Source organism: Camelus dromedarius, chromosome 3 (assembly GCF_036321535.1).
Source record: "Camelus dromedarius isolate mCamDro1 chromosome 3, mCamDro1.pat, whole genome shotgun sequence".
NCBI classification, from domain to species: Eukaryota; Metazoa; Chordata; class Mammalia; order Artiodactyla; family Camelidae; genus Camelus; species Camelus dromedarius.
In genome coordinates, this window is record NC_087438.1 from 68306716 (window position 1) to 68450894 (window position 144179).

General features: G+C 35.0%; 1 protein-coding gene and 1 long non-coding RNA gene across 3 annotated transcripts; both read left to right on the forward strand.

Annotated features, from left to right (window-relative positions):
* The first annotated feature begins 32494 nt into the window (after positions 1-32494).
* On the forward strand, positions 32495-54010 carry LOC135320131 (uncharacterized). The gene is made up of 3 exons (XR_010379351.1): positions 32495-32729; positions 41665-41746; positions 53801-54010. It is a non-coding gene; the product is annotated as an uncharacterized LOC135320131 (long non-coding RNA).
* Positions 54011-76961: 22951 nt separating this feature from the next.
* FAM174A (family with sequence similarity 174 member A) lies at positions 76962-100378 on the forward strand. Of its 2 annotated transcripts, XM_031448706.2 has the most exons (3): positions 76962-77417; positions 89436-89570; positions 99807-100378. In XM_031448706.2, the coding sequence occupies exons 1-3, from the start codon at positions 76975-76977 to the stop codon at positions 99808-99810; spliced, it is 582 nt and encodes a 193-aa protein (XP_031304566.1). In that variant the 5' UTR covers positions 76962-76974; the 3' UTR covers positions 99811-100378. The 2 variants fall into 2 exon arrangements, with proteins under 2 accessions (XP_031304566.1, XP_031304567.1); XM_031448707.2 differs by lacking the exon at positions 99807-100378 and having other exon boundaries at positions 89436-89574.
* The last annotated feature ends 43801 nt before the right edge of the window (positions 100379-144179 follow it).

Genomic DNA, 144179 nt, shown 5'->3' on the forward strand with positions numbered 1-144179 from the left:
TTAATTAAGAGAAGACTTAGCAAAAAAAAATATGGACCAATAATTCACTTAAACACCCCATAGTGAGTTAATTAATGGCTAACTAAAATATCTCTTTTTTTGCAGAAATTATGGCACTGGTATTTATTTCTCTTTTTTAGTGCAAATAGAGGGTCTTATACTTATTTCTGTTACATTTTATTTAATCATATTCAGTATATTCCTTCCCTATCTATAGAATTTCTGGATTCTGTATCTAATACTAACAAAACTATCATCTCAAGATATATTCTAACAAAATTTGTTACACAAGTTTTATAAATTCTCATTCAAATTTTTCAGAAAAATAATGAGTAAGAGTCATAATGAATCTGTACACAGTTAAAAATATTTTTCCTCAAGTATAACATCTGTCAAGAAATGATAAATATCATTACCAATAACTGATTGTCATTAATCAATTACTAGTACATCTAGTTGTCCTAACATCTATCACATACCAGGATTATCCACCTAATATATAGGATCTCATGAGATAACTCATGAAATGAATAGAAGAAATAGTCACACAGTGCTATTCATCCTTCAGATAAATATTTCTTTTTAAATATTAAGACTAGTAACCTTATGTAATAAATCAAAGGGGTTTATAAATATATTTGTTATAAATATAGAGATCTTTAGTTTATACAATATATTTGTATACATACAGGTCTGTATTTATAGGAAACATATACAGATTCATTGTTGTAAATAGGTTATCTTCTACCTGCTCATAAAATTTACAAATCCTGATATATAAGTATCAAATTTAGAGCTATAAAATATTCAGTTTTCTCATAATAAGAAGCATTAAATAATTACTGTAGCATAATACAGATTAAGAACATAGAGTTCAGGTCAGGTGCTTAGAATCCTTGTTCTGATAGCCACAATTAGTACTTTAGGATGAGTCACTGATTATCCTTGGCCTCAGTTTATTCACTGACCGAATGAGAAAATATCATTAGATCATTTCTAAATTCTCTTCCTTTCCATATATTCTATGAGAGTTAAACTTGTTTAAACTACTCATATGTTGATTTACATTCTTCTGAAAAAGATTGTTTCAAAAAACATTATTATAGGATCATTGATATTCAATATTTTTACTAAAAATGCTGTCATTTAAAAATGTTAGTTTTCTTTGCTCAAATACATTATCATTTCAGAGTCTTGTAATATTTTATAATTGAATATGGTGAAGTGTTAAGTGGCTTAATTTATTTTCATTCCTTTAAATTTGAATAATTTATCTTTATATCCATCACGGTTTTCCTTTTTGTATTTTTTTTCTACAATGGACTTTCTAATACTCAAACTTTAAATTCCTTTGGCTTCAGAAAATAGTATTTATCAAGTATTGAATTGTGTTATTCCACCAGTATTACCCCAATTGCAGAAGTGTCACACCACATTGGCATCCTAAATGAAATGAGATATATTTGCTTTTGCTGAAATCTCTCTTCAAGTAAATGACCTAGAAAAATGCATGAAAATGTAGAATGGTATATGTAATATAATCATGAATTTCCCTCTTTCTAATCAGTTCTATTGGCTTTGGAGAAATGCAAACTGACACTGGCTGATTCTCACTCACCCTCATGAAGACTTTTTCCTGCCACCACTTTTCAATGTTATTCATCACTGAGATTATTTTGTAGGCAGCCTAGGTATTAAGAAACACCATAATATCCTTTGAAAAGAAATAACAAAGCTTCAGTCTAATCCACTTGCTTACATTCTCCTTGTTGTTCCCCACCTTAAGAGCATAACCTTTAAACTACATCCTTCAATAACGCTGATAAAGTGGACGCTACCACAGCTATTACGTTCTGAGTGACTATCATCTCCAACTAAAATCTTGTATGTTGAATACAGAAAGATGGTAGAACAGAAAGTCCCCCACAGATATCCTTTGTCAGCATCAATAATTTGACAGCGTATCCACAGACAAAAGTGACTTTGTGGGAGCTTTGGGATCCAAGTAGGAGACTGTGAAACCCAGTGGAGCCCAAGACTGAGGAGAGCTTTTTGACATGGCAGACCCATGCCCACCTGACAGGTTTGTCAACTGTGGTCCCAAATACAGACCTGGAAATAGCCCCATCTCCCTATGGATTCGGTTATACCCCTGTTTGACCTTGGTCTTACCACCAGCACCATCTGCCCAGGAACCATCCAAGAGTCACACTTGCCCATGTCACAGCTAACAAGTCCTCCAACTTTGGTCAAAAATAAATGAAATAGAGATTAGAAAGACAATAGAAAAAGTCAATAAAACTGAAAGTTGGGGGGTTTTTTTGGAAAAGATAAACAAAATTGACAAACTTTCAGCTAGACTAAGAAAAAAAAGACAAAGAACTCAGATAAAATTATAAATGAAAGAAGAGACATTGTAACTGTTACAACAAAATTAGAAAGGATCATAAGAGATATAAGAGATTACCATGAACACTTGTACACCAACAAATTGGAAAACTGATAAAAAATGGCTAAATTCCTAGAAACATACAACCTACCAAGACTGAACCATGAAGAGATAGAAAATCTGAGCAGAGTAACTAATGACAAGTAGGGAGATTGAAGCAGAAAACACAAACCTCTAACAAAGAATAGCCCAGAACTATCTGGCTTCACAGGTGAATTCTAGCAAACACTTAAAAATGAATTAATACCAATTCTTCTCAAATTCTTCCAAAAAATTGAAAAGTAGGGAACACTTCCAAACTTATTTTATGAAATCAACATCATCTTGATAACAAAGGAAGTAAAAGACAATATTAGAAAATTACAGGCCAATATTCTCAATAAGATATAAGCAAGCCAAATTCAACAGCATATTAAAAGAATCATACACCATATAAAGTAGGATTTATTCCTGGAATACAAAGATAGTAAGATAGTTCAACATATGCAAATCAATAAACTTGATGCCACATATTAACAATGAAGAATAAAAACCATATGATCATTTCAATTGATAGAAAAAGCATTTGGCAAAATTCAACATCCTTTTCAGACAAAAACTCTCAACAAATTAGGTATAGAAGGATAAATGTAAATATAATAAAGTCCATATATGACAAGTACATCATATGACAGTTAACATCATATTCAATGGTGAAAAGCTGAAAGCTTTTCCCCTACAATCAGGAAGAAAACAAGAGTATCCATTTTCACCATTTCTATCATTTTCAACTTTACTTCTATTCTTTTCAAAATAGTACTGGGATTCCTAGCCCAAGAAGTTAAGAAGAAGAAATAATTGACATCCAAATCAGAAAATAAGAAGTTACATTGTCTCTTTTAGTGGATGCCATGATCTTATATAGAGAAAATCCTAAAGATTTCACCAAAAACTCAGAGAACTGACAAAGAAATTCAGTAAAGTTACAGGATACAAAATTAATTATATAAATATGAGGTGCACTTGTATACACAAGCAACAAACTATGAAATAAAATTAAGAAAACATCCCACTTACAATTGTATGAAAAAGAATGAAATATTTAGAAATAAATTAAACCAAGGAGGTAAAAGACCTCCATACTCAAAACTATCAGACACTGGTGAAATAAATTGAGGAAGACACAAATAAATGGAAAGATATCTTTTGTTCATGGTTTAGTAGAATTAAAATTTTTAAACTTATCATACTATGCAAACTGATCTACAGATTCAATGCAATCCTTATCAAAATTACAATGACATTGTTCATAGATACAATCATAAAACTCATATGAAACCACAAATAGCCAAAAGGACCACACATAGCCAAAGCAATCTTCTGAAAGAAACACAAAGTTGGAGAAAGTTGAAGTTACACTTTCTGATTTCAAACTATATTAGAAAGCCTTTTAATCAAAATGATTAGGTGATTTAATCAAATTATTAACCAACGATTAATCAAAATAGTATGGCACTGGCATAAAAGTAAATAGACAGATCAATGGAACATACAGATCTCAGAAATAAACCTATACATAAATAGTCGACTAATCTTTGACAATGTCACCAAGAAAGATAGAGAAAAGAAAGTCTCTTCAATAAATGGTGTTCATAAACTGGATAACTACATGCAAAAGAATGACGCTGGACTCTTAGTTTACACCATACATAAATTTTAATATGAAATGGATTAAAGATTTAAATGTAATACCCCCAAATTCTAAAACTCCTAGAAAAATAAAGTGGGAGAACAAAATCTACTTTATATTGGTCTTGGAAATGACTTTTGGATATGACACCAAAAGCACAGGTAACAAAAGCAAAAGTAAACAAGTGGGATTAAGTTAAATCAAAAAGCTTCCATACATCAAAAGAAATAATCAACAAAATGAAAGGCAACCTATGGAATGAGAGGAAATATATTGATAAGAGGTTAATACCAAAAATATATAAGGAACTCATATAATTCAAAGGCAAAAAAAGAAATAACCTGATTGAAAATGGGCAACAGACCTACAGACATTTTTCCTAAGAAGACATACAAATGTATAACAGGTATATGAAAAGGTACTTAACATCACTAATCATCTGGGAAATGCAAATAAAACCACAATCAAAAATCACCTCACACCCATTAGGATAGCTAGTATTGAGGAGCAGAAAGAGTAAGTGTTGACAAGAATATGAATATGAAAAATGGAAACCCTTATATTGTTTGTGGGAATGCAAATTGGTATAGACACTAAGAAAAACAGTATGCAAGTTCTTCAAAAAATTAAAACTAGAACTATAACACTATCCAGAAATTCCACTTCTAGAATATCCAGAGGAAATGAAATCAGTATCTTAAAGAAATATCTGTACTCCTACGTTCACTGCAGAATTATTCACTATAAGCAAGATATGGAAACAACCTAAGTGCCCAATGACAGATGAATAAAGAAAATATTTTATATATGTATATATCTATGTATTATATAATTAAATAATATTCAGCCATAAGTAAGAAGGAAGTCCTATCATTTGTGACAACATGGTTGAACCTGGAGTACATAATGCTAAGTGAAATAAGCCAGACACAGAAAGACAAGTATTGTATGATCTCACTTTTTTGCAGAATAAAAAGTTGAACTCTGTAAAGCATTATAGAATTTAAAGAAATTTTCATTCAATAAACAATAAAAAAATAATTTTTGAAAATTAAAAAATTTGAACTCTTACAAACAGAAAGTAAAATGGTGAGTTCCCAGGCCTGGTGGGTAGGGGAAATGGGAAACCGTTAGTTAAAGTGTACAAATTTTCAGTTATAAAATGAATTAAGCTCTGGGCATCTAATGTACAGAATAGTGATTATAGTTAATAATACTGTAAATTTGCAAAGATAATATATCTTGTATTCTTACCACCCACAAAAATGTGATAACTATGTGCAGTGATAGGTGTAGTAATTAACTTAATTGTAGTAATCATTTCACAACATACGTGTATTAAGTCATCACAATGTACACCTTTAAAAGAAAAACACTATGGTGTACAACCTGACAAAATTAATAGCTGTCAAGAAAGAATAAAAATAAAATCTTGCATATTACTCACAATCTCTTTCTCTATTCACTCATTCTTTCTCCTCAGAGTAATTGTGAAAGACAACAGAAATCGTTTTTTCTTTTAAAACAGATACACCTTTGTTAAGCTCTGCTCACCTCTGCCTCTCACTATGTGGCATTATAGGACTTGATTTTGAAACTTCCATTTCAAATAGACATGTTAATTTTGGAAAGAAAGTAAAGAAAATAAAAAAGAAATGAAAACATTTTAAAGGGAAAATAACTGGAAATACTTGCAATATTAATCCCAATAATACAGTTGCCTTTTCTTTCCAAATATTTCCCTTGCAATTCCACTGGGCTTCTAACTCATTATCATCATAGGATTAATTTTAGGGGTACAGAATGCTTTAATGTCAAAATCACATCAAAATGATCTTTTACCATCTGATACTCATTTCACACAACATAAAAATGAGCATAGTGTCCATATTTATAGAAGATGAAAATAAATAAAATATGTTAAGAACAGCTTTTTGTTAAAATAATTTTATAACAGAAAAAGACAAAACTTGTAAATTATAATTGATATATTTTGATGAGCTAAAATGATCAATGATTCTTCTGTAAGGAACCTCAAAATATGAACTCTTAGTACTAATTTTTTCTTTTCCTATGGCCTACAAACAGCACAAACTGGTTCTAGTTCTTTGTTTCACTGATTTCATCCTGGGATAGTTGAATAGAACACATATCCTTGGCCTAAAATATGAAGAACTATGCATATATTTAAAACGATTTCAGGTTAAATACATAATTAACTTGAAGAGATTAGCCATTATAAATTCACAATGCTTTATAAAATAAAAGTGAAAGTGATGATTTCCTATTATTTTAGAAGAAATAAGGTTGTAACCACATATGTCATGTCAGGCCTAAGTGCTGAACACAGGACTGAGGAAGTAATAATTTTCAAATTGTTTCAATTAAGTCTTCTATTCCTGAAGCTAATTAAATAGGACTTCTGCCTTGATCTGAAGTATAATATATGAAAATATGTGGCTGTCTGGAAAATGTGTAATGCAAGAAATGTATACACTTCCATTTACTCACAAAGCATAAAACTATTGCTTTTTTGGATAGGCTTTGTGTAAAAATTAGCCCTTAAAGAACAACAAACAAGGCCAAATTTGAACATTTTTTAATTTGGATGTTAAGTAAAGTGGATATTTACCTGTGTATTAGTTTTCTATTGCTCCATAACAAATTAGAAAAAACTCAAGAGGTTTAAAATAATGCACTTTTATAATCTCATAGTTTTTTTGTCCAGGAAAAGTTTGACTGAATTCTTTGAAAGGGTCTCTCACATGGCTGCATTCAGGGCTGCCCACCTGGGCTCTGTTTTCACCTGGAGACTTGATTGGGGATGAGCTAGCTTCCAAACTACAACTGCTGGCTCTGGATTCTTGCTGATTGTCAGCCAGAGACCACCTTCAGCTCCCAGATAGAGGTCACCCATAGTTTCTTCCCATGTGACCCCTTTCACGGGCAGTTTGCTTACTCAAGGTCACAGTAGAGTGGGAGCAAGACTGCTAGCAAGACAGTCTTCTAAAATGTAATGTGATCATAGGAATGACAACATTTTCTCCATAGTTTACAAGTTAAAAGCAAGTCACAGGTAAGGAGATTACCTAAGGAATGCAGTTAGCAAAATTATATATATTCCTAGATTAAAAACAAATAGATAATATTAGTAATTAGGAAGGAAGAGCTCAAAACATGCCAAATGCTAGCTAAAGAAATCATATGATATAATACTGTTCTGGCCACATCACTTCTTTCAAATCATGCCCTTAGCTTTAGTGAAATGGCCAATCATGGGTCAGAGGTTGTATTGTTAAATGTAGGAGCTGAGTTTAGTCATTTATTCTATTGATTTTATTTATTCTATTGATAGACAGACAGACAGATAGATACAGATAGACAGACAGACACACTCAGGTATGCCCTCAGAGTACTCTGTTGTGGTAAACTGGTGAAATAATGGCCACTAATTTGTTCCTGTCTCCATGACTCTCTGTATCAATTCCCCTTGCAAAGCTCCATCCTACACAGACCTTGTACTTGGCCATGTGACTTGCTCTGACCAATGTGGGATGATAGGAAATGTTTCACAAGCAGAGGCTTGAATAGCAATTAAGCACTGGGGCTTGCTTTCTCTCCATTCTTGAAATTTGTCACCATGATGGAAACAAACCTGGAATAGCCACTGGGTGATGAGAGACCCACTTGCTACTGTTACCCCAGCCAATAATCAGTCAAGCCATAAAAGCAGAGCAGCCCACCTGACCAGCCGGCAGACATAGGAAAAGACCCAAGTTAAACCATCATGAGAACTTTCTTACTGAGTCCAACACAAAGTCATGATGCACAGAATTAGGAGCTAAAAAAGGTGTTTTGAGTCCCTAGATTTTTTGATTGTTGGTTAAGTAGAAAAATATAGCCAATAAATATTACTATTGATTATATCCAATAATTATTGACACATATATATGTATACACACACAAAAGTGTGGGTGTCCACATAAAATCCCAGGTCCATAAATATTACTTGGCACTGAGTATTTTAGAAGGAAGCTAAGTAAAGTGGCTATCCTATAAATACCTCTTATATTACTAAACTAAAATTTCCTTTTTTCATTTTTTAGCAACACAATGGCTAACAGGACTGTATCCAGTAAAGATCATTTCTAAGCAATGAAGTATTTTGAAGTAGACTTTTATAAATTATTTCCTCTTTTTCTCAAGAAGAAATTGCTGTTGCCTGACTGTAGTGAGCAATTCTGTAATCAAACGAGTTCTAACAAGACTTATATTACTTCAGCCATCTTTAGTAACCAGGACATTACAACTGTATTTACAGTGTGTAAGAAAACAAAAACTTAATTAGCTACATTGTGGAAGGTGACACAGATGGAGATATTTAAAAAGATGCATACATCAAATAAAGAAAATTTGCTGTGGTTTTGTTTTTATGAAAAAAAGAGCTAAAATATATCTCTACTGTGACAGAAAGGAATTGCTACTTTAACCTTTTATATTGAAAAGCAGAGAGGTTTATGGATATTCTTGAAGTATGTTCTCAGAATAGTGAGGAGGATTCAGAAAGTTTGCATATTATAAAAATATTATTTTTATATTATAAAATATTGTTCCATATCATTTAACAGATATTAGAATTTAAATAAACCTATACTGATTAAACATAATATATTTTATCTTTTACTGTTACTATTTTTGAAGCATATCACACTGTAATCTTAAGTGCTTCCCTCTGTCTGCTCATCAATAAAATATCCCATGAAAAGTAAAAGATGTAATTAACTATCTAGCTGTTTAAATTGTGAGCATATAAATGTAATAACCAGCTTATAAACACTTAAGGACACTTTTTTGTCCTAATAATTCCTACCATCATATTCATTTAAAGATCAATAAGGCGCTTAAAATATAAAGTGCTTATAATATCCCTTACTTTCCAATAATCACCAAATCCCAAAGATCCTCATTCCACAGTATTCTTTGAATCTATTTTTCCTCTCCAATTCTCTGACGTTAATTTATATAATTTCCACTTTTTGTCTGGATTACTGAATTGGCTTCTTAAACTGTCTCTTTTCCTCCTCTCTTGCTGCTTCCTAATCTTTGGACATCACATTCCAGGAATATAAAACTACTAGTTAGTTGAACACACTATTTCATCTCATAACTTCATGCCTATTTATGTGTTAAAATGTCATTTATTATTATTCATTATATGAATACCTATTCATCCTCAAAAAAATTGGCTTAGATATTTCCTCCAATTATATTAAATGGTCCAAATGATTTAATAAATTCTGCTCTCTTCTGCAGAATATCCTTTATATCCTTTCACATTTCTGTGTTTGCATCTTACACAAATTTTTATTGTGATGGAGGAGACTACTTTATTGATGATAATAGAAATCTTTCCAAAAACCACAGGTAAGCCCAAGCCTCAAGAGATTTTAGGAAATGGACAAAAATACATTAATAAATTTATCTTTTCAGATCTTAAGTTCACACTTCTTGCATTCTGTCAATAAAATCATCTGTTAATAGAATCATAGATTTGGCATTCCCAACCAATTTTCCTCAGCATTTTCTCCATTTACTTTATGCAGACTCGTTTTTCTTCCTCTCCAAACTGTTATTCTAATGTATTCTCCTTTAGAAATCTCCCTATTAAAAGCAAAAACCAAACTCTGAATTTCTCTTTTCATGGCTATTCTTGGACCATGACCAGGAATACTAGACCTCTACTGTTTAACCAAGAAACAGTGTAGTTCTTTACATATATTGATTCACTAAATATGTACAGAGTACCAAAAGTGTGCACTGAGATAAGCCCCTCAACTTTCTGTACCTTAGGAATTTGCCTTTTAATCTCATATGTGAGCAAATATACTTAAAAGATGACATACCTTTTTACTTTGAGATTTATCTTATACAAAGATTTCTCTTATACGAGGAGGGACTTGTGAAGAAGAATTTTAAAATTTTAATACTTTTCCAGGTGATATACGCTGTTAGTTTCCGTTCTGCACTCTTAATTCATTACTACCAGTTCCAATAGCTCCTATCTTCTCTTCATTGCTGATAACTCCATAACACCAAAGATGAGCCAAATGCTTTGGTAGCTTACATTCCTATTTAAAATAAAATTTGTATTTTGATGTACAAATCATATGTAGTATAAGTAAGAAAGGAGAACATAACTATTTTTAGGAGCATAATGTGGATGCTCAAGAAGTAATAATAGTTTTTCTATTACTACTAAATCTTTATCTTAATTTAACTCCATGGAATAATAAGAATTTATAATTTAATTTCTCTCTTAAATATGACTTATCAATCTGAATTTAAGGTAACAGATGTCAGTCAATAGAGAATCACATAATTTTAAAGTTAAAAGAGATCACTAAGTCCAAATCTTTAATTTTACAGATAAGGTACCTTAAGTCTTAAAAGAATAACTTATTTTCCAGTGGCCAAATAGTCCTTTGGAGACCTAGACTGGGATCTTCTGATTTTAGATACAGTTTGCTATTCAAATCCCTATATACAAACATATGTATATTTGCATTTTTTAACATCATATTTATCATATGATATTTCTCAGTTACTTTGAATAGTGTTCTTTATAGAAATAACCTTACTCCCAATGAATTAAACACTAAAACAGCTAATCAGTGTTCAAACCTTGGGAGATTCCTCTCTGTTTCAAAGTGATTTGGATCACTGGTGATATCTCTCTGCTCTACTTTCTGTACGTCAGAGATCTTTCTCCCCTCCATTGTCCTGTTCAGCCTTCAAAGAGCGTCTGCGTACACTCCATGAAGGCTCACAGTGCTTTGGATGGATTTTTCTCTTCTCTTATTCATTCCACAACATGAGGCTTTAGTGATTGATTTGACAACATGTTAAATATATGTGTGATGTGGAGTACAGTTCACATCATTGAATGGCTACAATCTTATTGATATTAAAAATGTAAACTACTGACTGAACTAATTCAGCTACTTCGGTATGTCAGTGTGAGGAAAGCATCCAAAGTCTCCAGCACAATGGATTATCATCTAACAAAATTTTCTAAAGTGAGAGAAAAGTATCTCTTGGTCTACAGAAACAATGGTTTTCCAATGAAAAAATTTTGACTTGACTGTATGAATTAAATGAGTACAAAAATAAACACAGTTCCATTCTCATAGTAGGCAAGAATATCAGATATGCCTTAAAGAAAATTAATGGAACATAATAAATCTCTATTTTCTTTTCCATTCTACTTTTTTTTTTGTAGAAATAAACTTAAGAAAGAAACCATAATGGCTACATGAAAATTTAATCTAATTATACTTAGAGAAAGGTAAAAATGGCTGTAAAACATATACAAAGATGTAAAAAAAATTTTTTAATAGGGCCATAAAACTTTTATAAACAAAACTGAGTTTTAATGAGACTAAATAATTTTATTTAACTATTTCCACTATCAGTCTAAATTATTTTAACAAAAGTTTTTTGCATATGTTTTTCAAAAAGTTATTTTCATTTTTCATTCTTTGCCATTAATTGGCAAACGTAATTTTGAAATATCCAGTATCTTTAAATACCTCAAGTAATATCATAAAACAAAATAAACCCTAACTTAATTTTTAATAGTATATAAGCCAGTCATAAGCAGTTTTAGATTGATAATTGTGTATCTCAATTCCACCCAATTCCACTAGCCATTATTCTTAATTCCTTTGTCCCTTGAACTTAAAAGGGAAAATTCTAATAAAAGTGAAAATTTCATATGTACTTCATATATTATACAATATATATATAAATGGAACAGTGATTTTTGCCATACAAATGGAATTACATATTAAACATTGTAATAAGCACAGGCAACAAAATCAAAGTTTATGATTGACATATACTTTTTTTCAAATTGACTACATTAAAGGTTTCTAGTGTCATGCCTTTGTGAGCAAATCTCCTTACATTTAATAATTTAAGTATTTTGGCAAGTACTTTTTTCTTGCTTATTTGACTTGTCATATATGTCAAAAGATGATTGACTCTCATGTCAGCAATGAATGAATAAAATGCCATTCCCTGAAGTCTGTGGCAAAGACTTCTTACCACACGAATACAGTATCTGACAAAAGCAAACAGACGATGTATCTCATTTATTTATTTATTTATTTATTTATTTATTTATTTATTTATTTATTTACTTAATTACTTACTTACTTATTTATATAGTCTTCATCTATTCACTCAGTCATCATAGTTTTAGTTTGTGGCTTTCAGAGTCACAGAGATACATTAGTTTCACTTCTTGTTTAATTCTCAAATTCTACTCTGTTTAACATTAATGTGAATAAACTGACATTAGAACCTAGTATTAAAATTGATAACCTGTCATAAAACTTGTTTCAGTCATCTTAAAATATTTTCTAGAAAGCACTTGGGGCAATATTTTCAGTAATCTGCTCAGTTTACATTCAGCTACACATTATGCTGAACGAAGGAAATGAAACCCTGGCAACAAATTCTAATGGACTTATTGAACTATATATAATATAAAACAGATAAAACAATAACAAAATACATATATGCATGTATATATATATGTATATATATGCATGTGTGTGTGTTTATGTATATGTATATATGTTTTCAACCTTGAAAACCATCTGTCTTAAATGCTTTTTAATCAAATAAGGAAATAGGGAGCTAGATAGATGAAATAACTTGACCCAAATCACCCAGTTAGTGAATTCTTCTCAAATTGTTGTTTTAAATCAATTCTTTATCGCCAATCTTACATTATTTTTTTTGTGGGGGGAGGTAATTAGGTTTATTTATTTATTTATTTGTTTGTTTATTTTATTTTTTTTAATAGAGGTACTGGGGATTGAACCCAGGACCTCGTGCATGCTAAGCACGTACTCTACTACTGAGCTATACCTTCCTCACCCCTTGAATTCTTTCTGCTAGAAAACTTAGTTGATCCTTAAGCTGAATAATGTTGTAATATGCCTTTATACATAACAAGAAAAAATAATTATTGATATTCTTACTAGTTTCAACTACTATAGAAAACCTTATACAATATTGCATTATTCATTAAACCACATAGTTGTGAATATGACACATGTGAATTTGAAAATAGGTGAAATTAACAACAAAAAGAACCTATTTTTTTCAGTGTATCAGTTATACTTTGCTACATAAGAGCTATCCCAAACACACTAGCTTAAAACAGTAACAGTGCATTATTTTTCACAAATACTTGGTCTAAGCAGGCAATTCCTGTGCTGTTTTCACCTGTGCTCGTTCATGCCACTGCATCTAGCTGAAAAGTTAGCTGGAGCTGGGTTCATCTGCAACATCTAGAATAGCTGGGCCTCTCTCTACGTGTCTTTTATCCTCAAGGAAACTAGATCAGCCTGAGCGTCCTTACATGTGACACCTACATTACAAGAGAGCAGCAATGGCCATTGACTGGCTCAAAAGTCACACAGCATCATTTCTAACACATTCCATTAGTCAAAGCGAGACACAAGGCTGTATTCAAAGGGGTAGAGAAACAGAATCTACCTCTCAGTAGGAAGAGCAGCAATGGCACATTGAACTAGGGCTTTCAAAGCAGGCCGTAATTGCAGTAACAATAATTGCTTTACAGCATGAATGCAAATGTACTGATAAAACTCTGTGTATTTCAAACTGGATTTTTATGAGAAAAAATTTTCAATATATACTATGCAATTTCTCCTCTCTTATATATTTCTCTCAATTGTGAGATGTCTTCAAGTCTTAAACTTAGTCCTTTGTATTCTCTTTTTTTGCTTTTTTGGTAACCACTTCCATAGTTACTTTTCTTAGAAAACTATAATGATAACTTATAAATACACTCTACAATGTAGGTGATTGTCACACATCAAATCCTAAATATCTAAAATTAGATTTACCTTCACAGAATTCATAACCCTCTGTCAGTGCTACCTCTCTTTTTCAGGTTCACTTTTGATTAATATCTCAGAATAGTGGTTTTAAATGTTGTTAACAAATGAGCACTTTTTTCCAAACGAAATCTTGCATAGAATCTCAATGAGTAAAAATATAAACATGGTTGACTAGTTAGTAAAATGCATTAAGATAACATTTACTTACTATCCTCAATGAGAAAATTGAAGGTGTTTAGATTTTAAAAGCTGAAAACAAAGATTATTAAATGATGGTTGCTATTGTACATTAGCCTATCATCTAATGTCTTTCTTTCTGTTTGTTTTGATTGCATAATACAGATAAAATCCTGATTCAAACAGATAAGCAAGTAAAACTGTTAACTTAAAATCTTGATATTCTTTAACCTAAAATAAATACTTACAAAAAGTATGATATAGAAATATGTGCTTCAAAGTTGAATCACTATCAATATTAAAATTGCTGGCATTCCTTATAATAAATATGAAAGATAAATAATACCCCAACATTATAATAATAAGGAAATATCAATAAGACAATTACAATCCTCAGCTGGTTGACTCTATGGATGTGAAATCCACAGATACAGAGGGCCAAGTGTATTCATTGTATTATGCCATTGTTATATAAGGGACTTGAGCATCCTTGGATTTTGGTATCAGGGGCTTCCAGGAAATAATTCCCTGTGGATACAGAGGGACAACTGTATTTCCAGGGCACAGCTTATATTCATTTATTATTGATGATGATTATTCCCTAACATAGATGATTCTGAGTCTTGACTGGAAGTCATTCCACTAATTTGTCTAGAAGCAATAATCTTAATCAGTAGATGAGAAAACAGTTCTTTCTTCTCTGTGTTGTGCTCGGTCAGAGGGCATCATATGACAAATTTCTTTAATTGTATATCTCTTTCAGTTTAAATATGTAGACACACATGGCTCTACATGCACACACAGCAAGTATCCTGTCCTAACCTGAAGTGATGGCAACAGGTTCTTGCCTATTTAGTATAACATTTTTCAGACCTATCACACATAAAAATTGGATAAGTCAAGATATCTCCTGAATCCCTCCAATTAAAAAGAATCAGGAGACCAGAGAGGGAGCTCTCACATCCTGCGTTGACAGCAGAGCCCAAAAGGAAGAAGAAAGACTTCTCATTTCCTGGCAGCATTCAGCAATGAAAAGCCAGGAACTCTTTGTTTACTACAGCCCTCCCAAACTCCTTTTCCTCTCTATAAAAGTGTTCTCCTTTCCTTGCTGTGCAGGAACTTGCACGTGGCTTAACATGGTTGCAGACTTTGAGTTGCAGTTCTCTGCTCATCCTGCATAAACCCATCTTTGCTGGAAAAATGTCTGACAATCTATTCCAAGTCAACATTTTAGTGGCCTCTTAGAGGGACTAGAGAAGACCCAAAAGGCCCCAGGGCTGCAGAGCGAGCCGGTGCAGTTCCCACAGCTGAACCCACTGTTGCTCAGTGCTTTTCTTGCTGACCCTGAAGTCTGAAGGTACACCTGTCTCCTGGTTCCAAGCTCAAGCCTTCTTTATTTTTGCAGCCCTTCAGGCTTTACGTGGGATCTATTTTAAGGTTTCATCTCTCTGGTTAAGGTCTTGCTCTGTATGCAAGTACTCATTTGGCACGCTGGTCTGACTCTGAGATCAGACTCTTTCACCTGAAGGCGGCTGAGAAGCCACCGGCTTATTTCTTCTGGAACAGGAGCCACTGCACTGAAACTGTGCCAGTTCAGCTACGGGCCCATTCCTTTGGAATAGGAGCTGTTCCCCAAAAACTGGCCGGAAAAGGCTTTGGTTTGGCTTCTTTGAGGCCAAGCTGTTTCCTTAGAATTGGCTTATGTTAGCCTACAGTTGCCAGTGTTGAGCTGTTTGAGAGTAAGCTATTTGAGCTGTTTGAAAAATGTTCTTTACTCTACAGAAAAACCTTTAAGAAATGGGATCCCAGTTACCTAAATATTTTGAGGGTACCCCTACTATAGCCTATTTTTATGTTTAAAAACCACTGCCCTTCCTTATGTTCATTTATAACAAAACGGACCAACCTGACCAAGTTTAGGAAATCAACGGCCTTTATGGGGAACTTCTGAAATCCCCAAACTTAATTTCCTTAAACTGAATTGTATTAAGTAGCTCAAAAATTGCAGAACTGACTGATACGCCTATTTTGATTCGTATTTTGTGGCTTGCAAACATTGTCAGGAGTCTAAAATTGCCTCTTTGAAAAATAAGATTTTAAGATCAACTGAGGCAAATAAACTATTTTTTAAAAAGATAAAATGGCTCTAAAAGACTCAAGCTCTTCTTCCTTGACTTCTTTGTCTCAAGCTCTGCCTCTGGTTCGTCCTGCCTCTCTCCCTTGGCTCCTTGTGGTCAGACTCTGCCTTTGGCACTATCTTCTTTCCCTTTTATACCACCTATGCCTCCTCTGAACCCTCAGGTCCCACATACTAACTATCTTGCTGAACTACCCCTTTTCTCTGAAACTCTGCCTAATACCCTTTCCTCTAAACTTGTCAGAACCTGTCCCTTCAACATTAAGCCTTATGAGGATCCAGCAACTAAACTTTTAAGTTCTTAGATGCCCTGGTCTAAAGCTGAATTGTAAGACATAGTCAAAGATTTTCCTAGTATTCAAAGATCATCACAGATTTGCTAAAGAATTTCATATAGTTATTCAGACTTATCAACCTGGTTTCTCTGACTCCTCCTATCAGCTAGTTCATATGCTTGTCATTGAAGGTCAGGCCCAGCATTAGATAGAAACTGCTAATTGGGAAAATCCTGAGGTTTCTAGAATTACAAATGGGAGACCAGCGCACTAATTTATTATATGATCAGGCTCTGGCAATACTAAGTGTCGTCTTTGAGCAATTCCTAGGGCTCTTCCAAAGCCCATTGATTGGAACAGAATTTAGTCTTACACACAAAAATCTGATGAATCTGTTCATGACTACCACAACTGACTTCATATTTTTAAAGAATATTCTGGATTTTCCTCAGATGTTGATTCCACCCAAGTAGTTTTTAACTCTATTAATGGACTGAACCAGGACACTTCCCTTCTAGTAAAGAGGACCAGGATGGAATGGAAAACTATTTACTCCAGATTTAGTTCATCTGACAAACCAGCTCTCTCTCACTCTAGATGAGTCACCTTAAAAAAAAGGACTGCCAAAATTCTTCATCTTCAACTCCAGCAAATGAATGCTCCTAAATGAAACCAAAACCCTCCTAGTTTCTCCTATAATCACAAAAAGCCATGATATTGAAAGAGATTGTTACACATTGAAGCATCTTACGTGCCTTCAGCCTTCTAACCAGCCTTTCCAACGTCCTCCCAATTCTCAAAGATGGGGCTCCTAGGAAGTACAGGAGCTCTTCCCAGTCCTCCCTCTTAATTGGGTTGGAAAAAATTTATCCAGACTGGGGATGAATGTCTTCCAGTCCTAATTGCCAGTGGAGCCACACTCTCAGTGCTCTACCCCACTACCATAAAACAGCTCCTGCCTATGAATAATGAAAGCTCAAATAGTGAGGATCTCTAATGAACCTCAAGAGGTTCTTATCTATGAACCTATCCCCTTTTGTTTAGGCTCTTTAAGAAAAACACACCCTTCTCTCCTTGGTTTCTTTGTCCCTATCCATTTATTAGGCTGAAACTTCCTAGAGAAGTATCATGATGGAATTTTCTCCCAAAAGGGGGAAATAGTTCTAGAATTTGATATTAATCATCAAAGTAATGAAAAGAAATACCACAGAAAGCATCAGTCTTAGGTACGGTGTTAAAACAATTCAGATTCCACTCAGTTTAAGAGGTTAATGAACATAATATTATTAAAAGATTAAATTATAAACACCTGGCACAAAAACACATCATCCCTTTTCAAAAATAAAATGTTCATGTTCCTCTGAGCAAACACCACAAGAGCAGCGGCCGTGGGTCCTGGCCCGCCTTGCCTGTAAACAGCTGCAGGAGAAGCCAGTGCGGGGCCGGGCACTCGGGCTCCCAGTGGGCAGCTGCCCCGCCCTCCATGCAGGCTCCCAACCACAAGCGCAGGAGGCATCTGTCTGGGTGACAGTCATCAGGTGGCAGCCAGCCTATGCATCCTCCTCTTGAGTAACTTTCGTCAGGTGGCTCTGCCCGGGCAGAGGTGACAAGGACTACTCCTGGGTCAGAGATCCTTCCCAGCATAGGTAAGTTTCCCGTTAGACTATCAACGCCCTTCAGTACATGATCTGCTCTCTTCCCAAGTGAGTTAATTTAACACCCATGTATGCTCTTAAGTGACACAGTGAGCAGAGCAAGTAGTAATGAACAGCCCCAGAGAGGCAGCCCCCCAGGCAGGTAGGTGGTGCCCCTGGGGCTTCAAAGCACTCCCTGAAGCAGGCTTCCCAGACGGCCAGGGAGCCCGGGCCCAAGCCGGGGCAGGGTACTGCTTTTTGTATATTTAGTGTGAAAAGAAGAACTTCCCCGCCTCATTAGAAACTAGTAAGGTTCTAAGTCAGAAAGGTGCTAGTTTTGGCACACGTCTGGAGAACTCGGAGTTGAGGCTCCCCTCCTCCGGGCTCTGATCTCATCTCCTGGGCGTCCTCGAGGGGTGCACGGCTGAGGCACTGCGCAGAGCTGCACGGAGCCAGCCTGGATGTGCGGAGGTCTGATTCTGAAGTGACCCACGTGGGCCAGGTCCTGCTACTGACTGTTAGCAGAGGTGGCTGAAAGGAAGCCCTGCTTTTCAAAACAGCCAGAAACCCCTCGTACTCAAAGCTGACTGCTGTCCTTGAAAGGCCCAAGTCACTCAGCTGGATGTGGCTCTCAGGCCTGGGTCTGTACTCTGGGCAGGGACGTGCTCCGCAGCCACAAGGGGCCCTAGGGTAGTGGGGCACGGGCCCCAGGGCGAGCGGTGCTTCCAGGCACCGTGTGGCCTCACCACACACGTGCCCCTCGTTGCAGGGCACCCTTGCAACAGCAGGTGGCACGGTTCTCACTAGTCAGGAAGAGCCTGTGGAGGAGCCTCTTTCAGGAAAACTGCAGACGGACAGGGATATTTTTTCCAACTGACCACTGACTTTGTCACAGAACACTCTCAAGGCTCTTTAATGTGGTGACCTATGTGATGGAACATCTGATTAAAGAGAAACTCAACGTTGAAACAACGTTGGGAATCAATTACAGTTCAATTAAATGACACTTTGACTTTTTAAAAATTTGCTCCATTTCTGAGAATTCTTGAGCTAATTCTGGAAACATTCATGTGTCTCTATGGAATCAGTTATCATTCCCCTTATGAACAAAATCTCCAACTGATAATTGGCAAAATTCATAGCATACCTCCAATCAAGATTCAAATAGATCCCTCCAAACTTCCTCCCAGAATTAATCAATATCCTGTAAGTAAAGAAGCTCATCAAGGCATAAAGCCCATAATAGAAGATTACAAAGCTTAAGGACTCATTATCCCTAGTACTGGCCTCCATAACACTCTCAGTTTACCAGTGAGAAAACCTAAAGGCCAAGGGTTTGTCCAGGACTTCCCAGCAATAAAAAACATTGTTATCACTTGACACCTTGTTGTTTCTAACTTTCATAAGCTAGTAACAGCTATTCCCATCAGCTGCAAATTATTTACCATAATTGACTTCTGCAGTGCATTCTTTAGTATTCCAGTTGATGAAGCTATCCAATACCTTTTTGCCTTCACTTGGAAATAAAAACAATTCACCAGGACAGAAATACCTCAAGGTTTTACTGAGAGTCCTTTTTATTTCTCACAAATCCACAAGGTTTATCTGAATGATATAAAGCTCCCTAGGGGTCATACTTTGTTACAATTTATGTATAATTCGCTTCTTTGCTCTCCATCCCAAGCCTCCTCACAGCAAGTCAGCATCCACGTGCCAAAGCTTTTAGCCTTAAAGGAATAAAAGCTTGCCAAAGAAAATCACAACTTCCCCAAACCCAGGATTTATATTTATGGCATATGGTATCAGAACAGGGCTATATCTAGATCCAGATAGGCTTCATGGTATCCCAAGTTTCCCAAAACCCAAAACTAAAGCATCAATTGCAAAGTTTCTTGAGCTAACTGCTTATGGCCAATATTGGAATTCCAAATATCTGTCTTATGGCCAAACTTCTATACGTTTTACTAAACAATAATACCTTGAACCAGTTTTATGGGAAGAACCAAACAACATAGCTTTCAAGGCCTTAAAGGAAAATTTGATGAATCCACATTCCCTTGGCCATCCCAATGACTAGATTTTCTTTTGACTCTTTGTATTTGAAAATGAAGAGAACGTCCTTAGGGTACTTACCCAAAAACACAGGGACCACCATTGGCCCATTGACTATTAAAGCCAGCAACTGGGTCCTGTGACATTAGGATAACCCCCTTGGCTTAGATCCATTACTACCTCTGCCCTTTTGGATAAGAACACCAAGATCAGGAAGAAGACAATGATGCCCACTCTCGCCACTTTATTCAACATAGTTTGGGAAGACCTAGACACATCAATCAGAGAAGAAAGTAAAAGCAATCCAGATTGGAAGGGAAGAAGTAAAACTATCACTGTTTGCAGATAACATGATGCTATATATAGAAAATCCTAAAGATTCCACCAGAAAACTACTAGAGCTCATCAATGAATTTGGTAGAGTTGCAGGATACAAAATTAATATACAGAAATCGGCTGCATAGAAACAATCTTATTTACCATTACATCAAAAGAATAAAATATCTAGGGATAAACCCACCTAAGGAGGCGAAAGACCTCTGAAAACTATAAGAAATTGAAGATGACATTAACAGATGGGAAGATATACCGAGTTCTTGAATCAGAAGAATCAATATTGTTAAAATGATTGTACGACCCAAGGCAATCTACAGACTCAGTGCAATACCTTTCAGATTACCAAAGGCATTTTCATTGACTAGAACAAAAATTTTCTTAAATTTGTATTTAAAGACAAAAGATCCCAAATATCCAAAACAATCTTGAGAAATAAGAACAGAGCTGGAAAAATCACAATCCCTGACTTCAGGCTATACTACACAACTACAGTAATCAAAACAGGATGGTACTGGCACAGAAACAGACACATAGATCAATGGAACAGGACAGAAAGTTCAGAAGTAAATCCATGCACTTTTATGATCAATTAATCTATGACAAAGGAGTTAAGAATATACAATGAAGAAAATACAGTCTTTTCAATAAGTGGTACTGGAAAATTGGACAGTTATGTGTGAAAGAATGAAATTAGAACATTCCCTAACATGATATGCAAAAATAAACTCAAAATGGATTAAAGACCTAAATGTAAGACCAGATACTAAAACTCCTAGAGGAAAACATAGGCAGAGCACTCTGGCATAAATTGCAGCAATATTTTTTTGGATCCATCTCCTAGTGTAATGGAAATAAAAGCAAAAATAAACAAATGGGACCTAATTAAACTTAAAAGCTTTTGCACAGAAAAAGAAACCATAAACGAAGACAACCTATGGAATGGGAGAAAATATTTGCAAACAATGCAACTGGCAAGGGATTAATTTCCAAAATATACAAACAGTTTATACAGCTCAGTATCAAAAAACAACCCAATCAAAGGGGCAGAAGACCTAAAAAGACATTTCTCCAAAGAAGACATGCAGATATGGCCAACAGGCACATAAAAAGATGTTCAACATTGCTAATTATTAGAGAAATGAAAACCAAAATTACAATAAGGTATCACCTCACACTGGCAAAAATAATTATCATCAAAAAGTCTACAAATAAATGCTAAAGAGGATATGGAGAAAAGGGAACCCTCCTACATTGCTGGTGGGAATATAAACTGGTGTAGCCACTATGGGAAACAGTATGCAGGTTACTTTAAAAACTAAAAATAAAGTTACCCTATTATCAGCAACCCCACTCCTGGGCATATATATGGAAAAGATGAAAACTCTCACTTGAAGAGATATGTCCTCTATTGTTCATAGCAACACTATTTATGATAGCCAAGATATGGAAAAAAATCTAAATGTCATTGATAGATGACCAGATAAAGAAGATATGGTGTATGTATACACACACACACACACACACACACACACACACACAATGGAATACTACTCAACCATAAAAAAGAATTAAGTAATGCCATTTACAGCAATATGGATGGACATGTAGATTATCATACTAAGTGAAGTCAGTCAGACAAAGAGACACAAATATCATATGATATTACTTATGTGTGTAATACAAAAAATGATACCAATAAACTTATTTACATACTGGAAACATACTCATAGACATAGAGAACAAATTATGGTTACCAAAGGGGAGAGGGATAGGGAGGGAGGAATAAATTAGGAGTTTGGGATTAACATATACACACAACTATATACAAAAAAGATAAAGAACAAGGACCTACTGTAGAGCACAGAGAACTATATTCAATATATTTTTAATTAATTAATTAATTACTTTTTTTATTGAAGTACTATATTCAATATCTTTTAATAACCTATAATGGAAAAGAATCTGAAAAAGAATATACATATATATATATATATAACTGAATCACTTTGTTGTACACCTGAAACTAAGAGAACACTGTACATCAACTATACTTCAATATAAATTAAATAAATAAAGAAAAGGATATGTGCACCCCAATATTCATAGCAGCACCTTTTACAATAGCCAAGATATGGAAAAAATCTAAATGTCCATTGACAGAGGACTGGATAAAGAAGTTGTAGTACATATATACAATGGAATACTAATCAGCCATAAAAAAGAATTAAATAATGCCATTTGCAGCAACATGGACAGACTTAGAGATTATCATACTAAGTGAAGTAAGTCAGAAAAACATAAATATCATATGATATCACTTATATGTGGTATCTAAAAAAATGACAAAAATGAACTTATTTACAAAGCAAAAACAGACTCACAGTCATGGAAAACAAACTCATGATTACCAAAGAGGAAAGAGGGTGGAGGGATAAATTAGGAGTTTGTAATTAACAGATACTACTATATATAAAATAGATAAACAACAAGGACCTACTGCACAGCACAAGGCACTATATTCAATATCTTTTAATAACCTATAATGAAAAAGAATCTGTAAAAGCATTACATCTTACAACCTGGAGGTTTTATCCATTGGAGAAGATACCTCCAGAAGAACTCTCCTCAGTCTCACTGGAGAGGCCCCTATCAGGTAAACTCTTGTGTTGCTAACCTCTAAGGAATAGACTCTTATGTTCACAGAAACTTTTAAAGAAAGCACCAAACCCTGACGGGAGCTGAATGTCATCTGGTAACCCAAAGTAAAGATTTCCTGAAACTGAAGCAGACGATATTTGATGGGACAGCTTTCCCAAGATATCCAGACCAGGCCTGTTGGAAGTTTGTCACCAAACCTTTCATGATGACATAATGCTTCAGATGCTCTCCAGTGTCCATGATATTGATAACACATGGAATTTAGATAAAAAGTACCTGGGAGTTCTCCCTCCTGTCCTCCCTGTTACTAGAATATGACCTCAATAGGTTTCCGATCTGTGCACTTTTGCTCCAATGTGAGACACTACACCCAGGAAAGGTCCTTCCCAACACTGAGAGTGAAAAAGCTGCTAAAATTAGAAAAGCAAGATCTTGGTGGAAAAAAGCGGGAGGACAGTGTTAAAAAATTAATAAACAGAAACCCCAATTAAATAGAATCAAGAAACCAGAAGGGAGAGTTCTCACACCTGGCAAAGATAATGGAACCCAACAAAAAGAAGAAAGATTCTTATTTTCTGGCAAGAACTCAGCTATGAACTCTTTGTTTAGTATAGCCCTCCCAACTTCCTTTTCCCATCTATAAAAGAGTTCTTTTCTTGCTGTGTGGGGTTTCGCATGTGGCTTGCTATGATTGAAGACCCTGAATTGCAATTCTCTGATGATCAAACCCATCTTTGCTGAAGAACTACCTGCCAGTCTATTTGTTTTAGTCAACACTTCCCATGGTCAGAGCCAACTCAAATCCATCAATCTGGTTTCAAAATCTGTATCAGTTGGCTCTTTAATAACTCTCTCATCTTACTGTTTCTAATACACTGTACAACCCATCACATAGTACAGGTCAACTTCCTCTCCATCACCTACACTGATCTTTTTCTTACCTAGAATGTTCTCATGTTCCTGTCTCAGCCAAAAATATGTATTTTTGTATGTATATATGTATGTATGTACATATGTGCTGTTTGTCTGTTTGTTTATACTTATTATGTATTTATTTAATGTGAGGTTTGGAAAAGTTGCTTCTTATACTGGAGATTTAAATTTTAAGGTCAATATTGCCCTTTAAGATTGCTTTTAAAACTTGAACTAATTTTTAATAGTTGTTAATAAATTCATGCTAATTCTGTCATTTTCATTGATAGATATTTCTCTTGGTCATGAACTTTATCATCTACTTTTTGCATGTCTATTTTTCACTGTGCACTGGACAGTACTAATATTATTGATTTAATTGATTTTCTTAATAAAGTATTTATTTTGTTCCATCTGACAGTTTATTTACACATATCTTTCAACTTTCTAAGGCTTTGGAAAAAACTTTTGTTAGTTATAATAGAGAGCACCCTTTAGCTGAGGGCTAGAATAGCCCTACTATTTAAGTGTGGTCCCTTTGCTACCTCTCATATTAAATGAAGCCTCTCCACACTGGCTAATAGGAAGCAGACATCTGCTCTGTGCAATCTGCAGCAGTTGTTCAGCTCATGGCTCCCTGGCAGATGTGTATCTTTTGGTATCACTGTGTGTCCTCTTGGAGAGTCAGTTTGCATATGTTCATCTTGGTATTCAGCCAAAGATCCAAGGCAAGTCATATAAAGATTTCTGAACCTCCTTCTTTACGGAGATATCTTTTCTCTGATAACCTGCTCTGAAAATTCCAGCCACCTCAATAGCCTGAAGCTCTGAGCGTTGTATCCTCAGCTTGGTGAGAATACTTGAGGGCTTCCTCTCCCTGAACTGCAGTCAGAAACATGCATTCAAGCAGAAAACCAGAGTGATCATGCAGCTAATCTCATTTGTTTCTGTTCTCTCAGTGATTGCAGTCCTGTGACACTTGTTTAACTCAATGTCTGAAAACAGTTTGTATATTTTGTCCAATTTTGCAGTTATTTATGGTAGCAGAACAGGTCTAGTAGCAGTTACTTCATGATGGCAGAAAGTGGAATCATAAAATTGTACTCCGCTATGTAGTCATTGGTAACACAGTAGGTCAAATGTCTTTGTATGTGATATACATATAACACAGTAGGACAGCGCAGGGGGAGAAATTTTGAAATATGAACTAACAAAATCTTGCCAAAATGATGCAAACTCCTTTTGTAAACATTGAATTAGTATCTCTGGTAAGTGCGTAACAAAATATATAAAAAATAAAGTGACAATTTCACTCTTGGAAAAAAGTAATACGCTCTTACTTATGGCATATTACTTACGGCAATCAGAATAAAACTGTTGTGCATAAATCTGGAAAGCAGAGTCAGGAATATCCTTTAGGGGTCAATCAGGTCAAAACCATTTCATAAAAATACTGACATAATTTGGCTTTTCCATTGAGTTGACATGTACATTGACAGCAAAACTGCTGACACCTTAACATAAATTAAGGTAGCAGCACCAAATTATACCAGCAGTCTAATAGTCATTATATTCTTTATTGTCATGTACTCATAACTTTTAAAAAAAGAAAAACAGTGAACTTCACATAACAGCGTTCTTGATGAAGCAGTAAAATTTTTAATTTAATTAAACCAGACCTTTGCATATTTACTGTTTAATAGTCTATATGACAAAGTGGGAGACGTAGATAAAACACTTCTATATTCTGAAATATGATGGTTGTCTCAAGTAAAAGCACTTGTGCAACTGATTCAAATGCAAGCTCAACTAGCTGCCTGTTTAGTGGAACACCATTTTTACTTGAAAACACAACTGACAGACATACTATAATTATTCAGACATATTTTGACAGACATTTTTGCAGAAATTAATGAAGCAGACCTGTCATTTCAAGGAAAACAACTGACAATATTTGTTGCAATGATAAATCTCAAGCTTTCAAGGAAAAATAGGGATTTTGGAAAATGTAGGTCTGCCACTGTGAACCAGACAGTTTCCCAATAACTAAATAATATTCTGATGAGAACATCAGTGATGTTAACAAATGTGATAATGAATTTGTCAATTTTCAGAAGATGTACATAACTCAGTTAAACATTACTTTCTAAATAGCCCATGCATGATGTTATAAAATTATTCATGGGTAAAGAGTAATTAAGGTGCAAGACAGATCAGTGCATTTCATACCTGTTGTTATGAAATACTTGTTGGGTCAAGATTCTACATTACAATCAACTTTTAGTTAATCATCAATTGACAAGTTTTGGTGTAGTTCCAAAAAGAAAAAGAAAAAAGAAAACCCACAACTATCTTAAAAGAACATTATAACACACTTCACTTTTCTAAGGGCATATCTGTGTAAAGCCAAAATTCCTTCATTATACTTCAATCAAATTTATAAAACAGAACAGTTTGAAAGGAGAAGCAGATATGAGAAGCCAGATATTAAAGGGATTTGCCAAAAATTTTAACAATGACATTTTCTCTTTTTTATTTTGGACAAAGGTTGCTCTTACAGTTATAAATAATTGTTAAGAATCAAAAGGGTCCTATTTCAGAGCAATTATTCTAATTAAATTTTTACTCATTTTTGTATTTTACTCTAATGTTTCTGTCATTGACCACTATGTTCCACCATTCCTGCCCTTGTGCTTTAATAACCACTCTTACACAAACCTTCCAAAACTGAAGCCCCTGACTTACATGATATGACATGTGATATGATATATGTGATATAGGCACTTATACAATAGACCAACAGGTGCTTGGATCTGAGATATTCTCCATGGCAGCAATAGCAGTAAATATAATATATGTGTGTATATATTTTAGTTACTTTATCTCTCATTTTATTTAATCTTCACAATTCCTTGAGGTAGATTTTTGTATTACTTAGAATGCTTTTAGTTCTAAATAAATAAAAACTTGACAAGAATTCATTTAAATTGTAAGAAGTAATTACTGTATATTTAAAAAAAACTAGAGAAACGAGTCCAGCACTGATTCAGCAGCTTAAAGATGTCACCTGGAATATTCTTTTGCTCTTTCATTTGATATTCTCTGTTCTTCCATCCTGTCTGTTAGTTTCTTTCTTCAGACTTATTTCGAACAGTCACAATATGTCTCTTGCATCTCCAAGCATCACATCCTCATATGACAAGCTCCAAAATACAAGTAATTTGGAGGGAAAGGGATTCTCTTAATATGATACTCTTTCCCATCCAGGAGGAAAATCTTTCACTGAACTATCAGCAACTTGGTGGATTTCCCCTTTAATCTCTTTGGACATACTTAATCTATCTCTAAATTAACCAGAAGAAAAGGGGGTTTCTGTAAGCTCGTGACAGTCATCAAAACATGCATTATCCTCTGAGTTGAGCATATATATGGCTACTGGGCTAATTACAGGCTCTTAGGAAACGGGGCAAATGGTTGTTTAAGTTGTATATTTATATTTTGTGTTTTAATGGAATACACAAGGTCTCTGGATTAGAGGACAGATCTTCATTATGCACAGAGCATTTCAGCACTGGTTCCCCAAACTCCAATCTCCACTGGGCAACATGGTGAGAGCTTGATGTTATTCTGCACTTATAGTGGGGTTGCATCACAGAGAAAGAACTAAGAGTTTGGGAGACTTGGAAGTTGTAAAGTTAAAACATCTAGGGCAGTCTACCAAGCCAATAGAAATAAATGCAAAAATTAACAAACGGGACCTAATTAAAGATAAGCTTTTGCTCAGCAGAAGAAACCATAAGTGAAAAAAAAAAAAAAGGCAACCTACGGAATGGAAGAAAATATTTGCAAATGATGCAACTGACAAAGGCTTAATTTCCAGAATATAGAAACATCTCATACAACTTAACAATAACAACAACAACAACCCATTCCAAAAAAGGGCAGAAGACCTAAACAAGCAATTCTCCAATGAAGACATACAATGGCCAATAGGCATAAGAAAAAATGCTCCGTATCATTAATTATCAGAGAAATACACATCAAAACTACAATGAGATATCACCTCACACCAGTCAGAATGACCTCTATTCAAAAATCCACAAATGATAAGTGCTAGAGGTGATGTGGAGAAAAGAGAACCCTCCTACTCTGCTGGTGGGAATGTAGTTTGGTGCAGCCATTATGAGAAACAATATGGAGATTCCTCAAGAAACTAAAAATAGACTTACCATATGATCCAGCAATCCTACTCCTGGGCATATATCCACAGAGAACTCTAACTCAAAAAGATACATGCACCCCAATGTTCACAGCAGCACCATATACAATAGCTAAGACATGGAAGTAAGTTTAATGTTCACCAACGGATGACTGGATAAAGAAACTGTAGTATACTGATACAATGGAATACTACTCAGCCATAAAAAGAATAAAATAATACTATTTGTAGCAACATGGATGGACCTGGAGATTATCAGTCTAAGTGAAATAAGCCAGAAAGAGAAAGAAAAATACCATATGATATCCCACTCATATCTGGAATCTAAAAAAAAAAAAAGAGGACACTAATAAATTCATATACAAAACAGAAACAGACTCACAGACATAGTAAACAATCTTATGGTTACTGGAGGAAAGGGGGTGGGACGGGATAAATTTAGGAGTTTGAGATCTGCAAATATTAACCACCATAAAAAATAGATTAAAAAACACATTTCTTCTGTATAGCAAAGGGAACTATATTCAATATCTTATAATAACCTGTAATGAAAAAGGATATGAAAATGAATATATATGCATGACTGAGATATTATGCTGTACACCAGAAATTGACACATTGTAACTGACTATACTTCACTTTTAAAAAATACAAAAAAAAAGTAAACCCCAGATGAAACCTAGAAGTTTTTGATTTGAAAACTTTCTTTCATGGATGATACCACTTCTTGTTACAACCTTTTGTAACACGTGGCAAAGGGTAGGGCAAAGGAAATAAACAGATTCACAAATCCTAAATTATAATTCCAAAATATTTTACCATTAAAAATATAGTTCAAGTTGTATTTGATATCTTTAGTTCTTTTTCAAACTCTACTTGGAAGCTAATCATGATTTCTAATAATAAATACATGTGAAAATGTATTCCTGGTAGCAACTAACCAAACTATAAGTGAACTCTGAAAAACATCTATTTTAAAGCTGTACTTGTTTATAGCTAGAATCCTTTGCTACCTTAAATATGACCTGAGAGAATACCTTAGACTGTGAAGCAAATACCTCTATTTACAAGATATAAGTACAAAGGGACTTTTTGTTGAAAAAACTGTCACTACATATAAAATACACAAACTCAACACCATTTTTCAACCTTTAAATATGTTTGCCATTGCCATTTAGTATAGCAACTCCCACAGATATTGATGGTCGTGAAATAAAAGATTAAAAAATTTTTTTCCAAAAGAAACCCTGGGCAATTCAGAGTAGTAGAATGCCAAATAAAATGCCACAAACTGAGATATTTTTAATCCTTCTTACTTTCTGGGAGATTTTGCCCTTGGTAATTCAGTCTGAACTTCACCGTCACTGTTTTTATAAGTCAAAGAGGATTATTGTTGTTCAACTTAATGTCAAATATTATATGAAAGTATTTCCTAAGATAACTATGGAGAAAATTTTTAAAATAATAAACACTATTTATGCATCCTCTTTAACTGAAAAGTATGACAAACTATAAAATAATAAAACTACAAATTTTGAAGAAGGAAAAAGAAGAATGCAAGTGAAATGCCACAGAATTATACACAAGTTTTTCACCTTTAAAAAAAAAATAGCCAGAATGGATCATATAAGTTTCATATACAGTTGGTTAAAATCAATCATCTTGCTAATTTAAGTATTTTTTTTTTGGTAGTCCTTTTTAGAAGATTGCACTAATTTTAATCCTCAGTTTTGAAGACAAATTGTGGCTGCCAGTTGATGACTCTTTTGGTCATTTACATAAAAGAAAAGCTCCCATGTGTATTATTTTGGAATAAGTTTTTTCATCTATTGTGTCATGTTGGCACATTTAATGGCACATTATACATTACTGCATTTACTGTCACTTACAAGTCTATGCTACAAACCACTATAAATTTATTCAGACATACCAGAAAGTTTAGTTTATTTGAAGAATTTTATGACCAGAAAATTTCTGCATAAATGCAAACAAAAATTCCAAGGAACAGTGATAACCTTCTTTCTGATTTTATTGGGACTGTATGCCAAACAATAAAGGAACTGATTAAAACCTAACCAGTTCAATAGCTACACAGTCCCTAAGATATTTAAATCAAAATATAGCATGTAGAACAAAGATTTAACAGTCTAAAAGCAGTAAGTATAGAGGAAAAAATGAAAACTTTAAATAAGAAAACAAAAAGATAAAAATTCAAATACTTAGAATTTTGGAGTAAAATTCTTTGGAAACTTAAGATGTTAAGTGACTGGAAAATTGAAGATTAGATATAGTTATGACAGAAAAGCCTTTCAGCATCAGGCTTCCTTTGGAATCATTACTGCTTCCACACACTGTACACAGGAACATGTGAACCTGCTCAGCTGCTCATTTAATTTGCAAATACCAGGTGCCTCACACAAACATAAGTTAAATACATTGGTTTCACCCTCACATGATAACACATTACAGGATGAAATTTCTTGCTTAATGTTTTCCACTATCATGGATTAAATTTTAACTATGCCAGAAACAGCTCATAAAAAAAAAGAAAGAAATGCACTGTCAGACAATTAAATATAAAAATCAATTAGCCAATTAGATATAAATGTCAAACATATAGAACATTTAAAAAAGAGGTGACATTTTTCAAAAAAAGTTTATATCTACCATGATTTTAAGATGTCGTATATTGTAAAATATACCATAAATTTAAAGAGAATTTTAAAAATACAGTGAAACACATCAAATACCTTAACTGAAACATTCCTTCCAAGTTCAAATACATTAACAAAAAAAGTGCCTTAGATTTATGAATTTTTAGAACAAGTAAGGTTGCCAGATTAAGCAAATAAAAATACAGGATACCTATACAGATTTGAATTTCAGATAAATGATGGATAACTTTTTAGTATAAATATGTTCCAAATGCTGTATAAGACATACTGAAACAAAAATTATTCATCACTTATTTGAAATTTAAATTTAACTGGACAATCTGTATTTTATCTGACAATTCCAATGATAAGAAAAAATACCTGAAAAATTTCTCCATGATCACTCAACATTAGTAGAATTGTCTACTCATATTATCATAAAACCCTTACCCCACAAGCCATTCTGGCTGATTTCCTCCTACTTCTGCATTTCATTTGCCTTGCCTTTTATACTTACTTCACTTTTTCTAGCTGCTTTTTAACTGAGAGCCAAAGATCAGTTTTAAGGGCAGTCTCTTCTGTTATGTCACATGTTTCTATAATGCAAATGACTCTTTATGCTATTAATCTAAACTAGTATCAAGATAGTATGACATGAAATTTACATTGGATGATGTATGACTTTTTCTAGCATGTAAATATTTTGTGGCACCACTAACATCATATGAAAACACAATGCAAAATATAGACATGTTATATTAGTTTTCTATTCCTGCTTTAATAAATGACCAAACTTAGTGGCTTAAAACAACACAACGTTATCATCTTACAGATCTACAGTAGCAGTAGTAGCAGTGCTAGTGGCAGTAATAGTCAGACAGGGATCTTGCATCTCACTAGGCTAAGATCAAAGTGCCTGCAGAGCTGTATTCTTCCTTTGGAGGCTCTAGAGAAGAATCTGTTTCTTTGTCCTTCCCAGTTTCTAGAGGCTGCCCACATTTCTTGTCTGAGTCCCCTTACTCCATCTTCAAAACCAGCAACATTGTATCTCTCTGATCTTTCTTCATATTCAAGTGTTCCTCCGACCACAACCAGAAAATATTTTCTGCTTTTAAGCACCCATGTCATTAGATTGGGGCCACCCAAACAATCCAGGATGATCTCCCAAACTCAAAATCTTTCCATGTAAGGACTTCCCTTTGCCATGTGAGGTAATGTAACTATAGGTTCCAGGGATTTAGACATGGGCATCCCCGAGGGCCCATCACTCCGCCTACCACACGTGGCTCAGCCACAGCCAGCCACCGAGAAGCATTCACCATCGCATGTACTTTGTCTTGGCTCAGTCTGGCCACCTGCTTTGCCTTTATTAACTACTTCTCCCCATCTTTGTAATTTCTTCCTGTTTGTGTAACTCTACATTCTTCTCTGTACACCTCCCATCAGGCTTTTTTCCTTTTTTTAAAATCTTAGTTTCATGGTACAATTTATTAATGTATTAGGAATTTGCCTTTTTAAAAATCTGTCAATGTTTGTTAAAGTTAGGATTTTTCTGTTTATGTTAGAGCTCTGGTTACAAAGCTGCCAACAGTTTGACAAGTCTGACCAGTCTCATCTTTCAGGTAGGCCAATTTATTGTGGTGTACAATTTTGCAAAACGTAAGATTTTACAGGAATTCATATATGACATTATGAGATGCTTGTATTTTGTTTCTTTCTTTATCCTTTTCATGAAGGAGAACTAGAACATCCTTTCCTGGATTATCAAGTATCAACTAGAGGACAATGAATACTAAATCTGTATCTCCTTCCTTACAATCTGCACAAATACCAGTTTATAGTCTTCAATGATATGCTTGATATTTTCATTTTTTCCATTGTTACAAGTTTACTCGCATCTTAGAGTTAATTATTACTTGTGCCAACTGTGCCCTTCTTACCTAGAATCAATCACCAAATGCCTTGATAATTTTGCCTTTAAAACTCTTTCATGATGAATTCTAGCCTCTAATGCCATGCTCCCAAAGTGTGGTCCATGTACCTCTGGTGATCCACAAATTTATTTCAGGTCATTACTGAGATATTATTTAGTTTAGATACTTTTATGGTTGCCATTCTTTTCATGCTAAATAATATCAGTGTATTTTTTATGCTAGTATAGGGGAGGAAGAAGTTTTCCTTGACCCTCTCAGGGTCCCTGACTGGGTCTGAAAGCTAAATTGACAAAGACATATTGACAGAAGAAAAGAATGCAAATTTATTTAATATAAGTTTTATGTGACATGGAAGTCTACCTAAAGAAATTAAGACCCAAAGAAACAGTTAGACCCAAATATTTTTATGCTATGTTTAATAAAATATGATAGGTCAGAGGGTATGAAGTAAGTGCAGCAAACTGGGGGAAACATAGCAAGACCTGTTTGAATTCTTTTTGCCATCCCTTTGTCTTCAGAGATAAGGATGCTCCTTTCTTCTGGATATACGAAGGGCATGTGTCATATGAGGGTTCTATCACCTGTTTCAGGGGAGAAGGGCAGGGGAAAGATAAAGAGACCTTTCTGCTTCTGCAGCTTTCTCAGACTCCTTCAGCTTAAAATACTCAATATGCTCAGGTGTCATACTTTGGGGGTAGCATGTCCTGAATCCCATCCTTAGTGATATGAAATCAATTTTTGAAATAAAATTGCCAAAGTTTTAAAAGTTACTTAATTTTAAAAATTGTAGCACATAGTATAAGGAGTGTGCAAATATTTGCAAAAATTGTGTTGGTTGCATATGAGAGAATAAGAGCTAAGAAACTACATAAAACATAGGGTTTTGATTCCTTTCATATTGCCACATTCTACACCTCATAAAGGGCAACATGGAGACACCAAAGAAATACGGTTAAGATGCAATAATAAGAGGCAAAGTATGAAGAGTAAAAAGACTGCAAATGAAGTTTGAATATGGCAAAAATTCTTACTCCTTTCTTTTCTCTTTGACTCTTTTATCTGTTTGATGCTTTTTGAGATTCTTTCTCCTCTTCAGTGACTGATATGATTGCACTGACCTTCATAATGCCTCCTAACTAGGAGTTGATGATCCACTTGAAATTCATAAAGAGTCAGAAAGAATTTGGGGGCAAAAGAGGAAGCAAGCAGAATCTTTGGTTTTGGCAATTGGCTGTAGGGAAATGGAGCTATTCTTTTCCCCACCTCTATTCTCTTCTGTATCTCTCTTAGCCAGAATGTGCTAAGATTCCAAGGCTGCAGGTCTAGCATAAAAGTGCTGTAGAGCAGTTTGTTCAGCACATTTCACTCTCCAGCTTAGATATTAAGGTGACGCGACAAAAGAACATGTATTTGTAAACCACATATGTTCCAATCCATTACACTACATTTAAAGGTGAGATAGCCATTAGTGGTTAGGAGGCAGTAGTACACACAGTCTCTATTCTTTGCAATATAGCAAAGGTAACAATAGTACTGATATATTAGGGATTTGGGGATTCTGGTCATATAAACACTCTGATTTCACATTAGCAGTCACAATTCGCATTACTCACTGCTTAATTTTCAATGTCAGTGAGGTTCAAGTTCTTATTAATTCATTTTTAACTTTCTAAAAAGCCTGAATTACTAATTTTCTTCTTCCTCAGACAACTAATCCACATTTTTAAACTGGATTTACTGTCCACAGATTTTTTTTTCCCCCATCATACTTGATTTCATTATACCTGCAACTATAGATTCTTCCTTAAAATTTTGACTTTATCACTAAATCTTCCATTAGTCTTTTCTGCCCGTAGGTAAAAAAAATCATATTGGCATCCAAGCAATTCCACAATCATATTTTAATCTATTTATTCAACATAATCACCACATCATCATCATCATCATCATCATCATCATCATCATCATCAACCATGCCATGCAATGTTTACTGCATGCCTATAATACGCAATATGCCATGCACAATTGAGAACTACAGACAAGTATAAAACACAGTTCATGGCATATAAGAGTATTTTATTTAGATAGAAATTTCTTGTAAAATAACAAATAAGTTGGTGGGTAATATAAAACAAGTACTAAGTGAAAGACACAAACATCAAATGCTAGAAAGACTTGAAAAAAAAAAAAGATCAATATGGAAGCCCTTACATGTCTGAGTACTTTAATCACTACCTTCTCCTGTGAGAGCTCATTCCTCTAGCCAGATTAGCCTCCTCTCTTCTGTTGAACCATGAAATGTTAAAATACTTCTCAATACTGTGTTCATTTCACTTGGTAAGGAACTTTTAAGCCCCACTATCTTATCAAATTTTAATATCTTATTTCAATTTTTTAACTTAGATTTTCTAACCTATCAGTCAAAACATTTAATTCTACATAGATTTGTTGGAAGAAGTATGTACTGCCATTAGGTGAAACTAGAAGTACTCTTCTGGGTTACACAGCTTGTCTTTTTTATGATCATGTGAGAGAAAAAAATATGTATTTCCTTTTGATTTATGCATTTTGCACAAAATTAAAATATTTTACTAAAGCAACTAAGTTAAAATAGTAACTACTACTGTTAAATGTTTTAAACAGAATGGGCAATGGCAATGCATACATATGCATGATCTATATATTATCATATGATAATATATACATATCACATCATACATATATCAGACTATATTGCTCTCAATTTTAAATTAGAAAATCTCTGGGAGAATATTTTAGAACAATTAACTAGTAAAGAAATTCTCAGTTTTTGAGAAGGTACTTTTAACTTTGGTAAGTTTATAAATGACACTTCATTAAAAACCAGATTTTCACATTTCTTAGACTGCAGTGTATTAAAAAAAGGAAACTTTATTCAACTGTGAGAAAAAAAGAAGTGAGAAATTCAGGGACTTTTATTTTGCCATTCCCATGTTTTAAAAGCTGTATATGTTGTATTTCAGATGTCTAAAACTGTGTATTTAACTATGACTGAAATTCAAGCACTGCCAAGCATGACCTTTAAGTTTCAGTTTCTCCTATAACTAAAGAATATATTTTAAGTTTTCCATTTCTTATTCCATGAGTCTCAATTTAAACATCTAATGGTCCTGTTATGACCATTAGAACCTTAGAATCTGGACTTCTACATATCTTCTTAGAATCTGGACTTTTCCCTAAACAGAAATTAAATGAGGCTTCTACAAAGCAAGATAGTTGTTTGATTATGTTTGCCAATATTCTTGTGGAAGAAGTCAGTGGCAGGGTATCTAAGACATTCAGATTTAAATCCAGAAATAAAAAATTCTTGACATTTCATAAAACTGAAGCAGTTGATCATGGTTTCATAAAACTCACTGATTTTATTAGAGTATTCTCAGCTTTTCCAAAGTCTTGTTACTAAGTTTAACTGTAATGGTTCCTTTTGGACTACTCAGTGTAATAACCTGAGTGAACAGCCCATGATTTTAGTGTTTGCATCTAGCTCAAACTTTCTTAAATTTCTACTTTCTTTACCAATGTTAGTTCACAAGGTTGCTTTAAGTTAAAATCTTCAAAGCAATCTCATCATAAAATTTTAATCTTGAACTTTCTTACAAATTGTCTGTACTAAATTATTACATGAAACAGAGCTACCTTTACAGATAGAGAAGTGTAACTTATTCTGAATGCAACTGTTTAGTGATACTTTGAAAGTGGTACTTCCCTTTTCTTCTATTTTAGCTTTCAAACAACTTGGTGGGAGTTAGCAGAAGCATAGAAATATTACTGAGTTTCTCCATGGCAACCCTATAAATGACTCCTACACTAATTTGCTATGCCCTTGGGGCTACTGCTAAGAGAGTCGTGATAATGGCAGCTAGAGGCAAATCAACCCAGCCCTTGAATGCTTGACTAGCTTCAACTTTCTGGGATAGGTTTCTACTATGGTCTCCCCTGAATCAGTACTGTCTTACTAAGGGAGCACATATTCAGCATCTCTTACTGTAGTCAACTGGGAACTATTTTCTGGGAAAGGATATGGGTAATTTGGATGAGAAATGTTCTGGACTGTGTGGAATTGTGTGGCCACCCAGCCCATTTTTTTCCCCTTCTATGTTCTCTTTTTATCATAGGAGCTAGAAGCCTGGGAACTGTATTTTCAAGAATTCCTGTCATTATGGTCTCAGGGTGGACACTACCAATGAGAGGAACTAGTGTAAATTTCAAAGGACAGAAAAAGCAAAAGCTATTCTCATGGCTATGGCTGGCAATTACTAAGGCTTCAGCATCAAAGTTTCCTAGCAGCTTCTCAGTGATCTCCAAAGAATCACCTGCTTTAGTGCAGTGAGCAGTGAAATCAATGGCAATGGTTTCCTATAATTTGAGCCTTTCCTGATTTCCTAAATGGTAGAGTCTATTATAAGGGAAAAGAAGGAAAGGCTGCAGCAGGCTGCAGAGGCAGGTCTATTTGTAGATCTGTTGGAGGATTGGGAGGATCCTGGCTGATGATGACTTTTCTGTCTGTGATGCATCTATTTTTAATGCTGCAATGGCTCTCGCTGAACCCAATATCCGCACAAAGAGAAGTGATATCTTACATGTTTTCAAGGTTACAACTTTCAGTGGCCATTTGCATGCCCAGCTACTAATTGTAAAGCAGAGGCATTGTGCCCAAGTGCCTGGGACAGATAGTTTTTCATCCTAACACATTCCCAAATAAACTCTCCCCATATGGACAAGCCTGGAATTTATGTGTGGATCATCACCCAAATTTCTCCTTCCCTTTGGTGAGTCTCTCTTTGGGGTTCTTGATTCCTTTACTCAGTCAGGACCACCAAAGGACTTTAAAAGGAGGGGATTAATTCTGGATTCCTTTTCTTTCAGAGGCTCTGTATCAGTTGGGAGTTCAGTCAGGAAAACAGAAATAACTCCAAGTATTTCAAACAACAAATGGCTTAATAGAGGGGGTTAAAAAAAATCAGAAGGCCTCAGGTAGAAGTGAGAGAACACAATTTCATTTCTGAGTAAGGATTAAGCCAGAGATGAGCCTTATAGGTTACCCACAGAGACTGCAAAGGCAGAAAGAAACCTCACTCTACATCACCAAGCAGAAACAACCCGTTCTATACATGTTCTCAAAGTAAACAATAACTATTGCTGAAGTAAGAGGACTTCATAGCACCACTGTCACACATAGTTCATTCTAAACTTACCTGTAATTGAGATGACCTATCATGTTAGTCAGTGAGATTTACCCAAAGGCAAATTAAATTCTTACCTTTAAAACAAGAGGTAATTTTGCATCTTGGCTATGGTTGGGCTCCCAGGGAAACTGGGAAATATAGGTGCTATCTTCCCTGATGATCACATTTCAAAGAGATAGTTCTCAAGTCCTACAGAAAGATATTCCAGAATTATAAACCTAACAAGAGATTTATTTAGCCTTTATAAAGGTTTACATACATTTCAAAGAGACTGATAGAGTTTTTTTACAATTACAAGTTTTCTAAAGTAAATATCTAAGAAAGGGAGGGTAGGATATCTCTTAATTTTCTCAGGGAGAATTAGACCTTTATTTTAAATTTATATTCGCCCTTACATCTTACATATCAAGAACTAAAACATTTACATAAAATTAGCTGCCTTTTTCTTTATCACAAAATAGCACACACAAAATATCACAAAATGGCATCTCCCAATATCTGAGTAGTTGGGTTCTCTAGGGTGGCAACTATATAGAAGTCAGGAAAAAAGACTGTGGAAAGGCTGGATAAAGATATACGTTTATAGGTATAGAAAATTCATAAGGAAAGCAAGTCTCATAATTAGTAATCTATATAGATATTATTTTTGGGCAACTGAGCAAGTTAAATTATCTACACTCAAGTGAATTTCTGCCCATTTTTATTTGGCTAGGTAAGCAATCATGATCAAACAATAAATTCTACATATTATTTATCTTAGTTTAATAGTGAGAGCATGATTGTTTCAGTGAAAAATACATATACTAGATCTTGATGGTAATAAAAATGCCTCTCCTTTCCTATTGTAGAAATTCAATTATATATTGAAAAACCACAACTAGTAAAATACGAAGGCAGAAATGAAATAAATCACACAGTTATGTAGAGAGAGAAGTATCACACATTTATCTCAGGATTTCATGTCTAAATAACTAATATGTTTTACTTGTGCATTCAGGCTATCTCACATTCATGCTCAATCAGTATGCTTATCTTACTAAACTGTACTTAATTTTGTATTCCTGATGTTTGCGTATTTCTTGGCACAAAGATGATACCCAATAGCTGTTTACTGGATTAAATTTTAGAATGACTTTAGTTTTAGTTTATAATTATCCAAGGATGAATCTTGTCCTCATTTATTGAGTAATACTAAACTTTCAAACTAAGCCCTCAAAATGGTTAGTTTAATTTGCTGAAATTTTACAATATAAAAAGTAGCATGGAATCATATTTATACATTTTCTTGTTTATTCGTGTTCACTGTCACCTCAATCACCGCTAATGGTTACCATTTGTTGGGCGCTCACTACACACCTGGTAAACATTTTATGAATTCTTAAGTTGCACAACTCCGTATGTTGTGTTTGCTAGTCCTACCTCACAGCTGGTGAAACTTAAAGTAAGTAACTTGATTAGGGTGATACAGCTAGAAAACGGTAGGCCCACATTTAAACCCATGTCAGTCTGAGTACACAGTTCCTGCTCCAAAGTCTCTGCTTTTTTGCCAACACAGAACTCTGACTCTCTAATTAGGTCATGTGTGCCCAGGCCACACGGCAAGCAGTTTACATAGTACCAGCCAACGGAAGTTGCAGTTTCCTGCTTGTTCGAACCACTGTTGATAATCAAGAAAGCATAATCCTCTGGGTTGCAAATGAATCAAGGGGATCTTAGTGATAAACAGTCTTAAGTCAAAGAGGTGATGATAATGTCATGGTTTTAGGTGACCAGTTCATTTATGAGAGACTAAAAGATGTGACCCATGAGGGAAACTCTGTGAGCAGTTGATATGTAGGAAACAAAGTTCAGAACTTGTGGAAGGGCTTTCAGCAGGAATGCAAAGAGTTATTTTTCCCAAACAAATGTATTGTGGTTCAGGAGAATCTCCACAACATTCCCAGTAAGGCCTGGAATGAGAAATAAAAACTACAACCAAGGAGTCAGAGAAAATGTGAGGTTTAATTATATCTCACTGAATACTATGCAGCACAGTTAATTCAATAAACACTAGAACATCCCTGCTTCTGGGGATGAACAAACTGCTACATCGTGCTGGGCCAGTGCGTAGAGCTACACAGCCATGTCTGGGAGTCCTTGCAGAGGAGAGCTGCAGAAGGCACGATATCCAGCATCAGGGAGGGGAGGGGAGCCAAGGGAAGGGAGTGTGGAGGAAGGGAGAACAGCCTTTAGAGGCTTCATACCTTGGCAGGTTCTATGGTTTGGCTATGGAGACCTGGTTCTGATTACCTTATTCAAGCTGCATAAAAAGGGAAGGCATGCCTGCAGGCACAATCTCCCAGGGGTTAACAAATATTCCCTTAATGATTTATGGTAAGTTTTGCTTTGCTTATTGTCCCAAACTTCAAGTTCCACAGGAAATTATTTGTGATACCACTGTACTGTCTTGTCTAACTTTTTTGCATTACTGCTTTTCAGAGGTACTCAAAGCTTGTGTTGTTATTTAACTATTTATTTGTTCATATCATTTCTTCTCAATGGTAAACTGCTTGAGTACAGGACTACATCCCAGAAATCAACTCTCTTATAAGCAGGTAGAACATTCTCAGTAGAAGGCAGAACAACTAGCAGAGAATTCAGACATACTGGTCTTCTTTGTTCCAACGACAGCCCATGGGAGACATGGCAATGTAGCCAAGAGACTCCTCCCTACTTAGGGATTATTTTCACAGAAAGTGAAGGAAGACCACATTAATTCACCTTAATTAAGGAGAAATATTTTGTTTCATGGACATGATTCACAAGAAAAGCTAGGGTGAAATTTACCTTGTGCATTTAGAACAAATAATATCAAATACTACCACAACTCCTCCTGTGTGAGAGCAGACAGAGCTGCAGAAAGCTTTAATTTTCACATTTCCAAAACACTGGAACCAGAGGGAAAAGAGTGCCTCTCTCTCACCATTATTTCAGAAATCCCAGGGAAGTATTCACAAGTCCATTAAGGATTGTGAAGAAAGAGGCAAGATCCCAACAATTCGCTTTAGGCCACATGGATAGAAGGTGCAGTTCCTCAAAAGAATGGAAAGGCCAATGGGTGAATATTTGTGAGCTTTAAAGACATTATATTTTATATCTAATGCAGAATGTGATAAAAGGAGAGAAATAGTATATATTGAAAATGTGTTGAGCTCCTACTACATGTCCTATAAACTTTATATACATTATAAACTTGCTTAAATATCCATAAAAGATAAAAAATATGAAGATAAGTGGAATACTGGGCAGTACCTTTGCCATGCAAATTCTGAAACAGTGGAAGATTTATTATTAAGATAAAGAAATAATGGTATTTTTAAACCACTAACACTAAAGGTTAACATCTCTATTGATTTTAGGATTACTTCTCTCTCCAGACAAAACCAGATAATTAAAAAAAAGAATTCTGTCTGCAAAAAGAGTATTTGCCCAGTGCCACAGGTAAGCATTTTATATGCATTTTAACATTTAATTCTCAAAAAATACTAGAATGTAGGTATTTATATTTGTTAGGATATAGACTGAGCTATTTTAGCAATGAGTCCAAAATACACATTGACTTAAAAAAAGATACAGGTTTATTTCTTTCTTAAAGATATATAGGGTGATCCAGAATAAGTTAGCCCAAGAGGACTCTGCCAGACACAAGGTAGAGCTTGCACCTCTTGAGTCCAAGATGGTGCCATTTTCCAAGCCTAGCTATCTAGTATTGCTTTTCACAGCCAATAGAAAAAGGGAAGAAAAAAAAAAAAAAAGAAGGATGAGTGGGTTATTTTAAGGATAGAATCTGAAAGTTGCATGTACCATTTGTGTTCTCCTGTTAGCCAGAGCTGGGTCAGATGATCTCAATTAAGAATAAGTCAAGCTAAGAAATGACTCTAGCTGGGAGAGCAGGAGCCCTACTAAAACCTCAAAGTATGTGGTGTTCGGGATAGAGTTACCGTGAAGTTAATGTGGTGCTACTTTTAGAGCCTCGCACTTACATGTTCTCCTTCCAGGGCTCTGAGGGAGGGGGAGCTAGCAACATAGTTATTTATTTATTTTATATCCTTTTGTCCTAAGCACTTCCAAAAGATAGATCTGCCCCTGACAGGTAGGGCCTATCTATAAACAAATACAAGGAGAATAAATTCTGGAGGAAAATTCACAGTCTCTGCCCTCAAATAATTTCCTTTATTTTATCAATGAGACCCAGAGAAGTTAAGTAACACAAAAAGTCACATAGATTTGGAGCTGAAATCAGAACCTGGGTCTCTATGGCACAAAGACTTTTGACTCATATTTCTAGAACATCAAGTAATCATATCTTTCAGAATTTTATTTCTTCCTGACACTATCTCAGGAGAAAAGCTGGACAATCTAGGAATCACAAGGTAATTGGCTGCATTGCTTTGCCCCTACTGTTCAGATGATCTTGGGAGACAAAGTGAAAGTGAAAGAGAACATGCAAAGCTGACTTGACAGCCAGTTAGCTGGGGAGATGTCGCTCTCAGATCTACCCAAAGGTTAATAACACAGATGCAGTCAAAGATCTGATGGATAGAGGCTGTGAACCCCGTATCAATAACTTACAGCGAATGCCTGGAGGTGGCAGATGAAGAGACTTGTCATCAATTAAGCATGGCAGTCCATTTTTATAAAATTGTCATAAGGGATTATTCAATTTCACATCTTAGTTTGCTTGGGGGGAAAATCAAATAACCCTAAAGGTTGCATTTTAAAAACAACATTTAGTGAAAACTCTTGCTTCTGGCCTCATGTCAGACTGTCAAAGAGGTGCTATACAATTTGAGCCATGGTTTTCATTTTTCCATTTCTGATCCATGGTATTTTTCATACTTATTATTCACCTCACAAGTCTTAAAAAACATCTGACTAACAGTTTTTATTTTAAGAATTTCATAAGTTGGGGAAATATTTAATTATCAAGAAAATAACCTCAAAATTTGAATATGACTGCAAGTTGAATATTTATTCAGCACAGCAACCTGGAGTGTACATTTCTCAAAGTTAAATACCATAACAAAAAGTAGACACATGCTTTCCCTTTTATAAATTTTCTATTTATAGTAAATTCAGAAAAACAGTCTGCACTGTCTATAAGGGACTTAAAGTGGTCTGTCTCTAGATAAGCTTATTTAATTTCAAGACTGGATTCAAGGAGTTCCATGTAATTTGAGTTGAATTTACTGTGGATCAGCTTCATTATCTAACCTTCTATAGCAAAACTTAAAATTCTTGTATGTGTGAAATCCCTATGAATACCAGAACTCTTTGGTAGCACACTGGAAAATTTTTAAAGACCCAAAGTAAACTTTTTTGAAAGGTGATTATAATTGTAATGTAATCATTACTGAACTATAACAAGTTGTCATAGTATCTAGAAAACTATTCACAGTTATTCTACCATGTACATTTTCACACTTAGCATTGTACTGCTCTTTCAGTAATTGTTTACTATCTTAATATGACTGGACTAATACCCACCTTCCCAAAGAAATTATTCTTCTTTTGCACTGGATTAACATTATCCTATCTTACTGTTTATTTGTAGCAAGTTGTATCCAATTCTATACCACCATCCATTCAACTTCATAATCTATTTGATGAACATCACTAAAACAATTTATAAAGTTGACAGTAACAAAATGAAATGATATACAATGATATCAACTTGAGTTGGTACCATGAAAAGAGCTCAGAGTACACCAGAAAGTTGTGGGAAACTGTTGAGAATCACTATTCTATAGATAGTTACAATTAAAGGAAAAGACCATAGAATCCTAGAATTATAAGACACAGGACTTATTTAGGCCAACACTTTAATTAAACAGGCCATGTACCAAAAACTAGATTTGATGAAAATCATAAAATGAATTGGCAGCTGAATTAAGTTTGGACCCAGTGTTGTGTATGCCATAGCCAAGTGTTTTGTCTAAGATCATGCGGTTCCCCAAAATGGCATGGATAGAAGGACAATAGCAGTACTTGAATTTCTTTACTTGAATCAAGCAAATTATGGATCAGCATTTTATCCTCAAATTAAAACTTCTAAGCTAACAGCTGATTCTTTGTCACCCCCTCCCCAATATATCAGCCTAGAAGGAGGACTGAACCATGTAATTGCTGGGCTGAGAAAGCTGGCACTCTTTTAGATTCCAAAATATTCTACCTTGTAGCAAGTAAATGTAAATCATTTGGTTGACTGACTGACTGACTGACTGGCTGGCTGATTGACTGACTTACAGACTAACTGGTTGACTGACAGACTAGGGCTTCCCAGGGAAGGTCAAGGTTACCACCTCTACATGCTCCTCAAGTAAACTTCCAATGTCAAAGATAATTGACAAACCTGCTATCTAGAGTACCAAGTTAATGAATAGCTTTCAAGGAAATATTTTCTAAATATAACTGAAATTTCTTAAAATTTTTCTTAACCCCATCATTTTTTGTTTTATATAAAAATACTAATTAAAAAATTAAATTATGTTCAATGTCTAAGAATGATATTATGTAGTGAGTAATTCAACATCAACGTCTGATATTATGTGATAGACCAAATAGACACAATCTTGGGATAATATAATACTCACAAAAATAGTACAGCATTTATATTTCAAGGTTTGGATATAATGCAATGCCTTTTAAAAGGCAACTTTTCAATACAAACTTTAAAATTTATAATATCAAACTTTTCTGTCTAAAACTCACTGTAGCAAGTTGATGCACTTTATTCTGGCATTCATGATTTAGAAAAATGTTTTTTGCACACTTGGATAAATTAAACATCATTAGATAAACCAAACATTTGGATAAATTAAAAATCATTGCAGCAATATACACAGATCTTACATTCCTTTGACTTCCCCCTTATTTTCTAATTTCTGTATCTTTTATTTTATGAGAAGATACTAACAAAGAAAAGACAATAAATTACTACAAAAGACAACATTGATTCTTGGAGAGAAAGGATAGTGAAAATCATCTCTTTTATAGGACCAAAGAATCTCTTTATTTAATGTCATTTATGTGACAATGTAGTCACGTATATTGCTTGAGTCCAGCTTCACCTACATTAGGTAAACTGTGTCTTATAAATCCTTTTCTTAAGGAATAATTCTTACATGCTCATTTCCATTTCTTTTCTGCAGTTTCCCACTAAATTGATACCATTTGGAGTAAATAGTACAGTAAGGCATTATATAAATATGAAAAAATTTAAGTACTATGGTAAGGCATTATGTAAAATGAAAAAAATTTGAACATTAAGGTTTTAAAATGTATATAATGCATGGTCCTTCATATTATCTTTAGAATTTCAACATTTATGTACAAACATGAATGCTAAGACTGAAATGCCTAGGTTTTTTTCTGTTGTTAGATGAGAGAGTACTTATGGTATCAGATTCTACCTTAATCAAAACTGAACTAAAATGAAAAGCATCACTGCAATAAGCCATATGGCTGCTTCATTCTACACTGTTATTTTTAAAGAGCCAGCCTCTGGCATTTCTCCCCAGAGGAAGTATAAAAATAGCATTACTGCTATGCACAACTACATTGCTTAACCAGTCATTGTGTTAGCTGGCACTAAGTTCCTGAACAGCATAGTACTGCTACACAGGTCGTCTGGATGATTACGAATGGGTGGTCTCATGGGTCAGGGTTTAATTTGGTAGACGTGGCCTTTGTAGAGGTAACTACACAATTCAGCACCAATTCTGAAGGAGCAGGGATGAGAAGAGTTATCTTTTTCATGTGACCAATGAATCTTCTTTTAACATTACCACTGCTGTACACAGATCTTAAAGATGTAAATGAAAGATTCCATTTTATTGTATTGAGAATTATCCTTTTGAAAAACCACTTTTAGTCTGAAAGTACCTTCAGAAAGGATTCTACTTCTTGAAGATAACTGACTCAATTTCAAATGATTTAGTAGCCTTTAAAAAATCTTTTAGGGAATTTTTTAATGCTCTGTAGAGAGTTGAAGAGTGTGTACAGAGGAGGGTGGAAGTAAGCTGATAAAATGCTATTACCAAGGAAAGTCAGGCTAACTATGAACTTTAAATTTTGTATTCAGTTCTATGGCAAACATCACCAGCTTCTCTTATAGGTTATGTGCATTATAGATCTAGAAGTGGATCTCTATTTGGGCTCATGGGTGGGAGTTTGTCCTCTTATGTTCCAAATTTTCTCAGTTCTTCCCTATGGCACATCCAGCTTTTCTTCCAGACTGCTGGACTACCTGACCTTTTGAGACTTGAAGCCTAGTGCAAGATGCACAGAAAACAGTCCTGTATAGACTTCTTCCCTGGCTATAACTGTTTGAGGTGAAAGCCTCTATAATAAATCTCTATTCTACATCACTCATAAAGATTCCACTTCAAGTCAATTCCTGACAGATAAAGTAGTAATTCAGATATGAAGAAATTAATCAAAGGGATTAATGCCCAAACACTCTCAATAAGAGTCACTAGAAGAACCTAGAAGCATACTTCTACCTTCTTCGATTTGATCCCACACCCCTGAGTGCAGACCACTATAGTCCTTATTTTATTTTAGACACTATGCTACACAATAACACTGAGTTTCTCCAAAAGTAGAAAGAATATACCTCCTGGTAGCTACTCCTTCAAATATTCACTCTCAAGCCAACTAGCATCTTCAGTCTGCAGTGTCTCAGTCCCACTTTTCCCTGCCTACTTTATTACTACTTGGACAGACTGTCCCTCAGGCTATTTTAACAGGTGTTAAAAATTTATCAGAGATTTTTCTCCTGTGTATTAAGAGAGAAGTCTTTATAGTTTAGCAATTCACTGAAAACTTGTGAAGGAAGTGATGCCCACATTTTTTTTTCCTTCCATAAGGGTCACCCTAGCTCTGGTACTTCTAGCAGAAGCTGATTAGAACAATGACCACGTCTTCTGGTACAGCAGTAAATGAGCCACGATGTGAAAGGTGGCAGTGTGTGTCAGTTCTCGGAGTAGAAGCTACCAGAAAGCCATTTCTTTTTATTCCAGCAGAATTGGGTTTTGGCAACCTGGGCACTTCATTTCTCTTCCTTGATAGCTGTTTCTAAGTCACATGTCCACTGTGCAGTCTTTCTTGTTCCTTACAGTGTCATCAAATATTCAGTATTACAAATATTTATTGAGCACTTAACCACGTACTGGGCACAGAACTGAGCCTAGGCCTCTGTTGGGATGAGGTATGTGATGAGGGAAACCTCTTCAGTTTGTCTGAGGACATAGCATATGCTTGGGCATACTGACTACCCAAAGAGGAGAGTTGTAGTAGCTTTTGTTGAGATTAAGATATACACATATATACATACACACACACACACACACACACATATATATATAATAGTTTTATGCTGCTTAAAAAAATTTACCTAACCTGTCACTGCTGACATTTTGTATAATGTGAATAGGATACTTATTCTTTTCTCTAACTCTCAGTGTTTCCATTACAGCACAATTAATGCTGTGTATGTGGCTGGGGAGAAATGGTTTCCAGCAGCTCTCTAGGGTGTGCTTAATTAGATATGCTATGCCTTAGATTTGGGCTTTTATCTTACTCATTAAATGTACATTCAAATGATCATTCTATAGATGGCATTGTAGACTGAGAAGTCCTACTTAGGACATAATACAACAAATCAATTCCCTTTTTTATTCTTTTTCCATTCATCAGTACATCCTACCACAGTACAGTGAGACAGTAGTCAGCAACCCATTGTCAAACAGCAACAAAAAAGCAGTATCTATTACTAAATTTTTACAAATGCAAGTTTAAAACTAAAAGAAATCAGAATAGGGACTATATAAATGTCATTTTACTAAAAGACAAAGTTTAGTTACACACACACACACACACACACACACACAAAAGTGCAATAGTGTGCACTAAAATACATTCCAAGGCAGAAACTCATAATTATGTTTATAAGAAGACAGAGTAAACTCCTTCTGAGAATATATCCAACTTTGTTAGATTTTCTGAACAAGCGACTACAAAACAGTACATCTACCAAAAGCAGTGATGCCTAAAATGTTTTTACATCTTCAGGGGGGAAAAAAGAGCTTCCCTCCTTCACTATTCAGGTTAAAAGTACTTTGGATTCATTTTTCAATGTTGACCACTTAGCTCTTCCTACTAAATTAAGTACACATTAGTAGCTTTTAAACATTAATAATAAATATTTACCACAAAAACTACAAAAGTATGTTATTAAAGAAACCATTTCTGAAAGCACTTTAAAACTGTGGACCATGTGAAAAAAATCCATAAAACAAACAAAAAGATTTATATGCTGCCTGAGTCACTATTACTATTTATTTATTCATTTATATTTGTAAACTCAGCGCTTTTGGAAATGATTTAGGGCAACTTAGAAAAATACATAGTACAACATGCATATCAAAAAGAAGTAAAACTGCATTCAATATCCTGAAATAACCTATAATGAAAAAGAATATATATATATATGTATAACTGAATCACTATGCTATACACCAGAAACTAACACAACATTGTAAATCAACTATACTTTGAAAAAAAGAAGTGAAGAATTTGTGGCAAAGGTAAATAAGGGTAGACACAATGGAATAAATTCAAGAGTTACACAAAATGCATGCCCTGGAGTACAATAGCTAACGTTGAGCCTCTAATTTGGCACTGCCCTATCTATAACAGTAAAGCCAGGGGAAACACAACCAGTTCTTTGAGCCATCGCTTCTAAAATATGAAGATAAGCCAGTTTCTCAAAGAAGCACATTTTTTGCTTATATGGACACCAAAGATAAATATCTTCATAGACAAAGTGATATATGTTTTGTTTCTGTTACTGTTGTCAAAATACATACAATCTTAACACTCTACTGAGGAATAATTAAATATATGTAGTAGTTCTGCAATACTGAAGTCCAAGTACACCAGACATGGCCTTCCAGTCTTTTGCATTAATCCAACTACAGCTTTGAAAATACAAGGTGAGATGACTCTCAAACATTTCTTAGTTATTGACCACTTTGAATACCTGGTAGAAATAACAGATGTCAATTAAAAGTCATATGCATAATATTTATGTGCAATTTTAAGGTGCTCTTAGATCCTCCCTTATCCAAGGTTAAGAATCTCTGACCAAGAAAAAAAATGGATGGATTGCCTAATTTTCAGGAAATCCTTTGTAAATATTATTTATTTCCACTAAGATTTTGAGACATTAAACAGTAGTGTTTGAGGTTATTCTCCCTGATGAGACTCTAAGTGCATGTATTCTGTGCTGTGGCTTAAACCAAAGCCAGATGGGAGTTTTTGTTTATAGATTAAGAAGGGGGGAGAAATGGCAGCCCTTTATAAAAGGCAGAGAGAGAGAGAGAGCAAAAATGATACACACACACAAATGTCTAATTTAATAGAAGGTCTTTCTTCCTCTGCACTGAGACAGGACGTAGAAGAATTCTTGAAAGGAGGCCCTAGGGTCTCCACAGGGATTTCCTAGGAAATCATACCATCAGATGAATGCATAGCTAGTGAAAGTTTTAAAGGTTTGTAGCAAAAATAATCACAATAAGATTATCAGTCTAGAAAATATGTGCAGCTCATTTTAGTAATACTTCATGAATTTTTTTAAAAAAGGATGTATCTGTGTGTGTGTGTGTGTGTACTCCCCAGTAAAGCATCCATGACTATTTAATAGTAAAGATCATAGTACATGTTCCAATATGCATGTCAATTGCTGGATACAATGCAGTAAATTGTTGGAAGACATGGACCAAAAGCCAAAATATGCCTTTGGTTTTGTAATAGCTGATATGAAGTCATTCTTTCTGACACTGATTATATAATCAATTCAGTTGGTTCCAAACTTAAGAAAACACATTTCTGTCAACTGCATAGAAAAGAATGTGCATCTTTCTACCCCTTTCATGAAGGACATGTTTCCAGTTCAAGCAAGAGTGGCAGCAAGTCAAGATTTTTCCAAACTTGAATTTTTCAAAAAGTATTAAAAGTGTAAGTACTATATAAAAATCAATAAGGAGGTATCAACACTGAGTCCAAAAATCCCTCTTCTCAGGCATTGTAAAAGTGTGAGACACATTTAGAGAATATTCCAGTAACATTTTTAAGTACCTACATCCATCCAGTCAAGAATAGTGTCTAAAAATAGACTTCTGATTTACATGGGCCAATAAATTCCTTTTTAATTAAACTATTTTGAGTTTTGGTCACTTTAAATAGTACAGGCATAGGTAGCCATAATTAAGTCCAAGCCACTGAGATAAAAGACAAGATAAGGTCAACAAAAGCTCCACATTAACTAGTATTATCCTTAACAAATATTTCCACAAGGTGATGAATAATACACAGTTTGTTAATGAAATCATCATACTTTAAGCTAGCCTATTATTCAAATAGAAAAGTTGATATAAGAAGCTCAGATTACTAATTGTCAAGAACAGAGTTTACTAAATATTTTAGATGTCTTTCCATCCTCTATTTGCTTTTATAGCTCTCCAATATTTCCCCAACCAGTACTCTATTAAATTCTTTCTATTGAATTTCCTGGCATTAGTTCTGTTTCCTGACTGGACATTAACTGATACATTGCTTTGATGTCCTAACATCTCTGAAATTGGAATGAATCTTGTCATTTCTTGATGAGACAGCAAAACTGACTTATTTGCAATTGCCTGTATATGTGTCTCAAATTTTGTATAATGGGTGTCAGTTGCTTAAAGGAAAATCTCAGAGAAGACAATAGAAAACTTTTAAGAGACACTGCATAATCTATTCTCTTTGGTTGCAGCAGATATTATGAGGAAAAACATGTACACTGACTACTCTGAGACAAAACAAGATTCAATTTCATGTAAAGACAGTTTCTTAACCAATTTGTCTTGCTCATATTTTCTTTTTTTCTACATATACAAATGTGATTTATGATTAACGTATTTGCTAATGTCTAAAAAAGCCTTTTCAATGTACAAAAATAAAAATGGTATGTCATAGGTAAGCATTTAATCATAGTTTAAATTGGCAGCATCTATTTTTTTTTTCTTTTCTCATGATTCGTAACATAATGGAGCATTCTACAATTGATGGTATTTAGATTGGATGAAATAGAACATATGTATAGACCAAGCACTAGAAAGATTACTTCCAAGTTCAGTATAGGGATTTGTATGACTTTTTAGTTCCTTTATAACTCTACTTCCTTAATACTCTCTGATTAAATTATTATAATGTTAAAGTATTATTAAAGCAATTTTTACAATAAGAAAAATCTATTTTTAAAAAAGGATATATATTAAGTCAAAATGTGTACTGGAGGTGTATTCTGGATTTCTTGCTTACATGGCAGAGACTGCATTTAAACTTACTTTGCTAATGTTTATTTTCTATCACTTTCTTGTGTTAATTAACACATAGCCCTTAAATTAGCGAGTGCTTCCTTTTCTCATAAAATGTCAACAATTATTGACATTTCTTTGTTGTGGTTAAAATGCTTTGAAATGATGTTAGCTAATAAGCTATATTTAAATCGGAATACTTTCCAATAAATTGATCCTGATGAAGGGATAGGCCCCAAACCTTGGGTGTTCAACTGAGTATCTTAAGAAACAAGATCATGACAAGAATTCAGGAGAATACATTCTGGGATAATATACTCTGGGTTAGAAGTGATGATCATGGTGACAGGTTGAGATCTCTCTAAGAATATCCCTATTTGTAAGGATGAAGAGAAGGAAATAACAAAGGAAGGTTCACATGTATGGTAATTACAAAATTTCAGGCACTGTTTGAAGTACTTTACATTTACTCATCTTATCTCTCCAACAACCCAGTATTGTTATTATCTTTAACTTATATAGAATAGACCAAGAAGCCAGAGTTATTAGGAGAATAATATGTATAATTGCAGAATGTAAACCTTTACAGTTTTTATATAGATTGTCCCTAACTTTAGTGTCCTAGATGCCATGTGTCCTAGATGCCACAAACTAAATAAATAAGATTGCTAAAATTCTGAAAATCAGAATAGAATCTCTTTTCTGTTAAATCTCTTGGATGTAAAGGATCAAAGTTACTGAAAGGTGTGGCTTCACTCTATCAGTTTTATTGGTAAAGTGAAAGAATTTTTGACCTCATTTTTAAAAAGCTTCCCAAAAGCTCCATGATTAGACAAGATGACTCTTGCCTTTCAATTTTAGAGGTACTGTATATCCTCCTGATTTTGTCTCATCCTTGGGAAACAAAGCAATAGTGTATTTGAGCAGTGAAGTGACATACTGAATGCCCCCTAAAATCCTGAATCACCTGTTGTGTGTATTCTCCAGTTAAACACGGATTTACTAGAAAAGCCTATTGCTAATCAGAAGCTGACACAGTTTTCTTAACAGGAGAAGCTGAACATAGTAGCAGAGCAATTGTACCTATACCACTGAGGTGCCACATTCTCCATTCTTGTCAAAGTTCCCATTTTATCCTCTGTGGGATCCATGAAATAGTTTAGCTCTTCAAGGACTTATGAATACCTCTTTGATGTTTTCCTGAGAAGTTTACTATATGCTTCAAGACAGAACACTGTGTTAAGTTAGCTTAAAGGCCAGCCTATATACTATTCACATGCTGTTCTTTATTCAATCTGAATTAGGCTGGTAGGAGTGATGTCTAGAATGACAACCAGGTGTGTGGCTTACTATTGGAGAGAGAGGGTTTTGTATACTTTAAGTCTGCTTCTTTAAACATGATTTTTTAATAAGACATACATTTTTCCCATGTATTACCAGATACAAGGAATGTATAGTTTTAGAATAGGCTCTCTATCAGGGAGAATTAGAGCAAGGAAGAAGTATTTTTGTCCTGAGCTTTACTGCTCAGAGTGACTACTTACATGGAACAAATGTAGTTCAAACATCAGCCAGTCTCTTCTTCATTCATTTTAAGAGATAGGCTCTTTTTTATCTTACTGATTTTTCTCTGCCCATTACGGATCACTTCATCTTCCTTTGATTTGTTTCTCTTACCAACTTGGCACTTCACATAGGTGCTTCATTTCTCACTAATGGCAATTGCTGACTATTTACCAAATATGACATGACTACTGAATCAAAACTTTTTACATCATTATACCTTAATATTGGTAAATGCAGTTTTACACCCTCCAAATTCACTCTGCCGATAGCATTAAAAATGTAGGGAGCAACGAGGACAAAAATCATAATAAAAATGTCCAACAATACAATCACAGTTTAGATCTCTCCTAACACGATATGGTACAATAATTTTGCTTATCTTGAATTAAGTGAGGATCCCACAAACATCACTGTGGTTAATGAATATCTACACTTTTTCACTGGCATTTTTATTCTACTTGGTAATAGAACTGCAACAATAAAATTAATCCTGTATCATAACTATTCGGCCACTGAATAAACAAACCAAAGAAAACACTGATTTTGTTTATGTTCTTTTCTTTTTTAGATACTGCATCTGACAAGCCCAGCGTTCTCAAGGACAGTGATTGTTATTTAGCCCACTTTGTCAGTACTGAGTGAGCGGCAGAAAACAGATGATAATTAAGTACTACATCCCTGTTTTCCAATCTGTTTCTATTACCTACAGGAGTTACTGACTCCTTTTTTCCAAAAGATTGCATTTGTATTATAACATATTCTACAGAATATGTGCCTGTAGTAGAAAATAAAAATATATTCTTTTGTGAAATACGCATGCTTTGGAAAAATGAATAGTCAGATATAGGATGGATTAGGCATAAGAAATGATAAGAGAGAGGAAGCTAAACAAAATCTAAAAATCCAAGTGTATTCTATGATTTTTGTCATACTTGTGAGGGCCCCAGAAAGATGTACACATCTTATAACAGGACATACTAGTAGGAACTAGATGAAATACAAGATGCAGAATCGGGCATTGAGATTTTATTCAAATTATCAGTTATAGACCTTTATCTTTTTTGGCTTGAGTATATAACTACATAATCATTTACATGAATGAGGTAAGTCAATACTTGCTTATTGACTTCCTTTCTCATTCTTCTTAGTCGTTTTACTGTACGTTGACTGCTCTCCTTGAATCCCTACCCTGCCTCATGACTGACACCCTCACCTTGGCCTTCAAACACAGTCAGTCCTCTCCACTCAGAAAATGGAGAAAATACGTAATGTATTTCAGTTTCCATTTTCTCTCCGCTTCTGACAGAGACTCTCAAGAGTAATTGTCACCCATGCTTATCAAGCTTATGCCTTCCAGTAACATGTAACATGCACAATGTCAAAAAATATTAAAGGTAAGTGCAGTGATTTGAATTCAAGTTTATCTGACTGCTCAATTCCACTACTTACCCAAATTTCACATATAAAAAACCTGCTTTTCTGCCTTGTTTATGCTCAATTAATGAATTCTGCATCCACCAGTCACTCATACTTGAAATCTAAGAGACAGCTCTGACCACTCCAACTCCAGCAATACCCACACTCAATTTGTTTATGAATTTTGATAAATGGGTGGCAAAAACATGTTTAAATAACTCCCTGCTTCCATTTTCTCTTCCATCACCACGTGTTCAACACTTTCTAATCTCAGCTTTCTCTAAGTCATCTTTCATTCACTATCTGAGTTATCATTCTTAACTGTAAACCTTTACATATTATTTCCTTGAACAAAAATCTTTCAATTATTGTAATTGCAAACAGGATAAAGTCCATACATCCAATCCACTCATTCACATACCTATTGTTACTTCTAGCTGTATCCCTCGCCACTCAGCCCATGTCTTTTTGGCTTTGGATTCATTCCATCATTGTTTGGTATGTGAACATGCCAGCCATTTTTACACCTTCTCTTATTCTTTTGCTCATGTTCTTCCTTCTGCCCTTATTTTCTTCCCTGACTAGAAATCCAGTTCATCTCTATTCATCACTGATACATTTGGATTTGACTAGGTCAGTTATGCATCTATCTCTCAAAATAAACTGACAGGTTTTCAGGGAAGAGTCAGGTATTCATTTTCACAACCCTCCTCTTTTTCCCCTGGAGACTCCACCATCTAGAACTTCTTGCACATAAAAAGCTCAGACTGAAATTGTTGTTTCACAGCTACAGTGGGATAACTGTAACTTCAACATTCCTAAATGAAGTTTTGAGACTGGGAAGACTATAAAAGTGAAAAAAATCCTAGTAACTAACTTTTTAATAAATTACAATGTGACAATCACATACACAAAAATTCCACCATTGTATTATACAGTAACATTTCAGAACACTTGACATGAAACAGATCTTCAAAAATTTTAGAAATAGAAAAAACATGTAAAAAGGATGAGAGCTCAGAAAAGCATCACATTAACTCAAAATTTATACCTATTCATATGTTTTCTAAAAATTAAACACACCTCAAGGAAAATACAAACTTGACACAAAAACTTCCAAATCATGAAAGGGAAAAATTAAATGAATAAGTCTTATTACAACAAAAGTCATAAAAGACAAGAATATATAAGCCTAATATAAGAAAGCCTAATAAACGAGAAATATAAAATCAGCCAGGATAAATATGACAAATAAAAGATTTGTATAATAAGTGTAAATTAAGATTTAAAATTTTTATATATTAAAAAAGAGGAAAGTAAATCTATGTATATGTAGTTTATACTATAAAAAGTAAAAATGAGTAAATAAATACGTAGGCAAAAATATGAGATAAAGATAAACAAATATTGTAAAATGGAAGTTTTATATCAGATAACACTACTCAAGAAAAAGATCTATTCTGTGGAACAAATGTGAATCTTTCATAATGGGAAAAGCTATAATATTATGAGTATTTATAAACAAACATTCCTTCAATGTAGCAGCAAAATATATAAAGTAAAGTATCTTTTAGAAACAAAGATCCTTTTTCATCCTCCCTCCCTCTTAAAAGAACTCATATTAGGAGACAATAACTTATTTCCCTCAGAATTCACCAGGCTGAGGAGACAAACAAATGATACAAGAGATTTAAATATCATCCTCAATCCTAGAATTTTATACCATAGTTTGCAGATATATTCTTTTAAAATTTACAAATATTATTCATAAAATCAGTTGTCATTTGTCACAAAGATAACTCTCAATAAAATTTCCAAATAGTAACTATAAAGTCAACATATCCTTACTTCAAGGCAATACAGTGTTTTTAACATTAATATAAAACAGAATTTTTAAAAATCAATCCTCTAAATAATTTTTCTTAAAAGAGGAGACTAAATTTTTAAAAAATCTTTTTGAAATTAATACTAATAAAAACATTATATGGAATACCTATGGGATTCAGCCAAGGCTCTATGCAGTAAAAAATATTCATTGTAACTCCTTTAATTAGAGAAGGTAGAGAAAATAAATGACTTATGTATTTAACTTAAGAAGGCAGATAAAGAACAATATATTAATTGAATTTAGGTGGATGATATTTAGTGGATTTTAAAAGTAAGCCCCTCAAAAAAGTTAGCATGTAGTCTCACTTGTTTATTTTTGCTTTTGTTGCCTGTCCTTTTGATGTCATAGCCATGAAATCACTGCCAAGACCACTGTCATGAAGATTTTCCCTTACATTTTGTCCTAGAAGTGTTATTTTCAGGTTTTATATTTAAGTATTTTATCCACTTTGAGTTGATTTTTGTGTATTGAGAAAAATAAGGGGTTCAATTTCATGTTTTTATATGTGAAATCCAGTTTTAGCAACATCATTTGTTGAAGAGACTACTTCCCTCATTGTGTATTCCTGGCACCCTTATCAAAGATCAAGTGACCATATAAGCATGGATCTATTTCTAGATTCTCTATTCTGTTCCATTGGTCTATATGACTTTATTTATGCCAGTACAATACTGTTTTGATTACTGAAGCCTGATAATATATTTTGAAATCAGGAAGTATAATACCTACAGCGTTGTTCTTTCTCAGGATTAATTTGGTTATTCATAGTCTTCTGTGGTTCCATATGAACTGGAGAACTGTTTTTTTTTCCCCTAATTCTGCAAAAAGTGACTTCTGGACTTTAATTACATCAAGCATAAAAATCTCTGCACAGCAAAGGAAACAATCAACAGAGTGAAAAGGTATCTACTGACTGGGAGAAAATATTTTCAAAGCATATACCCCAAAGAGGTTAATCTCCAAATAACATAAGGAACCCCTATAACTCAATAACCACAAAACTAATAACCCAATTAAAAAGTGGGCCAAAGACTTGAACAGACATTTCTCCAAAGAAGATATACAAATGGCCAATAGGTATACAAAAAAATGCTCATTGTCACAAATCATCAGGCAAATGCAATCAAAATCAAAATCAGATATCATCTTACATCTGTCAGGATGGCCATTATCAAAATATAAGACAAGTGTTGGTGAGGATATGGAGAAAGTAGAAACTTTGTACACTGTTGATGAGAATGCAAAATCGCTCAGCCACTATGGAAAACAAAGAATTCTTTGTTCTTAAAATTCTTAAAATTTTAATAATAGAACTACCATATGATCTAGCACACCCACCTCTGGATATGTATCTGAAAGAACTGAAATCAGAATCTCAAAGAAATATTAGCACCCCAATACTCATTGTAGCACTATTCACAATAGGTATGGCATGGACACAACCAAAACAACCAGACACAACCAAAACAACCAGACACAACCTGAATGTCCATGGACAGATGAGTGGATAAAGAAAATGTGGTATGATACATACAATGGGAAACTATTCAGTCTTAAAAAAAAGAAGCAGGAAATTCTGCAATCTGTGATGACATGGATGAACTTTGAGGAAATTATGCTAAGTGAAATAAGCCAGTCAAAGAAAGATAACTACATGATTCTACTTATATGAGGTATCTAAAATAGTCAAATGCACAAAATCAACAACTAGAATGGTGGTTACCCAGGGCTGGGAGGAGTAGGAAGTGGGAAGTAATCGATAGGTACAAAGTTTCAGTTAACTAAGATAAACTCTAGAGAGCTGCTATACAACACTGTACCTATAGTCAACAACAGTGTATTGTATACCAAAAATTTGTTAAGGTGATAAATCTCAAGTTAAGTATTCTTATCACATTTTTTAAAAGCATGATTAGTAAGAATAAGAGATGGAATTTTGAAATGACCAACAAAACAGGCAAACATAGTGAGCCTCAAAAAGAAAAAAATCAGAGAGAAATAAAAAGTAAACAACATTATCAATTATACCAGGAATATACTGACACATAAGATTAAAAATTATATGGGAACAAAATTACATTATGTTAAATTTAGAAATATATAGTAGTTTATATAAGAAATATATAGTACCATAAATTACCAGAGCTGATTGAAAAATTTGGAAACCTAAATAAACTAAACTATAAGCGGAAATGCTAATCAGTGATCTACTTTTTCCTTATTCCATACTATTTAAAATATTTAAGAGCACAGATAAAAAATAATTGGTCTCCAATTTATTTTAGAAATCTAACTGAACCCTGACACCTAATGCTAACATACATAGCACAAAAACAGAAAATCACAGACTCATTTCATTTATAAAGATGCAGTGGATTTGCATTTTACAAGAGGATTAGGTTCTGAAATCAGTCTCTACGGTAAAAATCTGTTTTTTAATATTTGAAATTACCCCTAAAAACCCCTTTAAAATGCTCATAACAACATAATATGTTGCTTTGTGTTTGTAAACCTGGTCAATACTATATTACTCTGTAGGTACACCAGATTATAACAGATTAAATATTTGCTTTGCATTTAGTGGCCCTGTTGGTTGAAAACTACATACACTTAAACACCAGAATAAAAAGTTATCTTAGAAAAGTCTTTCACAATGAGAGGCAAACAGGAACTAAGTTCATCTGAATAGACAGATTCCTGTCTTCCTACATTATGCTCATTTCAGAGGAAGTGAGCCATTGAGTAGAATGGCAGAAAGGATTGACCATACTAGTTAAGATTCAGCATTTATTTTGCGCTTGAAGGAAACTCACTTATGATAAAACCATATCTAGAAAACAAATGCAGACTCTTGTGTACCTATATACCTAGGTGTAAGCACTACCGTTTAAGTAGGGAAAGAAACAAAAAAAAAAAAGGAAAAGGTAGAAACAATAATGGTCACTGACACTCCCAGAATTCCAGAATTTGGCATAGTACTTGAGGTCATGATTGAAGCAATATATCAATTGAAATAAGTCAGAATTAAAACTTTTAAAATAATGAGACAAATTTTCATTACTTCCAAGAATACAACACTTACTTGGAAAAACAAAATTTACTAAGACAAAATATTATCAGATGTTCTAGGAGAGTGTGCTAACCAGTGCCAGGCCCAATATCAATATACTGAACTTAATATCTTTTTCATAAACTAAATCTTTTTGAAAATGAGAAAATAACTCCAAATCCACAGTAGCAGCAATAACTATGCAACATATAAGAATAAATCAAATAAGAAATGTGTAAGATCTCTAAAATAAACTGCAAATCTTATGTTACAAAGTATATAAAAGTTAAGGGAAATACATAACATACATTTAGATGAAAAGATTTCACATCATAAAAACATAAAATGATTCAACAGTAAACACCAAACTCAATCAGATATCAGAAGTTACTTTTTTTGGTGGAGAGAACAACAGATTTATTCTATAGCTTATCTGGATGAGTAAACATTCGAGAATAGCCAGGACATTTTTGAAAAGGAAGAAAAGGAAAATAAAGCTGAAGTGTTTTAAATGTAGTATTGATGCAGTAATGAACAATAGATGAAAAGAAGCAAGTGAGTCTAGAAAAGGACACATACATATACGCAGAATTAGTATATGGCAAAGAGAAAATTTCACTTCAACAAGGAATAAATAATATGATGATACTATCCCTGTATCATAATGAAAAGTAAACTATAAATGATTTGACAATATAAATTTTATGTAAAACATATTAGAAAAATATTTTTGAATATTCCTGAGATAAGAGAAGACTTTTCTAACCAAGATATGAACAAGAAGCCATAAAAGAAAGAACTGAAAGATATGACATTAAAATTTTAAAGTTCTTTATATTACCAGTTTATAAACAAAATTAAAAGAAGTGATACAAGAAAAAACTATTTTCAACATACATAACATAAAAGAGTTAATATCCATGATCTATTAAAGGGTCCTGTAAGTCATAGTGAAACAGGCAGTTTTAGAAATCTAGAACCAATTCTCACATGAAGTACAAAGATGAAAGTATAAGAACGTTTATCACTGTATTGTTTCTAATGACAAAATATTAGAAACAACCCAAATGTTCATCTGTCAGACCATTTTATTTTATAGTGAGAATGTTTCACAGGGTAAGCAATGTGAAAGATCCAGGTTTTCTTCACCATATTTCCAATACTTTGTAATGTCAGTGTCTAAGTTTAGCCATTTTGGTGGCTAAGCAGGGTCATCTAACTATTGTTTTAGCTGACATATCTTTTATGACTGTTGGATTGAGCACCTTTTCATATGGTTATTGGTCATTTTATATACTCTTTTTTGTCAAGAGCCTGCTCAAGTTTTTGTCATTTTTCTTTGATTGTCTTTTCCTTACAGATTTATTGGAGCTCTATATATTTAGATATGAGTTCCTTGATGAGAATTATGTACTGAAATATCTTCTCTCAGTGCAACTTGCCTTTTTGTTCTCTCAGTGGTATCTTTTCATAATAGAACTTTTTAGATTAAATGAACACCAATGTGAAAAGAATATCAACATTGACAGAAGAGTGCATAGCCACAGAATGATATGTACAAAAATATCACATCAGCTTTATTTGTACTCGTGAAATTTAGAAATCAAATGTCTATCAGCAAGAGAATATATTAAATAAATTATAGTACATTTATACAATGGAATGCCACATTCATAAAAAAAAGAAATTCAGCCAAACACAACAATAGAGATCAATCTGGTAACAATGGTTAAAACATCTACTTTAACAGCAAGAATAGATCTATACTCAAGGACAATGATTAGTTGAGTAGACAAGAGAGAAAAATTGCATACCATCTAATTCCAATTATGTGAAACTCAGTAATAGGCAAAATTAACCTATGGTGAGAGAAACCAGAATGGTGTTTACCAGTGGTTCTCAAATGGCATGATTTTTGTCTCCCAGAGGGCATTTGACAATGTTGAGAGACATTCTTGGTTGTTACTATTGAAGGAAGGATTGCTACTGCCATTTAGGAAAAGAGTGCAGAGATAATTCCTATTAGATACTATCTTTTATTTTATTATTTTCTGCATTACATTGGACAGATATACAACAAGCAAGGGTGAATACTTAATTTACTTAAATTCATTAACGTCTACAAGCAAGCATAAAACACTCGAAATGGAAAGAAGGAAGAGGGGAAGGAAAGGAATTTCTAAATAAAGCAGAGCTAAATCCTGATTCATTATAACATTCCAGAGGAACATAGGCAGTGATGGAAAAGAGTAGAATGAGGCAAGAGTTCTTTTTTAATGTTTAGTATTTCCGCTTTATTCTTCTTTATAATTTCTTGTTCCTCCTTCATATTACCAATATTCTCTGTTTTCTGCAGATACTTATTAGGCTTACTTTCAATTAACTGAACTAGCTTCTCTATTAATTCCGGTTTGTCTAGGACACACTGTGTTATCTTTCTTTTATATTTATGTTCTTCACATTTCTGGGGGTTTTTTCCCCACTAAATTCTGAAAAGTAAAGAGAAATCTAGGAATGCATCAACTCTGGCCATTCCAGATGGTTTGAAGGCTGTGGAATGCCCAAGGCAAAAGGTACCTGTAATATCTCTGCATTCAAGCCCCTTCATTTGCTATCCCCTCAAAAGGCAGCCCTAACATTTAAGAAATATCTTTATAAGTCTCACAGGGCACTACTCCTACAAGAGCTCACGCCATAAGAGTAGAGATTCCCAAATTTGACTGCACATTATAATTACATGGGGTGATTTACAAAATATACCTAAGTCCCAGGCCCCAGAGAATCTCACTTGGTTTCGGCTGTGACTCTGGCATTAGAATTTTTCCCCGGATGATTCTAATGAGTAACCAAGACTGAAACTAATCTTACAAGATTCAACTTACAGAGAAGAACCAATTATCAATCTGTTTTAATCTTTTTCTAGTAGCAATACCCTACTGTAGTGGTTCTTAAAACATAGCATGCTTCCAGATCATGTAGTGGGCTTGTAAAAGCTCAGATTCCTGGGCCCAGCCCAAAGTTTCTGAATCAATAGCCTGGACTGGTACCTGAGAATTTTCAATTCTAACAAGTCCCCAGGTGATCCTTATGCTATGGGTCTCATTCTCTAAGAAAACAACTGCCCTACTATATCGATAGATAGATAGATAGATAGATAGATAGATAGATAGATAGATAGATAGATAGAGATATACAATTTATAAAAAGTACATTAATACATCTTTGGTAATTGTCTTTTCACTTTTTAAATTCAATTATTTGAACAGAAAGTGTAGTATTAACATTCAGTAAAAATATTTCAATTTAAATGAATTATAATTGATTTTTTTAAAGAAAATTGCTTGAAACTTTGGGGTACTCAAATTAAGCAGAAAAATCCTAGAATGCTGAAAACCTCACATTGGAAGTTACTGTTCTGACATGAAAACTTGGAAATTATAAATAAAATTAGTAACCTTTTAGTGATCTTAAAGTTATTATATAAATATTAACTTAATTTTCTTAGTACTTGAAAAATATAAACCTGAACACATCATTTCTTAATAAGCCCCAGTGAAAGATAATTTTAAACATGTTGTAATAATCAAAGTAGAGTTTGAGCTACTGTATTTTGATTTAATTGTCTGCATTAAATAAACCAAATAAAATCATTGCTTTGGAGAATTTTTTATGATGATTATGCCTGGAACAAATATACTGAGAGTTTATTAAACCTTGGAGATATAGGATAACAGTTTTTTGTTCTTTTAGATCACATAATTCTAATAATGCTAAGCCATAAATTAATTTATGTAATTGATATTTTCAGATCATATGATACAGATTTGCGATGTACTTTAACACTGCATACTATATTTTACAGCTAAAAGTTAAAAATGCTAACAGTAATTATGTTAGATGTGACTACTGTCCCATCGCCTAATGATTTACTTTTTATGTTTCTTAACCTATGTGAGGCAGAAACTGCAAAGCTACAACCTATACAACTTTCATCTTCCAAAGAGAAATTCTGCATGGAGGTCATTCTTACATGGAAGCTAACTCGTAGGCACATAGCATTACACTGCTGAGAATCCTTCACAGAAGGCAGTCCAAAAACGATGGTGGAAACTGCTGAGCTAGTGCAAACTATTTTATCGAATCTAAACTTAGTGGGCTAGAAACTTGAAATATTTTTTTCCCCTACTCTTTACCTTCAACTATTCTCTAACAAGTCTTTCTTTCTCCACTTTTCTCCTTAAGGACATCTTTAAGTCCACAGTAGGACAGAAATGATAGTAGGACAGGAGTGATAGTGTCCTTTAAATACACTCAAAGAAGTATCTGGTCTTCATTTGTCCTCAGCAATCCCTAGAATACAGGGTACTTAAGCCTCCCTGTCCTCAGTTTTGGTTCCTAGTGACCAATTTCCAGTTATAGCTAAGACCTATTCACCACTCTGTAATATTGGTTTTGTAAAAGAAATCATGTTAGCCTCAGAGCATGTAATTCTTAATGCAATTAATTATTGTTTTTTCCTTAAAGTCTGCCCTTTAGATTCCATTAAATGAAATATTTTTCTGAAATAAATCTGTTTGAAGCTCAAAGGTAGTTGCTCTTAAATATATGAACTGATCTTTTTGCACAATTTAAAATTATTTAGAAATATATTAGATTGTATGTGTTATAGAACTAGCCAATTCGAATGTTTGAGTTTCCCCACCTTCCTCTGCCCCACCCACACAAAAAGCTTATCAAGATTCTCTATTCTGAAAATCAAAAAGAGAAAAAAGTTTTATTTATCGTAACTGAATGCTTTCATCCAATCAATGCTTTTCTATAGAGCCACCTACCTCAATGATAGAAACTTTAATAGTATATTTGACTCTAAACATCACAAAACAAATTTTCAGAAGAAATGCGGGAAATCTAAGTACATTAATTACATAGGACACAGATAGTGTATGCTTATATTTACTAATTTGCAGAGTTAAACTGATAGAAGTTGAGCAAGAGACATAAGCTGCCTAAAGACTAATTAGAGAAGATATGCTAGAGGAAGAATGTCTTAAATTGGATTCTAAAGGAGGAAGAGGTCCACGAAGAATTTAAAGATGGTGTGCTCTCTTTAGAGAGCAAGCAAAGGGAAGACTACATCAGGATTGACACAATGAATACTGAAGTGAGAAGGGGGTCTAGAAATAAAACCTGTTTTTTTCAGACTGGCTACCAACAATTTAACTCCCTAGTGTCCCCACCCAGCTTTCAGTGATGTTACACCTGAAATCAAAGCCTTTATTTTCCTAAATATGGTGGGAGATGATGATAGAGCAAAACAGGAGTTCCCTGAGTATGACAGACTTACAGACTCAAACGGGGAAATGGGAGTGGCTTGGGGCTCTCTGGTTGTTCCCAAGCTTTCGAGCCCCAAAAGAGACTACTGTCCCAATGTCTTCTCTAGATTTTCTTTCCATATTATTACAGAAAAGGATTTTTCGGCTTATCAGAGAAATAGAACACCAGCACAAACAAAGTATATTTCTTCAATTAATATATCTGCTTTGTCCTTTAATAAATCAGTTTTTTAAATGAACATTTAAAAATTGAAATCAGTTGATTTTTTTTTCACCATTTCTCGTATCCTTTTCTGATGAACACTTCTCTTCATAGGCATTTTGATTTCACTACAGAGTAAGCTAAATTCTAATTCTAAAATTCTCCTAATGTATCCACTAGACATACAATTTTACCTTTAACAAAAGACCTCTCTCTAGTGACCTCAGATAAATGTCTAACAGTTGCTTTAATTTGAATAGGCCAAGAATCTGAAGTTTGCAGACACTTAAGATCCAGCACTCCAAAGTATAATTCTGTGAGATTGTTTTCCAGAATGAGATTAAATTTCCCAGACCAAAATACTTCCTCCTTCACTACCACTTTTCAATACTATAGTATTAATGGGCACAATTTTTCATTACTATTTGTTTAAAGATCTTTTAACCCATTCTGCTTTATAAAAAAAAATTTTAGTGGTTTTCTCAGATTCAAATATTTTAAAACCCTAGCTTAACTTAAAGCTGCATTTATTCTCAGAGGCATTCTTGTATGAAACTTATTTAAGAAATTTATCTTTCAATTTTAAACTCTTAAGAGCAAAGAATTTTAGAAAAATCTCATTCATATAATACTGTCACATTTTGTTAGAAGTATTCTGTGAGGGCAATATATTTGTGTAAAATGATCTAAGAACACTCTGATTTGTCAATACATAATACAGAAGCATTCCACAAAATTAAGCATTCTTGTTTTACATGTTTGGGAGAAATGTTTTAATGAGAAATCTATACTAGACACATAGAGTTTAGACTTAACCAAATAAAATTAAGAGCATGTATTCCTACAGTAACTTATTTTATTATTTTTATTATTATAACATTGATGATTTTGCACCCTTATATGTAACCCCTTACATTTTTTGTTTGTTTGTTTGTTTTTTGGTTTGTTTGTTGTTTTGTTTTGTTTTTTACTGTTTTTCTTTACAGAGTCTGGCAGAGAAGTTAGGTATGCCAATTTGAGTCCAGTAAATTTTAGTAATACAGATGAAGTTAGATACTGCAGGTTACATTATAAGGGATAGTTTTTTTAGTTATTTAGTCATATGAATGAAGGGATCAAAAATGCATTTTTTTATTGAAGGGTGATCGTTTATTTTAACTTAGTATCTGTAAAATTTTAACTTAATGTTGTACAGCAGCATACCTCCCTTTTGTATTCTTACAGTACCTCCAAACTCTTTTTCTATAAATTCATTACCATTTTAACTTTACTGAAACTGCATTATGGCATTAGTTCCTTCATTTCACTGTGAGGGCTTAAAAAATAGGGACTATATCTCATTTAAAATATCAGTGTCTAACACAGTAGCTCATCCTCAGAACTAACATTAAGATTGTTTCAGGAGCAAATAAAGGACAGTAAATCAATGTAAGAAAACAACTAAAAAGAAAATATAAGAGCATAATGTCAGAAAACATAATGGTATGAAAGTATCTTGGAAAATTCCAGAACTGGAAACTAACATGCTGTTTGTTGTTAAAAACAACAAAATAACAAAATGAACAAAAGCAAGCTTATAGTCACTATCCACTACTCATCTTTCTTTTGTTTGTGTCTCTCTTTCTATCATGCCATTTTTTTCAATACTCATATCAGCTTTGGCTACACCCGAGCTCACACAGTGGAAAGACTGGCTGGCTTTTTACATTTTAACCACTCAATAAACATTCCCAGATGTGAGTCCAATCTTAGTGCCAGTGCCAGATTCATTGTAATGAATTCTGAAGAGCCTACCTTGGGTCAGGTGCCCACCCAGAGCTTGCCAGATGAGCTCAAAAGTGGAGTCAGACTGCCCAATGACCATGGAGTATGAGTGTGAAGCATCTCTCAAAGAGGGGGTACTGGAGATGTTCATGTAGGGCTCATGTAGGTTGGAGAGATTCAAAGGATGAATGAATGAGTCAATCACACTAAAGCACAAAATCTATTTTTAAAGTTCTCATCAACAAGCTTTGATTCATACATTCTAGAAATGGAAAGTATTCTCCTGGTGACAAACAAGATAACAATTAAAGCAACAACTTGTGATTGACATCGTTCTTGGATACTTGTTTTCCTTCCTTTCCCCTCTGCTGTATTTGTCTTGACTTTAAAGCACAGAATTGGCTCTTCATAACTGTTTATTCTATTGTGAGAGAATATGTAGTTTTCACATGACAGGATGTTCAGTGTATGCTTTTAGAACTGCTGTATTCATCAGTATCCTCCAGTGATTTGTGTTGAACAAAGTTGTTTGTTAAAAACCACACAGGAACAGTGCAGATATTAAATAATGGAATTCCTGTTTTCTACTTCCCTTAACTGCCTTTACCTAACTTAGTGATGCTTTCTCACACAGACTAAATAAGATATATGAAAATTTCAATTAATAGTTCTATACATATTCTATAATTTTTCAAAGGCCTCTCTTGAGGTTGCACTGTGCTAAGCCAGGATGCAGGCCATGTATAGGGTAAATATCTTCAATAGCAACATAAGTAAAACCAAACCAAGAAGCAAGCCAAGAAATAAATGAATAAGCAGAGCGCATGAACAGCAAAGTGATGCTGTATTAATATCTAAACGGCAATATGAGCTTGTGTCTTGTGATCACTTATCTGATGTGCATGGACGTACCACCTGGCTTCATTTAGAAGTTTTAGGCACAAGCTATCTCCTCCCCATCCACCTATAAGGCTCACTCAACAGATTTATACACATTCTGGGGCATTCCTGAGGTTACAGGTAGGTTGCTATCATAGTTTTATTTTACTGTACCCTTTACACAAAATCAAAATTAGGAAATTGCAACAATGTTCATGGGAGGGAAATATTTCTTTGATGATCTACTCAGATTACCCTTCTTGGTATGTCTATGCTGATTGCTGATGGTGATCATGAGCATGGAAGTTTGATGAGGATATTCTTATTAGAGTATCTAATTATAAGGTTAATCAATAATTAACTAATTAATAGGGTATCTTTATTAGCCTAACAAGGAATCCATCTACATAGGAAACTATCTACATAGCAAATATATTTGATGCTGATTTTTAAAGGAAAAATCTTAATTTTTTAAACAGCAAATTTACACACTTGCCCAATGATTCTTGTTATCCTTTGACATCCTTTGTCTTCCTTTCAGGTAAACGTTATAGATACAATACATCATTATCAATTTTAAAAATGGGTTTACTTGATGTAACAGGAAGACTCATTCACTGCTGTTAATTAATTATGGCAAAAGTGGTCTTCAAACCACAGTCACAAATTTCATTACAGCTTAAATTATTTTTAATGGTATCATACTCATAAAGTTAAACTTTGCTGCATATATCCAATAGTCATATTAACTCCATTTAGAATAAGCAAAATCAGTTAATTTAATTTTAAACTTTTTTTCTTACTAACAGAAGTTCCAACTTTAAAAAAGACCTAAATCCTTTATAGATGAAGGGAGTAAATCATTATTATCCAATTGTTGGCTGAGGGATAGCACTAGTGACAGATTAGAAAACATTGTGCAATGCAGAAGGGCCCAATTTTAAAAATCAGGAGATCTGAGTTTAGTCCAGCCTTCAGCAATTTTGTCCACTAAAAAAATTATACAATCTCTCTAGACATTCCTTGTATCTTCTATAATATTTAGGAGATTACATTTACTTCTGTGTAAGTATGTAAGAATTCTAAGATTCTACAAATACATGAAGATCCATTTAGTGTCAATCTTTTTCCTTCAACTAATGGAATTTGATTAACCTGAAGAATTTGCATTCTATCTTTCCATCATTTTTATTCCTCATAGAATCATGATATATGAATAAAAGAAACATTACTATTAAGCAAAATGAGAAATCTTACTTTTTTTTATTCATTCTGTATATTAACCTACATTTACTGAACACCAACCTCATTTAACATTTGTTAAATACCAATGATGTTACAAATTCCTGCCCTCGAAGAATTTACACATAAGCTTTATACAGGCTACCAATGAGCTCTACAGCTTACAGATATATTTGATTTGGTGTGCAGTATTGACTGCATGGTGTTTGTTATTTTGACGTTTTTACTTATTTTATTACTTAAAAAGGGATTTCATATAAATATATAAATTTCTGGTTTATTTTGAGAAAAAAAATCAACTTATGCCTTCTAGTCTGATGACAACTGACTGAAGGTAACAACTTCTACTTTTAGGTAAGACCATCATTCTCTAGTTAAGAACATATGCATTTACCTACCCATCCCCAGTTTCATTTAGTGTTAATCCCTGGTCTACAAACATAAAGGTAGTTCGGAAAATATCCCACTGGGAGAAGCCATACTGAGTTAAACATGCTGTGAGAGTTTCATGTTAATGCTAAGATAGCTAACATCTATACCTAAGAGATCATTTTGTCAAGAGATAGGCATAAAGGATAGGATAAAGAGAAAGACATAACAGTTGATGAGCTTGTGAGAATCCAGGATACAAGACAATTTAATAATTTGGTTTGTAAGACATTTCAAGCATGTGAATTCATTTTTATGTTAGGCTATTTATCTATGAATTGAGCCCAGGGAAATTCTATGCAGCCATGTTTCAAATGTTAACAATATTGGGGTAAATTCTGGCTATTTCTTCATCTTTGAATTCTACCAAAGTGTTTAAATATAAATAAGCCTTTAGGACAAACTTAAAGAATTGACAGAAGAGAAGGAAGAAGTATAAAGAGAATAGCAATACTTATCTGAAAGAAAGGAGGAGGGAAAGAGGAGGAGATCGTGTATGCAGAGAAAGAAAAGGAAAATCCTGATAGAGAAACAGTAAGTGCTACTTTACATGCCCCACTAACACTTGGCAGCTATTTGGTTTATTTACTACTAGCTAAAAAAAAAAAAAAAAAAATGCAGGAAAATCAACTAAAATAACAATTTTAGTTTAGAAGGTGGTACCAATACAAATGAGTATGTAAATACTTATTACATTTGGTTGCATCTTTTTGTTTAACTTAGTTTTTAAACTCCATTTACTATTAAAAAAAAAATCTGAAAGTTTGGAAACAACCTAACTGTCCATCAATGAGGAGTTGATTAAAGTAACATCCTCAGTATGAAAAACTCTGTAATAATAAAACCAGAGCCAACTTCTCTTCCAATTAGTCACAGAAGACATAGTGCCTTGAGGCTCACATTACTTTTAGGGACCCATGAAACTGTGTTAATTTAAATTTCTTTTAAAATCAGAAGAAAGAAATATAATAATAATACTACATAAAAATGAATCCAGCCTTGATTATAGTCATCTTTATAGCAACCTAGTCATAAAACAGAACTTTATTATTTTTATTATTATTATTATTATTATTATTATTATTATTATTATTATTATTATTATTATTATTATTATTATTATTAAAGAAAGGGGCCAAAGAAGGCAAACATGCCTAGGGCCCACAAAAATTATAATTAGGCCTTGAACAAAACAATACGACAAATCATGATGTACTGATATGGAATGATCACCAAGGTATTTTAAAAAAATAACAATAAAAAGCAAAGTACCAGTTTGTATATAAAGAATACTACCATTTCATTTGTATTAAAAAAGACACTTTTATATAACTTGTACATTTATGTTTATTTCTGGAAGACGCATGAGAAACAAAATATTACTAGACTTTGAGAGAGGGACTATTTATCTGGTAAACAGGGATGGAAGACAGTTTTTCAGTAAATTTCCTTTCACACATTTTGAATTTTGAGCCATACAAATGTAATATCTGTTGAAATAAAAATATTTTAAAATTTTAATATTAATATTAACAAATAATTTTTAAATATATTATTTTAAATATTAAAAAAATTTAATATTTTTTAAAAATTAAAAAATTTTTAAAAACTAACTAAAAATATTTAAAAACTAGTAGGTTTTCATCATATGGAAGCAACTGATCATTAGGAAGCTTTTCTCTCTCATATGGTATCAAGTATATCCTTCCAAATTAATGAGCCATTTTAAAATATAACAATTACCATCCAAATATCATACACTATTTCTGGAATTAAAAACACAAGAAGAGCATCTCTAGTAAATTCCAAATTTGGCCTCAGCTCTATTAAAGAATGGCAAGATCTTTTCACAGAAGTTAACATATTTAATTGCCTTGGTGAATTTGGTTTTATTTTCTGAGGTGCACATCCTGTTTCTCAGCTTTAAAATATATATTGCACTCCCTCCCCTGCCCTGCCAGTGTCAATCACTGGATCCCAAACTGCACTGAAAGAGGTCCTATAGAAGTCAGTTGCAGACACCTCTGTTACAGGTTATAAACCTCATGGCCCTTTGATCCCAATGACTCTTCAGTGCCTCAGTAAATTCCCATTGCCTAATAAACACAGTTCTATACCTACTTGGTGATACTCATGCTAAGGAAGATTATGCAGTGCACTTATAGAGCCAGTCATAACTGCCCTGTCTCACAGAATAATAATCTCTTTCCATTTTCCCTTCAAACCTGATACTGACTTCTCCTTTTAGGTTCACTGCCAATATGCTGTCCCTCACCTTAGGAACACTAAATTGTTACATGGGCTGAAATGTTGACATAACCCTCCTCTCTGTGGCCTAACCTCCCAAGTGAGGATGGTGATGAATGGAAGGCTAAGGTGTTATCACCAGACACTATACTGGCTCTGCTCTCAAACACCGCTCTCCTTTGTTCTTGCTTGCGCTTAGACCACAGTCAGGTTTACTTCCCAGTTATTATTCTCTGAGCTGTGTGCTCAGCTACAGCCAGCGAGACCACTCACCACTTAGTACTGCCTTGGCATTACCCACTTCTGCTTTTCAAACAATTGACACAACAGATTTTTTTTACAAATCTTCACAACAGAGAGACTCTTTATACATAACACCCTAAAATGAGGTCACTGGCATATATTTCTGTAAGAAATAACTCACTGGCAGAGATGCAGAAAATGTTTACATAAAATAATACCATAGGAGTATTTTTAACAATAGTTTTCCAGCTAAAGGGAAATTGTCCAACATACTAAATACACATAATAAATCATTAAAATTCATGTTTGCAAAGAGATTTTAGACAAATAAAATATTATTTATGATATAAATATAAAAACAGAATGTAAATTATACATACTCTATTGTTCTAAATATATAACTAAAAATGATATATGTATATATAATACACGCAAGCAAATATATAATATTGGACTATTGAAAGGAAATTCTCAGGATGGTAGAAATATTGCTTCTTTACACTGTAAATTTCTAAACTTCAATAGTATCAACATATTACTTTCATTTTTAGAAAAAAGCCATATTCATGACCCACTCTAAGAAATACCTCACAAAGATATAATTTTATTTGTAGCTACTTATATTATCATTCCATAAATATACTTGTATTCATTATTTTTTACTGGTTTCTGTAAGCCTAATTATTCTCATTATTCTTTTTAAAATGTCTTTTTTAGCATCAATATTGTGCCACTTCAATTTTCACTCCGAATCTTACGAACTTCCCACTTCATAAATCCCACTTCACACCTGACATTTCCCACCTCATACTTCACAAAGGTAATGGTCTTACAAGAGCATGCTTCTATTCATAAACATCCCACTTCTCACTTCACATTTCAAACTTCACATTTCACGTGTCTTAGTTCACAAATCGGAAAGAGTATATTTGCATTTACTTCACCTCCCGTCCTTTACCTTTATGCTTTACTGCCAGATTTTTATATGTACACACATCATAAATGTGGCCCTATATTATTTTGCAAAGCCTTGAATTATTTCTTAAGAAAATTGGGAGAATTACAAAATAGGTTTTTGTATTTACACACTGATTTTCAATTTCTGCTTGCCATTCTCTCCTTCCTGTAAATCAAAATTTCCATCTTGTATCTCTTCCATTCAGCCTGAAAACACCCTGTAGTACAGTCTGCTTGAAATGAGTTTCCTCAGCTTTCACTTGCCTGAAAGTCTTTATTTTGCCATATTTTTGTAAGATAATTTTACTGGATATAGAATTCAAGTTTAATAGCTTTTTTTTATTTCTCTTAGTACCTTAAAGATGCTACTGCTTCTGGTCTCCATAGTCTGATGAGAACTATGCCTTCATATGTGTTTTTATTCTTCTGTATGTAATGCATCTTTTTTCTATGGCTCCTTCAAGAAGTTCTAATTTGGACTCTGATATTTGTGACTCTCCGTGTTACTCTAATATGCCTAAATGCTGTTTTCTTGGTATTTATCTTGCTTACTGCTCTCTGATCTTCTCAGAACTGTTAAGTCAAAGTTTTTCAATTATTTTTCAAAAATATTTTACTGCCTTATTATACCTGATTGTTCTCTACTAGATTGAACTGAAAATGAAATGCTTATCAATATAAAGTGTTCTCTTTTTCCTTACTAACATAAACAAATTTCTTTAAAGACTAGAATATGTCCATTTAAATTAAAATTCCCAGATTCTCAGAAGCTAGAAGTGGCTATGTGACATACCTCTCTCCAGTGATGTCAAGGGCATAAGGTGGGGCTTCTGGGTAACCAGTTGTTTCACTGTTCAAAAAAAAAAAAAGAAAAAAGAAAAAAAAAGCATGCATGACTCCTTATTTCTCATTACGCCTATTCCCCGTGCCCCTTCCACTTACCCACTTTGTCTCAGGAAGTTCTGACCTTAGAGTTGAGAATAATATGAGTCATATGGCCTTCTGACTCCAGAAGACTGAGAGGTACCCAGAGTAAAGCTGAACTAAACCTACGGCCTGGAACCAGGCCTATACAAGATCAGCTTAAATGAGTCAATCCAACTTGCCCAAAGACATGTGAGAAATAAATGCTTATTTTTAGTATGCTACTGATACCTTTTTAGTTATTGGTTATGCAGCATTATCCTAGCAACAGCTGACTGAGACAAGAAGCTAGACTCAAATTAGGGAAACCTATAATTAGGAAAAGATAAAATGTAGCCAGGAATAGCCCACCTCTGATGCTAGACTGCCTGAGTTCACTGCCCAGCTCTACTGTTTTTAACTCATGTTGATTTTCAGCAATTTTATTTGTAAAACAGAATAATAATGGGTTTGGGGGTATTTTTTTGTAAGAATGAAACAAAGGTAAGTGTTTAACATTTGATAATATGATATCTGGTACACAATAGATGGTTAATTAATATTAAAAACTATTATTCAATACCAGACTGGGGGGGTCTTAGATTTTACTTATCAGGCCAGTCGTATTTTACATATTTCCATGGAAGACTAGTGTTCTGTTGTTAGCTGAGGTATTCCCTGATAAATTAGATTAATGGTGGTCTTTTTAGTTTGCAGATTAATTTAAATAAATTGATATAAATTCCTTGTTCTAATTTTCCCCCCTATGTTTTTAAATCTCTAGTGCTTGGCACAACTTGTTTGCAGGACAACTGAAAACAAGTAAATGAACAAGTAATACTACTATTAATAGAAAAAATTCAGAAACACCTATTATACTTAGTTTGACAACTTGTCTTTTAAATAGATATGTGTGCCCCAAATTTTCATTTTATATTACACAAGCAAAATACAATATTTTCTCCCAGGAAACTTGCTCCTAGTTCCCATGATGGCATTGAAAGTATTGTTTCATGACACTTTACAAAGAATATGGTATTATGCAGAAAACAGAGTGATTTTCAGATGCCTTGCCTCTTTAAGATCCCTACCAATATAAAAATAATTCCTTGTCAGGAGCAGGGAACAGAAAAGAGCTGGTTAATGACAGAGACATTAGGGAAGTGAAGAAAATTTGACAACATTTGGACACAGGTGGTGAGGGAAAGGAGATTCTTAAACTTTAGTATAAATAAAAATCATCTTGAGAGCGTAATAAAAATGTACACACACTTCATGTCCCTACTCCCAAAAATTCTGGCTTAGAAATTCTGGAATAGTGTCCATTTTTAACAAATCCCATTTCTGATTCTGATTCAGGTAGCTAAGAGTAACATTTGCAGAAACACTAGAACATGATATGCTGTAATCCTTTGGAACCATTAGTTTGATTCTGCTCTTTCAGAATTATTTAGTACTTTGCATGCCTGTTACTGGCAAGGACTGGTACAGGTGGGAAGCCAAGGGTAAAGGATGACTGTAGGATTATATGCTGAACGCCTGGGTAAAGAATAATGCCATTAATCTAGATGAGGAACACAGTGGTAAAATGAGCTACTGTAAGGAAGAAAAAAGGATGCAGGCTTTCTTTGTTTTGTTTTTTGTTTTTTTTTTATATATATATGCTGAATATTGGACTTTTTTTGAGGAGTGCAAGGGAGTGGCATTAAATACTAACCCTCTTCCATGTATAGCTCTGAATAAGGTTGTGAATAAGGGAGTTAGGACACCTAAGGAGCCACTTCATTACTGACAGATGCCTAGGTTGGAAGCTAAAATTACGGTGTCACCTATGGTCTTCCTCACACTGGAACCCAGCATTAAGATATCTAGTCTTAGCAATTCTACACAGCAGGAGCAACTGCATTACTCTGTTACCCTCAAGAAGCTAGAAGACCTTACCAAAAACAGTCCTTTACAAAAATCTTACTGTATATTGTGTACTTATCATTTACAACACACACTTCAGAATTCAGAATGAATGCAACTGTTTATTGTGTTATCTTCATTTGAACCTAAGTGCTATGACCATATCTTACATGTCTATTATCGGATACTCATAATTAGACACAGTGCTAAGCAAGGAGCAGAAAGTCTAAAACAAACTGCTAAGTGAATAAGTTTTTAAAAGAACAAAAACTAACTTCGACTTCTGGTCAGGGGTTTTGTTTATTTGTATTTGCTCAAACCAAAGTTCCATGTTACTGATGTCAAAGTTAAACAGGCAAAAAAGACTTTATTCAACATTATCGCAAGAGAGGAAAGAAGCCAGAACTCTGAGCTCAATTCCCCAGAAGTAACAAAAGGCTGAAGAGATTTTAAGAGTAGGGAGCCTCTTAGGCCAACTCTGTTTAGTAATTGGTTTTAGCCAAAGGGAAGTAAATTTCCCCCTTAACTTCGTGACAGGAGGTAGTTTTACAGCTTGGAACAATATGCCTGCCTAGATTAGGCTCCTACCCTTCCACAGAGACCGGGAGATAGCGCTGCTTTTTTGTTGATGACATTTCAAAAGGAGGGTTCGTAAGTCCTTATGAAAGACAGTCCCGTATTGTAAAACCGACAAAAACTTTTTAAAAGACTTATATTTCACAAATGCAGCGAATGAATGCACGGTTACAAGTTTTCTAACGTAAATGCTCCAAGGAAAGGGAGGTCACGGATCTAGAGGCAGGAAGTACCTGAGGTGAGGGAAACGTCAAGGCGGTCTCAATAAATGATTAGCTGTGTCTCTACAGTTTTGCACCAATGAACTCAAATTATGAGCTGCCAATCTTTCATGGTTTCTTCACGCAAACAGTTGCTGCACACCGTACACAACGTCCTTTCGTTTACGCTCTTATTCGTGAGCCAACCGCAGAGCTCTTCCCCTCGCCTGTGGCCGGGCGCCTGGGCAGACAGCCGTGCGCGTCTGACGTCACTGAACGCGCCAGCCTCTGCATGTTAGCAACCGAAAGCGTCCGTAGTAGCAGTGGCTGCTGAGATGTACGAACTTCCGGTTCTCCCGACTGCTGCCGCCTCTGCCACCTGCTGCGGCCGGGCCTTAGCCTGGGATCTGGCCACCTTTTCTTCGTTCTTCACTGCGCCCATGGTCCCACCTGGAGCCCGGGCGGCGGGCCCTGCAGCTCCTACGTGGTGAGAGGACGGTAGGGGGATGATGAAGGCGAAGCACTGTAGCTGCTGCCTCAGCCGCCTCCTGGCCTCCGCCCTCCTGCTGTTGCTACTGCTGCCAGAGTTGAGAGGGCCCTTGCCAGTGCTGCTGCAGGCGGTCGCGGCTGCGCCGGATCCTGGGCCTCCCGACCGTGGGCCGCGGACCCTGCCGCCCCTGCCACCCAGGCCCACAGCTGCCCAGTCCCAGGCCCGCGCTCCGCCCGAAGCCTTGGGGCCGCGGGGCGCTGAGGGAGGCAATGGCAGCATTCCAGGGGCGGGGCTTGCAGCGGACGACCTAGGCGGGAAGGCAGGGGAAGAAGGCTCAGTGGGTGGCGGCCTCGCTGTGAGCCCCAACCCCGGCGACAAGCCCATGACCCAGCGGGCCCTGACCGTGTTGATGGTGGTGAGTGGCGCGGTGCTGGTGTACTTCGTCGTCAGGACGGTCAGGTGAGGCGAAGCCTCGATGAGCCTCCCTCGCAGGCCTGAGATGGGCTGCCTGGTGACCTGGCAATGCAGATTTCTGTGACCTGGCGTTGCCCTCTCCCCGCCCCCAGTATCAGGGGTACCTGCCTGAGTGAGGTTGTGAAGATAACTGTCTTAAAAACCTCTGGAACATTTAGAGAAGTTAAGCCACCAAGTAGTTGCTCCCTTTCATTTATACATTGTAAATTAGTACCCAAACTCCAAAGCAGTATTTATTTAAGTAAATCGTTAGTAATACACAATGACCTTACTATGGGTATTTTATTTTATAAAATTTAAAAGAGAAAAAGTTATTTTTTAGCAGCAGGTACTTAGTATTGGCTTTTAATCAGCCACCTAAGTAATTATCTAAGTAATTTTCGTAAGTAATATTAAGTTTCCTACAGTCCACCTTTTTTGACCTGGAAACGTGACAGTTTTGTATGGTTCAGTCTTTGTCAGAGTTCCCATTAGTCTGAAACATCTAGCATTCATTTTGCATGGCACAAAGTATTTCAATGCAAAGTGTTTTCAGTTGCATGATAAAATGGAAAACTGGTATCTATGCAGCAAAGGGGGAAAAAATGTCATAAATATGATCCGGTTTTAATATTGGACCATAAGTTTAATATCCTAACAAAACTATATCTGATTTTAAATTTACAAAAATTTGAGTTAGTAAATGGATAAATTTGGTATTTCACCCACAAAAAACCTTAAGTGAATTCATCTATAAGTAGTAATGCTAAGTCATTTAAAAGTTTAAACTTAGTTTCTTGAGCCTACTCATATTACAGAATGTTAGATTATAGAATTATTTTAATTTCAGATTTGTAACAGGTATGATCCCTTCAGTGACATCTTTCATTTTACATCTGATGAAACTAACCCAGACAAGTAAAGTGATTTATCTGGAGTCCTATGGGGTCTAATGATCATCTATGATTATACAATCCATTATTTGTTTTGTTTGAATTTTTTTCCCATTAATGTGATGTCTGTGTCCTGACCTATGATCAGCCTTTTGCATAAATAAACTGGGTCATTATTTATAACTACCAGGTTATGAATAAAAGTAGGTGATTGTCACTTATTTTTTACTCCACTTAATGCCTTATCAAGTGTATAAGTAATTATATAATCAAGTCAGTGATATTATTGTTATAAATAACCTCCATTTGATACATTCCTTTGTTACTAAAGTAAAGTTATTTTATGGCATCAATCATGATATTAAAATATTCCAACCATGTAATAAGATTGATATCTTTAACTGGGTTAGTTGGGGACCACCTCTGAATAGCTGACATACAGAGCCAAAACCTCACAGTTAGAAGGAGCCAGCCAAAAGAGCTGAGGTAACAATGTCTACATAGTTTCCTCCTGCATAAAATATAGTAGAGGGTAGGTTTGTAGGAATGCACTGGTTTATTCTTTTCCAAACTGTTTCACATTTTTGCTTGTAACTACCTGCCCTCTACTATTTCATATATTTAAATGGATTTATTTAAACTGAAAATTTCCTTTTAAATAAATCTATTATTTGTGAATGGAAAAACCAATATCCCTTGGCTTAAACTACTGATTGAAAAAAAGTATGATGTAAGCCAGTGGTTCTAGACATGTGGTCCAGGGAACCCTGGAGGGTGGGAGGGTTCTCTGAGACCTCTTCAGAGGATCTGCAAGATCAAAACTATTTTCAAAATAATACATTCTCTTATAAGTTTATAGGATATAAGAAGTTCATTGATACAGTTTCAAATTCCACATTGCTTCTAACTTTTAAGAAACTACTTCTTGTTGAATTTTGGTGTAGTATCAAAAAAGAATAAACACCACTATTTGGAAAGGATATTAAAATGTACCTCCCTTTTCCAAACTCATATCTATGTGAACCTAGATTTTCTTCATATCCTTCAACCAAACAACACATTGCAAATGATTGAATGCAGAAGCAGATATGAAAATCTAGCTGTTTTCTGTTTTCTCTCCATTTTCTATCTAGTTCTATCCATTTAAGCATCCAATTAAATGCTTAATTTAATTTAAACATTAAAGACATTAAAGGGATTTGGAAAAAATCTAAATCTATGCCATTTTTCACCTTTTTTTTTCTTTTTAATGTATTTTTCATTAAAACTATGTTAACATGTAATGATTTATTATAGTTTTTAAAAGCAAATAATATTTAAAAGTTTTCTTACATTTAATTAACATTAAGTATTGAGATATATATATATGTAATTCATATAAATATAAGCTCTTTGGGATCCTGAATAATTTTAAGAATATAAAGGAATCCTAAGACCAAAATATTTGGAAACCACTGGTGGAAACAGTATTATTTGAAGTATATACTACTGGTTCACAAAAACGCACAAGTGCAGGCCCACTTTCTGTCAAAGAGAAAATTAGAAAATGTTCATAAGGTGTTATAGACGTATTACCAACAAACTAAGACTTTCCTGATATAAAGAAATATTAGAAAAAAAATTGAAGCAGTAATTATTTTTGTCACTACAGTTATTATTTAATGTATAGTTCCTATAAAGATCCAGAGCATCCTAAATATTATGTTTCATACACATATAAATAATGGACTCATTATGGATGGACCCATTATATGGGGGGCCCATTATATGATGATCTAACAGCCAAATTGTGAACCTATAGCTAAGAAAAACTGCATTCGTTAACCAGCATCTAGTACATTCATTCAGTCCAAGTCCTAAATTTAATTGGCAACCTGATATTTGAAGCTTGATTGAAGCTAACGTCTGGACAATGTTCAGAGCTCATACTTTCTGCTTCCAGATTATGAGATGAAAACCATTCATTTTGGTAAGTGCGCATTTTGACCCCGCACTTCCAGAATATATGTGACAGCACACCAGCATTATTTATTTGTGCCAAGGGAGAAAAATGGGGCATTAACTGGTATGAAAAAACACTGAGAATATTTTACTTGTAAAATACTTGAACTCCATGGAACTTCCATATTGTTTTGTTTTAATCTAATTTAGTTATAATAAATACGTAACTAGAAATAACTTCCCCTCTGAGTCTGTAAATATTCCAAAGAACAATTAGATTCTCTCTGTAGAAATTGAAATATATATAGAAGGAACAGCGTAGGCTTCCTAAGATTAATATATAATCTTTATGAGAAAAAGCTCATTGTCTGTCTTAGTCTCTACTATATCACCAGTGGGTAACACTATGTTCAATACTGACAGGCTCTGAATAACTAGTTGCCTAACAAATGAGCGTTCTTAGTTAATTCTCGTAAGGGATCAGTGTGAAATTAAGTTGCTGGGGAAGACTCAAAAACTTGAGAACAGAGGCTATTATCATTTTTCATCTAGGACTAAGAAGTTTTTTCACCCGGACATTTAATGAATAAACTAGGTTTGATTAGACTGAGAAAATAAATGTTCAGGTAGTGAAAATAGTTATTTTATCAGATTTTTCAAAAGAAATAACACCCCTCTTCTATTTCCTCCTGTATACTTTTCCTTTTACACTTCTGTCTAATATTAAAGAAAGATGAGATTACTGCTTATATCAGTTACTATTTTGGTTAAACACATAAAACAACCCTGGCTAATGAATGGGCATTTAGTGAAAGAATTCTGAGATCTCAGAAAGTCAAAGAGAAACTAGGGGATCAGGTTCTGGGAGCAGGCAGTAATTAAGTCAGCTTAGGAGACAAGACACCAAAATGCCATAGAGGTTTCTTTGTAGGACCATTCCATTGAATGGGTATGAAGTAGTTTTCAGTCTCTTTGTCCCTCAGCTCAGGAATCAAATTCCATGGAAGGAGAAATATTAGGTCCACCTATTAGCTCACCAGACTGTGTCTTGCGGTAGAGATACTACCAATAAAGGAATATGAGTGCAAAAAGGAAAAGGATACAGTTACTGAAAACAACTTATGTACACCTCCCCAGTCCATCTTTGCTCTAGGCTTCAAGGAGGAATATAAATTATTCATACCCACCTTGCTAGATATTTTTTAACCCAGTGGTTTAAAATGCCAGTCCCTAGGCCTGGCTCAAAAGTGTCCTGCAATTGGACTAGGTCCCTAATCACCTCCAAATTATCAAATGTTCTTTATTCTACTGGAAGTGTCTTTATTCTGAATGGTTGGACTGAGTTTGTTACCAGTCATTTAATTCTTGAGTAATTTTCCTCTATTGACTTCTATTCCATTATACTATCCTTATCCTGTTTCAGTATAGCCTTACGGGAAGCCAGACTCTCTTGAGTACTAATCCCAAGAGCTGTGTAGTTACTCCTGGATGAGTTGCATGACAGCTTTAAGGTTCAGCTCAGGTTTTGTAAAATACAGAAAATGGTAGTAATTACTAGAAAGGATTGTTTCAAGGATCTATACAACGTACTTAGCACAGTTTCTGGCACATAATAACTGCTCCCTGAATTTCTGATCTCTTCCACTGATCCCCCCCTTTTCTTCTATAAGGACATAATCTAGACTTCTGAAAGTGCTTCTTTTTATTTAGCTGTCTATTTATTCATTTAATTGAATGAAAGATTCTTTAAATTCTGTACTACTTAACAATTTTCAAAAGTTTCACACAGATGATTTTGTGCTTCTAATACTATCTCTTTAGTCTGTTCTTCTATGTGTGATAACAGGATTTTCTGTCTTTAAGTAATATTTATCATGTGTACAGTTCTGAGAGATAAAAGTAATGAGGTTAATTTGTTGGGGAATTGGGGCCAGGGCAATGCTTCCCAACCTTTTCCATGTCATGCCATATCTAGAAATTGATATTCATGTGGGGTAAATGCTTGAGACTCTTTGTCCTTATCTCTATCTACCTTGGACCCTGTTAGCTATTCCAAAGGACTGAGGGGATCTGTGTTTCGCAGGGCAGTAAACCATTTGCATGTATGACACAATGGTTGGGGAGTGTTTATAGAATGTGGACTATGTAAAGAAGTAGTTGGACAAGTTATCATATGGGCCACCTTTAAATCCAGAGTCTTTAAAGACAATCAGAAACACACACACATTTGGGTGATGGTAGATTGACAACCTAACTCAGAGAATCTCTGATGCTCAGTGCCGTTATCAGTTAGGAGGTTTTTACCTGTAACAGAATATCCAATTAAATGTGACTTTGTTATTTCTTACCATGAATATGATCAGGCCCAGGCGTGAGTCAGTGACTTTGTGAGATTATCAAGAAATCTGGCTTTTTCCATCCTTGTGTCACCATGGGATGGCTACCTCAGCTTTAAGCATTATGTTTTCACACAACAGTAATCTCAAACAGGAAGGAGAGAAGGGAGCCTGAAAAGAGGCCTTCTCTTCCTGTGTTCTTTTTTTTATCAGGGAGAAAAATCTTTCCCAGAAACCCCACTACTTGAGGTATCCCCTCTATTTCATTTGTTTGAACTGCTTCATCTGCTTAGCCCTAAACAATGACTGACAAAAAAAGAAATTACATTTTCATGATTGATTTGCCCCAATTATGATCACTATGTATCTCTTAGGGCTGGGCTCAATTGCAACAAAATCATGGTTCTGTTAAGGCAGAAAAAGAGTTTCCTTTAGGATAAACAAAAAGCAGATTCTGTTACAGTGATCAAAACTGAGATACCCTAACCAGAAGAACATAACTGTACTTGTTACTGCAAGTAGCTACCAAGTTATTACTTTTTAATCATGAAAGGATGAACCAGAAAATGCAATTCACTAAAACACATATCCAGTCTGGTATAATATAAGGTCATTGTGTTAGGGATCATAAGACTGGTGGCTAATTTTGTGACCTTGGTTAGAATTACTTTGAATCATTAGGAAGACAATATAACTTAACGTTTAAGAACCCAGACCTGGGAATCAAATTGCTTGTGTTTGAATCCTAGCTCTACCATTTACCGTCCCAAATTTAATTTTTTCTAAGCCCTGACTTTCTGTAGGTAAAATGAGGATACTTACAGGATTGTTGTGAGGATTACATCAGGTAATGCTTGTAAGCTGCTTAGCTCAATGCCTGACATATGTGCACACTCAGTAAATAGTTACTATTCTTAGAGTGTTTGGGTTTTGTTTTGTTTTGTTTTGTTTTGTTTGTATCTAGAATTACCATTGTAATATATTTTGGGAGTTTTACTGTATTTTCTCATACCTCTCCCATACCACATTCTGGTGTCTGACCTCTGAAATTATAAGTATAATCAGCAAGAGGTTAGGTCTGACAAGGCTAGAGAGGAGCAAAGGGAAAGGGGGGAAAAGGAGATTCTAAGAGAAATCTGCTAGAGTGTTGGTTAGAGCCGGTCAAAGAGAAGGTGGAATGAATCTTGGTAATACTGGTTTATAAATAAGACTTTAAAGTTGGTTGGGAAATAAACTCATGCTGAACTGGTTAGAAGTGGCTGTCAGGAGAATCATCAAACTTCATATTCCTAGCTTTAGGGCCTAAAAGAAAGTACCAAGACATGCATGTAAAGACAAAGAGGAGAGATGACAAGGGAGCTATGTGCTGTGCACTTTCATACAGGACACGTCATATATGACATTTACTTTGGGTTTACTTCACTTGGGAGTACCCACCAAAATACCATCAAATGGGAGATAAAATCTAAACACAAGAGCTGATGATATATGTTGAATTACAAGGAGCTGGTTGAGAAAAGGGGTCTATCAGAGAAAACAAAATTGCAATATCCTAAACATAGATGACTATGCATTTAAAAAAACCTAACTTTTAGGTGTTAGCAGTGAACATTTTACTGGAGATGAGCAGGAGGGGAGTCTAAACAAAGATTCCCTGTTGGGGAATGTTCCATTTAGTGCTACACTTGATCAAGGTTGTGACAGAGACAGAGCTGGTAACTGATAAGCTGATAGAGAAGATCCACACATAACTGTGAAAAGAAGCCAAAGGAACTCAGAAGCATAGTATAATCTGTCAACTTGGAATCAATAGCTCATGACAGCACCATGCTTTACATTAAAGTGGAATAATCATAATGATCCTAAGAGATCAAAAAGAGTTAAGTTAACTCATTTTATCCTGTATATTAAGGCAGGGAGAGCTGTAGCATTGGATATGGCTCCATGGAGAAGGCTGAGGATTTAAAAGAAAAACAGCATTTTGGCTTTTAAAAGGATAAACTTCAATTATTTACTGTGTAAATGAAGGATAACTACATGTTAGAATATGGTAAATGTCCATACCCAAAAGATAAAAATAAAACTCCACAGCACAGTATACAAGATGAATATTGGTGGTTCTAATTAAGGCAGTGTATGAAAATCACCTGGGCTAAAACAGGTAGGCTAATCCTAAAACATCCTAAATGAGTATCTTAAAGGTCCTGGAGTGAATGCATATTTAATATGCTTAATTATTCTAGTACTTTATGTACATGTGTGTATCCTGAGCCAGAAGGCTTTTATCCAAATTACAATTTTAAAATTGGCTAGCTCCCTTAGGTTTTGCTGTGGTATGTTCTGGAGATGATGTTCTTTCAGGCTTCTCTTATACTAGAGGTGATGATTTGCATATAAAATTGTAGGTATCTTTGTTATACAGAGAAAATGCAAGATATATGTGAATCTGTATATTTCGGTTGAATAATTTAGCAGATGTTTATAAGCCATCTGCTTTATGCCAATCCTTGAATGTTGTAGGCATAGTAGTAAGAACAGATCTGTTTCCTGCTCCCAGGAAATTAGTGGTCTAATAGGGAAGACAAGTAGTTACACAAATAAATGTGCAAGTACATCTTTGATAAGTACTTTAGAGATGTATGTGGGTGATATGGAAGCCAATAGGCAGTGTGTGTGTGTGTGTGTGACCTAGTTAAGTAGATTAGGGTAGGTTAGCCTTCCCTGTAAAATGAATAGGCAGTAACATAGCAATATTGTGGTGGCCAGTGATGGAGAAACATGGCTATTATGAGGGAATAAGGGAAGGCTTTATCACTGGACTGTAGAAAGTACAGTAGAATGTAGAGTGAAGAGCAAGGTGAAGCTGGAGAAAAAAGTATGAGCCATCTTGCATTGAACTTGACAGGCTATATCATTACTCACTGCCGAGCAGTAGGAAACCACTGAAAATTTCAGAGGATGGAGGGGAGGTTGGTGAGTGACCAGAGTAGAGGTAGACAGTTATGAAGCTATTTTAATAATCAAGGCTGTGGTGAGCACTATGAGTGAATTTCAATGACTCTCCAGAAGTACAATCAATAGGACTCTGTGATTGTAGCCGCCATGGAGGTACCCTGATCAAACCTCCCTTTACAAGACCCTGCTCTGGGGATGGCCCCTAACTTCCACAGCTTTGGATCTACCACAGCCTCCATGCTGGGGCCATGACCCGTTTTCAGCCAGTAATTGAGTGTAGCCAAACCTGGCCATCCTGATTGACAGAGGACTCCCTTCTCTGATGGGCATCTTTTGCTTAAGGCCATCCTAAAATATCAGGTCAAAACTTTCTCAGAATTGCATTGCCCTGTACTGCTTTTCCTACGCTTGTCATCCTTCCTTTCTACCTCACAGATGTCAGACCTGTATCACCCTCTGTAGGATTTCCTCATCTCCTGCTGCCTCCCTCTTTATCCTTCAGAGGATAAAAGTCCCCTAATAAATCTCCTCCATACTGTATTAGTTTGCCAGTGCTGCTATAACAAAGTACCACAAACTGGGTGACTTTAAACAATAAAACTTTGTCACCTCAAAGTTTTGGAGGCTAGACATTCAAAATCAAGGTATTGGCAGAGTTGGTTCCTTCTGAGAGTTATGAGGGGATGTTCTGGGCTGAATGTTTATGTGTCCCCCAAAATTCATGTGACTGCATATGAAGATAAAGCCTGTGAGGAGGTGATAAAGGTTAAATGAGGTCCTAAGCGAAGGGTCTTCATCCAACAGGGCTGGTCCCTTACGAGAAAAGGAAGAGACACCAGATCTCTCTCTCTCCCCCGTGCACACAAAGAGGTCATGTGAGCACACAATGAAATGCCTTACAAGTCAAGGGAAGAAGCCACAGAATAAAACCTACCTTGCAGGCGCCTTTATCTTGGACTTCCCAGCCTCAGGAATGGAGATAAATACATTTCTATTGTTTAAGCCATCAAGACTGGTATTTTTATGACAAACTGAGCAGACTAATACAGAGAAGGTTCTGTTCCATGTCTCTCTCCTTGGCTTTTAGATGGGCCATCTTCATGTTCACTTGGTATTCTCTCTGTATGCATGTCTGTCTCTAAATTTCATCTTTTTATAAGGCACTGGTCATGTTGGATTAGGGCTCATTCTAATGACTTCATTTTAACTTGAATGACTCTGTGAAGACCCTGTCTTTAAACAAGACCACATTCTGAGTAACTAGGGGTTAGGATTTCAACATAAGAATTTGAGGGGGACACAATTCAACTCATAACATACTTATCTCTTATTAGTGTCTCCTTCTTGAAGAATTTGACATTTCAAGTGATGGATTAGGTTTCAGGATGGGATGAGAGAGATTTCAGATAAAATCATTTTTACTTTATGTTTTATACTGGGTTGGATTTCTTCATAAAAATCATAGACAACTAAAATTGTGGCTCACCAATACTTTATTTGCAATTTGTCTCAGTGCAAAAAAAATGAGTTTCAAAATCATTCTTGGTCACTAATTTACCTTTTTTGCCAAAAATAGTCAAGGCAAACATTCTATATCATTAGTTTTACATTTATTAAGATTTCCTCTGCTTTATCATTATGCCTGATCACATAGAAGAGTGTATGTATATAAAATATACACTAAATAATATATTCCTCAGTCTAGTTTTGAGTGTGCAATAGAAGAAATTAAGGAATAATATTACTTATATAATTCCTTACTTAATAATACCCTACAGGCATTCAGTTAACACAGGAAAATCAGGTCTGTATAGCACGTTACAGCAGGTTACATGGAGTGGTTTTCTCCCCTTCATAGAGCAGTAAAATGAAGTGGAGTTTTATTCTGTTGTGTTTAGTTTATGTGGCATCATACATTTTTACATAAAATTTTATCAACCTTACTTTAGTAGTTTAGTTTTATTTTTCAGCTGTAGCTTTTACATGTTATTTAAACAGAAATAATTCTCACCAACCTGAGTGTAATGGAACATTGAGGAATCTGCATCTATTTTAGACAGCTATTTGAATAATAACTTGAATACTTAGAAGGGATCTGATCAAGATCATTTACCAGGCCATGCCATGTAATGAATGAATATAATTCAGTGTAATAAACCATATTGCTATTTTCTTGTGTTTCTTAGGCTTCCATATTTTCCTCTCTACACATTTATAAAGTCTCAATTTTTTTTGTTAACTAAGAGTCAACAAAATTTATTTTCAGATTCCAGTATGTATTTAATATATCTAATAGGAAAGTACACATATCTGTAATTATATGTATGTCATTATCAATATATATATATAGGCAAATTTGGGCATCATGAGCTTAATGAAAAGATTCATTTGTAGGAAAAGAACCACACATGTTAAAATTGCATGAAGTTTAAATCCTCCTTTACTCTATTGTTTAAAAATAATGGAGACTGCATATTAAAAAATGAAAGTAGCCTTTTTACCTAAAATTTCAGTATATTTTTATGTGTGTTGTGTTTTATATTTAATGTTTGTTAGTATTTTACATAGATGTTTCACTGAATCAGACCAATAAATGTATAGCTTTACAGGTGTTTCTGGCTTTCCCTGAGAAAACTCACTGCACATGGATATAAATAGGTGTTTTATTATATTTGATGTTTTTATGTCCATAAAGCTGTCATGATCATGCAGCCATCACTGCTTCTATCTTTGGACTTAGGAAAGATATTTTGAGGGAAGTTACATTTCAAGTTTACATTCTTTTGAACAGTATACAGGTTTCTATTTGACTTATATGAATTAGTAACATTTACTAAAATACTAAATTCATTTTAATTGAACTGCATTCCCCCATTGATTTGGTGCCTAAGAGTGCACTGTCTCTGCTTATGAAATAAGTTCTTATTAAGGAGTTTGGATTCCTATTTGGAAGGTAGTAGTTGTATACACGATTAAAGGACAGTATAAGCTAGAATAATTAATAAAGTGCTCACACCAATGCAGTCAAATATTTACACTATACACAGATAGAGAAGATAGCATTATTAGGCAGATTAGAATAGTCACTCTTTGAAAGACTGAGAATTCATCTAGGGTATGATGATGACCTTGAAAGTGGAGAAGAGAGAAGTCAGCTGAGATAAATTTCAAAAGTCCTTAAGCTCTACACGTTCATATCATTTCCATTTTAAAGACTTGCCAAGGTATCCTGTGACTGGCAATGACCTGGCTATTAATATATTGGCAGTTTGATATATTATATATGACTGCAAGAATCTGATTTATTTCCAAAAATAATTTCACATGATACTCATTTCTTCTTTGTTGATTGAAAATGCCAGAATGTTTGGAAAGCCATGTGATTTAGAAAACTGAGCAACAGACTGGCAAAAGGGAAGAGAATAAATTATAACTGAATATCCTTACCTTATTCTGCCAGTTGGTTTCACACTTGGGTATTTGCTTTTTTAGGTCAAAGCAATACATGCAGATGTCATTAAGTCATGTGGTTCAAAAGGACCAGTAGCGAACTATAACTCCCCTGTACTTTTCTATTCCTACTTCCAGTGTCAATAGTTTAATCATTTCTGTTCTTAGTTTTTCTCTGATTTACTGTTAAAAGTCTTTCAACATTACAAGCTGACAGAGAAGAAAGTATGTCAGAAGAAATGGTGATGACACACAAACACACATGAGTAGGCTTTGTTTAGTGAATAATCCTAGGTAGTAAATTGTTTGCATTTCTGAAATGCAACCATTCTGATATTGAATGCCTCCCATGTCTGAAACAAGGATAGTTTTTAGTTTACAAATAAATATAAAGATCATCTATGCTACATTCAAATAATTTTTATTCTTTAATATGTCCTATTTAATAGGATGAGAAGAAGAAACCGAAAGACTAGGAGATACGGAGTTCTGGACACTAACATTGAAAATATGGAGTTGACACCTTTGGAACAAGATGATGAGGATGATGATAACACACTGTTTGATGCCAATCATCCTCGAAGGTAAGTGTTAAGCAGTTTAATTCCATAAATTAGGAGGCAACTGAAAAAGTAAATTGAAAAAATAAAGTAGAATCTCATTTAACAGTTTTTATCCTAAACAGTTATACTCAGTTCTGTTTAATGAAGTTCTTTGTGCTACCCAACCAATAGCTCACATTCTCATTGCTTTGCTAAAGTAGACATAAACAAGAGAATATCATCCCCCAAAGAAATCTTTACTGTAGATCTCCTTGCAGAGCTTTGTCCTTTTAACTGCTACATAGTTAACTGGTAAAATATGTATTAATTTTGTGTATGTATGGGCGGTGGGGGAGAGAGAGAGAAATAATAATAAACTTGATTTTCTTTTTGCATTTTGAAAATATTTTGGTTTTAGTCTAGGTTATTCTATTAGTTAACAGTGTTTCTGGCAAAGTTGTAGGACTAATGGTCTATGGTCTGAAAAGTGTGGCTATGTCTATTCTCAGATCTATTCTCACTGAGTGTTAAGATTTTTCCTGAGAGATTTGGATAAACAAAATTACATAGACATAGACTTGTTCCAATGCAAACAGAATGACGAAAGGAGGCAATAAAGATCCCCCTCAATAGAAAAAGGCATGTTGAAATAGAGGAGGAATTATTTGGGTTAGAAAAAACCAGAGTCCAGAAGCAGGTACAAACACAAAGAGAAACAGAAATCTGGGGATCAAAAGACAAGACTCAACAAAAATTGGGCTATAAAATCAAATATATATATGAGCTTTTAGTTACTGGTAATTCAGTCATAAAATGCTAGATGTACATGCAAAATTGTATTAGAGACTAGATATACAAACATGAACAAAACAACTGAATTTGTCCATTAGGAACTCAGTCTTTTAGTGAAAATAAACATGAATAAAATACACAAGAATGTATTTATTTAGAACATTCAAATATAACCCCCGAAAAGCCTTTAAATTGCCTATGAAGTATTGTCCAATTCCCATTAAATCTAGTATTGCCCGTTGTTGCCTCCTTCTTTAGGTATGAACCAGTTGAAGCGTTTAGGAGCCATTGTGTGTAACAGATACTTATCTTTATATACTAGAATTATAGTAAGAATAATTGTGAAATACAGCTGGGAACCGAGACTGAGGGAACAGCTCATCATTTCTCTCACCTTGAGCTCACCCTACAGAAGGTGCTTATCGAGTAGGATGGGGGTAGAGTCTCACTTTTTATATTACTTCTTTCTTTTAATTTTCTGCAAAGTTTTTATAGTATTCAAAAAGTGTAGGATTTATAGTATTTTAAAAAGCTAAGTGCATATGAGGTATCTCTCCCTTACGTACAGAGAAAGGGAAGACAAAAAAGGAAGTTGTTGACTTAGGAAGTCCAGGTTGTTTCCAAAGAGGAACTGGATTTGAAGTATTTCAAAATACTATTTCATCTATTTCAAGCGTACTGGACTAAAGACAAAGGTTGTTATAGTCAGCAGCAACTACCCAAAGTTTGGTAGTTGTGGAGGACGGTCGTTTGTTCAGGGCATGCGAACAGAAAATGTCTAGAACGCAGCCTGTTGTGTGTACCTGTGTGTTTATATATGCAGGATATTTCACATGAGGATCAGCTGTGGCAGGTTACAGGGATGTGCAAGGGTTTGGTGTGTTAGTTTGTTATTTGAGGGAAATATGAAGAGTTTTGTAACTTTTTAAGGAGTTTGGTATTACCCTGCTGTCACTGGAGAACTATTGATGCTGTTTGACTGGAGTGTATATAATCAGATCATATAGTGGGGGCTCAGAACACAGAACCAAAAATGAATGGTCCAGAAAAGCCTTTTGGAAGAGATACGTAAATTGAGACTTGAGAAATGAGTAAAAATTAGCAGAATGAAAGGTGGACACAGGGGCAGGGGTTGGAGAGAGAACTGCAGGCACAAGGTACCAGAAGCAAAAGAGAAGATAGTGTATTCCAGAAAATAAAAGAATTTAAATAGATACAGTATTAATATGTGTGAAATACAAGAATGGGTGAATGAATGATTTTTGAGCTTTGAATGCAAAAGAAAGAATGATGGGTAAGGCAGAACAAAGAATCAGAAGGCAGATTGTGATCCATGTTAATCAGTTAGAAATTCTTCTACAGGTTACAGAAAGCCACTTGGAAAATTTTAAGACAGGGGAAACATAATCAAAGCTGTGTTTTGAAGATTACTGTGCATACATTGGAAAAGAGTAAGGCAGCCAGGAAGAAAACCAGTTAGATGGTACACATCCATGGGGTGGCCTGTGCTAGGTGGTAGCAAGGGAAGTAGAGAGGAGTAAGTTATTGAAGAGGCTTTGAGAGATATTCTGAACAAGATTTAGGTATTGTGTTTGGAGGGTGAAAGAGAGCGAAATGGTAATAATAATGGAGAAGAGGTTTCAGGGGTAATGATAATGGATAATTATCAATGATAATTGATAATTAAACCATCTGGAGTTTTTTAGACACCATTTACTTGAAAAACAGGAAAAACTTATAACATACATATGTCTAGATAGAGAACAGTAAATTGTTAACTGTGCTTACCTATTCATTCATTCATTCATTCATTCATCCAATAAACAAATGATAGAGCAGCTAGTTTATATAACAACTGTTTAATGCCAGGTACTGGCCTTGGTTCTTAGGATACATTAAAGCAACAAAACAAAATTTTTTTAAATCCTGATTTTGTGAAACCTAACTTCTAGTGGGGAAAAGGTGAGGTTGGGAGGTTGGCAGTTCATTTTCATTTTCACTTTTCTTCTGTATACTTCTGTGTTACTTGATTTTGTTTTTCTTCAAAGTGCATATATTCATGCATTACTTTAAAAAAAACTTTTTGTTTGAGAATAATTTCAAATCTACAGAAAAGCTACAAGAATAAAATAGTACAAAGAATATTCTAAACTTTTTATCTAGAATCACCTGTCCTTAACATTTTACTTCATTTGTTCACCTGTGTTCTCTCTTTCCCTCTCACAATATAGATACAGAAGGATTCATCCCTCTCACTTTATATTTAAGTGATGTTCTGATGTTTCCTCATAATTAGATTCTGGGTATGCGTTCTGAGCAGAAGTACCACATAGATCTTTCTATATGCTTTTTATTATATCATATCTGGAGACACATGGTGTCTATCTTTCCTTCATTAGCAGTGGTAATTGTGGTGTACCTCTTCAAGGTTTTGTCTGATTTCTACAGTATGTGCTGTCTCCCCCCCCTTTTTAAATAATAAAGAGACATTTTTAAATCATGAAAATATTCTGCTTCTCATCAAAATTTCCCCCTAGTTTTAATACCTATTTGTCGTGATTCTTGCCTGATCTAATCTTCACTATGATAGTTGCAGAATAATGATTTTCCATCTTCAACATTTCCTCCATATTTATCAGTCAGCATTGATGTTGTACTGTTAGCAAGAGCTTACCCTCATTTCTTCTTTGTCTGTCTGTCTGTCTATCTATCTATCTACTTATTGACAGTATGGAATCATGATTTTCTCTTTTTTCAAAAGTTTATAATTCATTAAGGTACTTGCCAGTGAGAGCCTCTTAAAGCTGGTTCCTGTGCCCCTGTGACTTGCTCCCATTTTTTAAAGCACTTCCTTACATTCTGGCCTAAAAAGATGTTCCATGCTCATTTTGTATCTACTCTGCTGCAGCCATGGAATTGGCCATTTCTCCAAGGAGCCTTTGGGTGGTAGATGAGCTCCTTGCTACTGGGTATCCTTGCTTCTTGGCCCTTTCAGCAGACAAGCCTATGAAATGTACACACACACACACACACACAAACACACACTTTTTCATTAAAAGCAATGATAAACTATCTGTCATATATTCCCAGGCAGTCTACTAAACTCTGGGGACATATTGGTGAACAAAAATTGACAAAACATCCAGCCTCATGTCATTAAAAATCTAGTAGATACACATACATAGGCCAGAAATACAGAACAAAGAAGTTATACCTGGACTTGGGATTCCTAATTACTGTTTTTTGACCTTGCCAAAACCAGAGGTAACATTCTTCTCTAGGCCCAACCTACTTTTGCCCCTTTTAAAATGAGCAATAAGATGGATATTTCAGAACGCAAAGAAGACGAGTTTTTCTATTTTCCTTGTATTTTCTTCTAACAGTAGTAAACATCTTTAAAATAATACCTATACTGATTTTAGGTCTCTACTGTGATTTTTTTCTAAGCCTATACACACATGGACTTCTTTTCCTCTCACTTTGAGGAAACTAGACTCACTTCTTTTCTACTAATGGACAGCAGTTTCAAAGAAGTATGGGTAGAGTTGTGTTTCTGCTCCTATTAGCTTTTGTAACTTAGAGATTGTTTTCTGATGAGATATACAAGTCCAAACTCTATTACTTCATTTGAAGTAGATTCAATGGGCAGGACTTTCTCTGATCTTCTAAAGTTGGCATTAGTTATTAAACATGCATTATGCCATCAATTTACTTACCATTTCACATTCATCTTGTAGAAAAGATGTATACAGATCTTCCTTGACCTATGATGGGGATATGTCTCGATAAATCCATCATACATTGAAAACACTGTTACGTTGAAAATGCATTTAAAACACCTAAGCTACTGAACATCATCGCTTAGCCTGGCCTACTTAAAACATGCTCAGAGCACTTACATTAGCCTATAGTTGAACAAAATCACCTAACACAAAGCCTGTTGAATATTTCATATAATTTACTGAATACTGTACTGAAAGGGAAAACATACTCTTGTGATCCCATGGCCGACTGGGAACTGCGGCTCGCTGCCACTGCCCAAAATCACGAGAAAGTATCATACTGCATATCACTAGCCTGAGAAGATATCAAAATTCAAAATATGAAGTTTAGTTGCAACTGAATGCTTATTGCTTTCACACCATCATAGAGTCAAGAAATTGTTAAGTCAAACCATCATAAGTTGGGGACCATTTGTATAGAATGTGATTCACTTTAATAACAGATGATAATCATGGTTAATGCTATTTTTTGCTCCCAATAAAAGGGAAAAATCAGTATTTATATGGAGAGTTATCACAAGGTCTTCTTAGGCCCTGAAAGAGGATTTTCACTACAGGCTTGCCAGAGCAGTCATGTAAATGGTAGAAGAAACCAAGCAAATGGATGATAGTGGTAGAGAGAATGTCTTTAGAGGGATGAGATCAGGCAGAGGTCCTGTTGCTGAGCCAGGGGAAACCTGGACAGAGTGGGCTAACAGAAATGTAACAGGTGTGATTATTAAAAATCACGTATTAGTGAACACCTACCTTAGTGTAGGAGTGCCAGACCCTGTGCTAGGTTCCTAACCTGTACAATGAAATCATCAAGACTGTCTTGCAAAGTAGTTCCTATTGCTCTCACTTTAAAGATAGGAAAACTGATGCTCAGAGAGTTTTAATTTAGGCTTCTCTTCTTGCTGCAATCTCATTCCATTTTTTAAATATTTGTTTGATTTTTACTTATAAAGAGAATAACTCTAAAATCCGTTCTTTCTGTCTTCTATACCAGCACTTGCTATTGTTCTTTTTTTGTCAACTGAGGAGCCCAAAATGAGGAATATAAACGTTATTATTTGCCTGCCTTGCCAACTGCAGTGCAGAATCATACTAGTCTACAGTATAGCTCTGGTGATTCTTGTTGGATCATCTCTTATTGATGCTCCCTTCACTGTTTAAGTGCTTTCCAGAATTAGTTCCTCTTCATTTTCCAAATACTATCCACAAAGTAACAGGAAGCAAGTCATTTCCAGAGATGTAAATTAGTTTCATTGCTTACAGTTGAACACAGCATAAAGCTATCCTTTTGTAGTCAACTCTTTGTGAGAGAGGTATTTTTTAATGTGGCTTTTAATATGTTAAAATTTTAATAATGATTGTTAGCGGTGGTCAGGGTCAGGATTTGAAATAATTATTTTCACTGTTTCTTTGCATTAGATTGAACCATATGAAACTGTTAGTATATGGTTTAATATAAATTTCCTAAAGGAAATTTATTATTTTATAAAATAAGATACAACAGATACAACTCCAGGCACAGTACATCAGGGCTATGGCTTCTGTTATTTGAGATCCCCTTGGTTCTTGCCATTTTCATGTGTGGGCTTCATTTATAGGCCAATAATAGGATGATGCCAGCAGTTCCTATAATCATGCCCAGAATGGTAATTTTCAGTGGAAGTTAGGGACCAGCTATTTTGTGTCTTTCTTAGGAATGAGAAAGGTTTCGCCACAAATTCTTAAGAGTTTTATTTTTGTTTTTCTTTTCTGTATCATTGGTTATGTGATCATTGCTAAACAAAAAACCCTGGCAAGAAAAATAGAAGTACCACGATTGGTTAAGAATTATCATTTGGGATTGAATGGATGTTGAGGAAGGAGTTAACCACCAATTACCACTATATCCAGTAATTTAAGCATTGAGATTAATCTAGTCAAAAAGGGGAAAATTTGTAGGTATATGGAAAAAAATAGCTCAAGCAGCTTAGTTAATATAACTTCTCTTGAATTTGCTATTGATATTCTAATTTTGTACACTAGCATAATTTACTTTATTTGGTTACTGAAACATTTTGCACAAGGAATTATAAAGCTGAAAACTAAATATCAATTCTTTAACACTCGTCTAGGACGTTTCAGCACTCAGAAAAAATAACTGATGGAAATCAGAGACAGCTATATATTGACCAAAAATTACCTTCATTTCTCTCAAAGAAAAATGTCGGAAACAAATACTGATACCCAGTCTCAAAAACATGGTTTAGAACAGTGCTTTATAACATGAAACAAGTGGAAATAATACTTACTGCTTTCTCTTTTATTTCTGCTAAACAGTAAATTTATTATTATTATTTTATAATGATGTACACTAAAGGACATTCTGATATTCTTGGTAGCAGCTGCTGAAAGCTAGTACTTCTATCACTTCAAGGCTATACCAGTACTTTCTGCCAAGTATATAATTAAAAAAAAAAAAAAACCTCAATTTGCTTTTTAGCTACTTTTATCATGCTTCATTAAATTCAATATTGTATTGTATGTGTTCATTACAATTGTGCTCAGTGTTACTTGGCCATGAAATATTTTCTGGTTATTAACATCAGCATATCAGAATCAGAAAGCAGATGTGATGTAAATGTTTAACCAGAAATTCTCCTTAAGAAGATCTTATTCAAACAGTTATCAGTTTGAAAATAGTTCTAATTTCTAAATCACTACCTTTAATGTGGAGCAATAACATTCTATCAGAATAAACACTAAGGCTATTCTAAGTTAACAGAATGTGTATAGATATGTGTCAAAGTACTAATGCTTACTTTAGGTAGAAATCGATATTTAAGGGTGTCCAGTGGTGTGTTACTAATAGGATAGTCTGTACTTTATCCACTTAAAGGGAACTATGCTGTCCTTGTCATTCCTCAAACAGGTAATAGAAGAGAACCTTCATGTAAGATTGGGGGGGGGGTTGTATGTTTTACTGTTCGGTGGACATTGAGCTTTAGAAGAAAATTTGCCTTGCTCCATTCATCATCACAATGTCTTTATTGCTTAAGGAGATAACTAAGTTGTATCTTATTATAACAAATGTTATATAACATTAAATTCCGTTTGGTAATGCCATTTTCTCGTCTCAGTGCATGGTCTAGAGTTGTCCTGTTTAATTTGATAACCATAGCCATTTGTGACTCTCCAACATTTAAAATATGACTAGTGTGACTGAAGAATTGAATTTTTAATTTTATTGGATTTTAACTCGTTGAAATTTGAATGTAAATTGCTAATTGTGGCTCGTGGCTATTGTGTTAGACAGTACAGACCTAGAGCAAAAGTGTTTAATCTAGTCTAAACTAATTCTATCAAATGAAGACCCTTATAGAACAGTTGAATCACAAGTGTCTGTTCATAGAGCAGTTGATCTATTTAATAAAATGCTTACTTACTGCTTTGGTCCAGGATTTATATTCTGCTGTGATAATTTGGATTGCAGCCTCTCTAAGGCATATAGTGGGATAGATGGGCACGGGAGGCGGAAGATAGCCTCCCGTAGGGTTGATTTATATGAATGGGGTTGCAGGACAACACAGGGACAAGGACCTCAAATTTATGGACTAGAAAAGTACTAAACACAATTATTAAGGCATTAACCTTTCCAGCCTTCTCAGATTGTTAATTTTTTAAAATCCACAGACATTATATCTCCTGAAAAAGGACCTAGGAGAAAAAGACTCCAGGGATCTAATATTTGCAAATGTATTTAAATGAACAAAGGATAACAATACTCTTGACTATGCTGGGACAGATTTTCCAAGTTAGCTCTTAGGTTGTCCTTGAAAATAATGCCCTTTTTTATTGTATCATTGTATAATGAATAGAGACAACATTCTTGAAGCTTGAAAAATACTCAAACTGAGGTTTCCATAAAATGTATTAATACTACACACGTTCTTTACCTCATAGAAAATTATTTGGTAAGAATATTTAACATGAGATCTACCCTTTTAAATTTTTAGGTGCATAATATAGCATTGCTTACCATAGGTACAATGTTCTATAGCAGGTCTCTAGAATGAATTCACCTTTCATAACTGAAACTTTATACCTTTTTAATAGCAATTCTCCATTCCCTCTCCCTTCAATCACTGGTAATCACCATTCTACCCTCTGCTTCTGTAAGTTTGACTATTTTTTTACTACAAGTAATAGAGAACCTAGAATTACAAAGACTCCAAAGTTTTTCTCACATCATAAGAAGTCCGCAGTAGTTGGCTCCTGGCATCAATTCAGTGGCTATATTTATGCAATTTTCTCAAATCTTTCCTGACGCTCGTTTTATCCTGGTTATATGGATGCTGCAGTTTCAGCCATTACATTTGTATTCCAGAAAACAAGAGGGTGGGAGGCAAGAACTCACACCACCTCTGTCTCTTTATCAGGAAATCAGAATTTCTCAGAATTCTCCCCTTCCTCCCAACAGACTATCACCCTATTTTGCTCACCTAAATAAATAAATAAATAAATAAATAAATAAATAAATAAACAAACAAACAAATAAATAAATATTTTATTAGCATATGAAAAGGAGATAAGAAATATTGAGCAGATAGCTTATAATATGTCACTCTGACTGTTCAGAGTATTTTCTGAAAGTTAAATTTGGCAACTGCAAAAGAGAAATGTTGGGTTTGGCAGGAGGTGGTCACTGAATGAAGGCAATAATTCTGAAGAATTATTGTTCCTGAGTAGCAAGTTTTTTTAAAAACCTTCAATGTCTTTTTTTTAAAAGGCTTAAATTTACCCTCAAATTAAAATATATTAGAATCTCATTAGCTTATAATAATCTAATTGTTGGAGATCTATTATAGATTGTTTACTGAAGATTTGGACAAAACAGTAAGTTGGAAGAGAGTATTACTTATTCTCATAGATAACTCCAATGAAGTTCTGTATGTTAATGATGATTACAAAGGACGATTTATTAAGTTAGTACAATCTGCACAGCTTTGACTCCGGATGTAGTAAATGCTTTTGGTTGTAATGGCTCTTATTAGCTGAAGTTTCTTGGAAGCCATGATTTGGATTAAGTAACAGTAAAGCCTGATGTATGATTAGAATAAAGGTCTATAAAAATATTTGTGTTAAAAATGTCACCTCATATTACTATAAACTAGTCAGTAAGGTAAGAAAATGGGCAAACTTACCATATCAAACGTTTATAGAAAACCTTATCTTCTGTATGGATAAATTTTATGACTGTATTATAAATATTAAAAGCATTTTTTTTTCTGTTTCATAGATTAAACTTCCAGGCCTGCAGCTTCAATTAATCCTCAGTTTTGAAGGTTTAGAAATGGTATCAGTTAAGAATTGTTTTTACAGAAACTATAAACAAATAACTACGTTGTACGCTTAAGTTAACTGAGGTTACTTGTGAATATTGCCTAAGGATATTACTTTAGTGTGACCTGAAATAGCAGCTCATTGTATATAAACAGCCCACACTCACTGTACATAAAATCCCTTTGAAAAAGTTAGAATTATGATTTAAAGGATAGTATCTGATATAATTAATATAGACAAAGTAATCATGTATTTTATTGGAGCCATTCATTATAATTCCCATAGATTAAATACTTTCATTATCTTCCTGACAGTCCAAATCTTTGGGACTATTTCAAAATGTGTTTAAATTTGTTCCAAGAGCATTTATAGTATTTTTTTTTTCTTGCAGATAAGAATGTGCCTTTTGATGAGAGGACTTCATCTTTCTACAATGAAGAGCAGAATTTTTATGTTTAAGGAATAAGAAGCCACTTTATCAATGGGGGGGGTATTTAAGTTACATATATTAAGATAAACTTTAATTTGTTGTTACAGTAAATACTGTATCATTTTGTTTTGTATTTTTATGTATAGAAGTGCTCTTAGTGGGCTCAGAGTTGTTGGGAGTAAGCTGTACTATAATAGAAATCTGAAAATAACTTTACAGCAGGGTGTGTTCTGATCGGCTTTTCTTTCATGCTTACCTTATTACTGTAAACTGCTTTCTGTACTAATCAGTTAATGTGGGGGTTTTTTTGCTGGTTAAGTTTTAGGGTTTTGTTGGTTTGTCTTTCTGGAACTATAAATCCCAACAACCAAATGGTGTGTAAAAATAATTTTAAAATTTCTTTACCAAGATGTATTTCCCATTTTTGTGGGGAAAAGAAGCCAAATTTATTACTTTGCATTTAGGTTTTTTAAATATTAGAAAATGCCTGAGTTGTATGCAAAACAATAAATATGATTTAAAATTCTCTTAAAGTGGTACAGACAGAATATGTTTACAAAATAAACCCAAGACTAAAGTTACCTATTAACATACATATTTTATATGCTTTCTAGAAAAATCTGTCAAAAAGGTTATTGAATTGTAATAATGTCCTTGTTAAATTATGATACTACTTTAATTAGATATTTCAGAAACTAGTGAATGTCAAAGCCATTGAATTTATTCACAGTATTGTGAGAGACAGAAGTAATGGTGAAAACATGCTCATGACAGTATGGCATGGAGAGTAAGGAGTTGAAGTATGTGCACAGACTTTGGAGTGAGATAGACCTAGATACAGAGACTGACTTCATTATCTTCTGAACATGTTATTTAACCCAGTTGAGCTTCAGTTTGTCACATTTTAAAAACTAGAGGAGAACTTACCGGAAAAGTATGGGTCACAAACTCCTTTGCCTACAGGAGCCAGGGAGGTAATTTAAATGTGTGTGTCAGCATACACTGGGTCGTATAGTAGTAACAGATGGTCCCCAAATCACAGTGGGTTACAGCAAAGATTTATTTCTCACTCATGCTGCCCATTTGTTATGGACTGTGATTCAGCTCTTCATTGCTTTTTATCCAGGGCCAAGGGTGATGGGGAAACCTCTGCCTGGAATATTGCCTTGTAGCTAAATGTCCAGATGTGGTGAACTGCATGCTAGTTCATAAGCTTCTGCCCCAAAGTGATATATTTCATTTCTATCTACATTTTATTGGCCAAAGCAAACTCTGAAGCCACTCTGGAATTTAGCAAGTCAAGAACAGGAATCCTGTAGCAATGAGGTAAGTTGGAGTATTTGGCCACTTCAGATGCTGACTTAGTTTTACCTGTATGTTAACTGGCTTACCACAATGAGTTAAGTCCCCCTCATATCAGTGTATTTGTGTACATTGTGTAAGCAAAGACTAAATTGAAAATATAATTCCTCTTCTGAAGGGGTCAGCCTCTTTTCAGCTCCCACTAATAGTTATGAGAAAATACATGCCCACTGTTGCTAAGTCTTTTAGTTTTAATTTCCAAAAGAAGGCAAGACTCCAGATTTTTATATGAAGTTTCCTCATTTAAAAATGTTAAAACAGAACACATTTTTAATTATATTTAGCCCCATACCTACCATTTTGTGATATTTGAAAATCATATACTATAGAATTTTAGAATTAGTGGTAATTCATTTAATAATTATTATTTATAACTGGCTTTTGCACTAAAGCTAAATTGAAGTAAAAAATCAAATCTGCCAGAGAATAAGAATTCTAATTATTAAGATAACTTAAAGCAATGATAATTTTCATACTTGATCTCCAGGTTGGCTTTAAAAGGGATGTTACCAAAATGTTTTAAGCTGTAGCAGCAACTTTATTAGAAATATACAATTTCTCTAGGTGACTACTTTAAAGAGAGTATCTTTTAACTGTTTATGAAATCCTGACATTTGTTAAAAATGCTTTTATTCCATTACTTTCATATGGTCATTCCTGAACTGCAGATCCAGTTAAGTTATAATGATCATAATAAGCCATACTTTGATTAGAGTGCCAAAGAGTATATCAGATTGTATTTAGATATATAAATAAATTTTCACTAGATATGTAACAAGCATGCTGATGAAATGGTTAGAACTTTCACCTACAAAGCTATATACACATTGTAAAATAGCTGGTGATATCTTAGATGTTTGAAAACACGTTACTATTCTCCTTTCCCATTTTATATTTCCTTTTGGATGTTTATTAGTAAGACCCTAACCTAGGAATTAGAAATCAATGGAAACTAGTGTAATTGCATTCTTAGCTCAGAAGGAGGGGAACTGGAGAGAAAGAATAGGTTTGGTGTAATTTATCGATGTCCTACACTTGAACTGGAAGCCTGACCAACCAATGCATGGAGCTTGAAAATCAAGTCACTTCTTTCTGCCAAATTTCTCATAATTACTAGGTAACAACTACTATGAAAACAAATCCCTAGGCTGGATACTCAACCTGCACCTTGTCACCTTCTAGCTGGCTTGGGGTTTGGCTGTTTATCAACGATATACTGTTACCTTTTATCACCTATCCTCTCTTCTTTGTCTTTTTCTTACCTCTTTAATTTTATTTATTTTCACTCAATATAGTTTTACCTAATTTAATTTTTTAAGGGAAGCAATAAAGATAGTTTGTTTCTCTCATGTTGGAAGATAAAAGAACTTGTAAGAAAAATGATTGAAGGGATGACTGTACTAAGTAATCCATTCCATAAACATGGGTGAACTCCCCTGAATACCCCTCAAGCTATCCCACCACTTTCAAGGATGACTTTTGTAAACAGCTCTATCCTCAGAGACTAAGAATTCAGCAAAAATTATTCTCAGTACAGATGCAATGCTTGATTTACTAAGATAGATGTTTCTTATTTCCTTTCATGTCATATAGTCAGTCCTTACATCAGAAGTTGAACATTTTAAATCCACAGTCTCCAATATATTTTGCCTGCCCATACTGATAGTATGTGTAGAAGGGAAGAAGTTAGAGGAGGTACCATCCCCAAAACTTTCATGTCTAACTGGTTGAGAAACCATGGATTCTGCATGTTTCATTCGAACATCCTATTACAGAGCCACAGATGAGGGATCTCTAGCCAGGTTTCTGGCTCTATTTTTGCATCTGAGTCTAAAGACGTGTTTTAATTTGGACTCCCTCCGTTCTTAGCATACAGTTTCAGTAGTCATGACATATCACAGGGATTAGGCAAAATTACTCAGGTAGTTTTTCTCAAATAGGCATTTGAAGCAAAGTAAGCTGAACATCTCTGATAGTTATTTCTCTTAATCTGTCATTGTCCTTTTTAGGGCAACCTGACCCACACTTAATGTTACTACTTAAAAAGATCTAGGAGTTCATTTTATCCTTCGACTGCTCACCCCCTGGCCTAAAAAAAGTCCTTGACATAGAGGGTAAATTAGGCTTTATTTTTTTCAATCCTTTATCTCCAAAACAGGATGAATGGCAGTCTTTAAGCTTCAGACTTCAGCTCTTATCCCTTTGTTTTATATATTTTTCCCACTGAATCTAATGTTGCTATTTATCTGTGCAGGGTCTAATCTCCCTTCCTAAAATATCAACTATATTTTACCCAGTAGGCTTCTCATAGGCCAATAGCTTCTCATGGATAAATCAGCTAAATTTTAGGTAGACAAGTAGCAATATCATCAGGGAGATCTAGGAAGCCTGCAGATTTATTTGTTTCTAAGCAACAGACATGAAACCTTTAGTTAGTTGCCCTTGACTTGTCAAATTTGCATACACCATGCCCAGAGCTATGGATTTAACAAATCCTTAAAATCTAAGGTAAAAATAAGTACAGTCTTTCAGAAAACACAAACTCTGGATCATTTCTGCTGATAATTATTTCTTTCTTGGAATATGGCAAGCTGGGCTCCAAAAGTAATCATCGCAATTCTTTGGCTCATCCTTTCTAATGGATTTAAATATTCTGTTTTCAAGATATGGATAAGTGAATTTTATTTCACAATACTCCATAGTTTGGGTTTTTTCCCCAAATCTATAGTAAAATAGAATTTGACAAATAGGGGTAGATTAATCAAGCTTATTTCTCAAATCTGCAGGGATCCACTGCTTATTGCTCCTGAATTAGTTGCCTATCAAGGTACTTAACATTATTCCTAGCAAAACCACCCACTCTGGATATCTACTCTCAGTTTTATTCACTTTTCATTCTTTTATGAGATACATGATATTAAAAAAGAAAAGTGTATCTGGGGACCTGAAAGCTAAAACTATTAGCAGGACCAAAGGGACCCTTCATGGAAGTGTAGAAGAGCAACATTTCTTTTTTACAGGAACTGTGATGGTTCCTAGCCTGTGAAAAAATTTTAAAATATATACATGTGCCTGATCCACCCTCAAGAATTCATGTTATATGGGCATAGGGAGTGGCCTAAGTACCTGTACAGTTAGAAAGCTCCATGAATGATTCTGTTGTAACCTCAGATTGAGGTCCTCTACCAGTGTGAAGACTAACCACATTATGACGAAGAGCAGAGCCTCAGAGTCTAACAGATTTGTACTGAATTCTGGCTCCATCATTTCCCTCAACTTAATTATCCTCAATATTTCTTTTCCCATTGTCTCTTATTCTCCACGTGTAACTAATAGTTCAGACTAATTGAACATGCATGTGCTAAATGCTTTAGATTTGTTCATTCATTCAGTCCTCATGCTAACTCTGAGAGATTATTATCCTCATTTTGTAGATACTGAGGCTCAGAAAATTTGAAGAATTTGCTCCAAATCAAATAGCTATAAAGTAGCAGAATGACCTACTGAATATGAGTTTAGGAAATTTATTTTTACAAATGTAAATCTCAGTTTGTTTCCAAAGAAAGGATAAGGTTGTCTATAAATGTACATACAACAAAATGATAAAATCAATTTGAGGAGGTGAGGAAGTTGAGGCATGGGGAAATAGAAGGAAGAAAAAAATAAAGTCTTACTATGATTTTATTGTTTCACATCTATGCACTGAAATTCCATACACTTGCTATAAATGTGCCATAAATTTCACTCAAGAGAGAGGCAGAGTTATTCAGTTATTGTTAGTACAGGGACCAGAGGGAGATTTCTTTTCCCAGATTCTCGAGGAGTAATATAATGGAGGTCCTCTGGTGTACGGCAGTGAACCCTTTCCTCAACATCTTTACAATAAACCCACAGAATATATCATGCACATCTCTCTTAGCATGGCTTTTGATATAAACTAGTGGCATCACACTACAATATAATTCAGCAAAATTAATTTCACAGGAAAGCAAAATAGTCCTGTTTGTAAGCAACCATCTACTGAGTTATGTTAACTGAAGGGTAAATTTTAATGGCATCAAGGCAGCCTTTCTTAAAATAGTCTTAATAAGTAACCTAAAAGAAGAATCACTCTCTCCTTCACTTCTCTGATATCCTCCCTATTTATTCATTTCTGGGGTTTTGTTTGTTTTGGGTTTGCTTAGAAAAAGCAACTCTTTCTCCTTTTGTCTGCAGCGCTCAACTCTTGGATTTCTCCTAGATTATCTTCTCTTCATACTCAGATCTCTCCAGGCATAATTTGTCATGACTTCAGTTATCACGTATAGACAATGTCAAAGCAAAAATCTCACTAGGCAAAGTAAAACAAGCAAGGAAGACTTTATTTAAGGCTATTACCATAGTGGAGAGAGGCCAGAACTATCTAAACTCAACTCCACTGGAACAAAGAACCAAAGGGTTTTTAATAAGCACTGGGGGTTAGCTAGTTGAAAAGTACTGGAATATGTTGGGGGAAGTCAGAGGCCATCTATGTTTGCTGATTGGCTTCATCCAAAGGGAAATTACACTTCTCCTGGTAGATAGTTTTGAAATTTGGCCCCACCAGAGTTAGGCTTCTACTCTCCTTTGCTGTGTATTTATGCTAGAAATAGATGGCTCCCAGTTCCCTAAGACAGATATTCCTGGGGTGTAAAACTGTCAAGAAGTTTTAAAAAAAAACTTAGGCAAGAGATCTTGAATTAAAAGGAAATTTGACATTTTAGTCAAGCTGAGGGGAATGTTGAGAAAGTTAAGGCAATTTTGGTCAGCAGATTACTCACAAATGTGTATTTCCTTAATTGTTTCTGACACTAAGACCTATGTATTCAAACCCTTATATAAATTAACCACTTCCACACGGACGGTTCATAGATCCCTCAGATTAATGATCATCCTCACACAAAGTAGGCTTTATTCTGTGTTCCTAACCTCAGTGAAGGACATTAGCAGCCATTCAGGTAAGCAAACCAGAAGTCATGGAACCTAGCATCTCCCTCACCTCCTGTTTCCAAATCAACACCATGTTCATATATACCTACAATCAAAGAGGGCACATGGCAATTACCAATTTAATTTTTTTCCAAGTTAAAACTGTTGGGTATATATTCTCTGGGCTTGATCACTTGCATCTCAGTTTGCCATTTTTGTTGTGAAATGAACAGAAATGTTCTAAGAGAAAATTCTTACTCCGTTACTGGTTACTATCTCAGCCAACTTCCAGACTGAATTAGAGACTTCCATCCAGGTACATATCCTAATTAGGCTCTTTAGTTTCCATAAAAGAATGCTAACTCTATCGCCATATCAGCATTTGCATCTATCTTTAATCATATGCAGCATTTACACTGCTGGATTTTATCAGACTGGTTTATCAACAGATTACTAGCAAGATGGTTTTTATAAAGATTGGTAGTAGAAATCACTGGCCACCGATTCCTCTATATTCTGAATTTTATTCTTGTGTTAATTCAGACTGCCAACAGCTGTAAAATGGGACTTTGATGTTTTTCGTTTTGTAGAGTTGCTTTGGACTGTCTGGCGTTATGAAAGAAATGTTATAAAATATATAGTTTTGAAACACAAAGTCATATTTAACTCATTAACAATGAGTAAGTTGTACACTGCTTCACATCATATCTTCTTTTACAAGGATCTATGAGAGATATTTCAATTCAGTGTCAGAAATGTTTGGGTTCCCACTGAACAATTAGTTTGATTTATTTTTATATATATATTCTGGCAATTTTGTAATTGTGTGACTGATTCTTTTTCTTTGTCCACAAAACTCAAAGCTGAACTAGCAGCCCCTATTCAGTGAAACACAACACTTTATGGTATCCTTTTGCGTATTGCCCTCATCCCTGGAGCATCAGGGATGTTTGTTTGTTTACATGGCTGTGTGTGACCAAAAACCCAAATAGGAGATTGTTTTTCCTAATATCTTAAGTCAGGAAGTTTGTGGTTGCTAGCGCTTCTTTTATAACTCAAGGAATTCAGGGTAAAAGTCTCTAAAATGTTGTTGTATTTCCCTCATGGTCTCAAGGCACCATGCTTTTGTTTGCAAAAGGAAGGAGGAAAGGACCAAAAGAAAAAGGGTTGGTCCTGATAACAGGTGTTCCTGACATCTATTTTTGAATCTCAAACCTTTTCAAAATATACTAGCTTAAAGCAATTTATCATCATCACATGTGCTTCTGTGTATTGATGATGCTCAACTGACTTTCCTTAGTTGGGATCTCTCATGTGATTGCAGTCAGACTGCAGCTCGGACTGGCCACTTCTGAAGGCTTAACTGGGCTGGAAGTCCAAGGTGACTCACTCACATGGCTGAGATGATGCTGACTGTTGGCTGGGAGCTCAGCTGAAATGCCTACACACGGCTTTGGCTTCTCATACCCTGGCAGCTTGGTTTTGAGAAGGAGTATCCCAAGACTGAGTGATAGAAATGAAAGCAGCAAGGCATTTTATGACCTAGTCTCAGATGTTTTTGAATATTGCTTCTGTCACATTCTGTTAGTCAAGAAAATCATATTCAAGGGAGGATGAGGGTTCAGTTTCTTAGATGCAGTTTCTCAAGCACGATTTCTCTCTAATGGAAGATCTTTGAACTAAAGAGACAAGTCATCTGTTCAATAAACTCAATAAGTTATCTGCTCAACACACTCAATATTACACTGGTGATACAAGGGTATGAAATTTGCAAAACAAACAAACCATACAACTCTAGTTTTAAAACGGGGTGAAGCCTGACAGGAGGCACACAGCAGTCTCTCATCCACAAGAAGTCTGAAATCTAACTGAGCACATGTCACCTGTTCCTTTACTGGGGCCGAGTCCTGCTCCCTGAGAATGAGTCTCTGTGCCCCTTGGGCCTGCCCTTTAGGTTTCTGAGTCTTCACTCTAGGACTTTCCTTCTTTTCATTTAGAACTGGTCTATGTTTGCTACTGCGAGCCTTTCTCAGCCTACTTTCTGCCTTTAGAAAGCTGGAGCCCCCAAGGGCTCTTATGTATTTTGAATTACCTCTATCCCTTTTAGTCTAGTTTTATTGGAGTTCACTTCATTAGAAAAAAAAAAAAGCCACCCCCACATTTTTTTTTCCAGAGAGGCTCCTCTCTACTTTGGGCTGAAAGTCTTGATGATGTGGAATTACATCCTTAAGATTCTTAGGAGCCCTATTTTCTAGTTAACAAAGTCTATAAGACACTCTGATACTCATAGAAGTCTCTTTGTCTGGTTGAGGCCCTACCATAAATGTTTCTGAGGTGTCAGTAAAGGGTGCTCTAAACACACATGAACTGAACTTTACCCTCCTATTATGTGTTCCTGGAAATATTCTGGGGTGAGTTTTGCCCTGAGGCCATTTCTTGTTTTGAGAAACTTTTTATTTGCTGCCTGCAAAGACTAGATAATAAACAGTTCTATTTTTGAGCCCAATAAATCCTACCTCTTTTATTTTTCCTCTAAATTCTTCTATAAAATACCGAATATTGTCTTTTTAGCTCATTCTTTCTCTATCTGTATCTTTCTATCTATGTATCTAATAAAAACCAGTTGGCACTTTCAGCATTCTGCCTGGAAATCTCCTTAGTCTGATAAATTAATTCATTAGGACCATTTTCTATTTTCTAGGTTACTGTAACATGTTGTCACTGAACTGTTCCACTAAAAGGTTTCATATGACCTAGTTTCAAAAATTCCTATCACTTCTGCCATATCCTATCAGTCAAATCAGTCACAAAGGTGATCCCAGATTCATGAAAGAGGAATTAGACTTCTTGATATGTGAAGGAACATATATGTAAAGCAAAGGAAGGAATTTATGATGGCCCATCTTGGGAGACTATCCACCTCATCAGGAAAGTAAATTGTCTCAGAAAGCACACTTCACCTTTCTCATCAGCCAGAACAATTTGGTAAGGGAACAGCATGGAGACTAGGAAATACTTCTCCCCCAACCCTGGGTTTATTGCCAAATCACAAAAAACGGGAGTTCTCATAATGAGGGAGAAGGGAATGGGTATTTGGTAGGAAACTAAGAACATTTGCTATAGTCCGTACGTTGGCTACTTAACATTCTTTATACACCCTTCTTCCAAATGGTGGAATAGAACCACCTCTTTTCCAACACAGACATCCCAAATTCTCTTCTAGTTTGCTGCATCCAACTTAAAGTTCAAGATGCATAATCCTGATGACAAGTAATCTCACCAAAAGAACCACTTGTAGTTCCTGGTTATCTAGCAATTTACTAACTAAAAGCCAAATTGTCCTCAAAACATGCACAATTTTGGAGAAAATACAGAATAACTGTTATGAAACCTTCCATTTGGAAAAAGAGAGAATTAAGAAAATACAGAGAAGTAACATCCATAGCAATGTTCAAATCCTGCTGATCAGGAATGGCAAGAACACCCTGAACTAGTGGCAGGGTAAGCTCTGGGTCAGCCAGTCTTTCAGTCTCTCATTCCATTCCCGTGGTCCCAGCTTCTGCTCTCAGAGATACTGCACAGATCTGATAGTTCAGGCTGTTGTGCTTTTCAAAAGCAACAGCCTGCTACTGTGTGTTGGGGGAGACTGCCAAGGGTTCCATACCTTTTCCTGGTGAGCAATGACATAAGATTTTGCAGTCCAGACTGGGTGTGTGGTCACCTAGAGTTCTGTCAGAACATTAGCAGGTTACCTGTATCCAGTCAGTATTCTGTAGGTGTAGCTGTAGCTAAAGAGCTTACCTGGTCAAAGTTTTTAACCTTGACCATTCTCTTTATTAAATAGCCTTTACATTCTGCACCCCTCCTTACTTAATGGCCATTGCCTTGGGGTAATTTAAAGTAAATATATTTGGGGGAAGGCCAAACCTTTAATCTGATTTTTGCCTTTATACTAGCTGCATTAGCCTGACTGCCTACCAGTTTTATCTCTTCCTAAGGTCACTGCTTTGCTGCCCTTGTGACACCTTCTATTTAGGGTGTGAAATATGTTTTTATAGTTTAGCCTTCTAAGGTTCCAAATTATAGAATTCTCTGGCAATACAGATGTTAGACTGTAAGGAAAGAGTGTTTCTCTTACGAAAGTGGCAATTCCTCCCATCTGTGCTTCCAAGCTATCTACCTCTCACCTGGGTTCATCTAGCTCCTGTAGAGTTTCCCTAAATTTGGCAGTAAAGCCAGCACCAGCCAACATTCCGATCAGCCCCCACTCCTCCCAACAGTATGGCCTCAGTCAGTGGATAGGTTGCTTCACAAAGTTCATCTAATAAAGATTTGATCAACTATTTTCTATTGTATATAAAGTGTGAACAATTTTCCAGTCGAGTATCTAAGTGAATTTTCACCTTTCTACTTTCTCCATCAAGTCAATTCCATACTTTAGTTCCTGTTACTTATTTCTAGTAACAACTGCTGAATCGATCGCAGTGCCTACACTGCGATCACTGCAGAACACTGCATATTAAATAATCAGCAACAGCTAGTACCTAAAACCTCCAGAGGAGCCAGAGGAAAAAACTGTTCAAAGGGAAACATCTCTGCTGCCACATTTGTCATCTGACACTTAGAACACTAGGAACTTGATAACAGAAGCTGCTACAGCTGCCCCAGAAAAACATACCTCTGTGATTATACAGGGCGGAAGACCAGATCTCCCTGCCCAAAGGCTGACTCACTTTGCTTCATTCTGTCGCCAAACTTCCGCTTGGTCTTGCAAAGCAGTCTGAGGATTGTAGTTTTTAGCTTTACAGCCTCTGTTTTAACAGAAAAGCAAGCTAAAAAGGATCCAAGTATGGGTACTGAATAAGTGGATACACAGAATCTGCCACACCTGTTTTTCTATTTCCCTTCCTAGTGAAAAAGCAACGTAGCACAGTGGCAAGTACAACATAATAGGTTCAACACTCAGACTTCAGTGGCATCCTTATTCCACTAGCTGTGTGGCCTTTGGTATTACTTACTACTGGTAAACCTCGGAATCCCTATTTTGGAAAACTGGGATAATAAGACCATGTCATAAGCTTAGGGTGACATCTATATAGGATAGTGCAAATAGTTACTAGCATAGTATCTACATGAAGCCACTTTTCACTAACAGTTATTATTCTGAAGTTTCTTTTTGAAACGAGACATGGCTTAAATATAAATAATTCTGAGTATTAAAACATTTTTTAAGTTGCAGGAAAATTTAAGACTTAGAAATTAGGAAATATCTCAGGATTTTTCAGGGAGAGCTATAAAGGCCTTTTGCAAAAAGTTTATCACCTCATATTTCTCTTTGGACCATGAATAATGTTATTGAGTCTTAATATTTAGTCACTAATTCCACAAAATTTTGTTAAGCCCTTACTATGTGCTGGTCACTCTGCCTAAAGGTGAAAAGACCGATGAGATCTCCACTCACATAGAATTTGTATTCCAGTAAGGGAGACAGACAATAAGCCAGAACACAAACATGGGTAAAATGATTACTGATTGTGGTAAGTCCTATGAAAGAAATACCTAGCTGCTATGTTAGAAAAGTATTGGTAGGGGCAGGGTAAACTCCTTCACATAGAATTCAAGAAATGCATCCCAAAGAGGGTACATTTAAAACGAGACCTGGAAGAATAAAAAGAGACAGATGTGTGAAAAGCCAGTGGGAAAGCTTTCCAGGGAACTGCAATCTCAAGTTCCCTAAATGGAAACTAATTTGAACCATTATAAAAACTGAGAGTACACCAGGCTGCCTGGGGTTTTGTGAGTTAGGAGAGACTAGTACAAAGTTAGAAAGTCAACATGGGTCAGATTATGCAGAGCTATAAAGGCCTGGCAAGAAGTTTGGGTTTTATTATAACTGAAATGCAAATGGAAAACTATGGAAAGGTTTCAAGTACAGAAGTTGTCTAATCTAATTTGTGTTTAAAAGCATCCCTCTGGCTGTTAAACAGAGACTAGACTGGAGTGAGTTTTAAAAGAAAATTGGAGAAACTAGTTAGGAGGCTTTTGAGATAAGTAGGTGGCGTGTAGGTCCAAGGTGGTGAGCGATGAAATGGATTAAGTGGAGGATACCTGATACGATTTAAACTACAAGCCAACTGGACCTGCTGATGGACTGGATGGGGGAGATAAAGAAAGGGGAGAAGTCAAAATGACTCCTTGGTTTTTTGTCTTAGTAATTGGGTCAGTTGTAGTATTCTAACTGAGATAAAGAAGATTAACAAAATATTAGGTATTTATACTGGGGATGACCAATAAATCAATATTTTTATTTTGTTCATGTTGAATGTAAGATTTCCATGAACGGGCAAGTACGGATACCAAGTGGACAGCTGGGTCTGAGTCAGGACACAGAGGTAGTAAAATACACATTTAAGTATTACCAAAATGCAGTGGTACCTAGATCCATGGCTCTTAGATGGAGATAAAAATATTGAGCATTATCAACATTAAAAAAAATTTATCACAGAGTGAAAAATGAAATCACCTGTGGAGATTGTACAGATTTAGAGAAGAAAGGTCATAAGGTCACTGTCCAAGGAACCTCAACATACAGAGCTTATGAAAATTTCTCAGTTATGTGTGTTCTTGACTTATTAGATTACATATTGCAGAAAAAAGTGTAGGTATGTGTCTATGTGAATAATATTTGATTTTGAAAAAAAGTCATAGGGATGGATGGGGTCACCAGTCACCTAGGGAAATTATATAGAGGGTCCCAAACTCTCTGAGAAATTTCAACTTTCAAAAGTTCAGTGGAGAAGGAAAAACACAAAAGAAGTTAAAAAAATAAATACAAGGAGAAAAACCATGACTAGTGACACCATGGCTGAGAGAGAAAAACAGAAAATATTTTAGAAGATATGGAGTGGTCAGCTGAATCAGATACTGCTGAAAGTGTTAATAACATGACATAAAAGTATTTATGGAGTTTAGAAACATGAAATTGATTGATGGTCTTACTAGATTACTATCAATTAAATAATGGAGGCTTAAGCAAGAAAAAGTAAGTTTAAGCCTGAATTTGAGATCAAGTAGGAGCAATATAGACAACACTTAATTTTTTTCTAAAAACATTAGTGAAAGAATGGGACCCAGAGAAGGAATCTAAGTCCTTTAGAAAGCAAAGACGATGGGGATCTTCAATTCAGCGGAAGACTTGATGTTTTACAGAAGCACATAGTTTTCTTTAGATGTAACAAGAGGGAAGGAGAAGTTGGAACCAGACACTGATGGGACTGAAAAATTAATAATGAAAAAAGAGAGATTTCACACTTGATTTTGATAAGATGATCAGTAAGGATGGAGGAAAGAAAATGATAAGGAAGTCTTTGGGGGGGGGGGGGACAGAAAAAGGTAGCATAAAATAGCAATTTGAGCCAGGAGAAAATCAAAATTACTGGGAAAGATAGGGGATTGCTCAGTGCTCAGTGGTATGTAGTGTTTATTCAAAGTTATTCATCATAATATGAAAGGGAAACCAGGTACATGATTACTTACCACTTAGTATCTCAGTTTTCTCAGAATGCTTTTGACCACAAGCAAGACAAAATCCAAAATTAACCAGTATGAGAGATTTATTTTTTCAAGTGAAAGAAAGCCCCAATATTGCATGTTCCAGGATTGATTAAGTCAGTGATTTACAGTAACCAAAGTTGACACAACTTCCCCTGGCTATTCTCAAAGTGCTAGCATTTTCTATGACTAGTTTCCCTTGTGGTTGCAAAACTGTTGCCACAGTTTTCAGAGTCATATGCTGACATCGAGGCAAAGAAGATGGACCATACACCACTGTCTCTTTGTAAGGGTAAAGGAACTGACAATTTTTGGAGGCCACTTAGAAAACTTTCTTTTATTGGTTAAAATTCTGTCATATTTTCACACTTCAACCATCCCCAGGAAGAAGAATGGGAAAACATGGTGGCTTAGTCTAATCAGAACCTACATCTGAGGTCCTAAATTACCTTCTCCTCAATTACCTGATCATAAAGAATAATAAGGTAATAATAATAATGGCCTTCTCTTTGGAAGAGGATGCAGAATGACTGTTGTGTAGGCATTAAGCTGTTTATGTTACAGTTGAGCAGAACTAAGTTTAGGTTTTGACAAGTGAGTGCAAAGGAAAATACAGAAGGCAAGTGATGCGAGAATATTTGCAAGTGAAGATTAAAATGATTAACATTGGCATCTAAGTTTGACAGTGAGAGAAGTGAAACCATAATAGTCTTGATGGACTGTGAGAAAATAAAGAGATCAGTGGGTTGGTGATATTGAAGAAATCAAAATATTGTAGAAGTGATAAGAATATTATTAAAAGTAAGCTTTTTGGATGGAAAATGGTTTGTGGTTGTGAGATATTTGAAATAATGATTGTGAGGATGGTAGACATTCTGGTATTAAGTCTGGTTGATCTCTTAAAATTTATATTATTATAATAGAATATGGTCTTAAAAAATAGGTCATAGGGCCCAAGACTTTATTCTGTTGGTTACAAAAGTTGGGCTTGAAGACAGGTTTCAACCTTAAAGAGTAAAGATCACTACTCAAATGCAGTTCATTAAGATTTTCAAGGTATTTCAGTTAATAATGGTGGAGAATAAACAGATATTTCATGGAAGAATACTAAAAATAAAAGGATATAATGTTTATAATATGTAGGATATATTTAAAATATGTATATTTTACAGACATAAAAAATATGGTATATAAAGAAACCACCTTTGACTTAATTGACCTCTTCTGTAGTTTGCCACCAGTGCATTGCCTTTACAAAGTAAATGCCATTATCCAAAATTTTTGGTTAATTAAATAAAATTAGAAATAGTGAGACATGATATTTGATGTGACAGGTATCAGGAAGGACCTTTCATAAGCAGTGTTCCTCAGTGGAGATCTAGATTTTGTTTTCTTTTCATTTCTTTCTTGCATCTGTGTACCCTAGCAGCATGCTTTTTGTTCTTAGCATGCTCCCTTGCAGAGGGATACCTATGTATATGATCTGGAGCAACATGAAAACCTGCCAAGGTTGCTGTTATAGTCAGACTCTACATCACAGCTGTGTCTCACTGTCAAAGTTGGCTGCCTAACAGGATTTAAGTTTCTGTGTCCACGGTCAGCAGGCCTTGCTTTATGCAAAAATATCTATTGGCTGAGCATCAGGGTTTATAAACATAGCTGCCCCCTACTTGGAGGCTTGCTTTTCTTTCTTTTTCTCTTCATCTAAAAAGCTTAAAGCTATTACTGCCTTCAAAGCTTAGGAAAAAGTCAGCCTCATTGGGTAGGCCAGCTCTTTGGTGCATCAGTTAAATTCTATGCCAAGATGCATTAATTATTTATAAATTTTGTGTTTTAAAATGCTTCGCTTTGGAAAAAATACCCATTTCTGCTCCCACTGTTCTTAGATTTTAAGAGAAATAGTAAGTAAATAGCACAGAAAAAATTAAAGCAAGGATAAATTTTGTAAAACCCAAGAATTTTTAAAGGGTGGTTTCCATTAGGAATACTAGAGAACAAGTTATTTATATCAAATAAAGGATAGATTTTCTAAATTCAGCCTTGTCATTTTTCACATTTATATAATTGCTTTTACTGCCTTTTACTTTTGGAAACTTCAGCCAATTTTATTCAAAATCATCAGTGATTTAATGATCACTTATTACATGGAGAGCAGTGACCTGATACATTGGGAAATAAAAATGCTAGTTATTTGCCCAGCCCTCAGGGAGCTTAGATTATATATAGTGCTTTAAAAGAAATCAAGTCCAGTCATTTTATAGTTGCCTAAGTCCTCTAGATTTTGTTTTATATGTGTATATATATATATATGTATACACACACACACACATATATGTTTTTAAGACATTGTTCACAACAACAGTTTCTGTATTAATTTTTTTCTAAACACACACAATCACAAGGCATCTTCAAAGACTCAAATTCATCCTTTTTGATAGTTCTCTCCATTACTCTCATTCAACCTCATTATTTCCTATAGAGTTCTGTAAGGAACATACGTTGGCAGATTTTCTCTCTACTGATTCTTTGTTCAATTTATTTCTTCCCTTTATATTCACTGAATTTTTCCTACCATCATTAACTTAGTACACTTTGCACATTTCATTGCTGTGCTGATCTATTAGGTCATTAATGGACCCATGAGGAAGTTAACTCATTTACCGCTTTGCTTGAAAGAGCCCAAGTTTTCTGACCCTTGGGCATAATGGAAGATCATCCGTTTGTCAAAGAGAAGCCAGATGAAGCAGCAGGCTCAAGATCCCAGATTCCAGTCCTAGACTGGTGTAAATAAGCATAGGTATTGCTTTTGTGCCAGAAATCAGAGAATGAACAGATCAGAAGTTGAATGATATCTTAATTACATGTTTTTAAGTACATTGCCACTTACCACCATCTCTATTTTCACTGTGAAAGTCTAATATTACCTTTAAAAGCTTAGCCTCTTATCCTGTCTTCTGAAATTTAAAAATGTGCATCATAAAAATTTTGGAAAATGCAAATTCAGAGCCTACACGTTTAAAATAACCTGATGTCCTAAAATAATCTGGTAGAAAAGAGAAATATTCCAATGGAAGATGAATTTTCAAATTAACTTTTGCTGATTTAAACGACATGAAGTTTAGTTCTTTCTTACATAACAGTATAGGGAGGAATTTTAGTTTACTGTTGACTTTGACACATATAATTGTTCAGTGATCTGGACCTGTACGTGCTGTTCCATCACTGTAACATACTGTATGGGCACATGCATGCACTCATTACACAGGCAAATGCATAAATATTCAATAAACTATAGTAAAAACAGCTATTTAGAAATTTAAAAAAATCAATCTATGTTCAGCTTAGTCAATAGCCTTTAACGTGATTATTTTTACTAATTGCACTACTCTATTTTGTGGAATAGTGTAATTTATTTAACCAAACCCTACTGTCAATTACTTACTTCATTTCTGAGTTTTTATAAAGAATGCCAAAATAAACATCTTTGTATATATATTTCCACATGGATTTCACTGCTTAGGGTAAATTATAGAAATCATGATGTTAGATTAAGTACATAAGGATAACTATTCTCACTTCCACAAATATAGAAGTAGTTCATAAAATTAAACAATATCATAGTGCTAAAAAATACGCAGACAAGAACTATTTGTAAGTCACAACAGGAAATGAAGCTTTCTGGTCCAACAGATTCTGCAGGGCTCAGAAACAGGATTGAGTCTAGAATTTCAACCCTTGCATATAAACAGAGGCCACAGCTCATGCTTGAGTCACAAAGCCAGGCTAGATACAAGAATGTGATTGGTAGAGTTTTGCCCATTTGTAGGAAAAACAAACTGTTTATATGTGGTGGAGGGAGTGAAAAGAGACCACAGCACAACCTGGATCCTAGTCAAGCCATATTCTGGGCTTTAAGACAGAGATGCTGTTGTCTAGAGTTCTGAACACTTTTGAATGACCTATTTCTGAGCTTTGGGTCCCTGGGGCTGGGCTGAAATGACCTTAAAACATACTGCACAAAGAGGGCTAATCTGGTAGAAAAGAGAAATATTCCAATGCAAGATGAATTTTCAAATTAACTTTCGCTGACTTAAACGACATGAAGTTTAGTTCTTTCTCACATAACAGTATAGGGAGGAATTTTAGTTTAGTGTTGACTTTGACACATACAATTGTTCAGTGACCTGGACTTGTATGTGCTGTTCCATCTTTAGTACCTGGCTCCAAAAATCACTCTTATCGCCATCTTGGCCACAGGAAAGTGGAAAGAGTCTGCAAAAGCGTGGATGGGAGGTGTTTGAGCTACGTGTGGAAGTGGCCCGTGTTGCTTTTACTCAAAATCTGCTAGTGGACATCTAGGAGCCTCAAACTCAAATAATGGAATAAAAGCATAACAGGCTAATATAAAAATTAATTACAATATTGGAATAAAAATACAATAGTTGACATAGTAAGTTTTAATAGAAAAGCTCTACAGTAAACTAGGCACATCAAAACATATAATTAGATACATAAAACTGAGAAAAATTACTCAACATTTTAGAACAGATAAAAGAAAAGAAGGCAGCATAGAGAGGTAATGCGGAAGAGATACAATTCAAAATTATAATGGCTAAAACTTTTGAGAACTGAAGAAACTCGAGAGTACTGATTTAAAAAATAAAATAAGCAGAATAAAAACAAAATAAAAACTAAAATTACACTTCATACATTCTAATAAAGCTACTTAATACCAAGAGCTACAAATAGAAAAACTCAAAACTACCAAAGAAAAGAATGATTACAAACAACAAAAAAGAATACTGAACTATAGCAGACCTCATCTATTTAAAAAAAAAAAGTCTGAAAACAATAGAATCATTTTTTAAATGCTACGGGAAATTTGTTATAAACCTAGAATTCTCCCTCTAGCTAATATTTTACTCAAAAGTGAAAATGAAGTAAATACCTGTGTAAGTAAAACGTGATTAGGAGTTTAGTAACTGTAGGAAGTCTAGTAGAAAGACTATTAAAAGATACACTTCAACAAGAAATAAAAGGAACCCAGGGATTTCCGGAAGATGGCGGAGTAGAAGGACGCTCGCAGGTCACCCTCTCCCACAGATACACCAAGACCCACAACTACAGACCTACTCAGCCAACCAGAGCACCTGTGGAACTCCGACAGAACATCGCCCTCTTCAAAATATAAAGACGCCAAAAATCTGGTAGGAGAAAAGGAAAAAAGAAAGAACAAAAGGCAAAGCACCGCGGGACGGGTCCTGCGGGGAGGGAGCGGCAAAGGAGGACTGGCGCTCGCTCGCTGGGTCTCCCCTCTCCAACTGAGAGGCCAGCGGGACGGAGGGGGAGCCTCCGAGGCTCGGATCTGTACAGAGCAGACCTTGACTAACAGAACTAAGTTAAACAGGCACAGAGCGTCCCCCTGACACCCAGCCTGAGACGATGGCCGGCAGCCGCCGGCAGGGCCAGGCTGCACAAGCTGGGCGGAGGACGGAAGTGGCTGTACGGAGGCAGACCCGGGGGAACGCAAGGGGCTGCGCGCTGTGGCTGTGGGTGCACAGGGCAGAACAACCTGGGCCCTCCATAAAACAGCAAGGTTGATGTGCTCTCGGGGGAAGGGTGCACACCCCCATCTCTGAAAACCCGCGGAAAGTTTTCGGGGGAAGAGAGGCGGGGCTCAGGCACAGCCGCCATATCCTCAGCGCTGAGCACTCAGGCGGGGGCGGGGGCGAAACCTGCATCCACACCAAAGGGCTTAGCAGCCTCAAAGGCCAGACTGAGACTGGTCTGCAGCCGGGGGCAGATAGGATCCTTCCATCCTGGTCCCTCAGAGAACTTGCTCCACAAAGACAAACAAGGAGCTGGGTTTTGGCTCGGAGCAGGGACAGGGCTGTCCCTCGGTCTTCCCCGAACCCACCCGCCGAGCGCCGACCAGGGCGGAGCGCCGACCAGGGCGGAGCACGCAGCCGCACAGAGCAGCAGAGCTACCGGCGGCGGCGCAGGTAGAGCGAGAGCGGCACCCCGCCTTTCGGGCAGGAACACAGCCCCTGACCGAGGTGCTGGGAGGGGGCACGACCCGCCCTCCTACCCGGCCAGTCTGCAACATCTGACTGCGGCATCCGGAGGGGCAGCAACCCGCCCGCCCACAGCAGAGAGCTGCACCTGACCCAGTGTTAGGAGGAGGCGCGATCGGCTTGCCGACAGGTGCTGGGAGCAGCACAGAAGAGGGCGCCAACGGAGGGCCACTGAAAACAGCAAGCTGAGCTTCCAAAACAGGACGAAGACAGAAAGACTTCACATTAAAAGCACACAGACTCCAGGAGAACACCGACAACCCCCCCCCCTTTTTTTTTTAAATCTGTTTTTACCTGTTCTATTTTCTATTACTCTCTTAATCTTTACTTCTTAATTCATTTCTATTTCTCTTGGGTTTTGATGTCCTGCTATTGAATAGACACAGGTTTCAAATACATCTATTCATCTCCCCCCCCCCTTTTTTTGTAAAGGTTTCAAAAGGACGTCTCAACCCGATTAATACTCTGCTTCAACTTACTCTTCTATTATTCATTATACAGTTTTCAACCCTCTTTCTCCCTTCTTTTAAAATTCTTTCTCTCTCTCTCTTATTTTTTTTTCTTTTTTTCCTAAGTTCTATTCCTAAATAGGCATCAGATAGATAAAATCCTTAAGGACCAAAATAAACAACTGATACTCCATAAACCACAGTGCCAAAGAGGTATGAGCAAGATGAAGAAGCAGAAAAACCTTTCCCAATTAAAAGAACAAGAGAAATCCCCAGAAAGAAAGATCAACGACATAGACATCGATAGCCTACTAGATCAAGATTTCAAAAAAGGAGTGATCGAATTGCTGAAGGAATTAAAAGAGATAGTGTTTAGAGATATAAAATATGTCAAAAATGAAATTGAAGCTATAAAGAAGAGCCAAGTAGAATGGGTAAACTCATTGACAGAGATGAGGAATGATCTAATAGCTGTGCAAAGCCGACTAGATAATGCAGAGGAACGAATTAGTGATCTAGAAGACAGGGCAATAGAAAGCACCCATTCAGAAGAACTACAAGAGAAGCAAATAAAAAATAATGAAAATAGCATAAGGGACCTATGGGATAATATAAAGCGTCCCAATCTTCGCATAATAGGGGTCCCAGAAGGAGAAGAAAGATCAAAGGGGATTGAAAAGGTTTTTGAAGAAATCGTGACTGAAAACTTCCCAAACTTAAAGAAGGAATCAGATATCCAAGTACAGGAAGCTCAGAGGGTCCCAAACAGGAAGAACCCAAATAGACCCACACCAAGACATATCATAATCAAGATGGCCAGAGTCAAGGATAAAGAAATGATTCTAAAGGCAGCAAGAGAAAAGCAAAGAGTAAGTTACAAGGGAACCCCCATAAGGCTCTCAGCTGATTTCTCTACACAAACACTACAGGCCAGAAGGGAGTGGCAAGATATATTCAAAGCCCTGAATGAAAAAAAGATGCAGCCTAGGATCCTTTATCCAGCAAGGCTATCCTTGAGGATAGAAGGAGAAATAAAGAGTTTCACAGACAAAAAAAAAGCTGCAGGAGTTTAGCAACACTAAACCCATGCTAAAAGAAATATTGAAAGGGCTATTCTAAATAGAAAAGCAGCAGGATGCTACAGAAATGAGAAACACACAACTGGAAAGGTGATAACTCATGAATTACAAATAAAGTAAACATGAAATTATAAAAGAAGACATACAAATCACTGAGAGTGGGAGAGGGAGGCAGGGAAATATACAATTTTTTTTTTTCTTTTTTAAATTTTTTTTAACAGTAGGATGGGTTTGAGATCATGTTACTATCAGTTTAATAAAAACAGTTATAGTAATGGGTTGATAGATTTACAAAAAAGGGTAACCACAAGCCAAAAATTTACAAAGGAGTCACAAAAATTAAATAAAATCCATGATAATACAAAGGAAAATTACCAAACCACAAAAGGAAGAAGAAAGGAACAAAGAGGATATACCAATTCAACTGCAAAGATAAGTTCAAAATGGCAATAAACACACATCTATCATTAATTACTGTAAATGTTAATGGACTAAATGCTCCAGTCAAAAGACACAGAGTGGCAGACTGGATAATAAAGCAAGAACCTTCAATATGCTGCATACAAGAGACCCACTTTAGGGAGAAGGACACATATAGATTGAGAGTGAAAGGATGGAAAAGGATATTCCATGCAAATGGAAATGCCAAAAAAGCAGGTGTTGCAGTACTGATTTCAGACAAAATAGACTTTAAAACAAAGGCCATAAAGAAAGATAAAGAAGGACATTTTATAATGATTAAAGGAGTGATACAAGATGAGGATATTACACTCGTTAATATATATGCACCCAATATAGGAGCACCTAAGTACATACAAGAATTAGTAACAGAGATAAAGGGGGATATTGATGGGAATACAATCATACTTGGGAGATTTTAACACTGCATTAACATCACTAGACAGATCTTCCAGACAGAAAATAAACAAGGCAACAGAGAAATTAAATACTACAATAGAAAAACTAGATTTGGTGGATATTTTCAGAGCATTACACCCCCAAAAAATAGGATATACATTCTTTTCAAGTGCACATGGAACATTTTCCAGGATCGATCATGTACTTGGGCACAAAAGAAACCTCAACAATTTTAAGAAGATAGAAATTATCTCAAGCATCTTTACTGACCACAATGCCATGAAACTGGAAATCAACAACAGAGAAACAAAGGAGAAAAAAAGGAAAGCATGGAGATTAAACAATATGTTATTGAAAAAACAATGGATCAATGAGGAAATCAAAGCTGAAATTAAAAAATACCTTGAGACAAATGATAATGAAAGCACAACCACTCAAAACCTATGGGACACAGCAAAGGCAGTGCTAAGAGGGAAGTTTATAGCGATACAGGCCTTCCTCAAAAAAGAAGAACAATCTCAAATAAACAATTTAACCCACCACCTGAATGAATTAGAAAAAGAAGAACAAAAAGCCCCAAAAAGCAGCAGAAGGAAGGAAATAATAAAGATCAGAGAGGAATTAAATACAATAGAGATTAACAAGACCATAGAAAAAATCAACCAAACCAAAAGCTGGTTTTTTGAAAAAGTAAATAAAATCGACAAACCTCTGGCCAAACTCACAAAGAAGAAAAAAGAGAGAGCACAAATTAGCAAAATAAGAAAGGAAAATGGAGAAATTACAACAAACAAAATAGAAATACAGAATATCATACGAGAATATTATGAAAAACTATATGGAACCAAACTGGATAACCTAGAGGAGATGGACAAGTTTCTGGAAACATACTGTCCACCAAAACTGAATCAAGAAGAACCTGAACACTTGAACAATCCGATCACTAGAAAGGAAATAGAAATAGCAATTAAAAACCTCCCTACAAATAAAAGTCCAGGACCGGACAGCTTCACCGGGGAATTCTACCAAACATACAAAGAAGAACTCATACCAGTCCTTCTCAAACTCTTCCAGACAATTGAAAAGGAGGGAATACTCCCAAACTCATTCTATGAAGCCACCATCACCCTGATACCAAAACCAGGCAAAGACACTACAAAAAAAGAGAATTATAGGCCAATATCACTGATGAACATAGACGCCAAAATCCTCACCAAAATTTTAGCAAATAGAATCCAACAACACATAAAAAAGATTATACATCATGACCAAGTGGGGTTCATCCCAGGGACACAAGGCTGGTTCAACATACGCAAATCAATCAGTGTAATACATCACATCAACAAGAGAAAGGACAAAAACCACATGATCATCTCAATCGACGCAGAAAAAGCATTTGATAAAATTCAACACCCATTTATGATAAAAACTCTAGCCAAAGTGGGTATAGAGGGAACATATCTCAACATAATAAAAGCTATATATGACAAACCTACAGCCAGCATAGTACTCAACGGTGAAAAACTCAAAAGCTTCCCACTAAAATCTGGGACAAGACAAGGATGCCCACTATCACACTCCTATTCAACATAGTCCTGGAAGTCCTAGCCACAGCAGTCAGGCAAGAGAAAGAAATAAAAGGGACCCAAATTGGAAAAGAAGAGGTAAAAGTGTCATTATATGCTGATGACATGTTACTATATATAGAAAACCCTAAAAGGTCCACACAAAAGCTACTAGAGCTGATTGAAGAATTCAGCAAGGTAGCAGGTTACAAAATTAACGTTCAAAAATCAGTTGCATTTCTTTACACTAACGATAAATCAACAGAAGAAGAAAGTAAAGAAACAATCCCCTTTAAAATAGCACCCAAAGTAATAAAATATCTGGGAATAAATCTAACCAAGGAGGTGAAAGAATTATACACAGAAAACTATAAACCACTGATGAAGGAAATTAAAGAAGACTTTAAAAAATGGGAAGATATTCCATGCTCTTGGATTGGAAGAATCAATATTGTTAAAATGGTCACACTCTCCAAGGCAATCTACAGATTTAATGCAATCCCTATCCAATTACCCAGGACATATTTCACAGAACTAGAAAAAATCATAATAAAATTCATATGGAACCATCAAAGACCTAGAATTGCCAAAGCATTACTGAAGAGAAAGAAAGAGGCTGGAGGAATAACTCTCCCAGACTTCAGACAATACTATAGAGCTACAGTCATCAAGACAGCATGGTATTGGTACCAAAACAGACATATAGACCAATGGAACAAAATAGAGAGCCCAGAAATGAACCCACAAACTTTTGGTCAACTCATCTTTGACAAAGACAGCAAGAATATACATTGGAATAAAGACAGTCTCTTCAGCAAATGGTGTTGGGAAAACTGGACAGCAGCATGTAAAACAATGAAGCTAGAACACTCCCTTACACCATATACAAAAATCAACTCAAAATGGATTAAAGACTTAAACATAAGACAAGATACAATAAACCTCCTAGAGGAAAACATAGGCAAAACATTATCTGGCATACATCTCAAAAATTTTCTCCTAGAAGAAATAAAAGCAAGAATAAACAAATGGGACCTAATGAAACTTACAAGCTTCTGCACAGCAAAGGAAACCAGAAGCAAAACAAGAAAAAAACCTACGGAATGGGAGAAAATTTTTGCAAGTGAAACCGACAAAGGCTTGATCTCCAGAATATATAAGCAGCTCATACGACTCAATAAGAAAAAAATAAACAACCCAATCCAAAAATGGGCAGAAGACCTAAACAAGCAATTCTCCAAGGAAGACATACAAATGATCAAAAAGCACATGAAAAAATGCTCAATATCACTAATTATCAGAGAAATGCAAATCAAAACTACAATGAGGTATCACCTCACACCAGTCAGAATGGCTGTCATTCAAAAATCCACAAATGACAAATGCTGGAGAGGCTGTGGAGAAAGGGGAACCCTCCTACACTGCTGGTGGGAATGCAGTTTGGTGCAGCCACTATGGAAAACAGTGTGGAGATTCCTCAAAAGACTAGGAATAGACTTACCATATGACCCAGGAATCCCACTCCTGGGCTTGTATCCAGAAGGAAATCTACTTCAGGATGACACCTGCACCCCAATGTTCATAGCAGCACTATTTACAATAGCCAAAACATGGAAACAGCCTAAATGTCCATCAACAGGTGACTGGATAAAGAAGAAGTGGTATATTTATACAATGGAATACTACTCAGCCATAAAAACCGACAACATAATGCCAGTTGCAGCAACATGGATGCTCCTGGAGAATGTCATTCTAAGTGAAGTAAGCCAGAAAAAGAAAAATACCATATGAGATCGCTCATATGTGGAATCTAAAAAACAAAAACAAAAACAAACAAACAAAAACAAAGCATAAATAAAGGACAGAAATAGACTCACAGACAGAGAATACAGACTTGTGGTTACCAGGGGGGTGGAGGGTGGGAAGGGATAGACTGGGATTTCAAAATTGTAGAATAGACTACACTGTATAGCACAGGGAAATATACACAAAATGTTATGATAACTCACAGAGAAAAAAAATGTGACAATGAGTGTGTATATGTCCATGAATAACTGAAAAATTGTGCTGAACACTGGAATTTGACACAACATTGTAAAATGATTATAAATCAATAAAAAATGTTAAAAAAAAAAAAGGAACCCAGAAGAAAGGAGTGGAATGCAAAAAGAAATGGTGAAAAAACTAATTGGTAAACCAAGCTGTTAAATACAAATAAGATAAATTTATAAGAAGATGGGAAAAGGAGGAGCGTGGGGAGGAGGTATAATGTATTTATGGGCTGACTTTGAACTTTGTCAGAAAACACATAAAGTTTGTATGTTTATTCAATATTTAGGGTTATTAAATGAAATTAGAAATAGAATGTATCATTTAATATTGAGTAATTGGGGAAATGAACTTATGAATTCAAAAAGGATAAATAACCTGGTTTTGAAGTTCTGGACATTTTTTGAAAGTAAAGCTAACAGGATTCGCTCATGAATTGGAGACAGTTTATGAAAGAAAGAAAGGATTCAGGGGGGAGGGCATAGTTCAGTGGTAGAGTGCATGCCTAGCATGTACAAGGTCCTGGCTTCAATCCCCTGTACCTCCATTTTTAAAAAATAATAAAATTAATAAATACAAAAACCTAATTATATCTTCCCACCCCCAAATAATAAAAGAAAGAAAGAAAGAAAGGATTCAGAATAACTCCAAATTGTTTTGTTTAAGCAAATGGAAAAATGGAATTGCATTTAACTGAGTAGTTTGAAGGAGGACTACCAGCATTTCATTTCATGATATGTTACGTTTAATATGTCTGTTGGCCATCACTATTGTAAGTAGGCTATTCAGAATACAAGTCTGAAGATCAGAAAGAGGTCCAGACTACAGAGATACACTTAGGAGCCATCAGTCTATAGGTGGTGTTTAAAGTATGAGATGAAACCTGATTGCAAAGGGTGTAACTGTAGCATAGATTGAGAAGAGAGAAGTTTTAAAGATAAAGTCTTAGAGGACTCCTAATACCAAGAAATGAAGAGAACTGAGGGAGGAAAAGGAATCAAAACAAACTTTTGAATTGGCTATAATTACATGGACAGAAATGTTTTGTGCTGAGTAGAGTAATCTAGTGAGAAAATCTGAGTTTGAATTTGGGCTTCATTCTAACAGGGTGGTTGGCCTCGGGCAAGTTACTTAAGGAGTTACTCTAAGGAATTCATCACTGGTTCTTCATGTAGCTAATTGGGTTCAGCTCTGATTTAGGTCTAATTCAAATATCGCTTTCACAAAGACATCTCCCATATGCATTTTTACACATAATGCAGCCCAGTTATTCCCTGTAACCATGACTTGTTCATTTCATTTGCTTAACCCCAGTCTAAACTTAGCTTATGTATTTACTTATTTATATTAATTGCATGTCTCCTTCGCTCTCACCACCAACACAGAAATGCATACTCCATGTGGATACGTTTTTTGCCTAGTTTATTATTTTCAACTCCTAGCATGGTGTCTGGCACATAGAAAAGGATTAATAAATATGAAATAAATGAACATATTTCCCAAGATTGGGAAACACTACATTGAAAACTTGCTTGTATCTTAATGGACACTCCACTGGCTAAGCAAATTAATTTGGATTCTCAGGAAGAATTAAATATTTAGTATGCTGCTTTAAAATGTTCCTCAATTTTCTGAAAGAAACGAGTTTTACATTTTTTGAAGTGCATTTCTTGTAAACTATTTGTGTAAACCGTATGCTTTCTAGCTACATCTACTTCTACCCATAGGTCCAGGCATTTTAAAACACTGGGCAAATGTTGTCTACCATCCACAGAGGAGAAACAACAGTTCCAGAGAAATTTTTGAAGGAATTCGCCCTCCCTCAAAAACACAGGCACACGTATATGCATGCGTGCACGTGTGTGCACACACACACAAACACACCGTGGTCTTCCTTTTGTATTATCAAATATGTCATAGCTAGGTAGATTTAGATTATTTTTCTTCTCATAATGGATTTCCACATGCCTTTATGATTGAGATGTTACTACATGCACCACCATGTCTAAATTCCTAAGAGAAGTTCTTTGAATTATCCTTATCCCCCTTCCCCTCTTGCCCCATATATTCTGAATTACCAAGAATTTGCTTTCATTTGACATACAGCTATAATAAGGAATCTCCTTCTGTGATCTCTTCTGTTATGCTTATTAGTCTCTATAAATACATGAGAAAGAAACGGTAGTAAATTTTGAATAATGGGATTTCATAAAATTACAGATGTAAGTATGTGCTTTTTATTTTTAAAGAATTCGCAGAAGCAGGAATTTTATGAAGCTATCATAATCAGAAATCACCAAGTTATTTTTAAAAAGAGACAACTCTCACAGGAAATCAAAACATTCTCATGGAGAAGCTGTGTAGTTTCTTAACAAAGATTATAAATGACATATTTGCAGCTTCCTAAGCGACCACCCAGTCACATAAGTTATTTAAAGACCACCATCTTTACTTTTACAACCAAATAAACTCTGAGAACTCATGCTCTCTTTTATGTTAGTGCTATGGATTTATGATCTTTTCATCCCAGAATAAAAGAGCTTTTTAATTTGCCCATGAATTTAAGCATCTTTGGTTGTATTGTTTATTAGAAATAAACAAAGTCAGCAAGAATGAAGAATCTTTGAGAGTTTCCTTTTGGAATCTCCTTTGAACAGATGTATGGAACATTCTTTTTAAAATGTATCTCTGGCATTATATCAATAATGACTTTTTCTTATTTTTACTTTAAATTATTTGTTATAGTGATTATAATTATTGTAAATGTGACATTATTAAGATATTATAATTTTATTAAAGAGTTTATAATTTCCAGTTAAAATATTTTGCCATACCATATGCATTTAATTCATCTTCTTTTATAGTAATGGATTTTCATGAACTAGTATTTGTACCAGCAGGAAACATATAAGTAATTGAATTGCTCCTGTAAGTACATGTTAAACATTGCATGATTTAGGTAACAAAGTTTATCGCTTTACATTTTTGGCAAAGTAAAATTTGTGACAAGGAAGTGAAACTCTTCCCATTTATCAGAAAACTGATTTATGTATTTTAGAAATCATTTCTTTTCTGAATATAGTCAATATGATTTCATATTTATTCAACATTCATATAGTAATATAACTATTTTGCCATATGTTGTTGTGTAAATGTAAATTTGTCTTATCTTTCCTCTTTTTTTAGTATCAGATTTTTATTTATTCAGTTTTTATTTATTCAAGTATAGTCACTTTAACTGGCCAGTGGGAGCCCTTTCAAGCTGAATTTTGTGTCCTTTTGACAACTTCCCCATTAGGCTTCCTGTTTTCTTGCACAACAGAAGTCCCAGACTCCTGTTTTGTTTTCTCTCTTCCAATCCTGGAACGTGTCCAAGAGCCCTATTTTATTTTAGCAGGTTATATGGAAACCAATATCTGGGTTTCTGAGTTTGAGGGGTACTTACTGCTGCCTGTGTGTCTTGATATTTCAATGACCTAAAAATTTTAAGTTCATATTGACATGTATAACTTAAATTTAACATGGCAGAATTGTTCACTTCGTTGATTTTATAATTTTCCCCCTTTTCTCTTACATGAAAAATCTCAGTAACTAATATTAATAACACATTTACTTTCTCTAGCCTGCAATTTGAATATAACAATTTTAAAATTACAATACCAATATTTTTTACTAACCAATATTTTTATTAGCAATACATCTACCGAGAGACATTTAAGATTTCTTTGCAATTCTTTTTATGCTTAAAGAGTATTCCACTAATACTAATTTGATGTATAGTTAAGTTTCAGTGAAGCATTCCAATTCCACTCTTCCTACTTCCCACGTTAGAGTTCGTCCTCCAGTCTCACACTGCCAATCTCTAGCTTGGGTAATCCTGATTATGTGTTTTCTCTCCACCTCACATGACGCTGCTGGTGTTACTGAGGGGATAACGTAACCATCCTTGTTAAGGTCAATACATGTTGGTGTTTTTGACCTGAGCTGACCCCTTACTCATTTTTTATAATAATTTTTATTCCTGTATTGATTATTCCTATCACAATTCCTAATATTCCCTCCTAAAATTTCCCCTCTTTATGGCTTCAGTGAACTTCTTATCTACAAAAATCATCTTGTTTTATCAAGATAAAGCTAATAGTGTGATTAATACTTAGAATCTCTGCATTTGGGAATTTGAAATTATTTTTCTGAATTAATCCTCTTCCAGACTGTTTGGAGATGTTAATAAGATATGCCAGCTTAAAGTCAAGACTACAGGGCTAGTTGGAATTTCCTGGGTCACCCAATGAGTCACTTGATAAGTGGGGTGAATCAACATGTACAAGTGTGGTACACACTGCCTCCAAAACCCTAGAGGACAGTCAAGCACTGAAGTTCTTTCTCACTGACAAGAGGGACACAGAGCAATGATTTGCTTTTACTTTAGAGGGTGTATACTGGCATTCCCAGACCACTGGCTAACTAAAATCTTTACCAATATCAGGTTCCTGAATATTTATATTTCGTTTCTCACAGCCTGGTATGTGTCTTTCTGAGGCATCAAGAATACTTATGACTTTGCTTCTCATTTCTGATTAATATGACATCATTAGTATAGAGGGCTACAGTTATGTTCTGTGAATATTCAGATAATTGAGTTCCTTTGGGATTGAATTATTTAGCAAGACAGTAAAGCCTTAGGGCAAGACCATAATTGTATACTGTTGTATGTTCTAAGCGTATTAAATTTCTGAATCCTTTTTCAGATTGCAAATAAAGCATTTGGCAAATTAACAGCTGCATACTAAGTGTAAAAGGTTGTGTTGATCTGTTTCAGTAAAGATACTACATTTATCTCAGTAGCTGAGATTGGACTACCACCTGGTGAAGTTTATGGTAGCTCACCATGATCTGCCAAATGCATCTGATATTTTGCAGATGCTAGACTAGTGAATGAAAAAGGGATGTGATGAGAACCACCAACGTGATCTTGGCACTAATCTCTGTCATTCTACTTGGGATGCAGAATTGTTTATTGTTTGTTTGTTTGTTTGTTTTTATCCTGGTAGGGGAGAGGACAATTTCATGGTTTTCCTTTTGGCTTTTCTTATGATTACAGCCCTTACCCAAAAGTCAAGGAATAATGCAAGGATTCTGTTGCCAGTGTTAGACATGTACACTTCACTTATGCTTTTAGAGTCTGGGGAAATGATCACAAGATGGATTCATGGACATTGAACCTAATGAGTTGACCTTGGGCCATGATTCCACTTACCAGCTAGCCTCCATTTGCCGCCATGCTAATAAGAGAGCTATGCTGCTGCTGTGGACTCTGGTATTAGTCATAGCTCAGATTCTGAATCCAACTTACCTCAAAAACTCTTGGTATTCCTCTTGCCTCAGTGCACTAGGACTTGGGTACTCTTACTTAAGTAAATGAGTTTGCTCTGTGGAAGCATTGAGGGAACCATTACAATAGGCATTTGTCATTAGGTTGCAGAGTTCACCCCTGCATGATATTTAGGCAAAGAGAGGCTATTATCTTTTAGAAAGAGTGTGGGGCATATTTTCATGCTTAGAGGGTTGAATGTAACAGAAAGTTTAAGGGTAGAATCTACTTCCAGATACCTCCTTCCCAAGTCTGTGTCTCGCTGATTCCATGTTAAGGCCCTAACTTTAGCCTAGGAAACCTGCTCCGGCTGTGGATTAAGACTTCTACACTCACTGTAAGTAACAGTTGGTCTTGGGCTTGATTTCCTGCCTAATCTACCCTCCTGCTGCAGATTATGAGGGTCTCTTTATATGCCTTCTGCTTTCACACTATGGGCTAACTCAATTGTTGGCTGGGTTGAGCCTGTCACTTTTTTCCTTCAATAACCATTCAATTCTGCAGTCTTTTAAATTACTATTGCGTAATTTCTCTGAAATACTAAAGAAATCAGTGCTTCCTCTTTAAACTGTATGGTATCTAATTCAACACAGTAATAATGATATTACAGCTTGCCAACGGTATCATCACCCAATTTACAATTAGCTATCGGGTCCTTGTTGTCATCTGACTGGTGTATATCCCAATTTCACAATCCCATCCTAAAGATCTGATTTTTAGCACAATTCCTGGTACCAAATATCTTAGAATGGATTCCCTTTGAAGCTGATTCTAAGATAAGGATTTGAGCATAATCGTTTATTAAGGAAGTTTAGAAAACACTGGTAGGGATTGAGGATGTAATTCAAAGCAGGAAAAGCAGCTAACGTGCATTTCAAGGTGAGGCTACTTGAGCTTAATCTCACTGGGAAATTGTTGGGGGAAAAACCAAACAAGATGAGTGGCTCCCAGGCCCTCCTACAAATAGAATTACAGCATCCTCATCAGTTTCTCAGTCATACTCAGATACAGCCTGGATGTAAGAGAGGACCCTTGTTACAATATTAATTAGTATACTTATATGTTCTTATTCATCATTATGTAAGAAGAAAAGTAGCACCCCACTGTAATTTCTTCACCATAGTAGTGAGCACATTTTTCACTACCAGTTTTGAACAGATACATAAAGCTTCTTTCCTTAGAACTGTTTATTTGTTTCATGGCAAAATGCTTGCTAAATTTACTCCCAGAATGTTTTATATTGTGTTGACAAAGTACTTATAATCAATGATTTTTATGTTACATGAAGTTAATTTAATTATGTTTGCATAATCAACTTTGTGTGACTTTTTAGTCATCTGATACAACAAAAGTCATAAGATATGTGTGTATGTGGTATACTTTAGAATATAAGATCCCTTAGTTCACAATATAGCTTTTCTTTTAAGTTAATTCTTTCACTATTCATAAAACATGACCGGTCAACGAAATTGGATTATGTGGGATAAAAGGCTCAAAGGATGACACTGAACAGATTTACAGCAATCTCACCACATTTGGCAGCATGGTTTAATGGAAGAGCTTTTTAAGCCACTCACATATTGTTTTAAATCCCAGTGACATTGCTTCAACTCTGCACCTTCATTTATTAAGCTGCAAAATTGAAAAGCTTTTGTCTACGCCTCTATAGGATGAAATGAGATTATATATACTTTTACATTTAACTAAATCTTTACTTAGCTTCATCTAATTTCAACATGTGCTCTTGAGACTATTTTTTTCCTTTCTTTTCCTTTTCTTTCCTTCACTGAGTGAGCAAATCCTGAATGAATGAATGAATGAATGAATGAATGAATGAAATGGATGAATGAACAAAGGAATTTTAAAGCATTTAGCAAAAAAAAAAAAAAAAAACCCCAGAGATAATATCAAAAGACAGTTGTTCCTAGATTAGGAAAAATATTGCAATACATGTGATATTTTAAGGGTTACTTTTCTTAGTATTTAAAATATTTGTACAAATTGAAAACATATAAATAAATAAATCAGGAAAGGGAGCAAAGGATGTAAATGACAATTTATAGAAGAGAAAATGCATATGACTAATAAATTTGTAGAAATACACTGAACATCTCTAAAGGGAAATTTAAGTAAAAACTTGTAACTGCTCACCAACTACTACTATTATTCCTCCTATATATCTCTTAAATTGGTCCTTTTACTTCTACTGTCACTGCCAATAACTTTATTTAATCCACCTTCCTATCTTTCCTGGGTTACTATTAAGCTTCTGATGGAGTTTCATTTTCTAGTCTTCTGCCTTGCAACTTCAGTTAGTTTCCTATATAATTTAATCATATCACCAACCTATTTTAAACTCATTAATGGGTACTGAGTAAACTTAATGTAAAATTATTTATCTGGGATTACTTTTTATCACATACTTCTACCACTACTTCCTATCCTAAATTATTTGGAAGTTACTCAAATATACCATGCCCTTTCCAGCCTCCAGAGCATCACATCTGCTCTACTCTAGTCCACGAACACTCTCCCTGTATTTGCCTCGCTGACTCTTAGTTCTCACGTTGCTTATTCCAGATACAAAGAAAGTAGCCCCCAATCCTGGGTTATGTTTCTATTAAATGCTTCCATATCACCTCTCAAACAGTCATTGCACTGTAGTTATTTGTCTGATTACTTTTATTTGCTTCACTAAAGTGTGAATTTTTCAAGCTCACAGATTGTGAACAGTGCCTGAATCACCTTCAGTGTTGTGTCACATTTCCAACATACTGAATGGCATAATAAATATTGAATTGTAATCATTGAATAGATAAATTAATTAATATATTATATAAGATATCTGAAGATAAATTAAATATCATTTTAACCGATGGATTTAAATACTTTTTTATTGCCCTGAGAATATTTACATATATCATTTATATGTCATGTCAAAGGGGAACCCTCAATAAATTCCAGTAAGATAACATTATATGGGCTGTATACCATGACCAAAGTGTCATAAAACTATGAATAAAAATTAACCATAAATAATCTAACCATCTAAAATGTTTAAATACTCAAAATCCTTGGGTGAAAGAGGAAATGACAATTAAAATTACAGATTCTTTGAAAATTAATTAATTATAAATTTCAAAATTTATGGGCTCTGGCCAAAACTATACTAAGAACAAATTTATAGCCTTTAAAAAAAATAAATAACTAGAGGAAAAAGAAGAGACATAATGCAAAAAAGCATTTGATTCCAAAAGCTTTTAAAAGAAAACATGAAAAATAACTCTATAATAAATTTACAGAAGTGGAGTTAGAAAGTTAGAAAAAATAAAATAACTTAATGGTTTTTAAAAATATGATTTACTAATTATTCTAACATACAGCTATTTAAAGATAAAACTAGAGAAAATTTTGATAATTTTAATCAATTTATTCTAAAGGATACAAATACTTAAGGATGAAATGGGGGAATATAACCACCAGTAGAGATATGAATTGAGAGAATGTTGTTTTCAATTCCATGAATGCTCTGTTAAATTTTACATTAATAATTTTGTGAGTTTTGATTAAATCATACTGTTTCACTGAAAACTTTTTTGTAATAAAAACTATTGGTGGTTTTGAAGGGGACCTGTAATATCCAAGATACTGGAAAAAGACTAGAATTAGATGAATATTGCTTATGCTGAATTGCTGATTTTACCTTTCCCTTCTAATCTAAGTATGGCATGGGGAAAAACAAAAATGATTCTAAATAATCGCATTAACACAAACCATAGCATGGAGAATACACTCAAACTGTCTTATCAGTACCCAACAATTAGACCTCTCTGTATGCAGGTTCAATAAGGTTTATTGTGCATGGGACGATCTCATATTTTCAATATAGAGCACATGTGCTATGACTAGAACATTTAAATGTATAGCCCAACATCACTACAAGTTAACAACTAAGAGCATACATCCTGTGCTATCAGAAGGGAAAAAAACTTAAAGCACTAGATACGTAGGGTTTCCCACGAAGTATCTCAGTAGATGCAAAGAAAAGTCATAAGGCTTGCCTCTATAAGGACAAATCTATATAAAAGTTTTTACTAACTGGAAACTAGAACTAAACTAGTAAATAAAATTTAGAGTGTGGCCACACTGCTAATATTTATGTTGTTTTTATGATTACTGAGTGCAGAGAGATGACTCTGGACTCTGGAATGCTGAAGGGCTGAAACTGCACTCATCTTTCCATGGTTTCTTTTTCTCTTCTCTGAGCAACACAACAGAAATAACTTGCTATGGATATGAAATCTCTGATTTAAAAAGGCACACGATGGGCAGAACTGGGCTTCATATTTTCAGGGCCCAGGGCAAGAGCACAGATGGTCGCTCCTGGCCTCCTACTATTATTTTCTCACTTTCCAGCTCCAACATCACTCACAGGCCCCAGTGAAGGTCCTCTGAGTAAGCTCAGGGCTACTGAGACAGGCACTATCTGGACTCAAGTATCCAAAGTGTGGTCCAGGAGGGATGCAGAGGTGATGGCTCATTGGTTTCATGGATTTCGTACCCCGAGGGCAGATGTGCAGCTTGGGGCCAGAAGTAGTCTCTCTACAATTATAAAAGAAAATTCAGGGGACTATGAGAGGTAATAACAGTGCAGAGAGCAGGAGCTCCAAGGAAGTGATTATTACTCTAAAACCAAAAGGATATAGAAATTTGGCATGAGAAGGCAGATTATAGAGAATTCTAGGAAGATTTAGTTATGTGAGCAATACTCTAAGATGTATCACTTATATCTCAATAAAGTTGTTTTAAAAGTAGTGGTGAGTGTAAAGCTCCGTGGTAGAGCGCAAGCCTAGCACGCACAAGGTCATGGGTTCAACCCCCAGCACTGCCACTAAAACAAGTAAATCAGTAAACCTAATTACTGCTCCCCCACCAATTTTGTAAAATAATATTTTATTATGGATTAGTATGAAAAACAAAGAAAGGGAAGTTTTAAAGAATAAAGCCCTGATCATTGACTAGAAAAACCTGAAGGAATTCAAATGCTGTCAAATAAGAGGTAAAGAAGCACATTTTGGGTGGGGGAAGTCATGGAGTCTTCAATGTCAAAAGGAAAAAGAGAGTGAGGAGGCAGTGGAAACGTGAGTGATTCTGATAGATCAAAATATAAAAACAGAACAGTGTCCATTAGATATGCCAACACTGAGATGATCTGAGCAGGAACAGTTCTAGTGTAAAGATAAGGAAAGAAAGTTTTAAAGTAAATAGGAGATTAGTAGGCAAAGCCAATACTATCTGATGACTTGGGTATGAGTGTTGAGATAATTTACATTATTGGCAAAATAGTCATGGTTTTCCCCACCAAACCACCCCCCCCCCCCATAGTGGGCTTATCCCACAGACATCAGGCATAGCTGTAAGGTCTGCTTTGTCTGTTGAAATGTGAGTAGAAGTGGGGCTCCTATCTTTAGGCAGAACAACTGAGTCATTTGATGGCTCCTTTGTCCTGCCCTTAACTTGGCATGCATAGCCGGGGGCTGCTCCCTCAGCCTGGGTACTGGAGGGAAAGAGGAGCAGCCCAAGATGGATATATAGCATGAGACATCAGAATAAGCTAGTGAAAGATAATTAAAAGAGAATAGTGTTGACTTTGCTATCTTGATTTCAGTTTGATGATATGTAATCATAGTGCAGCCATTTACTATAGGGAAAAAATTAATGTGTAACAGGAGATAAAAATGCAACCTGTGAATATGTAGAGTGGTATTCTAATGTAGAACAGGCTTAAAAGAGGTAATAATAGGAATGTGTTAAAATAAGATTATGTAAGATACATACATATCATATAGTATGTGTGTATTTGTAAGTATCTATAATATATAATAGGTAATGATATGATATTGATAATAATGAGTTATTCTTAAATGATTCTGTGAAAAGCATATAGTGAATAGATTCACCTGTTTTCCTAACATGCTCATCCTAGGTCTGGTTTTTCTATTACTGCTTGGTCCCCAGGAACTAATAATGAGGCATTAAAAGGATTAAGACATTACCAAATTTTGCTTATTACATAATTTGCTTATACGTAAATTCAAGTATGTGTAAATCTGCCTAAATAGCAACTTATTTTTAAGATAAGCACAGATTTTCTCATTTCTCAATTTCTCATTCCCATGTGATAAATCACTGCTTATCACTAAAGCATTATAATTGAAACTTAATTGCCTTTTACAGCAAGAAAACTAACTATGGAGATTTATACTTTTTGATAACTTTTTTCTTACTTAAAAATATCAAATACTTCCCACTGGAAGCATTTTTAAGAAAAATACTATATTTTATTCAGAAGTGCTGTAATAGTAACTTACCAAAAAACATTTCTATGTAACCTGCTTTCTTTGATTTAATGTAGGGTATTTCCAAAACTGTGACTCTATAAAGCTGACACATCTTACTGTTCCAGTTTTCTTCCCCATCCGTGGCTTTCCTATCATAACCACCCTGTTACCTAGTTCTTTTTATTTTTTCAATAATGTCGTCAGTAGGGCAAGCTTAACCACTTATTAGAAAATCAAGCTATGTTCTTTCCACTTTATACATCATCACCAGCAACAAAAATCCTGAGATCAGGACGTTTCTGGCAGCATTTTGACACTGTATCAGGTGGGAACAAAAATCCAACTTGCTTTTTAGAAGTTCACAGTTCAGCATTGATGATAATAGTGCAGTTGTTTTTTCTTCTGTGAAATAAGCAGACGATTTCCATGACTTACCTGGATGAACGTATGTGCAGTGAAAGAGTGCTATTTAAAGTCTGACAGGAAACTTTTCCAAGTACAGTTCTACTTTTCAAGTAATGTAGTTTATTTAAGATGACAGAACTTGCAATGATGTTAGTGATCATGGAGAACTTTGGTTTATAAAAATTGACTAGTCTATACATGTTACATGTAAGAATTCTAAGCTTCAGTTCTTTCATTTTATTTGATAAGTAGGACAAAGTTTTCTGTCCCCTTCACCCACTCTGTTTCTTTCTCTCCTCATCCCTGATTGAAAAATCTGTTTGCTTGTCTTTAAAGTAATCATACTAGAATCTGTTCATATGAGCAAGAAAATATTTTGAAAGGTTTCTACAGGAGGGTCTTTATGGTTTCCAGTCCCCACATTGCCCCAAGAAGAGCATCAGGACACGGGTTAAAGAATAAAAGTGAGGAGGGCAGAAGAACAGAAAACAATAGGAGAACGTGGACGAGGGAACTAGGTGGTAACTAAGAGACTCTTGGGGCCTGGCCTTGAATCTGTACAGATTGAGAGGTAAGCGAAGAGGAAATTAATGTTTTGCCTAAATCAATGGAAATAACGTATGTTGATGATCAACAAATAATAAGACAGTTTGCCAAATAATTAGTTTGACTTAGGTAATGGACAAGGTTTACATGTAAGTATAAAGGAAGGGTTGCATATATAAGAAAGTCAGATATCCAGAGTGATGAATTAGGAATAAATACATATATAAAATCTCCAATTCTTCTTCTTCATGCATTCAACAGTCTGGGACGATCTCTCTGGCACAGATACACAGACATGAAGTAACAGGGTAAAATGGCAGTATATACTCATGCCTCAAAAATCAATTTAGAAACTGAATCATAATATAGGTCACAATTATATATGCGGATCACTAGAGATCTCTACATGCCTGTAAATATCTCTCTGGAGAACAATTATGACCTTGAAGAAGAAAAGGATCTACACAATTTCTTTTAGCAAGCTAGGAAAGCTTACCATCATCAGAGAATTTTTTGAAAAATAAATGATATATATGTATAATGCCTGCTGGAATACTTCTTACAATGACAGTGCTTTTAAAAGGGAGCTATTTTTATTTTTTTTTAATAAAACAAGACATTCAGAGTGTTGAACTTTTTAATACGCATTAATGTGTTCTGATTCTACGAATGGTGTGATGATCTCCACATATGTATAAGTGAATAGATTAGGATAAATATGATTTGAGTTGGGAAAATAATGTTTCCCTGGTAATAGTCTCTGGAGTCTGTAGAAAACGGCCATGTGTGGTTTTGCAGGTTGTATACTATGCAAAGATATGCATGTGAGGAGACTGAGAAAGGGCTGACGTCTAGCATCTGCATTGTGGCATGAGCTGAGTTTTCCCAAGAGCAGGGCATTTAAAAAACAGTCATCAAGTTGCCTTAAAGGTAATCTTTATGATGATATATTTTTTTTTAATTTAGTTATCTGGACTTTTCAAGGTAAAGTAAAAATCTTTTCCTAGCTTGAATCAGAATCAGGAGAATCTTAGATTCATATCCAGAAGGGTAAAATTTTAAATGTGAAACTTTAGGTGGTTATTCTGCACAATTATTTTTTCCAGAATATTAATACCCACAGTGAAATATGCTTTATTTTCCTCTGATATGAAGTGAGAGAAACAGAAAAAAATAAGCAAGCCGTTTTAATTTGTTACATGAGGATATTGATAGCATTTTGGGGGTGCTTAGAACATGGAGGTCTTAATGGATTGGTCAGCTAATATTTTCTTCACTTACTTTTCTTAAAAGAAACTCTCAATGAGCAGTAATTGTGTTCAGAAAACAATGCTAATGTCATTATACATATAAGAAAATACAAATGCCTGATTTATATATATCTAACTGGGGAAAGTCCTCCAGACTGTAATTATCCTGTACTTGCATAGGAATAACTAGTTCTTAACCTTGCATACATAGCCTCTTCCAAATAATAGCTCTGGCTCTATTGTGACACTTATTGGCTAAAGTAGCAGATTTTCCTGCTTACTGTATACTGATGTGTCACATTTTCCTCCACTTTCCCTTACCATATTTTATTTCTTGGGTTGAATGAATTACATTTCAAATAATCTCACACATATATACAGCTTAGTCTCCTTTTTCCTATTGTTACTTCTTGTCCTCAGCTTCCTTTTGCTGAACATGGAAAATCTTTTCTCTTCTCTCCTCTACAAAAGTCATTCATATGTACTCAACTTTCTCTAACTGAACAAGCTTTTACCAGCAAACATCCTTGAGATGTCGTTAAAGTTTACTTGTTGTTGTTAAGTGGCTTAATTCTTACTCAAACAGCATTATTTTCCATAATGAGCTAAGCAGGTTTTTATGAATTAGCTTTGTAACTTTTAAACATTTCTTTTAATTAGCATATGTGCGTGGAGTGGAAACTGCTCATAGAGCTGTTAGATTCAGAGTTTGGCATCCCTAAGATAAAAAATGTCTCAGTGAAACTCTTGAATATGAGAAGGTATCTTCTGCTTTAATGTGGGAAAGTAGTTTAAAAAAAGATCTGAAATTGAACCCATCAATTATCCAATTACTGTTCCTACTCTATGTATTTTGTAATTTGGATGTGCAAAAGCCTAAAATAATAAAGCCCCAAGAGTAGAGACATTACTTTAGTAACAGAGTCAGATCTCAAATGGGTCAGGATTTCAGGGAGTCTCATTACAGTAAAACCCTTAGCATTTTTGTGGTTTCATATATTTGATAATTTAATCATTTTATGTGCCAACTTTACTGGGCCAAGGAGTGCCCAAATGAAGCATCATTTCTGGGTACATCTGTGAGGGTGCTTCCAGAACAAATTAGCACTGGAATCAGCAGACTCAGTAAAGTAGATTGCCCCAGTGTGAATGGGCATCATCCAATTCACTGAGAGCCTGAATAGAACAAAAACACAGAGACAGGAGGAATTCCACCCTTTTGCTTCCTGCCTGCCTGCTTGAGCTGGCACATCAGTTTTCTCCTGTCCTTCAAATGGAATTTAAAACCTCAGTCTCTGTGGTTCTCAGGCCATCAAGCGTCATCTGGAATTACACTGCGGACTTTCCTGTGTTTCCAGCTTGCAGACAGCATACTGTGGGACTCCTCAGACCTCATAACCACGTGAGCCAATTCATATATTTATCTACATATATGCAGTTGACCCTTGAACAACTCTGGATTTGAACTGTGTAGGTCCACTTATACGTGGATTTTTTTTCAGTAATAAGTACTCCAGCGCAACACAATCCGATCTGTGTTTGGCTGAATCTGAGATATGCAGCAGATATGGAGGGCCAGCTTTAAAGTTACATGTTCATTTTTCAACTGTGTGGGTTGTCAGCACCCCTAACCGTGCTCCCTACACCCCCCGTCTCCCTGTGTTTCAAGAACCAATTGTATATATAAATACATTCTACTGGATCTGTGTCTCTTGAGACCCAGGGCTAATACAACATCTTAAATCCTTTTTCACTTTGATTCCCTTTTGAAGCAAAGGAGACACCTATTTCTCTCCCAGCTACCTGGGAGGAATATTTTTACATTACTTAGATCCAGCCCATTAGATTCAAAGGAATAAGTGAGTTTCTGACTGCTTTGTGGAGGTGATGATGGAGGTGAGAGTGTCCAGATGTGGTTTCAGGTATCCAGTGCTGATGGCACCAGTGGTAGCATCCTGAGCAAGTCCTCACTATGAACTTTGGTTCTCATCTCCTTCAGCCTCTGCCTAAGTCTCATCAGTTTCCTAATACTCTTCCTGAGCCTCCGAAGCTCTCCAAATTCCTTCCAATAAGTAACTGTAATAAATTCCTTTGTTGTTAGACTCAGTCTTTTTTCCCCATTGTTACCACTAAAACCTTGACTGAACAGTCAGGTCTCAGAATATTCTAAAGTTCTGAAGTGGACAGATGCTGCTAAAGGCCTCTGTTTTCATGATGGCAACTTCAGTCCCAGATGTGTCTTTGAAATTTTCGGTCTTGATCTCAGAATCTAATAATGGCCACCTTCCTGTTCCAGGAAAAAGAAGTGTAATTTTGAAATAATATCAGTATCCTGGCATTATAATGTCATTGTACTAAGACCATAAAGAAACAGTTGTTAATGGGTGATATTCAATTCGGTCTGCTTCAAGCAGCTTTTCATGAACACTAGCTCACTTTCAGCATTGGGCTTAAATAATGAATCAAGTGGTATATATTTTTCCCCACAAAGTTCAGAGTCAATAGAGACATATACTATAATACAATACAGTGCAAAAAGAGTTGTAATTGAGGTATTGTGGAGCGACTGTTGAGGGTGTGAAGTTCAGGGATAATGTAAAATAAAGAACAGAAATATTTTCTTCTATCCAGGCAGTGTAGGATGCTGAAAGAGGTGAAAACACCCTGAACACAGAGAGTCTAAAAGGCAGAAGTCATAAGATTGCAGAGCAGAAAAATATGGGTGAAAATTTAAGAGTCTGCACCTGTATTTTTACAGCTTCTGTCTGTTATGATAAAACCAGCTTGTTCTGTATCTATCAGAAGCTACATAAAGCTGACCCAGATGCCTGCAGTCACTGGATAGGATTGGGTATGCAGGCAGCAGGTATAAAAGAGACACAGAGAAAGGGCCACTAGTCCCACAATGAACAGTTTCTCAATAGTGTCTCAGCTTTAGTGATCATTTTTCTACTCACCATGAGCAACATTTCTCTAGTGCTGTATTCTTGATTATGTGAACACTGCTCTTAGCTAGCACACAGAGAAGCAGCTGGGTGCAGCTTAGGGTAACAACCAGGCTTCTTACTTTTCAGAGGGGCTGAAGAGAGCCTTTTCTATTTATTTCTTTGTCTGTTTGTTTACTAGAGACACTGCTGACTGCCAAATACATTTTAGAGGTAAAAGTTGAAGCAGGAAGATGTCAGACCGTGAATCTACAAGACTGATTGTCATGTTTCTTAAAGCTGTGAGCACACTCATAATCTCTAGTAAGCTCTTATTCATCTCTTCTTTCATGTCCAATAGTATTTACTTTTTAAAATACTAGGCAACATTTGTGAAGTTGTTTGAAGCCACAGGAAAGAGTATTTACAAAAGTATTATTACTATTATTATTATTATTATTATTATTATTATTATTATTATTATTATTATTATTGTTTTGTAATGGTGTAATGAAACCATCTGCTTAAATCATCACTAGCAGAATTTTCAGTGGACTGGCCTAACATTTTCTGGGTTGATTTAACCTCATTTTTGCAGGTGGCAAAAGTTAATGAATATGACTAGAGAATAAATTCTAAAGGACATTATCAGTGAACTATTTGAAATTTTCTAGAAACATCTAATTACATTAAGATAATGGTAATAAATTTATTAAAAGCCATGATATGATCTTTTATAATTTTACATTTATTGAAGTACATGGCTTATAGATCCCTACAAAGCAAATACTTTATTAGCTTGGTTTAAATTATGATTATGCTCCAGGCGAGCAAATTTGTACTTATTTTAAATTACCATAGATTTCATTTTTTCTAACAATTTTAGGTAACCTCCTTCTAGATGGCAAAAATTAATAATATTTCATTGTAACTTCTGTGTTTATTTATTCTACTTTCTGTTCCTTAAACATTTCCTAGAACGTATTTTGGCTACTTATGAGCCTCAAACATCTGATTGCTACTGTTGCCACAATTTATAGAAGAGGCAAGCAAAATTTTTTTAGGTCTATATGTCAGCCAACCTATCAGGGCACATCTGACTGCTAAAAGTTTTCAGTGATTATTATCAGTTATGCTAGATACCAAATAGAAAGACCAGATTGACTTTTAAAGTAAAAATTAAACATCAACACTGTCAGAGAAAAAAAAATCTTGTTTTGACTTATACAGTGAGCACATTTGCCGTGTAAGACACAGATGGGAAGAATATAAGAAACAGCAGAATGTCATCTTGAGAAGTTCTTTTTTGACCAAGACCACATGACAAAACTCTAGAGCATAACTGTGGATTTTTAAAAATAATTTAATAATTAATTCTTGGTAGGAAAGAAATGGAAATTTAATTATCCTCACATGTTTCTTTTCTCTGTGTTGGATTTGTTTTGTTGTTATGAAAATGAGACTGACTCAAGGTTTCTACCTAGATTTGAAATTCCTGTCTGGGGTCTGCCAATTACACTGGTGGACACGGAAAGTAACTCTAGCCTCCAACTAAATCATGTA

Excerpts from the sequence above, each read along its gene's own strand:
- FAM174A (XM_031448706.2), top strand. The coding sequence starts at position 76,975 with ATGATGAAGGCGAAGCACTGTAGCTGCTGCCTCAGCCGCCTCCTGGCC. Across the intron at positions 77,418-89,435 it reads TTCGTCGTCAGGACGGTCAG|GATGAGAAGAAGAAACCGAA; the intron begins GTGAGGCGAAGC and ends CCTATTTAATAG.